The sequence below is a fragment of the Quercus robur genome, chromosome 6, assembly GCF_932294415.1.
Source record: "Quercus robur chromosome 6, dhQueRobu3.1, whole genome shotgun sequence".
NCBI classification, from domain to species: Eukaryota; Viridiplantae; Streptophyta; class Magnoliopsida; order Fagales; family Fagaceae; genus Quercus; species Quercus robur.
Genome location: NC_065539.1, coordinates 10,921,044 through 11,065,222, shown reverse-complemented (window position 1 = coordinate 11,065,222; position 144,179 = coordinate 10,921,044). Strand labels below are relative to the sequence as shown.

The 144,179-nt window shown below is 35.8% G+C and overlaps 3 protein-coding genes, 1 long non-coding RNA gene and 1 other non-coding gene across 7 annotated transcripts; 3 read left to right on the top strand and 2 right to left on the bottom strand.

The window, feature by feature from the left end:
- Nucleotides 1-34,068: 34,068 nt before the first annotated feature.
- On the top strand, nt 34,069-43,775 carry LOC126732734 (uncharacterized). Its single transcript, XM_050435729.1, has 3 exons — nt 34,069-34,305; nt 35,179-37,009; nt 41,627-43,775. Exons 1-3 carry the CDS (start codon nt 34,253-34,255, stop codon nt 43,724-43,726), a joined length of 3,984 nt encoding a protein of 1,327 aa, XP_050291686.1. The 5' UTR covers nt 34,069-34,252; the 3' UTR covers nt 43,727-43,775.
- Nucleotides 43,776-59,791: 16,016 nt separating this feature from the next.
- Nucleotides 59,792-65,227, top strand: LOC126732732 (uncharacterized). Of its 2 annotated transcripts, none has more exons than XM_050435727.1 (11): nt 59,792-60,308; nt 60,414-60,523; nt 60,977-61,078; nt 61,192-61,308; nt 61,578-62,108; nt 62,188-62,546; nt 62,632-62,731; nt 62,906-62,965; nt 63,346-63,429; nt 63,591-63,707; nt 64,681-65,227. In XM_050435727.1, exons 2-11 carry the CDS (start codon nt 60,464-60,466, stop codon nt 64,981-64,983), a joined length of 1,833 nt encoding a protein of 610 aa, XP_050291684.1. In that variant the 5' UTR covers nt 59,792-60,308; nt 60,414-60,463; the 3' UTR covers nt 64,984-65,227. The 2 variants fall into 2 exon arrangements, with proteins under 2 accessions (XP_050291684.1, XP_050291685.1); XM_050435728.1 differs by having other exon boundaries at nt 59,793-60,308; nt 60,414-60,758.
- Nucleotides 65,228-71,638: 6,411 nt separating this feature from the next.
- LOC126732731 (uncharacterized) lies at nt 71,639-115,553 on the bottom strand. Of its 2 annotated transcripts, none has more exons than XM_050435725.1 (25): nt 115,387-115,553; nt 115,037-115,207; nt 110,638-110,747; nt 109,103-109,268; nt 108,845-108,945; nt 108,630-108,702; nt 108,392-108,527; nt 107,305-107,465; nt 104,960-105,084; nt 99,583-99,682; nt 94,339-94,435; nt 92,285-92,336; nt 91,955-92,056; nt 91,721-91,867; nt 91,399-91,561; nt 91,062-91,292; nt 90,825-90,979; nt 80,033-80,161; nt 79,790-79,907; nt 79,440-79,635; nt 79,176-79,287; nt 78,937-79,091; nt 76,268-77,717; nt 74,329-74,523; nt 71,639-72,560 (listed from the first exon to the last, which is right to left on the bottom strand). In XM_050435725.1, the coding sequence occupies exons 2-25, from the start codon at nt 115,167-115,169 to the stop codon at nt 72,090-72,092; spliced, it is 4,878 nt and encodes a 1,625-aa protein (XP_050291682.1). In that variant the 5' UTR covers nt 115,170-115,207; nt 115,387-115,553; the 3' UTR covers nt 71,639-72,089. The 2 variants fall into 2 exon arrangements, with proteins under 2 accessions (XP_050291682.1, XP_050291683.1); XM_050435726.1 differs by having other exon boundaries at nt 115,037-115,239; nt 115,387-115,537.
- On the bottom strand, nt 80,772-80,920 carry LOC126690641 (small nucleolar RNA snoR2/U65). The gene has a single exon (XR_007644686.1). It is a non-coding gene; the product is annotated as a small nucleolar RNA snoR2/U65 (small nucleolar RNA).
- A 15,828-nt stretch (nt 115,554-131,381) lies between the features above and the next one.
- Nucleotides 131,382-134,891, top strand: LOC126732730 (uncharacterized). The gene is made up of 4 exons (XR_007659531.1): nt 131,382-131,586; nt 131,872-131,908; nt 133,648-133,962; nt 134,795-134,891. It is a non-coding gene; the product is annotated as an uncharacterized LOC126732730 (long non-coding RNA).
- The last annotated feature ends 9,288 nt before the right edge of the window (nt 134,892-144,179 follow it).

Below are 144,179 nucleotides of genomic sequence, written 5' to 3'. Positions count from 1 at the left end.
CTTAACCAAACTCTAATATGGTTTTGATTTTTTTTTTTTTTTTTTTTGGTTAAATATTGTTCCTTGTCAAAAAAAGCTTGGTTAGGGTTTGGTCAAGGAACCTTTCCAAAATTTAGAATATTGTTATGATTATTAATGAATGAATAATGTGTTGATTTTCTCAAACCCCAAGGGAATGGGTGTCATTTCTCTTTAAGGTTTGAGGTGGAGTGTCATGCATTGTCCCAAATCTAATGAGTAGTTTGTGTAATTATTGTTTTGCTCCATGTCTTATGCAATAAAATTTGTACTATTCCTAGCTAGATCATTCTAATTGAATAAAGTACAAAATTAAGATCTTCTCTTTAGAATAATTCCACCATATAGTTCTTAAAAATCATATCCACGTTTAAAATGAGTATGTTAGATTTTATCATGTCATCAACCTTTTTAAAAAAAAAAAACAATTGACTATTACAATTTTAATATTCATTTAAAATATTCATAATTTGGAAAAATCTAATCCACTCATTTCAAAATGAATTAATAAAGTTTTAAAAAATCTTTAGTGGAGTTACCCTAATAATTTCAAGGTTCCTAATCCGATGATACCTTAGTATGTGTGAAATTCCTATGAAAATGGTCTATCATGTAAATGAATGATCCAAATCTATACATTAGATATAGTATGGTTTTATTGAATTTTCAAGGAAAACCATATTTTGGGACATTTCAAAACAACTTTACTATGAATGCAATTTTTGTCACAACTTATTAAAATGGCAAGTTGTGAACTTGTGATTAATGATAGACAATCATTTTTACAAGGACTTACCACTAATAACACTTTTATTTTCCATCATTTATAACTTGCCACATTAAAAAAAAGTAAAAAAGTTGTGGAATAAGTTGTGTCGTTAATGTAATTCAGTGAAGGAGTGGATCAATAAAACGGAATGAAATATCATATATGTATTCTTGAAAGTCTGTTGAAATAAATATTAGGGTTAGTGGAATAATTAGTGGGAAGGTTCATCGTTATATGGCCCTAATGCAGTCGACCTTCGTGTTGTTTAAAAAGAAAAGGAACCATTAACTACGAGGAATCAATTTGAATACAAATATCCCAATAGAATTAAAGATCCTACAGAATTGCGAACTCGGGGCTTAGGTCAAGGATCTAAAAAATTATATTTAGAGGCCGTTTGGATTCAGCGTTTTCCGCTGAATCCAAGCTGCGTTTTTCCTTCTTTTTTTTCTTTTTTTTTTCCTTTTTTCCTCACTTCACATGTTCCAGGGACAATAAACACTGTAGCGCACTGTAGCAGTACTGTAGCAATACTGTTTGTCACTGTTCACGTACTAAAAAATATTAAAAATGGGTCTCACAGTACTTTTCACACATTTAAAAATTATTTTGCTACTATGTTTTCAGTTTTCAGTTTTCAGTTTCAGCAACAATAAGCTCAATCCAAACGGACCCTTAATAGAAAAGTTGAGGAGACAGTTGCATGTGGTCAAGGGACAAAAAGAATACATACAACTTGGCAAAGTTAGATGATTTTAACCTTTGTTAAGTTTAGCATTTGAGTCTGTGAAAGTTGAAAAAGTTAATAGCTTAGGAATCTTTTTGTGAAAGTATCGAAAACAACGTGTTAAGATATCATTTTAATACAAATATTAGTGTACCAGTTTTAACTAATAACTTATTATTCGATTCTGATTACTATTACCGGATATGGGACTCACTTAATCACCCTATTAAATAATCCACATGTTAATATTCTATCTCTAATAAACTTTTCATACATGAGAAGTTGGACACAAACAACTGTTAATATAAGCCGCCCAGCCTTTCTTTTTAGTTCTGTTCCTTTTTTTTTAGTAGTATACTATATTTTATCACACTTTAAGGAATCTTCCCACTTGAAAGGATCCTCATTTGCTTGGTTAATTTTGACACTCAACTACTCCATTTCAAAAGGGACTTTTAGGCTCTTAAACCCTTCTATAAATACCTATACACCACAACAGAAGAGGTATAACTCTCTCACTCTCCCACTCTACTCTCAATTGGCTTAGTACGAAATTTCTCTCTTTATTATGGCAAACACGCTCAATGTTGTTTGTGCTTTCCTTCTTGTTTTGGTATTGTATCATGGAATTTTAGATGTTGAGGGAAGGCATTTGAAGTCTGATCACGCGGCGTGCAATAAATGCTCCATGCACGTGAACACCTTGACTGTAGCGAAGGTAGGTGATCACACTAACCAATCAGAGCAGACAAGTAAGATGGAACATGTCGATGACTTTCGACCCACAGAACCAGGTCATAGTCCTGGCGTTGGTCACTCTATCAACAGTTGAACTCATTAGTTTTCTCAATTAATCAGTTTAGTTTGTTGTACGTTCAATTCGATCCATTTGTGCTTCTTCAGTGTAGTGTATATAAAGTTGTTCTTAACCTCTCTCTCTCTCTCTCTCTCTCTCTCTCTCTCTCTCTCTCTCACATTAGCACAGCTAGCAATGGTATGAATTAATTAAAAATCAATTAGAAAACGCCCTCTATGTCAAAATAGCTTGCAGCTAGCTTAAGCAGCGACTTACAAAGAGTTGATGACAAGGATTTAATAGAGCCTTTTATACATGATCAAAAAGTTGAGAGGCATAAAAGTCCATGCAAGTAATTTAGGAAAAATGTTCTCCTATTTACTTCATCCCATTAACTGACGTTCAAGAGAAAAAATGTTTAATAAATCTCACCTTTCTGATGATAGCACAGATCAAATTTTAGTAGCTTGAATTTTTGAAGGATTCAAAACCAATAAATAGTAAAATGAATGTTTACCTTACGGATGAAACTATTAGTCTAACAATTACAACTACAACTGGAGATTCATACCACTGACATACCCCTAGTTTTATATTCTATTATTCATCTTTTTAAAGTAAAAGTATATGAACAGTTCACTTTATTATCTAGCTGCTAGCCGACATTTGTAGGAAGAGAGAAGAAGCCCAAAACTATGGCATCCCCGAAGCTCCGAATACAAATATGCAGCGGTGCTGGTACACCAATGCTGGAAATAAAGGCCTTGTTCAGTGGCGACTCCAGAAATTTTTTCTAGAGTGTACCTTAAGAAGCATAAATTACACAATTTAATAAAAAGATAAATTAATATATTGACAACAACAATCAAAAAACACACAAATACATAAAGTTTACAATTGCCTTCTACGAGTTTTCATATTTTGAAATCGTTGCATGATAGTCTCATTATTAATTCTATAAGCTACATCTCTTAGAAGATGAAGATGAATCTTGCACAGGAGATAAATCTTGGGTACATGGTTTTCTTATCAAATATTTGTCCATAATTCTAGTAAAAGAATAAATAATAAACTATAAGTTCATTTGAAATATTAATAAAATTATTAATTATTGTTGTTTAGTTGTTTCAATAATTTGTTTGTCTTTTATAAACAATAATTTGTTATATTGTTGTTTCATTAATTATAAAATTATTATTTGTTGTTTAGCCTAACATAATAACATAATTTAATTTGTTTGTCTTTTATAATGTCTTCGTTAATTAAATTATTATTTATTATTTATTAGTTGCTTCCCCCAATTAATTATTGGTTAAGTAAATGATTGTTTATTAGTTGCACTATTATACTAGCACACAACCACGCACCCCATGTGCATTTACCACAGCCCCATGCCCCCATCCACCCCCCAATTCAACAGACAAGCCCCAATGCCCCATGGCCCCCAATCACAAGACTAAAGCCAATCAGATAAAATCAATTAATTGTATCTTACAATTCTCACCAAAAGACACCAACACCAATACTAAAAGACAATTAATTGTATCTCACCAACAGCAACGAATAAAGCCAAAAACAAGGGCACATATTATTAAAGTTATAAATAAAGCTAAGCAAAAGCAACAGACAATCACAGTGAGAAACAGAGAATCAGATAAAATCTTAAAGAGAGAGAGAGAGAGAGAGAGAGAGAGAGAGAGAGAAAGTCTCATTTCATAATTTCATTTCACTTTCATTCTTCAGATAAAGAGAGAGAGACTAAGACAGAGAGAGACTGAGACAGAGATGACATACCTTGAGGTTGAGGGAGCACCAGAGCAGGGAGGACTGAGGCTGAGGGGTAGCGCCGTTGGGCACTGGACAGCACGTCGAGGTGAGGAAGACCGATCTTTGATCCGATGTGTTCTACCGTTCTGGAGCTCAAGTTTGAGGTTCGATCTGGCTATCTCCTTCTCCAATCCGTTGGTTCTGTAAACTGCCGCTCTAGAGCTTTCAGTATATTGGGTTAGATTTTTTTTCTTTAGGTTAGGTTTCTTTCTTTCTTTCAACATCTATTAGTGTTTGGTTGCACCATCTGTTGGTTTCTGATTTCAGTATATTGAGTGTTAGGACATATGTGATTCACTTGTTAGGAACATATGTCACTATTTTTATGTAATTGGCTAATCCTTTAACAAAACACACTTTACTTGTATTTGGGTAGATCTAGGATATGTTTAATACTTCAAGAAATTTTGTTTTAAGATTAAGTGTTGAAACCATGCAAGTCTGTCCAAGAAACAAGTTGAAAAGTGCCTGTCATTAAAGCTTGACAGTTAGCCATCTATCGAGCTTAAAAGAGTTGTTTAGCCCCATGGCTCAATAGCAGCTCAACAGATAAGGTGTCTGTCAAGGTTTATGAAAAAAAGATTTTCAGTTCTGTTTTGACTCCAATCTGTGTTTATGTGTTTGGGCTTTCTTTTCTCATAACCATAGACATATAAAAGGATTATTTTAAAGGCCGTCAAAGGTGACACAAGTTGCACAAGTATTGAGTAAAGTTTGTTCAAGAAATTTGTGACCGAAGACAGAGTTTTGCCCTAGTTCATCATTCTTGTGAAGAAGTTGTTGTGTTTGTGCACCGTAGGGTTTTATAACTAAACATCTTCTTGATCTTCATCGTTGGGATGAACTAAAGAACTTTGCAGCCAACAACCTTCTCTAGTTGGTGATTGAAGTCGCATAATGGGATCTGCGCAATTGGTTAGTCACGTACTGGGAGCCGTGCATCGAAAAAAGAAATTGTCACTACAGAACAAGTCCAATTGGGTATTGGAGTAAGGATTCAACTGTAGGTTGGTATAAGGTACTAGGATTCTTTTACATGTAACCACTTGTTGTGATAATAGTGGAATTTCGGGAGTGGTAACCTGAACATCACCCCGTGGGGTTTTTGCCGTGTAGGTTTTCCTCATTCATAAACAAATCACCGTGTCAAATTTATTTTCCGATGCATACTTAGTTTATTGGTGATTTGTTTACGCTACCACGTGTTTGCATGTTAATTAACTTAATTAATTCAATTGGCTAAATTAATTGGTTAATTTATCATAAGGGGTTAATTCGTTTTTGGCTTATCATTGGATTTCGGTTTGTTTGGTTTTTTTTTTTTTTTTTTTTTTGGAATCCGTGGGTTTGCTACCATCTGTAATCTGTTGGATTTGCTTTACCTTTTTTTTTTTTTCTTTAGATTGGGTTTACTTTACCGATTGATGTTGGGCTTTTTTTCCCCAGTGGACTTGCTCTGTTACAAAATTTTTTTTTTTTTTTGCTTGAAAGTAGAACAAATAAATTTTTTTTTTATTATTATTTGAAGGTGTTCCTAATTTTTTTTTAAAGGGTAAACGAATAAAAAAAATTAATTATTATATATAATTTTTTTTTTCAAGTCAAGGTGTTCCTAGGAACACCCTAGACTAAACGTGGCGCCGCTACTAGCCCTGTTGTTATATTTATCAATGCAAATGGGTCTAGGTCAAATTAAATAGGTTCAAATAAAAAAACGGTTCATTTTAAAGGGGTTGTGAGCAAGTCAAGTTGATCTGACTACGGGTTAGATAATCAGATTGCATGTTGACTCATATTTTTTCACATAAAGAAAATTTTTAAATAAAAAAACTAAATAATAAAAATAACAAAATCCTCAAAAATCATATTTAAATAATACATGATTCTTAAGCTTTACACAATTAAAAGCTCATTAATGACATTATCACTATAAAAATTAGGTGACTTTTCGTTAAGTGCTCCAAAACAACGTAGTTTTTATTTTTATTTTTTTAATACATTTTAAAAAATCCATAAATTTAAAAAAAAAAAAAAATAGAATGGTAAATGTCCAAAACTCTGATAGCATTCTCGAGCAACAGGAGCACATTCCTTCAACTCTCCTCTCAGATACAAAATTTGTTCTGCTTAGAGACAATGAAAGAGATCGATGTTGGCTCACTCGTGATAGATGAGACTAGAAATTGCAAGGAACTTATGAGTTTTATTGCAAAAATTTGGAATTTAGACCAATGTTCTAAGCCTTTTATACCAAATGATGTGAAGATGTTTCAATCAGAGTTTCTTGATACTCTGAAAATTTATATTGTAAGCTCATTTCCTTTAATCTTGTTGCCCGTAGTCTAGAAAGAAAACTTCCTAGTGACTGTTATTTGATTTAACATAGTCATTACTTTTGAATGGTTAACATCATGTTACCTTTACATGATTAAGCATTTGGTGTGATCTACTAGCTTATCTAATTAGATTTATATTAATAATAAACTATTTAAAAATAGATTTGATTGCAAGTAAGACAGGTTGACTTGACCCCCAAAAAAATGGGTTGAGTACGGGTCAACTAGTTTTTATTCCAAGTAAAAAAATTCTTTGGTTCAGATTAGGTATTTTTCTTTGAATTACCAGGTCTAGATCCAATTTTTCTAGGACTAACCCCTACTATTAACCCAGCCAAACCACTTTCCTAGAAACCAAACAAAGTCCAAATAATTTAGAAAAATAAATCCCAAGACAATATCAAATTTCAAAGCTTCAAAATAAAATCATTTAGATATCTATTATCCAACAGTGAATTTTAAATAATAAAAAAATTAAAAAAAAAAAAAACACTTTGTTAGGGTTTTAGTATTAGCTCATTCTATGACAATTTCTATTTAATTCAATTTAAATTTATTGGTGTATTTTTCTCTTTGTAAGAGAGGAATTAATTCTATACATGAAGCAGCTTGAAGAAGGCATTTATGCCTATCAAAAAAAAAGAAGGCATTTATGTGCAAGCTTGACTGTCCTATTGATTGAGATGCCAATTTTGATTGTTCCTCAATTGATTCTCAATTAATGCTTGACCAATCGAAATTCGCATACTCTGTTTTTCAAGAATCTGTTTATAATTAGATTTTATTATTTATTTTAACTCTACTTAAAACACCTTTATGAAGCCTATCCGAGAGGTTGAAGAGGTAGAAACTCAGTTTCATTCAAAGAAAAAATTCAGCCTCCTTCCCGTGAGCTCCCATGAGAACTTTAATTTGGTTTACTTATCAGTGTGTGATTCAAAAGCTTGAAACCACAAAGCCTTCATCTTAGTGAATTCATTGGAGATCAAACCTTCAAGAGTGTGCCTTAGAGTAGGCCAAATGCTCTGATTCGTTGACATGGACAGGTTGCTCATGAAGGGATCCATATACGAGAAGTTTAGAGTTTTAAAGTTATTATGGGCTGCAAGAGTGAGTTTATTAACAAGGTCATAGAGTATATGTAACAAGTGTTTTGTTCTAGATTGTAAACTCTTTTTCATTTAATGGATTTTCTTAATTGGGATATGTTACCACTTAGCCCCTTCACTTGAATTTCTTTTGGAAACATTCTCCATTTGTTTTTCTCTTTGTCATCATATTGTTGTTTGATACTTTTATTGTCTTAGTTGCTTTGTTTATAGACTTGGTGACTTGCTGTTTTTATGGTTATAATTGTGATCACATAATTTAATTAATTGAATATTTTGTCAAAAATCCACTAGACAATAAATAATGGGATCTGAAACGGAGTTTTTATTTTTCACACTTTTGTTTATATGTAGGAAATTTGTAATTTTTAGGAAAGAAATTATTAAAAAAAACCAAAGGATAATATAATGGTTAGTTTTTACCTTTCAGTGATGGACAACACTGCAACACTAGTTAATATAACATATTAGGAACACCACTTGACCTAAAGGAGTAAGCGGATAAGTTTGAGTGCAACTATGTTATATTAAGTACTCACTCTTTTCATTATCATTCAATATGAGATTTCACTACTCAACTAACCATGCTATTTAAAAGTGAATATTCCAATAGTTGGTATATTCAACATTGTTTATGTGTGAATATTGCAAAATTCAGGAGTGTATATGAGAGTTGTAGATTTTTTTTTTTTCTGTATTTTCCTTTGTGCACTTGAAAACAAATATACCTTCTAAGTGCATATTAGTTTACTGATAATGATACTCTATAACAAGTACATTAAACTCCAGTAGAGGAACTGATTAGCAGCAACCAAAAGAGAGCTAGAGCATCGATTTAAACTCTGTACGAGAGAGAGAGAGAGAGACTATATAAGTTGCACTAAAACAGACTCTAAGTAGGGTACTACTACTCATCAAGATTCTTGAAAATTAAACTAATGCTAGCTATTCTACTAGCATTACTCAAATAGTCAAATTGTAATACAAGTTGTAATCATGAACACTAATAAGAATTCAAAACCTGAAATATGCTTGTTTGGCCCCACATGCACTTACGAATAGTGGTCGTTAAGTTAGTTTAAGGCTTTAGCTGAAAGCAAAAATTTGCACATTCAACCCCACTTTGATTTTCCAGAATTTTTAACTGACGAGACAAAAGACACTTTGAATACTATATATATTCTTATTATAATTAATGCTTAAAGAAGTACTTTCGTTACTAAAAACAAATGGAGAATGTTTCTATTTATAGAGTTCTGGTCTCACACGGAGACAAAGCCTTGTGGGTGGGTTCAACTCTATATGTATATAAAATTCGCAAGTTGATGCATGCGCTTTGTAGTTTGTGCCTCTTTGTGATTCTACTCTTTTGTCTTTTAAAAGTTCTTGGAGAAGTTAGCCTTGACCTTTTGAACAGAAAGTGTCCATCGAATTCATGCGACCTTCATGATCTTTTGAACAGAAAGTGTCCTATGAATTCTGTGGTGGATCCAGTCGAGCACTATCTCAAATGTTATAACTTATAAGTAAGATATAAAAAATCAATGATATTTTTGGTAGGACTGCACTATCTCAATTCTCAAATGTTAAGTAAGATATAAAAAATCAATGATATTTTTGGTAGGACTGTTTTCTTTCTTTTGCTCTTTTTTTTTTTTTTTTTTTTGGGGGGGGGGGGGGGGGGGGGTAGCTCACCACTCTATCATATTCTGTCGTATATTAAAATAGCAATAGCAATAGCAATAAAAATAATTATGATTTTCAATATATGATTATCATAGTTTCCACACCAAACAAAAAAATACCAATAAAAATACTACTAATACAACCAATCTTATTATTAAAATAGTTAACATATACTAATATGACAATTAATGTTAAGTTATACGATTACAACTAAGCATTGAGTGTCTTTTACATGGTCATTATATGTAGTAGCATAATGTATGTTGCTTAACTTGGGTGCTCAAATTCAACAAATTTTGTGACAAAAACATTCACAAATTTTATACATCGATTAAACTGGTGTTAATAATAGGCCTATATAAAAGTAATATTACTCTAATCATAATTTATCACCTTTATAAATTATAAAAAATTTCTAAATAACTAATATTACTCAAGGACATTAAAACTTCCATCTCAATACAAATATTTATACAATACTTTAGAACTATAATATTGATGTACTTCATTCTCTCACCTAAGAGTGAGTCTCATTAATTAAATTTATTGTGTGTTCTACTTTTCATATGAGGAGACGGAGTATGCCATTATTATACTCCTACCATGAGATAATCTATGATCATTAATTAATTTCTCTCTATTCTTATTTCAAGGGAATAATCACATCAATTGTTTTAGTACTCTCTTTATTTGGAAAAAATGTTAAAGTTGTTTCTAATTTTATTATGAAAAGTTTATAAATTTTCATTATAATAAATGTGATTAACACTACATCAAAAACATAACTAATAAATTACTTAATTATTTTTGTTTTATTTTTCAGAAATCGATAAATCAATTAATTTACAAAACACATGAAATAAAATTTGTAGTAATCTTAGTATATCTCTTTTTTTTTTTTTTTTTCTTTTCTAGCTTTCCAAATATAATGTTACAACCAACAAAGGTGCTAACAATATTTTAAACACACTCTGGTAAATATGCAATCTGCTTGAGATCGTTGATCACACAATACTAGTGGAGTAGGATTGTCCCTACTAATTCAAATCATACCAACATAGATACAGATCGTTGATCACACAATAATGGAATAGGATTGTCCCTACTAATTCAAAGCATATATACCAACATAGATTAGAAAAAGAATCTGGCCTAACCTCATCAAATCTCAAGTTAATGCCTGCATACTTGTTCTAGAAGATTATGATAAGACTACGTCATGTTAACTCAATATTTCTTACTTAACTATTGAATATATAAAAATAAAAATTTTAAAAAAAAAAAAAAAAGAGAGAAAAAGTAAAAAAGTTGAAATAAAAACATAAAAATAGTAAAAATATCTTGTGAGTAGAGAGGGGATAATTGCATCCAATTCAAATCCACATTATGAAACTTTTTTTTTATCATCTATAAGACTATAATGCACATTGAGGGTTAAGTCTTGATTAGTGCTTAAACACCTCGGTCACAGCTAGCATTGCCTTTTTCACGAGTCCTTCAGCTACGTTCTTTATGACTGAATAGGATTTTGATAATTGAACAAAACATCAGCTCAAGTAAATTAAGCAGAAAAATGTTGATGGGAGTTAATTATTTTCTTTTGTGCCGTTGGGTTTACTAAATCTAGATTCTTGACAAGGCAGTTCCAACTCAAATAGACGTTAGGAAGGACTGGGTTGTGCTTTTCTGCTAGGTAAATCACTAAGATATACGCCACTAGTTTAATTTGTAAGTTTTATGGGACATTTTTACATACTGAACTACTCTGCGAATGTGCTAAATTTGAAAGCTCTTGGCCCATATTCTTTTGGGCCTTTTTCAAGACAAGACTGAGTGAGCGCAAAAGCACTAGAGCTAAAAAAAAAAAAAAAAAAAAAAAGTCCGAATGTTGTTTTAAGTTTTTATATTCTGTCCTGGGCTGGCCCCAGAGTCCTCCCAGCCCATGGACACCTCTAGACTCCTTGAACAAAATTGTCTGACCAACCCAAGTTGTCTGTAAGAAAGAGGGCACTGCCTGCAGATCCGCAAAAATTACAATGCCAATTAAGGGTTTCAAATTTTAACTCATAACAGTGAACCTATACCAAGGTGCTTGTACTTCAATTGGCATTGACAATACTAATGGGAAGGCTCGACTGCTAGATAAAAAATTAATTGTAAAATAAATGAATAAATAAAAACTTTTTTTGCAAATGTAAAAGGACTTTTGCCTAGTACGCATGCCAACCATTCAGACTGGCCAGGATCCATTCACCAATCCCAAGGGTCCTCTAACTCTATATATAAAGCACCAGACGCTTAGAAAAAATATTATAGAAATTAAAAATCAAAGTTGTCGTCAGATTATAGTAAACCATCTTATTTTTTGGATGATTAATGGTTTCTAATCAATCATAAAATCATATAGCTGTGAGCACATATGCAAATAACCAAATATGCAATGCGACTATGACATAATATGGGGCTGAGCTGAGGTTTTAACTCAGAATCCATTAACTTCATTATATCTTTTTCTTTTTTAAAAAATTGCAATATGCTGCTAATTCCTCTTTTTCTAAACTTTTAAGCATTTTGAGTCCGTTTGGATACTGTTTATTTTGCTGAAAACTGAAAACACTGTAGTAAAATAATTTTTAAATGTGTGAATAATGTCGAGGGATCCATTTTTAATGAAAAAAGTTGCTAAATAAAGAGGTTTGTGGGTCCCGTAAACAGTGCACATGACCCACTGACAAACCACTTTCTAGCTGAAATGCGCTTCTCAACGCAGACGCAAACGCAAACACAAACGCAAACACATCTAGTTTCATCAGTACCCAAACACCACCTTTGTGTATGGGAAGGTATCAATTTAGTTAAAAGGCTCTTAATAAATAAATCTTATTTGTCATGCGCAGAGATTGATAACTACAATATACTTGTATTTTAGCAAAAATTTTAAAATTTTAAAATACTGTATTTCTTTTATAAATAGTTAGATATAAAAATGGCATATAGTTTGTTGTCTATGGGCATTTTTTCTTTTCTTTTTTGGTTTGTAAGTTGTTAGCTACAATTAATGTAAGTGGGGATCACTTTTTTGGGGGCTAATGTCCATGACCCTTTCTGTTCTGATCCTTTTGACAAAGGGTATACTCCTTCAATAAAAGACAAGGAAATGAAAAACAATTTGAAGTGATGGAGAGATTAATGAAAAATTTAATAATGATAACTAATGGTTTTTTAAGACACCAAAATTAGTCATGCACAACATTACATATGGGTGGAATGGGAAGCATCTGTACCACGCATTACAAAAAATTAAATTGACGCCTAGTTTGAAAGGGCCTCTTCTTCCTTTGCATGTATTGTTGGACTCATTGACCAAAACAAAACAGTAACACCAAAATAAAATGCGTGAGTAGAAGTCATGATGCGTAGATCATACTACAAGTAAAACTCGTTATAAACATTATTCTCATTTCTCTATCTCAAGCCAAGAGAATATGGTTTTCTGTGGAAAGGGTGGCTGGAAGGCAAAGCTGCTTTCTTTCTCCGGTAGATCAGTGTTAATTCAATCAGTGTTTCAATCAGTGTCAAAGGCTATTCCAGCTTATGTTATGCAAGTAGTGGCTCTCCCGGCTACAATATGTGATCGGATTGATAACCCTTAAACAAAAATTTCCTCTGGAGTTCACTCTGGAGAAAAAGAAAATGCATCTAATTGGTTGGAAGAGAGTGACAAAAGCAAAGAGGATGGGGGGTTTGGGGTTGCATTCTATGAAGGCACTTAAATGCAATGATGTTGGTTTAAATCTCTTGGGTATTTTATGCTTTACACTAGACTATGTCGTTTCTTCTTTAAATGGATTTTGTCTTAGAACAAAACAAGGTCGTTTTGGCTGAATTCATGCCTTCCTTCTTAACAGTCCCCCTCAAGACTAGAACTTCTTCTGTATCTTGTACTGAAGCTAGATTAGAATAGTGAACATAAGAAGTATATCTATTGATAAGTCCCAACCTTTGTAATGAGTTGGAGAATGCTGGTAGACCAAGAGCTTTGGTAAAAATGTCTGCAAGTTGATGATTACTTGAGACATGGAAAGTTTTGATCTTTCTTTCTTGTATTTCTCTCGGATCTAGGGACAGTCTACCTCAATATGCTTCATGCGCTCATGGAAGACTGGGTTTGCTGCTATGTGAGGTGCAGCCTAATTATCACAAACAGCAATGTAGCCTTTGGATGAGCAATCTTTAAGTCTTGAAGCAAGTAGAGTAACCAAGTAATTTCACAGGGTGTAGTTGCCATGGATTTATACTCAGCCTCTTCAGAAGACTTGGAAATGGTTGTTTGCCTTTTGGATTTCCATGAAATCAAGCTTTCACCCAAAAATAAATAGCATAGAGTAGATGCGGAAGAGGAAGCATAGAGGAGGAACACTGAGAACACGAGGGTTACGTGGTTTAGCCTTACGGCCTACATCCACGGAGGAATCCCTTAAAGGCTACATCTTTATTGTATGAGAGTGTAGTACAATAACCTCCTGTGTTACAATGAACCCTAACATGAGTATATATAGGCGACTAAACCCTAGACTACTAGTACAAGCAGGAATGGGCTTGGGCCTATTACATTGGGCTAATATGTCTAATATATATCTCTAACACCCTCCCTCAAACTCAAGGCGGAAGCTCGATGAAGGCTTGAGGTTGGATAAGCATGTGAAGATCACTTGGAGATGCCTTGAAGAATGCCTTTGAAGAAACCACAATGAAGAATGTGCCAAATGTCCAATTTAGGAGCTTCAAATGAAGAAATGGAGGCCAAAATCGGAATCTACGCGAAAAACTGAGCAAGATAAGCCCTTTTGGAAATTTTGACTTTTGGTCAAAAGTCAACACAAAAGTCAAAGTCAAAGTCAACAATCAAAGTGCTCACGGGTCAAATCCGGGTGGTCCGGGTCGGGTCGGTCCGGGTCAACGACGTGGTGCTGACAAGACGACACTGCTGACGTGTCTGATGACATGTCGCTGACGTGGACCAAGGCTGACGTGGACTAGCTTGCGTGGCTGCTGCCGTGGAGTGATGACGTCATCGGATGACGTCAGCAGCAGTTTTCCGGCTAGTGGAAGGCGCGTGACGGCATCGCCGGCGCGTGGGGGAGAAGCCAGAAACTTAAGAGGCGCGTGGCGGCGCGTGTAAGCTCGGTTGATGCCCAGAATTTCAGGTTCTCTAGATCGATGGACAAGGAGGCCGTCATGGCGGCGCGTGTACTAAGAGCACGATCCGGAAGTCAGAATCTGAGGCGGCGTGTGGATATTTTCCGAAGACAACTGAGGCGCGTGGCAGTGCTTCGGGTGACCGGATTTCTAGGTTTTCCTCATGGGAGGCCGAGGAGCACGCCTGTGGTGTCGGTTTCGACTGGCGAAGTCTTGATGTGCACAGATCTGAAAAGTTAAGTCACGGCTTTGCTTGAGTTTGTGGATATTGGACACAGCAGTGAGCCATGGCGGCTGCGAGATGCCGTGGAGTCTAGATCCAGCCGACAAGCATATGACTTTTGATGGTGGTGTGCACGTGAGAATCTTCTTTGCTTGTTAGAGATATTTGTTTGATGCCAAGAACGGAATTTGGCTCTGATACCATGTTAAATATTAGCAACGCGATGTGTTATATCATGTTGTGTATGCTAGAGTAGATGCGGAAGAGGAAGCATAGAGGAGGAACACTGAGAACACGAGGGTTACATGGTTTAGCCTTACGGCCTACATCCACGGAGGAATCCCTTAAGGGCTACATCTTTATTGTATGAGAGTGTAGTACAATAACCTCCTGTGTTACAATGAACCCTAATATGAGTATATATAGGCAACTAAACCCTAGACTACTAGTACAAGCAGGAATGGGCTTGGGCCTATTACATTGGGCTAATATGTCTTGAAAGTTCAAAAACGTGTACAAAAACACTTTTGAACGTTTAGACCCCCAAAAACCAATTTAATCAACACACGCAATATGTTAAACAATAGTGTGCGGAAACTTAACATATGCTATAACATGGTATTGACTAAACAACTATCTAAGCCACAACAAAATAAACCACAGCAGATAATGTAAAGGCAGAGATAGAGAGGAAGGAAGATGCAAACACAGCGATAACACCAGATATGTTATCGAAGAGGAAACCGAAGACCTCGGCGAAAAACCTCTCCGCCGCCCTCCAAGCGGTAATCAATCCACTAGAAAATACAGTTGGGATACAAGGACAGCAATAGACCCTCCAAGCCTAATCTACCCAATGCACCTAAGCCCTCCAAGCTTCTTGCTCCAACGAGGTTGCGCCGAACCTTTTTCTTTTCTAGCTTTCCGGATTCCGCTACTACACCGTAGCATCAACCAATGAATATTGGCTCCTTCCTAACTGCTTCCCAGAACTCCAAACGACTGTCTCACAGAGATGATAATGGTGAGAACCAGGTTTGGTATAAAGGCCTCTCAAGGATTTGACAATGAAGAGGAAGAGAGTGAGGGATTTTGATGAGACTCTAAGGTAGAGATTGTGGGTAAAACAATCTGGTTTTTCTTTAGGGTTTCTCTCTCAAAATTCTCTCTGGAAGCTCTCTTTCAATCGTGGGTTAAAAGGGTATTTATACTGAAGAGGAGTGGAATGCGAAACGTCAGGTTTTTCCAAAACAGGGGTGGCTCGCGGCTTGACCTCGCGGCTTGACTAAGTCGCGAGTTCCAGTCGCGAGTTAACCGTATGGCCAGTTGTCCTGTTTTGTCCTGTAGTGCTCCAGCTAGCATGACTGTTCATCTTCCAGCATGCTTGGCACGTGTGCAGATTCTGGCGGGTTGAAGCCGCAAGTCCAGTCGCGAGTCCCAGCCGCGACTCTCTGTTTTCTTGCACACTCTTGAGCAATCTTCACACTATCTCACTCACTACCCTTACAACAATCCCACCTAAATACAGGGTTACTAAATGCTGAATTACAAGCAAATTTGGCACGGAATAAAGCCAATTAGATGGTTGAATAAATTCAACCTTACATGTCTAATATATATCTCTAACAACATGTAAGAGATTTCCTTGTATCTGGGCATTCAGCCCAATCAGCATCACAGAAAGCCTTGAGTTCCAAAGTAGAATTTGCAGGAAAGAATACTCTTTGACCTGGTCTACCTTTGACATACTGAACTACCCTTTGAGCAGCCAAAATATGAGGTTCTCTAGATTGAGCAACAAATTGGCTCAATCTTTGCACAAAATATGTGATATCAGGCCCTATACTACTTTTTGTTTACGACTGTCATAGCTAGCCAAAGCTATGCGTCTTGTTTAATTTCTTTAACACTTCGAAGTATCTGTCAATTAACTCATTGAACGTCTTGTTTCTATTCACATCAATACATATGCAGTTACAAACTCCACTCATTCTAAGATGAATAAAATCCAAAGCCATAATAATCTGTTTACAAAAATATATAGTGTAAATTATAAATACAAACATTTTTTTTTTTTTAACAAGCAATATAGGGATTAAGGGAAAAGTTTATCCCTCTATCTTCCATCCCCACTGCAATAGGGAATTGTACATAAACTACTAGACAACAAGACCATTAATACATATAAATGCAAACAATAAAGACATTAATTACTGTACGAGGAATACAGACCATTAATACATATAAATACAGACAATGACACGTAGGAAGACTAGGAAATTAATAGCCCTAATTTTGGAGTAATTCTTAGTACCGTCAAAGCACAGATAATGATGTTTCTTCCTCTCATATTTATGGTGTGGTCTACTAATTAAATTTTTGGTAAGATCCATCATGAATATAAGAGGAGAAAGCTAATTACTGTACGAGGAATACAGACCATTAATACATATAAATACAGACAATGACACGTATGAAGACTAGGAAATTAATAGCCCTAATTTTGGAGTAACTCTTAGTACCGTCAAAGCACAGATAATGATATTTCTTCCTCTCATATTTATGGTGTGGTCTACTCATTAAATTTTTGGTAGGATCCATTATGAATATAAGAGGAGAAAGCATCATTTTTCTATTCTCCGAAGTACTTAAGAATTTTCCTTAATTTTGAATGGAATGCCCAACACCAGTGCTAGGACCTGAATGTAAGTGTCTGAATATGACGCCACGATTTGGAGGTGGCAGAGGCGGAGGCTGAGATACATTGACAGTTGGTGGTGTAGGGGTAGACACACTAATAATCTCTTCGCTTGATTTGTCATCATCACCATGCAACACACCACCGTGTTTGATAGTTTCTGTTTCATAGATTTTAGTTTGAGTTTGGAGGGTTTGGGATTCGTTACTCTTCTTCCCTTCACGCAAATGCCTTCCCTCGATGGACTGAATTTGTCGGGAGAGAATGAAAACCAAGATAAGAAAAGCTGAGATTAATTTGTTCTGGGCCATATTGGTTGAGAGAGAGATTGAAGGACGAGGAAAGGGAGTTCTAATTAGATCAGCTAAGCAAGCAAACAAAGAAGTTGCTTAGTGTTTTAGAATCAGCTAAGTAAGCAAGCAATTTTCTTAGAGCTTGACTCAACTAAGCATGTGTTGCATAAACTCTTCCATCTGTGGGGGTATTTATCGATACACACGAGAGTCTAAGTTGACAATTCCATATCAGTGGAGGCATTTTTTAAGTTATAATTATTAATGAAAGGAAAATGCTACAATTAATTTTTAACTATTTCACTCATGGCTAGATTTTACTAATATTTTATAGCTTAGGTTAAGATATTCTGTCAGGTCTCCAAAAAGAATTATCATATGTCACTAGTCTATTTGGAAATAGTTTATTTTGCTGAAATTGAAAACTTTTTATTGAAAGTACTATAGATAAAAGTAAAAGTTAGCTGAAATAATACAACGGGACCCATAAATAGTACCAAAAAGTACAATAAGGTTCATAAATAATAGCAAAAATAAACTGAATGGTAAAATAAACTGGCAAAAAAAAGTTATCCAAACACACACTAAGAGTGATTTTCCTTATGCATGCACACGCGCCTTCACACTACGAGCGAGGAATCTTAACTATTTAATTAGCTGCCACTAATCATTTAATCGGTTTTAACATTTGCACGCATTAAATTAACAAAGTTCATGGTACGTACAGTTCTGTCTATATTATCTCCAAAAAAAAAAAAAAAAAAAAAAAAAAAAAATTTCATAGCACAGAGTGACACAGCTTTTTTCATTATTAGTAGTAACAAAAGACAGATTTTTCTTTTTTCGCTTGAATTTATTTGACCAAAGAAAATGTTAAGCTTGTACACCAGCCATCCAGATATAAAATACTAGTACTCTGTAGTGGAGAATGCTGAGAATCCCTATCTTTTTTGGTGCATTCGTTTCGGTGGTGGGTGAGGCCGAGTAAACTCATCATTAATTCTTTACGTTTCTAAATTAATCAACATATCTTGGCTCTTGAGTCACACTTGTTCAAGAAGAATTGATCAAATAGATTGCCACCCTCACTAACATTTAAACAATCAATGTAGCAATATATATCGTTTCATTATTCCTTTCCTTTTGTTTTCCTTTTCCATTAGTGTTAAGATGAAATCATTCAAATTTGCACTCGGCTGACAGTGCTTTTACTGTTACATAGAATATGTATATTTCAGATTCACAATAGTTTCAGTTAAATTTGTGGAAGATATCCCAAAGAACAAAGAAACAACATATTAAAATTTGAAAAAAAAAATTATGGGAAAATTTGAAAATATTTAAGTATAGCTAAATGCAACAAAAAAGAATTTCCATATTCTCGCCTAGTGATGTAATGTTAACGAAATTCAGGTCTTTAATGGTTAACTTCACATGGAAATTCAAGTGATGTTAATCAGAATAAACGGGTGATATAAATACAAAGGAGTAATAGAATATCAACAAAACATATATGAGTTCGAAAGGTTTATTATCCACAATACAAACCTGACATTTTGCTCTAGCCAAAATATAGATAACAAAACTTTGAACAAATAAATTTTATTCTATTTTTGGTTCATTAACAGCTATTGTCCGGCTCTTGTTAACAAAACTGTTTGAACCAGCTGCTGGGCCCTGTTTGCATAGGAAATTGATAAAAGCCAATTTTTCAGATGGAATTTATGAAGTTTGGTTTTTATGATAATTATATGACAAAAATGCCTATTTAACACATTTTCCTCTATTTCACTTTTTATTTCCCACCCAATCACTTTATCAATATTTTACTCTCATCTTCTTTCACTTTACCAATATCAAACTCATTTCCTTTCACTTTACCATTATCAAACCCACTTCAAAAAAAAAAAAAAAAAAAGAAAGGGGGAAGAAGAAGAAGAAGAAAGAAGAGATGAAGAAAAGTTCAAATATTCAATGAAGGATTAAGCAATTATTTTACAAGGTACAATAATTTTAGTTTATTAAATTCATATTTTTTAAATATGAGGTTAATTAATCTTTATGTTTAATACATGTGTTATATATATTATAGCACCAATAAATGAGAATTTAGTTAGTTGTAGCAAGTTGATGCATGCGCTTTGTATTGTAGTTTGTAGTTGTTTTTTTTTTTTTTTTTTTTTTTCACAGCGTTTCCTCAAAACTTTCAACCAGAGACTAATCAATGTTTGCGACGAGTGAGCCTATAGTGGGATAAATCGCTGGTGCAGGGAATTTTTTCAAAGTGTTGATGCCCGGACTTGAACTAAGGAGCTTCTAGTCAAACCCAAGACAGCCACTTTAAGACCGAGTACCCAACCACTTGGCCAACCCCACTGAATTGTAGTTTATAGTTTTTACGTCTTGTGATTCTATTCTTTTTTTTGTCTTTTAAAAGTTCTTGGAGAAGTTTGCCTTGACCTAATTGAACAGAAAGTGTCCATCGAATTCACGTGACCTTAACCTTTTGAGCCGAAAGTGTCCTATGTTTTAATTTTGACCTTCTGAAAAAAAAGTGTCATGTGTTTTTGTGTTGTGGTGTATATTCATTCAGCACTCAGCACTATCTCAAATCTTATAAAAGTAGGACATGAAAAAACCAATCATTTCTTTTGTAAGACTGTTTTCTTACTAATTCCTTCCTTCTCTCTTTTTTCTTTTTCTTGGATTGGCACGCCACTGTGACTGTATTATTCAACACCCAAAAAATATCACTACATCTGTTTAATATATATATATATATATGATAACAACTAAACATTGCAGTTACTATAATTAAAGTATATATGTTTAACAATTAGTTTGTTTCTAAAAAAAAATAAGGTGCAAAGAGCAAAGCAGTTTTAAATCTCAGCAACTTTAAATCTCAACTATTGAATTAAAAAAAATGAAAAATAAAAAAATAAAGTAAGATTAGTAAAAAATTGTTATGAGATAGGAGGGGTTAATTGCATGGTGCAATTGCCTCAATACAAATGCACACGGGGTTTAAGTCTTGATTAATGCTTAAACATCTCGGTTACAGCATTGTCTTTTTGACGTGTCCTTTAGCTACATTCTCTCTGACTGAATAGGATTTTGATAATTGTACAAAACATCAGCTCAAGTAAAGCAAAAAAATGTTGATGGGAGTTGATTATTTTTCTTTTGTGCTGTTGGGTTTTATTAATTACTAATTAAATCTTGATTCTTGATAAGGCAGTTCATACTCAAATATACGTTCGGAAGGACTGGACTGTGCTTTAATTTCTGTTAAAATGTCCGAATGTTGTCTAAGTTTTGGGTCAAAATGTAGGCTTTCCCAATTGCACCAACCCACTTAAGATTTACATTCTGTCCTGGGCTGGGCCTAGAGTCCTCCCAGCCCATGGACACTCCTAGACTCTTTGAACGAAATTGTCAGACCAACCAGCGTATCCCACCTCTATTCTGGGCCATTTATGGCATATACCATGATTTTTAAATTTGGACTTAATTGGATTTGGCAATTCGACCGGATTAATGTGAACATTCGATCGGACTGGTCATTCCTATTCAGATTATATTTAGAAGTCAAGAGGTTTTTTTTTTTTTTTTTTTTGAGAAATAAAATGTGGATTGTTGTCTGAAATTTAAGTTTAGAATTTTTTATAATAAACTTTTAGTTTGAATAGAATTTAAATTTGTTTAAATATCTAAGTTTAAAAATTTTTTATAATAGACTTTTAGTTTGAATATAATTTAAATTTGTTGAAGTATAAATGTATAAATTTAATTTACTAATTAGTTGTTCTTAAAATATTAATAATAGACTTTTAGTTGGAATAGAAGTCAAAACGTGGGGTTTTTTTTTTAATAAAGAAAACGCGAGTTTTTGTCTGGGATTTAAGTTTAGAATTTTTTATAAAACTTTTAGTTTGAATAAAATTTAAATTTTTTGAAATTTAAATGATAAAATTTTACCTAAATTAAAAAAATTAAAATATTGATAATAGACTTTCGATTGGAGTAGAAGTCAAAATATGGGTTTTTTTTTTTTTAACAAATAAAACGTGGATTGTTGTTTGAGATTTAAGTTTAGAATTTTTTTTTTTTTTTTATAAGACTTAGTTTGAATAGAATTTAAATTTATTGAAATTTAAATGATAAAATGTTACCTAAATTAAACAGTAATTAAATATTATCCCCTTAATTTAAGGAAATATATCCTAATAAATAATATATAATTAATTTACTAATTGATGAAAGTAGCCACTTGGTACAACTATGGTTTCTAAGCCTAAATTTTATTATATAATATATGATAAGATTTTTATAATAAACTTTTAGTTTGAATAGAATTTAAATTTGTTGAAACTTAAATGATAAATTTTTACCTAAAATTAAACAGTTGTTAAATATTATCCCTTAATTTGAGGAAATATATCTATCAAATACTATAAAATTAATTTACTAATTAATAAAAGTAGCAACTTGACACAACCACAGCTTCTAAACTCAGCTTTTATTATATAGTATTATATGATTTAAGAATTAAGCTTTTTGCATGTAAATATATGTGCTATTTATGAATTTATTTTAGAAATTGTTTTATTTTAAATTAAAATGCTTTATACTTAAAGGATTACTAAACAAATTTTTTTTTTATAATGTTTGTTTATATTTTATTATTTTAATTAACTTTATAGAAATCATGAAAATTCATTCAAAAGTTGTTTAAATTTCTTTAGACATTTTTAGTCACTTTTGATCATTTTTACAGATTTAATACCTCTATTTGTATTTTAATTAATTATAACACCATCATGACTCAATTAACATAACAGGCCTCAAAACTTTCAACATTTGCATTTTCTAGTTTTACGAAGAATTCAATTTTAAAATATTGGAGTATACCAGTTCTTCAAGAGAAACCCTAATTTTCTAAAACAGTTTTCCATATTTATTGTTAAAGTCCTAATCATTGATGACTGGCCAATGGCCATCATCCATTCACCAATCCTAAGGGTCCTCTTACTCTATAAATAAAGCACTAGACCCTTAGAAAAAATTGGTCTTATAGAGGGGAGAAAATTGCCAGAGAAAAAATCAAGTTGTGGTCAGATTATTTATAATAAACCATCTTATTTTCTGGATGATTAATGGTATATATCTAATCAATCATAAAATCATATAGCTGAGAGCTCATATGCAAAATTGCAAATAGCAAAAAATATATGCAATGCGACTATGTAAGATAATATGAGGTTGAGCTGACATTTTCAACACGGAATCCATTGGAATCTCTTTCGCCAGTCCAGGATAGCTAGAATCTAATAAATTAATATTGTGAATATAACTTAATTGTCATGCGCGGTGATTGATAATTACATTATTGTATTTTAGCAACAAAATCAAAACAAAAAATATGTATATAACTATAATACAGTATTTCTTTTATATATAAATAGTAATGTATAAAAAAATGGCAGAGTTTGTTGGCTATTATTGACGTTTTCTTTTATATGTTAGCTACAATTATTGTATGTGGGGATGACTTTTCTGGGGGCTAACGTTGAAGTCGTTTTCTGTTCTGAACCTTTTGACAGTGGGTATAAACTCTTTCAATGAAAGACAAGGAAATGAAAAACAATTTTAAATCATGAAATCGTGAAGAGATCAATGAAAGATTCAATAATGATAATTAATAGGTTTCTTAAGACACCATCATGCACAACATAACATGTAATGTAGGTGAAATGGGAAGCATCTGTACAATCCATTATAAAAGATTGAATTGACGCCTAGTTTGAAAGGGCCTCTTCTTCCTTTCATATGTTTTTGGACCCAAACGAAACAGCCACACTCACACCAAATTAATCCTAGTATTAATTAAAACATATCAAATCAAATATGAGATTGTACTAGTATCAATATAATTGTGTTAGGGTCGAGTATGAGGCTATGAGCAACTTAAAAATGCCAAAGTTTTTATCTCCTCAAGGAATGAAAGATGATAATTAAGTTGATGATTTTTTGCCCTTATATTTTATATTATAATAATTTTTTAAGTGAAACTTGTATAATTGAAAAATAGATATCCAGGACTTCATCACTTATATGAATGTGACATAGTTTAGATTTTAAATGAGTAAGATATGACCATAAAAAAACAATAAGTAAGATATGACCATTTGAAGTTGGCACAAGTATGTTATCCCCAATAGTTCACCCAATACCCACTTGAGTGAAAATTGTGGCAAATAGTAAACCGACCTTAAAAGCAAGACAACTTAATCTACTGACTTCCTATATAAAACCAAACATTGTTGTAGAAATTGAGAGGAAGGAGGTTGTCACTTGTCATACCTATTCTACATTAAGAGCAAACTTTCTTAAGCCTAAATAATTATAAATTCCTTTCCCTATAGTGTTTCTCATTATGATATATTTCTCAAAAGTTTCTCTTTGAGTGTGTCACCTTTAAACCTAAACGTATGATTGAAACTACAGAGTTAGATCCTCAATCTTATTCTTCTTTTTTTCTTTGAACCTATAGCTTTGCCAATCTCTCCTAAGGTTGATTAAGATTTCCATTCTACCGGTCTCATTATTATCCGTCACTAATCTGACTATCTTTAACTCAGCACACTATCTGTGCTTTGTGAAAAAGATCCTTTTAATAGGTCTTTATCCTCACTTATTGCGTGAAATAGTCTCTCTTTTTTGAATTTAGATATGAGTCCATATTATCTTTGCAAAAGCTTTTTTCTTTTAGATCGAGGTGATAAGTAGCTATCCTTGTTAGCTTTACATGAGAGCCTTTTTCTAAAGGCCATAAAGGCACTCATCAATCAGCTCAGCCCCTTTACTATTCAACTTTGCCACCTTTTAAAAGAATAGGTCCCGTTCAAGCGGCCCGCCCTTATTCATCTATACTAGCTACCATGCATGACCCAATAGGAATGATTCTCCTATCCTCTTGTTTTATTCCCCAACTTTGTAAGCCTATTCGCCACCGCTTCGAGTTAGCGAAGTGTTGTAGTAGCGCCGAAGCCCTATGTGTTATAATGTTGAGCCAATGACGTACTACCCTATCTATAGAAGTGGTCAACTGAGTTCTAAACGGATTAGCTCCTCGGTAATGGCTCAATCTATAGATAGAAAGCCTTATATGGGAACTACCACATTAGGTTTGGAGAGAGATGGGACCGGTTATATAATAGGGGGAGCAGATGCAAGTTTTTTCTTTCAATAGCCGACCAAATGACTACAGAATCATTGGTCACTATTTTTGTCTAAAGTTCTAGTGTTGTAGACAAAATTCATTCATGGATGAAATTCATGTAAAATGATTTCAAGGGTTCTGAGGCCACTATGGTAGGAGACATATGTTGAGGCTACAATAAAGAGTTTAGTCGTACAAAGGTTTTGTAAGTATACTATTGAAACTAAATTTTCTACAAGATTGGACACTTGTAGTAATTTTTCCTCTGAAGAGTTTCTTTGTTAGTTTTCCACTCTGTTTCTAAATTTGTGTATCATTCTATTGTTATTATTTTCTTGCCTTTTTATTTGGTGAATTATAGTTCTGGTTAAATTAATTATCAGCTATATGTTTGGTATTAAGAATAACTTAATTATTTAATTCACTAATTAAGTTGTTTTTGGGATTAAATAGAATTTTCACAATATTTGAATTTTCATTATATTCCATAGGCTACAACTTTCTCTCACATAAATGTATTATAGGGTGGTATAAGCTCATATTACTGTCATAAATGCTTAAATTCGAATCTCACTAATAAATGGGATGAGGCAAACCTAAGTCCAGAGTTTGGAACACCCTAGTATCTTTAGCCCACGAGTGTAAACACCCACACAATGGTGTAGGAGCAAGGAAGAGGATACCATACCATACTTAGGGGTGTCAATTCGGGTTAGCGTGTCGGGTTCGTGTCATGTCGAGGTAAGGGTATTCGACTAAATGGCTCAACTCTAACTCGACCCATTTAATAATCGTATCATGATCCTTCAACCCTAACTCGACCTGTTAATAAGACAGGTTGACCTGACCCAACCCATTTGACACGCTTAATAAACGAGCCATGTTGGGTTGACACGAATGTCACACAACCCATTTCAACCTACATAATATTAAATATAATATCCATTTAGAAATAATTTTTTTTACATCCCAAAAAGCAGTGCATACACTTCAAGTCTACAACCCACATTCAAAATAATATAGTTCAACAAAAATACAACATTCATTTAGAAATAAGTTCTTTACACTCCAAAAGAAGTGCATACACTTCAACCCAAATTCAAAATCACAAAGTTTAACAAAAAAAATAAATAAATAAATAACATAGTTCAACAAAAATATAATATCCTTGGAACTCGCTAAATGCTAAGTATCAATATTGAAAGAATTTGAGCAAATAGTAGACTAATCCTGACTATGACCACGATTATCATCCATAGATTCTTTGTTGATATCCAAATTCATAATATCTTCTACAAACTCATCCAATTTCATTTGTGCAAGTTCTATGCCAAAAAAAAAAAAAAAAGTATTAGTAGTTTTAGGGTTTGTAAAGTTTGAATTTCCAATTATATCCCTTGTAAATTTTTGTAATTACTCACATTTCTTTTTAAATTTAAAATATATGTTGAATATAAAAGGTATTTGACAAATCTAAAATAAAATAAATATTTATTTATTATACAAGTTAAACGGGTTGTGTTAAGTGGATCATTTCGGGTTAATACAAATAAATTGGCGTGTGTCAAATGTGTCTATTGTGGGTTACGCGAGTTGACCTGCTTATAACACGTTTCTTATCATGTCGCTTTCGGATCGACCCGTTTATGACTCAAACCCATTAAGACCCAACCCTAACCCGAAAAAACCCGTGTCGGGTTCGTGTCATGTTTGCGGGTTGGGTCGAACATTGACACCCCTAATCGTACTGGTTAGTATGTACCATACTAGTACGTGCACCAGTATAGAAATGCCAACGTTTCGTACCGGTTTAAATATTAGTCGCACTGGTCAATTTTGAGTGTTTTAGGTGATACCGGACATACCGACTAGATAAAAAAAAAAAGCATTTTTTTTTTTTTTATGTTTTGTAATTTTAAAATTTTTTTAAAGGCAAAACCACTCTTTCACTCTCTCAGTCTCTTAGTCTTTCTTTCTCGCACAGTCTCTCTTGGTCTCTCTTTCTCTCTCAGTTCATGTCAATTTGAGATTTAGTTTCTCAAATCTCATCTAAGCCAAAGCTAGAAGCTGTAGAACAGGACAATTAAGCTTTTTGTTTTATATATATATTTTTTTAGTTGATACTAAAGTTTAAACTTATAAATAATTTGTTCTGAATTAAAATAATGTTTTATGGTAAACTTTTATTTTTATTATATATATTTATAAATATAAAAAATAACAATAAACTCTAAAAACATTGCATTGGTAATGAAATATATTATTTTCCTGATAAAATCGGTACAGCTTCCCATACAAAATTGAGTAGCAGACTACACCCTTTTTCCTTCAACCATCTTTTTCTACCAAAATAAAAATAAAAACCGGTCATGATTTCCAATATTTTCATCTTTGATAGCTTGAAAACGTAGAGTCAAAAAAGTATAGTAATGACTGAACAAGAACAAATTCACAAAACAAGTGGAGTAGCTACACCTAAACACAAGAAATCAAATGGAAAAGGCTGCACCTACACAACTACACTACACCCTACACGGACAGGAGTGCCAGCGTGGTCCCACTGTCCCAGCCATAAATTCCGCCCTGTAGATGTATGCCTTGGACCCACACCATTATTACTCATACAAAGGGGGACCCTTTGAATCTTAGCCGTCCAATTGGATTACCCTACCTTTATTAAAATCACACCAACAGTTAGTGACGAAACTAACGGCATCAGTTAGATGGGCCCACCAACTCCGTAGTACGTAGAAAAAAGATGAAAAGAAAAACGATCGGAGCCAATTGATCGAACTATAGAGGACGTCAGCTTTTGTAAACGGACGGTGCAGATTGGACTATATATATAATTTTATGTTGAAGGAATCTGGGAGACTTTGACAGCGCCGCCATGTTGTTATTTGTTTGTTACATTATAATTTATAGGTGCCGCCATTGTGTAACTATACATATGTATTATTATATTTATATATCATCAATAATGCAAGATCCTGCATTAGGCTGGCTCGCCGGCTCTACATAATCTACGATATATGTGAGTTTTTAATCCTTTTATATGCTGAAATTAAGACAAGGTTATTGACTTAGGGGAAAGGTAACGGGTAGTGCTCTAAGAATAGTTCTAAAATTCAGACCAAACTGAAAAATGAAAGGGTTCAAGATTTTTAAAGTTGAACTGAGAATCAGACGGTAATGTGTTATTTAGTTTTTTAATATATTTGGTACCTAAATTGTTTTTATATTTAATAATGTTTCATTCTTGACCAACGAGATGTGTGTGGCTCAATGGTTGTAAATGTAATGCTTTGTATTTTTCATGAAAATTGTTTATTAACGATTGTTCTAAAAACATCTGTTAATATAACTCACATTAACTTATCAAGATTTCTCTTCATGATTTGTTAGATTATATATATTGAGCAAGATTTAGGTACGGTACTTTGGTGTTATTTTTTAGGTTCTCCTTTAAGATTCTGCCATATAGATTTTTTTTCATGGGATTAAAGTGTATTTTTTAGTTAAGTAGTCACATGACTACCTAAATTTTGTTTATATATATATATATATATATATAAAATGCTCCTAGCCTCCTATTACCCGTACTATCCGAATCACCTTCCCACTTCCAACTACTACTTGAACCCCATCGGCCCCCAATCAATTAATACTTGTAGGTTCTATCTTTGATTTTTTGTGAAAGGTAATACATTTTAATTATCAAATTATTAACTTTTTTTTTTTCCTAATAGAGTCCTATACAACTTTATAAAGAGTCTGTACAAAATGATGAGATCATGGGTTCGGTGTGCTAATTATACAATAATGATAAGATCAGGTGTTACATTAATTATTATGAAAATTTGTTATCATTTTTATAATTATAAATTATATGTATATTGTAGAATATGAGCCAGTGATAAATACTTAAATTAAAATGTTCAATATCTTATAAAAGGCTATTATATATATATATATATATATATATAATAGGTGGAAGTTTCACTACATAAAATTTGTCAAGGAGAATAGTCGTCAGTATATCATAATTGGGATATGTAGGTGGGTATATCGAAAATGAAATCGCAATTGACAAGGATTTCAACTAGAATAGATTTCAAACTTCTAAGGGCTCACTAGTTCATGGACATGTAATGAGAAATGAGCCTACTAATTAGGTTAAAGACTAACCAATTAAGATTGGTTGGAAGCACTAAAGATTTAGTACGTGAAGAGACATAATAATCTAAAATAAAATTTGTTGAGTAACAGGAATATATTGTACATACTACATACCATTTTCATTATGATTTGAGCGGAGATATTTACAAGGTTTGGAATGTGAAGGTTGGTGAACATTTACCTATGAAGTCAAGAAAACATCTTGACATCCCAAAAATTAAAGTTCCCCCACCCCCCCCCCCCCCCCCCCAAATTTTTTATTTTTATTTATTGTCTTGCCTAATACAAAATGCAGTTGTTCAAATGACAGAGAAAGTTTAAAAACAAAATTAAGTTTTCTCTTTTAAGAAGAAAAAAAATAAAAAATAAAAAGAGTAATACTAGAATGGTATTTCCCTCTCTAGCCTTTTCCCATCTTGTTTGGTGAGTTCTACTTGTTAAGTCTAAGACTCTAAGTAGAGAATTTTTAACAAAAATAACTTTATCTTCCTCCTTTTAAGTTTTAACTTTTAGTCATTTTTGGCTTGAGGACTTTATTGGGTTCATTAGAAATATTTTTAATTTATAAAATATAAGGTTGATTTATATGTGTGTAATATATGAAATTGTAGATATGTATTTTTTGGAACTAAGACGTTTGTTAATTTTGTTGTTAAGTTTCAAATTGCTCATAAATGCTTGATTGAGACTTTAAAAAAAATGTAAAATTATTATAATGCTTCAAGATAGAGCTAAGGATAACAGATTTAATGTTACAAAAGATATTACTTGAAAAAATAATTAAAATATATATTTACAAAATTACAATAAAAAAATTGTGATTATTTTTATCTTTTTAAATATCTATAGCAAACTAGGCAACTTGTGAATATTGATTAAACTTTATAAAGATGATAAGTAATAAAAAAATTATTTATATATTAGAGTAAGTTGACTTACTCTAATACTTGGAAATTGAATTCATACTATTTTTCATGTACAAGTTCTATGTGTGTAAATACATGTTTATACATGTTTTGAATTTCTCTTAATTGTTGTATCAATATCATAAATTGGCCTAAAATAAATAAATTTATGACTTCGCCTTAGGTTGAGTGAATGTGACTTTATGGCGTTTTCCCTAATGTCATAAAAGAAAGTTCCTTATTACATTACACTAGTCGCTAACCCGTGCGATGCACGGGAAAACTATTAGAAAATAATAAAGCATGCATATATTAAAAGACAATTTAAGTTCATGTATGCTTGCAAGGGACACATACCTAAATAGTTCTTGCGGTAGAAATAAAAGTCTTATCTTTGAGATAAAAAACTGATGTAAACAAACTAACCTTACATAAAATAAATTAAAAAAAAAAAAAAAACATAAAACCGATGTAAACAAACTAACCTTACATAAAACAAATTAAAAAAAAAAAAAAAAAACATAAAACCGATGTCACGGGAAATTCAGCCACATAGTAGTAATATATAAATCTCTTAAAACCTAAACCTAAACATAAGGACTAAATATATAAACAAACTAACCTTACAAAAGCTGAACTTTATAAGCTAAAATCTATACCGTGCATTGTAGATCTTGAATGCTTTAGGGCTTCCTACGTCTGGAGAGAGAGAGTTTGCAGAAACCGTGACTTTATATTTCTTAACTTGAGAGAGGGGTAAGGTTGCTAGGGTTTTGTAGATCTTGAATGCTTTAGGGCTTCCTACGTCTGGAGAAAGAGAGAGTTTGCAGAAACCGTGGCTTTATATTTCTTAACTTGAAAGAGGAGTAAGGTTGCTAGGGTTTTGAGAAGTTATAATTTTTATTTATTTTTTATTTTTTAAATATTGTGCTGACTTTATTTTTTAAATATTGTGCTGACGTGGAAAATTGTGGTGCCAGCAAAGGCTTCGGTTTTATATATATATATAGATTAAGTGCAAACAACAATTAGAGAGATGTAATAAATAAGTATGTGAAAGGAGAGGGTTTTCGTTAGGCGCTCATTTATAGTTAGCGGTGGTTGGTCCAACCTCCAAGTTAGCTTATTTGAACCTGGTCCAATGTAAGTTACCTTAGGCTCTAAGGGGAAAAGAAAGGGGGGGGGGGGTTTGTGGGGGTGTGCCAGCCTTTTCAAAACCCTCCCTTCCCCAAATTTTATTATTACAAATTTTAATTAGATATAAATTTACTTAATAACCACTTCATATTTAAAAAAGAGATTATGTATGTGTGTAAATATATGTATGTGTGTAAATATATGTATGCATGTTTTTAAATTTCTCTTAATTGTTGTATCAATATCATAAGTTGCCCCCTCAAACATTTTATGGCCCTAACTTAATTAGGCTCAAGGGATGTAACAGTATGGCGTTTTCCAAACGATTGTATATTGAAGGTCCTTGTCACATTACATTAAATGCAAATAACAGTTACTAAGATGAAATAAACGTGAATGTGAAAGGATAAGGTTTTCTACTGGCACTTCTTTTTAGGCAAAGGTGGTTGGGCTTCTTTGAACTTGGTCGGATGAAAATTGCCTTATGCCTAGGGGTGGAGGAGAAGGGGGGGGGGGTGCTTTTCGAAATCCTTGTGGTCTTATTTTATTGGTTGAAATATGCCTAAGGTCTATGATATTAGAATGGACAAAACATAAGTACAGTATCTTAGATGTTATTTTTTAGGTTTCCCTCTTAAAATTCAGCCATGTAGCTACTTCACTTAAAAATACACTAGGTTCCCATGAAAAAAAATCCACATGGTAGAATCTTAAAAGGAAAACCTAAGGAATAGCACCTAAGTCTTACTCTATTAGAATTCTGTCAGCTAAACTACAAGGATCAAGTATTGAGAATGATGGTTTTGTATATATCATATTTATAATTTCGTAATACCCGAATTAAAAAGATAAGATCCATCAAATATAATCCCAAACTCCTATAAGAAAATATTCCACACATCATGCACAAATACTATTTTTAGAATACCTGACTAATCTTGGAATAAGTGTAATCTTTTATTGCACACACATGTTAGGGGATCGTTTGGTATAGGAGTTTAAATATATGTTTTTAGTTTTTAAATAACATTACAAATATTTCCACATAATTTTTCACCTACATGTATTTTTAAAAAATACAAATAACGTTACTAGAATAACATTATCAAATGACCCCTAGGTAATTAAAAAAAGAAATCCATTAAAAGTGGCCTCAAAGTATTAACTTAAAGACTTATACATATGACCTCGTGAATTAAATGAATCCTGAAAACCACAATATCAATCTATGGTTGCGTAAGAAAGAGGGATAAGTATTACACCCAACTAAAATGAACCTAAATATTATTCCTGATTAAATTTGCTCTTACTACTTGTTCTTAAATAGTGAGAGTCTCGTTAATCTTTATGAGAAAGATGATGAGGACCCCTTGTATGGCCTCTATCTACATTTAGTATATTTCGACTAGTGTCCCATTCAAAGGTGTTATTATTAGCATTATGAAATGTGGGAGAGCCTTTTATGGGTCCCTGGGTTCATTTTCGTAGTACTCTGGATTTTGATTCAAAGTGCACCAAAAATTGTACCATTTCTTTTTTCGACGCTCATTATTAGATTGCTGTCGATATTTTTATTCTCAGAACTACCATTCTTTGTCTCACACAAAGACAAAAAAAAAAAAGAAAAGAAAAGAAAAGAAAAGAAAAGAGTGACACGTTACTCGAACCTTTTTAAGGCCGAGTCCTGCGGTGCGGTCAGCTCATCAGGCTCGGACCACAAGGCGCCGATGTTTTTTTAAACTTGGATTTGTTTAGTCTTTCCTCTTTCCTTTGTTTTTTTTTTTTTTTTTTTTTTTTTGATTGTCCTCTTTCCTTTGTTGTTCTGTCTCTTTTACATGACAAGTGGGCCTTGGCCCACGTAAAACCCTACCAATGGGCAAAACTGACCTTTTGCCATTTTCAATTTTAGTAGTACATAGCTCAGTACTTGGTTTTTTGGTGGAAATGTCGCTATGTTGGTAAAATAATTTCGTGTATCATGCCATGCGCTTCGTGATGTATGATGTATCCATGCGCCAATTACTTAAATGGCTACCAAGTGATTGCCTCTTTCACTGGGCTTTAATTATTTTTTAAAAATTTGGCTTAGCATCATCATTATTTTAAAGTCCTTGAACTTCCCTTCAATGCTCACAAGTCGACGGGGTTGTTGGCTTCATAATTACCATTTTACCCTTTTTTTTAAATCCAAATTCACTTAATTTTATAATGGATCATAATCATATTTTGTCACTCCCCTAATTCAAAGAATAAAACGTGCATTAAAAAATGATTGCACGCTTAAAAAATTTTCACCTTATGGTTTGTTTGGATTGAGAGCGAGGGAGAGAGGAAAAGTGGGGAGGAGTTGAATAGAGTTAGCTAATAATCTAATTTTTGGCTAACTCTATTTTACTTCTCTCCATTTTTTCTCAATCCAGACGAACCCTTAGAGATATAATATTGTTCCAAAATTTCAAAATTTCATTTTTTTTTCTTGCGCACAACCTTTTAATGAAAACTCCAGAAGGTCAAAATTTTTTAGTTTTCATGATTGGAATCGAAAAGAAGAGAAAGATTTAATGGTCACGCCCATAAGGGTCCACCACAATGATCATCTTTGCTCACATATTTTCGTTCATAAAAAAAAGAAGAGAAAGAGGATGAATTTGACAAGTGATTAAAAATAACTATTACATTCCAAGCATTTTATTACATACCATAAAATAAAGAAATTGCTGAGATGTGTTTAATAAATAGAACAGTAAAGATAATGTACTAGTTTGTTAAAAATACCAAAGCAAACCTACCAAGGAAATCGTGTGCAGTGTTTATCCAAGAAAAAGAAAAATACATGGACAAGTACCACGTGTAGGGGGCATATAAGTAATTTCACATTTAAACCAGTGCGGTTGACGTCATTTTTAGTTTTTGTCTCCCTCTCAAATTCCTCTCTCTATACAGTGTGGTTGGTTCTGACTGAGAGATGCCATTAATTCGGTATTATCAGGTGGTGCTCTCTTGCTTATATCATAGATAGCTCCTAAAAAAAACCCACTCTTATTCAAAGCCAGCCTAAATATAGAAAATAAATACCAAAAAAAAAAAAAAAAATTTCAGCAGATGATTTTCTCTCCTGCTCAAACATGGACTTCGAAACCCTAACGATCAGAGCTCAACTCTCCATGTACCGCCGCAGGTAACTCTATCACTTCACACTCTCTCTCTAACTTTCCTTGTTTCCGATTCTCTGTTTTGTAAAATCACTTTGATGATTTCTAAGGAAAAAAAAAAAAAAAAAAGAATTTTTTTTTTTTGGTTTTGGTTTTCTAGTTTTGAAAATTTGTTTTGCTTTTTTGGTTTCGTTTGGAGCTGTTTGGTTCGGGAAATGGCTTTTTTTTTTTTTTTTTTTTTTTTTTTTTTTTTTTGGGACTTTTAAGTTTTAACTGATTTTGAGCTAAGCGTGTGGGTTTAACTGAGAATCGGATTTACTTATTATGTTTTTTTTTTTTTTTTTTTTTAAAGTTCGGAGCGATTTTTGAGCTGTATTTTTTTAGGTTTTTAGCAAAGTGAAGATAAGAATCACTTCCAAAATTGTTGGAATTAAAGGGTTTGTTTGGTATATTAATTTACTGCTAGTTTGCTTTTTTGTTACGTTTTTGGTTTATCTTTTAGTTTAATTAAAATCACATGGATATAACATGTAGTATCAATAAATAGTGATTACTGAGTAATTTTTTATTTTTTATTTTATAGAAATAAATATATTTGAAAGGTTGGAATTTTATTTTTTAAGCAAATCGTGTGCTAATGCAACTCATTCTCTCTCTTCTTTAAATTTTTTTTCTTGGCATCATGTTGATATTGTTAATTAGTCTTATATTAATTTTATCTATTGACCCCGCCGCTCTGTTTGGATGCCCAGAAATAGAAAGTGAAAATTGGCCCCCTCTTAGTAATGCAAGTTGTCCTTTTAAGATTTTATTTTTTTATGTCAACTTGTAATGTTACTGTAAACTGCAAAGGGTTCTCACATGTTACATTATATGTGATTATGACACTTTATTTTCAGGGGACTGTTTCACCGAGTCAGAGTATTTCAAATTATAGTGGTTCTGTTATATACCCTTTTTAGCTTAGCTACATGTGGACCAAGCTCCATGAATGGGGTGCTCAAGTCGGTGGATCATGATGCATGTGAGTCATATAGAGATGGAAATGATGTTGGGTTTTTGGATATTGGTGTTGGTGATACTAGTTCCGGATATGGGAATCCGGGGACCCACTTAAATGCTGGGACTGTTTGTGCCAATTCCCAATCTTTTTGCTTCCCTTCAACATTACCGGGTTTTTCTTCTAAAGAACATGAACACAAAGCTGGTGATGCTTCGAAAGAATCTACTAAGGATAGCGGGTGGGCGGGTAATAAGAGCTGGTCATCGGACCATGGTGTGTTTAAGTTATTGAAAGGAGGGATTGTTTCTTGTTCTTTAAACTCCAGAGAGGGTGTTAATGAGTTATCATCCATTCAAGCTGATAGTCCTAATCAAAATTATATTTCTTCCTGTAGAAGATCTTTACTTAATCAGAAGGGCACGAGATTTAGGCCAGAAAAGAAATCTGAGATGACCACCAAAGCAGGTTCTTTTGATGGTTCTTCCTCTCCCAATGTAGAAATTAACCCTAGTGTACTGGATTGGGGACAAAAGCATTTATATCTTCCTTCATTAGCTTTCTTGACCGTGGCAAATACGTGCAATGACAGCATTTTACATGTCTATGAACCATTCAGTACGGACTTTCAGTTCTATCCATGCAATTTTAGTGAGACTTTGCTAGGACCTGGTGAAGTAGCTTCAATCTGTTTTGTGTACTTACCTAGATGGTTGGGCTTGTCCTCTGCTCATTTGATTTTGCAGACAAGCTCTGGTGGTTTCTTAGTCCAAGCTAAGGGCTTTGCTATTGAGTCACCTTATGAAATTCAGCCTATAATAGGCCTGGATGTTTCTTCTGGTGGAGGGTGGAGCAAGAATTTGTCTTTGTTCAATCCCTTTGATGAAACCCTTCATGTGGAGGAAGTAACTGCGTGGATTTCAGTTTCTCTAGGGCATTCTTCCCATTATACTGAAGTGCTTTGTAGCATGGAAAATTCGCAGGGCTCTGATGACCTTGGTTTGCCAATTGAAAAGGATCAGTTGGTTGTGAAAAGTGATGAAGTTGGTTTGCCTCTTTTGGCAATGAGGCCTCATGGAAAGTGGGAGATTGATCCTCGTAGCACTGAGACAGTCTTAGAGATAGACTTCTCGACCGATTCTGAGGGGAGAATTTTTGGTGGATTTTGTATGCAGTTGCTAAGGTCTTCACTAGACAAGTCTGATACAATTATGGTTCCTCTTGAAGCTGAATTAGATCGGAAAGCTGCCTACACTGATCTTTCAGTATCTGTGTCAGCATTTCTTCAGCCTCTATTGTCATGTGATGCCAGTGAAACTACTGGTGTTGCTATGTCTCTGAGAAATGGTGCGTCTTACTTGTTGAATTTTGTTGAGATTAGTGAAGTTTCAGACACTAAACTTTTCCACATCAAATACGAGGCAGGCTTACTACTTTTCCCGGGAACCATCACACAAGTTGCTTTGATTACTTGTACTGACCTTCTTGTTGAATTGCGTGATTCTTCCCCTGAAATCTCCAATATATACGGGAACTGTAAATTACTCATACTGACAAATGACTCAAGTAGTCCTCAGATTGAAATTCCTTGCCAGGACATAACCCATTTCTGTTTAAGACATCAGTTGAATTCTTCTGTTGGATATGAGTATCAGTCTGAAAAGGCCGAATCTGGAAATACGAGGACAGGGTCCTTGGGCAGTGGGATGCATTCGCCATCAGATATCAAGGTATTTAGATTGTACCCCTGTATATCTATATGTACATATCCTTTATGGTTGATGAATCCCTTTGGCATTGGATCAGTTCCAAGTTTGCTCTAGTTTCTAAATTCTTTACATCTGATTCAGTGCAAAAGACTGACTGTGCATTGTCTTGTCATTAATGAGTAAGCAGACGTTTCTTGATTATTTGAAAATTGTGACATTTCTTCTCTTGCAAGAATATTGCATCTTAGTCCATTATGTATATTGGACAGCATTAAGCTGATAAGTAGATTAAAAATCACAGATTTGAGCTGGGATGCAAAATTTTGACATAATGCTCCATGAATGCTTGGAAATGTCATACACAACGAAGAAGATAGATGGCTGTTTCAAAGCCTGTTAAGTAGCTGGCAGGGTGTGCATATATATAACGAGCATGGCTAAACATTAATAATTATCCTCTTCCTCTCAAATATATTTTAATGCCCATAGAGTTCACATATGGAAGATGCATTTAGATTTTTTTCTCCTGCTGTCAAGTATTGGTCTTGTTTTTCATTGATGTTCACGTGAATTATATGTCAACTATAAATCAGTAAATGCCATACTATGTTTTAGAGCATTATTACATCCCTGAACTTGATCAATTTCTAGAGTTGCGACTTGTTAAGTTTTAAGTTCTTTAAGATTCATGCACTGATTCTGTGTAGTAGCAAGATGTGAAGTCTTTATTTTTATTTTTATTTTAATGTAGGTAACTTAAAATATTATTAAAAATCATAGCTAACTCGAGTACATTCAGAATGTACTATAGGGGCAAAAATCAGGAACCAAAATTATGACGATCAAGTAAAACAGGAAGGGAAAAACATGACAAATGAGACAGACCCAAACTCCATTCAAGGAGAGTATGAAAGAAAAATGACTTAAGCTCTAGCATAGACCATTCACAACCTTCGAAACTTTTAGCATTCCTTTCTTGCCAAACAAAACACCAAAGACACCGCTCATATGCTATGAAGCAATGAAGAAGAAGATGATCCACAGACTCTCCACACTTTTTGCACATATAACACTAATCAAGAGGAATAATAGTCCCTCTCTGAAGGTTATATATTGTTAAAATCTTACCTAAAGAAGCAGACCATGAAAAGAAAGCTACCCTTGGAGGAAGCCTCGATTGCCACACCATTTTCCAAGGGTATGATAGTAGGAGGGTATAAAGAAAGATAAAATCCTTAAACCTCAAAACCTCTCCTCAATGTTGGCTTCTAACAAACTTTGTTAGGACCAAGACCCTGCACAGACAAAGAGTAGACGATGTCCATAGAAAAAACCAACGATTCTAGCTCTCAATCATGCACTGAATGAAAAAATTGAACATCCCAATGAATCCTCACAGTAGAAAAGCACATAACCTCTGCTATTGAAGAATCATTTGCCCTACTAATTCGATAAAATTCTGGAAAGGCCTCCTTGAGGGTACAATCCCCACACCACGCATGCTCCCAAGACTTCACTCTAGTACCATCACCCACATCATGCTGTAGGAGTTTTGAAAAGTTCAACCAGTCACTTCTAATGAATTTCCTGAGGCTAACACCATATGCACTAGACAGTTTTCGTGCAACCCTCCTTCATAGAGCCTCTGTCTCCATGCCATACCTCCCCTACCATTTGCCTAACAAGGCAGAGTTGAAACTTCTCAAACGTCTAATACCTAGCCTCCCAACCTGCACTGGCTTACAAACCTTAGCCCATTTCTTCCCTTCGTAAGGGATTATCTCTACTATTAATTTTGAAGTGCACAAAATTCTCCACTATACATGTTAAAAGAAGTGCCCAAAGGTCTCCACTAACCTAGATGTTAGGTAGTCATACCGCTGCATACTTACCAAATAGCAATAACTGCAAGGTGTAGGAAGGCATGGGTATGAGTTAGTAATCATTTCAATAGCCACTGACCAAATAGAAACAATGGCAAGGTATAGATAGGCATTGGTATGAACCAGTTGTAATTTTAAGACAGACAAGCACAAAATAACTCTTACAAAGAGAATGTTAGAAAAGAAAATTAATGCGTGAAGAAATCATAACTTTGGTTTACCATTTTAGGTAAACTCTGTATTGTGCTAATAAAACGAAAGTCATTCGTGGTTTTATATTAGAATTTATGGGTACTGCTGAATGGTTTATACTTTCTGTTGGTGGCCCAGATTTAGAAGTTCTGGGGTGGGTTCATTGTTGAGTGGATAGCTAGATCATGTGTGGGATCTCAGTATCTCATACTGTATCAGCTAGAGTTCCTTCATTCTTGTTATCTTAGCAGTTTTTTTTACTTATTCTCCATTGTGCTCATGTTTCTCGTTCCTCTTATAGGAGTTCTTTCTTTCTCTCTGGCCCTATTCTATTTTCAGTGATGTCATTTGTAAAAATTCCCCCTCCCCGCACCCCCCCCCCCCCCCCCCCCCCCAAAAAAGAAGAACGAACAAGAAAAACATTGAAATGTTGAGATGTGTTTCAGGATTTGTAGTGATATGGTTGGAAGAGGGAAGAAGAGAGAATTAGAAAATTCAGAGGTAAAACAACAGAAGGAGACGATAAGGGGGGCCATTCTCAACCATACACATAACAGACAACATAATCAATACAGAAAGGCTTACCAAAAAGACTTCCATATCTCCACCTTTTCTATAGCCCAAGAGTCAAGACACAGCTATCCCATTATTGCTACAACTTCCAATGCTCCAAACATAACTCATGATGGACCAATTGACTAAGACCAACTTCCCAAACTACTTTTAAACTTCCAAGGATCTCACTTAAAATGCTTGTCTCAAAATTACATGGCCCATTATTGCACTACATCAGGCAGGTTCCTTTTAATGCATAAAACTTAAAATACAATTTGCAACCTCATTCTACTTTGGGTATGTTAGAGCATCCCCATCAGCTTGTGCATAAATGTGCAAAATGGAAAAAGTAACTAATTTTACACAATTTGAGCAAAAAATCACCCACATCAGTGGGTGTAAACTTGTGTATAAATACACAATTGCTACAGTGCACGGTTACTGTAGCATGTGTATTTAATATTTTAATAATTTTTTCTCTCTCTTGGTCTCTGCTCTCACTCTTACCTGACTCTATCCTTGTCTCTGCTCTCACCTCACCTCACTCACCCTTTTCCTCATTTGCTCTCACTCTCACCTCTCTCCCTTTTCCTCATGCCTCCATGGCCGCTGGTCAAACCATGCCTCCACTGCCGCCGATCATCAAACCCTCACTCTCATCTCTCTCCCTTTTCCTCATGCCTCTGTTGCCGCCGATCATCAAACCCTCACTCTCACCTCTCTCCCTTTTCCTCATTCCTCCGCTGCCGCCGATCAAACCATGCCTCCACTGCCGCCGATCATCAAACCCTCACTCTCCCTTTTCCTCATTTGATCAAATCATTTGATAAAATAGAGAATAAAAGCCATTCAAAAAGAGAACTAAACAAAAAAGAGAAAGCAAAAATTCATTCTCTTCTCATCTCAGATCTGATCGGAAAAAAAAAATGTCTTCTTCATCAGGTTTCAACGGCGACTTTGTCCATTTTTTTTTTTCAAGTATGGGACCGGCGTACAGAACGGCGAAGAGCAGAGTTGGGGTGCGTCGATGGGTGTGATGAGACCAGAGCTGGTGATGAAGTTGATCGTGCCAGTTTCGGATTGAGCTGGTGATGAGAGTAGAGCGTCGATGGCGTCGATTGACTGGGTTTCAGATTGAGTGAGTTTCTGAGTGTTTGTTTCTCGGATTGAGTGGGTTGATTTTCCTTGATGATGCTGGTTGGGTGGGTGATGATGGTGGCTAGGTGTGGGAGAGATCGTTGGTATTGTTGGGTCTGTGAGAGAGGGGCAGTGAGGGAGAGAATAATAAAAAATTGTAAAAAAATGAATATTTTATTGAATAAATGTGTAGAATAGATAAACTGATGTGGGTGTTTTGTAAAATTGGATGTGTAAAATAGAAAAAGTAGGTTTTTTTGTGCTAAATAGAAGGAAAATTTGCACCTACTGACGTGGATGCTCTTAGATCTGTCAGTATTCCACCTAGAATTAAGCAGGAATAATTATTCATGTAATCTCTCAAAAATTGACCATCCATCTCTGCACATATTTGATTTCGTTTAAGTTATTATTAATAACTGAAAGAATCTTGAAAAATAAAAGAAGAATGAATTGATGAGTTTTGATTAATTTTCTTTGGATTATATTTATTTGGCTTTGATGGAGCAAAATGCGTGGAAATGGTAAGTGGTAACATCCAAACTCCGGTTTTGAAAGGTCTATGAGTGCCTGTCCATATTTTTGTTGTTGTTGTTGCCATGTCTAATTGTTACAGGAGCCTAGAATATATGTTGCCAACCCCAATTAGTTTGTTGAGAATTCATAACTGACCCAAAAGTTTGGGACAAAGGTTTTGCTGTTATTGTTGTTGTATTTACTTCCTTTCTGGTTGAGCAAGTTTTTACCCATAAATGTAGGCATTACAGACTGAGAATATTAATGCTTAAGTTATGTTGTTTTCTTGCTATGTATTCTTACTTGGTCTATATTCACAATAACCTAGATGCTTTTGTGAACTTATTGTCTGAAGGCACTGGACGCAGCCGAAGCTGATGAATTGGTTCTAGGGAACTGGAAATCTCAAGCTACTATAAGTGGTATGTCTGTTCTTGATGATCAAGAGATATTCTTCCCTATGGTCCAGGTTGGAAGTCATCACTCTAAGTGGATCACTGCAAAAAATCCCAGCCAGCAGCCAGTTGTAATGCAGCTTATCCTTAACTCAGGAGAGATTATTGATGAATGCAGGGGCCCAGATGGTTTCACACAGCCACCATCAGGTAGTTTGGTTCATAATGAGTTGACTTCTCCAGCAAAATATGGATTCTCAATGGCAGAGAGTGCGCTAACTGAGGCTTATGTTCATCCTTATGGTAGAGCATTGTTTGGGCCAATTTTCTTCCAACCTTCAAATCGATGTGGGTGGAGCAGCTCAGCTCTGATAAGGAATAATCTTTCAGGTGTGGAGTGGCTATCTTTGAGGGGATTTGGAGGGTCACTTTCCTTGGTCTTGCTGGAGGGGTCTCAGCCTGTTCAGAGTGTAGAGTTTAACCTCAACTTGTCAATTCCTCTGAATATCTCCCCCCCAGACATTTTAGTTCAGATGGAAGATACAATTAATGCCTGTTCACAGCCATTCTCGAAAGAGCTTTATGCCAAGAACACTGGAGACCTGCCGTTGGAGGTGAGAAAAATTGAAGTTTCTGGAACAGAGTGTGGGATGGATGGATTTATGGTACATACTTGTAAAGGTTTTTCTCTTGAACCTGGGGAATCAACAAAGCTTCTGATATCATACCAGTCTGATTTATCTGCAGCCATGGTACATAGAGATCTTGAACTGGGCTTGGCTACTGGTATTCTTGTGATTCCCATGAAGGCACGTCTTCCCCTGCACATGCTCAATATCTGTAATCAATCAGTTTTCTGGATGAGAGTGAAGAAAGCCTCTGTAGCAGTCCTCGTTGTTGTTTCCTTGATGTTACTGGTGTTCTGTTGCCTATTTTCCCAGGTGATAATAACCTATGGTTCGCAGGATTATTTATGCAAGAGCGAGAAGGGTTCCATTGCTACTAATTTAAGGAAGGCAGGGAAAACTGCTCGTGTGCATTGTAACCAGAGAAATGGTGACTTGTCTGTGTCCAATGAGATAGATAGTCTGTTAACGTCTATTGAGGAAGACAAAAACTCATTGCAGGCATCTGTTGGTAGATTTCCGGTTGGCCAGGGTGGGATCCCAGAACAGGGAATGACTGCTCAACATGTGAGACCAACTCTGGAAAATGGTAAACAAACAAATGATTCCCTAGACACTCAAAAGGAAAGGACATTTCCAACCTCTTTGCTGTCACAGTCTGTAGAAGTTGAGAATTCTGATATGATAGAAGAATCCCAACATGGTAAGCTTACAGTCAAAACTGGAAAAGATAAGGGAAGAAGGCGAAAGAAGCGAAAGGGTGCTCTTTCCAAATTAACAGGATTATTTGAAGTGTCTAGTAGTCAGAGTGGAAATTCCACACCTTCATCTCCCTTGTCTCCAGTCACATCTGTAACACCTAAACGTACACGGCCGCTGTCTCCTGATATGGAACAAACTAGTGAGGCTAGGTATCCATGTAGTCAAGTAGCAGACCGACTGTGTCTGAAGAATCGAGTTCCTAGATCTGCTACTGAGGTAAACATGTTGGAGCCCAAGGTTCCTGCAAAGCAAAGCAGTAACAACTTGTTCTTTTCTACTCAAGAGCAACCTTCAGCATCCAGAAAACCTACTAGTAAGCCTGTACTGTTGCCTTCTGCTACTTTTCCTTGTCATGGTAGGGCTGCCCCTGATGTGTTATACTCCTCCCCTTTTCTGGCTTCAACCTCTAAAATTGCTCCACATGCTCGAGCTCCTGGGTCCAAACTCTACAACCGGCAAACAGAGGAAAAGGCAAGGCTTGGGGATAAATATACGTATGATATCTGGGGTGATCATTTTTCTGGACTTCATTTAATGGGTCGGTCAAAGGATGTTACTTTCATGATCTCCAGTCCTACTAAAAATGACTCTGAAAGCTTCTTTGTAAGGGGTCCTCAAGCCCTTGTGACCAAGTCTCAATCAAAATCTGTAGGTTTTGAAAAAGAAGGTTAGATAAATTACTAAATAATCATTAAAATATTTGCAGTTGCAAATCTCCCTAGTCTCTAGCTTGCACATCTATAGTCATTTCCATTCATATATGAGGTCAGAATGATTTTTTAGTCTTCCATTTATAAGTATTTCATTAAACCATTTAAAAAAAAAAAATCAGTGATTTTCAATATATATATTATTTTCATTAAACCATTTTTTTCCCTAAAAGGAAAAAAGAAATACAAGTTTTCAGTCACAGTGGCTTCCCTTTCTGTATTTTTAATCTATTGGGAATTGATCTTTAAAAAAAAAAAAACCCCTTGCTTATAAAATCTTTACCTGCTTTTCTTTTTTCACCTTTTGTACCACATACGTGCGCACACACAGACACAAAATAAAAGATAAAATGGTAGAAAAAGATAAAAGGAAGAGAAATCAAGCACCTGTGCTTTATTTGGTAAACTTTAGACTAACATGGCTCATCATTTACTTCTGTTTACTGCCAAGGATATGCCATCAAACTTTGCCTTTTTCTTTGCCCCCTTTTTATTATTATTAATAGTTGAAATATAATTCTTTGTTTTCTTACTCGTGACATCCTTCCTAAAACAGGTGTTTTTCTTTTCTTTAACCTTTGATGTGTGAGATCAACATGGCTCTTTCAGATTAAAGTGTTACACTATCAAAATTTTCAAATGAATAGCCATTTTCTTTGCAACTTTATTTTCCTTATCATTTTTCTACACGTGTAATTAATATAACCATGGTCTAGATCTATGGAAATTGAGAGAATGAAAGTCAATAAACCCATTAGAAGTTATCTAGGATATGTCTTATCTTTCACATATTATTGGTGCATTCTACTCCTTTTTGAACAATCATTCCATGGTTCTACAAATTTTTGTGTGGATTACCATTTAAAGTTCTGTGATTGCAATTTATTTGTGATTAGTTCACGCATCTCTATTTTGGATAAATTACTAAAGGAAAATAATAAAAGAAAGTTCACAAACAAAGCTACAAGTTATTATTGGCTTGTGTTTGTTATCTAGCTTTCTATTATGAAAGGCATTTATGCCGTTGCCAGTGATTGCAAAATTTCAGTACTCAGGAAGTGAGTTGATGCTTAGATGTAAATACAAGGCACCCCAACAAAAGGCACTTGGTAGCAAGGAAAACACATGTTAATGGTACATATGACTTTGACAACTTGCGACATATACCTAAATGCTAAATGTGGGTTTGTATTGGTGTTCGTTCTATATTTCATTTAGGTGTAATTGAAAGCAATTATTTACCTATGTCATTATGGTGTAGTGCTTTAATGCATGCCGAATAAATTGAAGGGGAGGAATGGATGATGTAAGTATCTATAAATTTAGATTGGACATCCTACAGAGCATCCACAGCAGAGGAGGTATAAAGCTATATTGCTAAAATTTAGCTCCACACACCCAAAACTCACGCTGCAGCAGTGGAGGCAAAAGCTAAAATTTTAGATGATTTGCTACAGTGCACATCTATATATAGATGTGCACTGTAGCTGAGAGCAAAAAAATATATATATATTTTATTCGGTTGGATTATTAAAATAATACACTTTCCGTTTTTTTTTTTCATTCTTTCATGCCTCTCTCTCTCTCTCTCTCTCTCTTTCACTCTCATCTCTCAAGTTCACTCTGCAACTCCGGTCTCACTCTCTCAACTCCGGTCACCGATCCATGAAGCTCGACTCAAGCTCACTCTCTCAACTCCGGTCTCATTCTCTCAACTCCGATCACCGACCCACGAAGCTCGCCGCTGATCGGAGTGCCTGACTGGGAAACCCATGGAGCTCGCCGCTGATCGGAGTGCTTGCATGTGGATATTGGTTCTTTCACACCGCCAATGGTTGTATCATGCCGCCGATCGGAGATTTGGGCTTTTTTTTTTTTTTTTTCCTGCTGTGGACTGCTGCGGAGTGCTTGCATGTGGATTTGGTTCTTTCACGCCGTCAATGGTTGTATCACGTTGCCGATCGGAGATTTGGTTTTTTTTTTTTTCCTGCTGTGGACTGGTGGCCGGTGGTGGTGGTGGTTGTGGATTTGTGGGTTCAATTTGGGTTGAGTTTTTTTTTTTTTTTTTTCCTGCTGTGGACTGGTGGCCGGTGGTGGTTGTGGATTTGTGGGTTCGATTTGGGTTGGTGGTTTTTTTTTTTTCCTTCTTTCCTGCTGTGGACTGGTGGCCGGTGGTGGTGGTAGAGGAGGATGTTTGGGCTGTGGTGGTGATGGTGATGATATATTATTTTATTGTAGTAAAAATATTATTATTTTATTGTAGTAGAAATATTATTTTATTGTGATGAATATATTATTTTATTGTGTTGAAAGCTAAAATAGATCCACTGCTGTAGTATATGTGTAGCTAAAATAGATAAAGTAACTTTTGGTGGAGCTAAATTGCTAAAAATTTAGCTCCACTGCTGTGGATGCTCTTATACATGAATAGGATCTGATGCTGTCACATGGACACGGGTGTACTTGGATTTAATTCTACTTATTGTTAGTTGCATCTTTCAACCAATATGACCTTTGCCTGGGTTTACGTGGGTCGAAATTGAGACTCTTGTGACTCAAATCTACCTGGTTAGAGATGGTTATAACACTAGAAGAACTTCAAAACACAGCATACTGCCCTACTCAAAACACAGCAGGACACCCTGCAATTGCAACAATACTAGGCAGTTACCATTTTACCAATAGACCTTCCTCTTAAGCACATACAAGCATAGTTACACAAAGTGTTTGGCACTGCTTCACAATAACTAGCACTTCATCTTACACCGTGTTTAATTTGCTTGATAATAGCTTCTTCTGATAAAATATTGCCGTTGTATACCCTGGCATTATGCTGCAATGCAACCACATTAGCTTGTATAAAGTTGCTTTAAACCTTCCAATCTTCAAGCTTCTTAAGACCCCACTGGAAACTTGCAGACCAAGAGGAGTCAATTTGATGAATTATCACACGAAACCAAGCAGCAATTGAGACTAAATCCTTCTAATGAAGAACATTAAAAAAAAATTGGTGGTCTCGATTCTCAATTTTGTTTCTACAAAACTCACACAACACATCACAAGCATAACCATATTCTAAGCCTTTCTCTAGTTGATACCCTATTTAGAATGGCTAACAGATAAATGAATGCTTGGGAATGGATGAATGATGCCAAATCAACTTTCATACTTAATGTTTAACTCTAATTTCATTCCAAGCAAGAGGACAGGTGTAGTAATTACCCATTGCACAAAATCTACATTAGCCAAGTGTATCCTTGGTAAGCCTGCTTGCGTGAGTCTCGTTTCTTCTGATCTAGCAGGGTGCGATACCAACATCCATCGTTAAAATATTTGATACTTTGGCATCCATGGAACTGGCAGCTTCAACAATCAATCTATGACTAAATTTGGGAGTAAAGCACCTTCAGGATGCCAATAATTCTATCAAATGAAGATCACATCACCATTTCAATGGAATGTGGAAGCAAATATCCCTATGTTTGAGTCTAGCTTAGGATAGGAGAAGCTTAGAGAGTTTCTCATTGGTTTTGGAATTCCACATCAACTAGAAGAATAATGAGGTGCACTAATCTATATATATAGCCGTACCAAAGTGGATTGAAATGCTACATTAATGTGGCTCAATAAAAGCGTCATAATAATAAATGCTATGCTTAAAATTTTAGATATTAAGAGTTTGAGATTTATATATTTTTAAGTAAATTTGGATTTAGATTAGGTGCTTTCAACCCAAATATGTCTTCTCCCATTAAGTGCACAAATATAGATCGAAGTGGACCAAGATGAACTGAAGTGATCTGAATGGACCGAATTAGGCCAAATGGAATAAAGTGGACCAAATGAACAGAATAGGACCGAATAAGAACGAATGGACCGAATAAGACCTAAGTGGACAGAACGGACCGAGTGGGACCAAATTTGGCCGAATAAGACCGAAGTGGAAAGACTAGACTGAAGTGGACCGAATAGGACCGAAGTGGACATAATGGACTGAATAGTACCAAAGTGAACAAAATAACTGAATATGACCAAAGTGGACCGAATGGCCCGAATAGAACTGAAGTGGATCAAAGTGGACAGAATGAACCGAATAGGACCAAGGTGGACTGAATAAGACTAAATAGAACTAAAGTTGACAGAATGGACCGAATAGGACCGAAGTGGACGAATAGAACCAATGTGGACTGAATAGAGCCAATGTGAACTGAATGGACCGAAGTAGACTGAATAAGACCGAATAGATCAAATAGAACTTTAGTGGACAGAATGGACTAAATAGGACTGAATGGACCGAACAGGACCAAATGGGACAGAAGAAGATAGAATGGTCTGAATAGAACCAATGTGGACCAAATAAGACTTAAATATTTATCATTTTTATTGCATTTTTAGGGCTCATATTTCTAATTTCTAATGTTTATTTTAGTATTTTATTTTTATTTTTTAACTCAAAACTAAAGAGTTTAGACCAAATATAATAAAATTTCATACTTTCCAACCCAAAAATTAAGAAAAGAAATGAACTTTTGTGCAAAACTTGAACGAAAACCTATAAAAAAAAAAAAAAAAATCAATTCAAGGTCCAATTAGTCTAAAATGGATTGAGGGGGGGGGGGGGGGGGCCAAAGTTGACTGAGTAGATCAAATTGGATCGAATATAAATTTTTTAATTTTTAGGGAGAACAAATTTTACAGAAAAAAAATTATATATTATATTTCAATACAAAAAAATTATTTGTTTCCATGCATCGTGTGGGTTTGCAACTAGTTATAATAAAAGTAAGTCTCACATTAAAAATAAAAGAAGTAAGAACAATGTTACACCTTATAAATAGAGTGGTAGTGTAGTTTTGTTTTTAGCAACAAATCCTTGCCTTTTGAGAAAGATAAAGATTAAGTTTTTCCTAGTGAGCTAGTGTTGAGGGCACCTTTAAGTGCATTAGGGTTTTGAGAGTTTGTGTGGTTGTAATTTCTATTATAATAGTGAATTTTGGTTGACATTGCTTGTGAATGTAGGCCTAGAGTTGGCCGAACCACGCTAATTTTTGTGTGTTGTAGTACTTGATATTTTATTGTTTTGCATGTATTTCACAACACCCTAAGTTCAAGGATCTTTTTCCGACCCTACGAATAGCCTTGGGGGATATTAGCAGACCATAAACATATACAACTTAAGAGATGAACATCAACCCAAACAAGCAATTCATAGTGAGCCATCCTGAGTAAAAATGTTTCATATATGTTTAATAACGACCTTGTTCCAATCTTGAAATCTCTTTATGTCCCATGCTACCTTTGCCCTAGTAGCCTCACAAGGAGAAATAAAAGGTCATGCTAATGGGTGCCCTTTAACAATTCATTTTAGAAAAGTTTTGAGTCTTTTGATACCATTTTGATGGGAAATGAAAAAATCTGTCAAAACATTAATTGTTTTTTTTTTTTCCATAAAATTTTCTTTAAATGAATTATTAACTATTGCTCTAAGGGCATCCGTTAGCATTTCTCGAAATAAAAAGGGTTCAAATTGTAAATTTGTAAGTTCGAGTTTTTTTTTTTTTCAATTTTTTTGGGGGGGGGGGGGGAGGGGGTGTGGGGGACAGCGATAACTGATAATTAATAGCTCTGACATGGGCTTGCAGACTTTCCAAAATGGAATTTGCGTATTGATGGTATTTGTTTTTGCTTTAAAATGGTTAAATTTTTTCTATTTTTAGTCATTGCTTGCATGCGCGTGCAACTACAAGCCATAAGAGAAATCCAAAGAGTCATAAAAGATTGTAAGAAAGGCTGTGTTACTTTCACATTAATGGCAGCTTACAACCCCACATTTCAGCGACTAGAATTAAATTTCCAAACATGGAGAGGACAAAGTCTCTGTGAAGGTTGATGTTGACCACAGATAAACCAGACTGTGTGTGTGCTTGAAGAGCCGGCAATTGAGGAAGAGTTCATCAATAACCTTATTGCGAAGCAATGATCTATTTAGGTATGGTCGGATCATAAATATGAACCCTGGGACCATTTTTTCTCTCTAGGAGCTGGCACATACGACCAATATGCAATTAGACAAAATACCTTGCCAATCCAATCTTAGAATTTTGTTTTATGGGTGAACCATCTCATTTTTGTGTTTATACTATTTTATTGCTTATAGAGCGTTAGAAGTATGCAGTTAAATGATTAAATTTACTATATCCAAATATCTTAAATTTTTGGAACAATCAGTAATTTAACATGATATTAGAGTATGAGATTCTGGATTTAATTATTGTCTCTTCTACTTTACCTCCCATTTAAATTCCCATGTATTGAACCTCACCTATTAAAAGGTAGTTTTGGCTCATATATAAGAGGGAGTATTATAAGAATGTGGTTAAATGATTAAATTTACCATATCCCAATAATTTAAATTTTTTGGACAATCAGTAATTTAATATAGAGAAAAATTCGGATGTAATTGTCTGTGAGTAAGATAAAGCTTGGGTTCGGTTAAGTCCATTAGTTGGTTCAGACAGGACCCCATTAGAATTAAAGGTGGTCCAGTGTACCTAGCTCATTCCGTTTGGACCATTTTTACAGCAAATGAGGACCGTGATTGGTTTAGGTAATATGGGGTCTTCATTTTTTGGGATCTAGGCTAATTTATGCGTGGCAGGGATTGAGATATTTTTTTTTTTGATGAGGCAGGGATTGAGATAGCTAGCTACTTCTATACTTGAGTCCATGTGTACGACGGATCAGGTGTGCTGTATTGTAATTATGTTGACTACAGGATTTTGGAAACAGTACTCAATTATTTCGATTATGTGAACACTGAAATATTTGTAAGGATCTTTAGAATTAAATTATGATCATAATGTTTGGACCAAAGAGAATCTGATCATTAGATTGGAATACTTGATGAGAAATTGGGGTTGTAGAAATTTAGATATATATCGGGTTAAATGATCAGAAATACTAAAGATTTTGAGTTGCTTAATTAGATGATGAATATGCAATGATAGAGAGTTTTTTTTTTTTTTTTTTTTTGTTTTTTGTTTTTGTTTTTTTTTTTTTTTTTTTTTTTTTTGGTGTGGTTAAAATGGATTAGATTAAAGCAAGTTAAGAAATACAAATTCTAGGGATATGGAACAAGGAGGATCATTAATTTACAACACAATAATCTTTAGTATAATGTCATTCTTTGGCCAAAATACCCACTTAATAATTACATTCACGGACCCCCTCAAAAAAAAAAAAAAAAAATTACAATCACGGTAAATGTGGTTGATGTAAACTTCCTCAAAATGTTAGAATAAAAGCCTAATCTCTTACAAATGATGGCACTACAAGAGGAAAAATATTTACATACTCTTTGAGCATATGTGGAACTCACTTTTTTTGTGAGAGTTCGAAATATTGTTCTGAGAGTATATAAGAATTGCTCTTACAAGAGTGAGAGAGGTATGATCAAGTTACAATGATAGAGAAGTTGGATATTTATTATTTATTGTATAAATGTTAATTCATGACCAATGACCAAGTGATTTGCTCAGTGGTAGCGTACGGAGCATTATAATTTGTGAGAAGTGGGATGAGATTAAAAACACTCCCACAAGTGTCTGTCTAATCTTATAAATAAATAAATCAAATGAAAGCACAACTGGTCTGCTTTACTAATTACTATTATTTCTTGCCTCCTCATTATTTCACCCAATTGTACTGCAAATTAAGCTCACATGACTTGCTGTCCTTGTGCCTGCTGTTTAAACCATGCTTCACAATCGAGTAACAGGCCTGTCAGTAAAGGTCTAGGAAAGCCAATAATGTGGAGAATAAAAAAAGAAGGGGATCTTTAAATCCACAGTAGGTGCTATTTTTTTGATAAGTTCGCAAAAACGCTTCTAAATTATTTAAATAAGGTACTGTTAATTGGTGTTTTTATAAAAATTTTTATCAATTTATTTTAGAAAAATTTTAAAACTATTTTTTATAAGAAATATAAAAAACTGTAAAAAAAGACCGTTGATAGTTGCTTTTTTTTTTTTTTTTTTTTTAATTATGGTTACTACATATGGCTAGAACTAATTTTGTTCAAAAGTGAAACACTATATAGCTTTAAGGATTGAACTCAAAGCTAGCTTTTAGTGTTGGAAAAACTCACATATAAATGGCCACATCATGGATTGATTATGTCCAACATCGGATCGTAACAACCAAAGTGATTTAGTCCATTAACTTAAATTTTCAATGTGAAATGATATCTTATTGTCAGTCATGTTATATCTAGTGGCTCAAAAAAAAAAAAATTCGAAATTTATTTTCTAACAAGACAAAAATGGCTGTGTGATTGAAAAATAGTAAGGAGTGGAAGGTAATTAAGAAAATATTTGATGATTTTATTCAAATTATTAAATTACACTGTCAACCTTGAAATTATTCATCATAAAATTCTCTCAAACAAAGTTATTTACTTTTGCATTTCTTTTTATTCTCTATTGTTTTTTATAACATCAAGATAAGATCGTTTGGTTTCATTTTCATTCTATTACTTATACCTGTTATATATACTTATATTCCGTTGCATTCTATTTCTTTAAAAACTCCCAACAAAGCCTTATGTAATCCATAATTTCATGTGATATTGCAGACTATTAAAATTTCAGATATATAAAGATCATTTTATACATACAGTGTCATAGCCATGAGTCCCAAGAGAGATTCTAGTATTGAATCGCATTAGTGAGTGGAGGAGAATCGGATGAGGAATACTTCATGCATGTGCCTTAATTTGCTTTTGCCCTTTTCACAAATCACAAATTGCATCTATGATCTTTGCTGTTGTTTACACTTTATGCTTTCGGCATCACTAGTCACTTCACATTAAGCCCTAAATTTTATGTCGGGTCACTGGCCCCCTTCTTCATCTTCATCTTCATCTTAGGGACCACTGCAAAAATAAAATGAAGTGGTTGCTTGCAATTGGGACCATTTTGATGAATTCTTCTTTTATTTATTTTGGTTTTAAATTTTGTTCTCTTTCTTTTTAGTTCATTGTAAAGATCAGGAAATGTTAACAATAATTGCCCTAAAGACACCCTTTAACATGACCCTGTAAAAATTAATCGCTATTCCATGAACCCTTTAGTAGTGAAGTTATACTCATTAAACAATAAAAATAATTTTTTTAGAGAGTTTTAATTTATGGCGTCCGCTCCTGATAATAGCTCTTTATCACCAGACTAATATACCAATCGGTTTTTGGTGTAGGCGGGGATTGAACCCAAAATCTCTTATTCAATTATCAGAAATTTTACTAGTTGAGTTAACTGGAATCCACACAAAAAGAACATATGATTACATGAGAAGTATATATAGACCTTTGGAACCCATGTTGCGAAATATGCTAATTAATTGAATCAATTACACTACTAGTGAACTTCAATTAACGGTCCTATACTCCATTACTCCTATGCCATTTTAGCCTTACGCATGAGGATGTATAGACATAAGGGGAAACAAATTAATGTATTGTGTACCAATGATTTTGGTGGCGTGACGCATGGCCTTCAATTTCATTATCACTTTAGCCTAAAGAATAATGACAGTAAAGATAGATGTCTCCCACTCCCCCTTCTATTATGTGAAGTAGACTAGGAACCACAACGTTCCACCACTATGAAGCAGTCTCGGACTAGTGCTCTCTCTCTTTCTCATTTCAACTTTTGTAAATGTAACTCTAGTGGGATCCGGGGGCACAATAATTCTTATGTAAATTTGTTTTTTTAATAGTAATGTTAGAAATATTATAAGTTTTACTGTTTTACTATATAAGTATAATAAAATTGGCAAGTTACCAGTAAAAAAAATACCTCAAACATTTATTTTATCATAGTGTTTAATTAAGTGACATCAATCACATCAATTCGTACACTTTTTGTAATAAAATTCGTAGTAATTTTGTTATTTTTCCTTTCATTCTTTGATTTATAAATTTATATTAGTAAAGGTTTTGGGAGGCACTTCCTTTTCGCTCGACAAAAAGGTTACAAAATGATGTTCATTCCATGAGTAGGTAGAGAGCATATGTTAGAGAGATTACTACTTTGGAATTGGTGGACTATAGCTAAGTGCATATGACTCTGTTGGAACTACATACATATGTATATTTATAAGAAATATTGCACGCTCACGTGCTTCTGCTGATAAAAAATGCATAGTATCATTAAATCCATGCACCTAATCTTGTCATTTTATTACCATCTATTTTAATATAATGCATCGGGAACATCTCTCAATGTCCACTTTTTAACTGCCTTTCTATTAAGTATTTGAGAAACATAGTAATTGTTTGAAATGTAATTACTTTTAAGTTTTTAGTTATTTTGATTTTTTTTTTAAATTTAAAAAGAAAGGAAGAAAATGGATAACACAATGTCAAGGAAGAACTCATGTTCTGCTGGTGAGTATAAGAATAAGTGAATTACTAATTTTGTCAAATTTGTTTCTAACTATTTGCTTTCTGGTTTATCATAAAAGCACGTGTATCCTTCAAAGAAATACAAAAATAATTAGAAAAAATAACAAATACTCTAAGAGTATTGATTTAAGAAATATTTTTATAAACTTATTATAAGGAAAGAAAAAATAATTAATTTTTCTACAACTTTTTATATTTTCTATGAGTGATATTAAAATTTTCCTAATATAATTTATTAATAAATACCTTATATGTATTTGTTAACGGACCAAATAAAAAAAAAAAAAAAAAAAAAGCTTCTATATATCAAATTTCATGCACAGAAAATCAGAAAGGTATTCTTCTTGTTACTGACAATTGAGACTGAGTCTTTAATCTTAAGAAAATAACAATTTCATTAAATTAAGATCCAACATACACATTCATGCCGTGTAGATCACGTATTTCTACTTGTTTTTACCCATTAAAATATTGCGACAACTAAGCAGTTTGTTGAGTACGTTAGTGATTGTCTTAATCTCATGTCTCCTTGTTGTGAATGTCACCCATTCACAAGCAAAGATGATCAAGACATGCCAATAAATGATCAGTTTAATAGCACAAAAAAATAAATAGAAGGAAACATGTTAGTGACTGCAAAAAAGAGAAGAAAATTTGAATCCACCTTAAAATTCTGATGCACACGTGAGATACTTCATTTACGCACTGCCAACATATAACTGAAAACGTGATTTTAAGTCACGTTTTTAACCTCTCAAAAAAAAAAAAAAAAAAAAAGTCACGTTTTTACATTTGTTTTGGACAATGTGTGTAACAAACATTACCCCTATTGAAAATTCACAAAACACAAAATGTTTTCAAAAGGAAAAATAAAATAAAAGTCTGGCACACAAATGTTGTACAACTACAGCATACTTGTTTTCTACTTTTGTTCACGGTTTTCAGAACTAAACTGGACCGGGAGATCAGACCGTGAAAATCGAAAATTGGGATGAAAATCGGTTTTTTAAGCATAAAGAACCAGATTTTTAGTTAATTCCGTGAACTCCTAAAACCGGGGTTGGACTGCACGAACTGGTAGTAAGAACCATGCGGTCCAACCCTTAGCAATTTTTTTTTTTTTTTTTTGGTAAAAACAACTTGACACAATTTTATTCTATTTAATTAAATTATCCATCTCTTACAAGAAATTAAAAAAAAAATTATAATTAAAATCCTTCAAAGATATTCAACTTTACTTCAAAAATTAATCATAAATTTTAATATTTTCATGGTTATTATTTTATTTTATTAACTTTCTTATTTAATTATTAAATATATGCTTGAAAATCATTAAATTTCCCTCACATATATAGATATATTAGTCAATTTTACTAATTTTATAAATTTAATATCTATATTTAGGCTTTAATTAATTATTAAATTAATTATAATGTCATCACGGTTTGACTCCGGTTTGACCTCGGTTCGATCTTAAAAACCTTAAATCTCTCCATTTTACGGTTCAATGAATGGTCTGGGTCTAAAAACTTTACTTTTGTTCATCATTTACTAGAATGTTAAATTGCTTACATGAAAAGGCATTATGGTTATTTAAATCCTTTTAATTTGTTTTTTTTATAATGAAAATCCCTTCAAAGTTTTAATTAACTACAATTTTTTTATGGGTCACGCTAACGAGTGTTTTAGAGCATTAGTTAACAATCCAATTAAAAAAAATTTTTATAGAAAAAGAAAAAAAAGAAATCTCGTTAACATTTTCCTTATTTTATATATTAAATAAATAAATCAAATGAAAATCTTTCTATATCTCAAACATATAACAATATCAGACAAGCATTTACTATCTCTATTAATGATCTGCTTATCATTAAATTAGTTAACAAATTGTGCTTATCATTTATGATCATAGAGTTAAAGCTGGAACATCCAAAGTAGCTGCACAAGAAGTACATATTATAATTTTTTTTTGGTTAAAGAAGTACATATTATAATTAGTTTCTTGTCACATGTTCTGACAGGTTCCCTTGCTACACTTTCACTAAAGTACTCGCTTCTTCCACTTTGATCATTAAATCCACTTTGAGCAATAAAGATAAAGTAAAAATGTAAATTGTACAAAAAAAAGGGAAAAAAGTACTCACAAATAATTGAAGCTTCCCTAGTGTCCGATTCATTTGAGGTTTCTTTTATTTTTTTCATAAAGAGAAGTTGAACATATTAGGCTGCCTTTAATCATAAGATTTCTGCAAATAAAGTTTAAATAATTGTAGAATAAAATCTAATTAAATGAATTTTGACAAAATATATTCTTTTGAGAAAAGAATGTTTGTTATCATGTTGAAATTCTTCCTCAAAAATAATTATGCTGCATGAAATTTTGTTTCATTATATCTGAAGAGAATGCATTTTTTTTTTTCATTAAATAACAATTCGTTATTAAAATATTATGTGATGCGACCATTTTCCTATTTTCTTTATAATTGTCCACAATCTTTACAATTTCTCTAGACCCCTTTAAAACAACTAACACTTGGCCATCCACAACCAATTTGCCAGCCCATAAAACCATCCAAACTACCACCATGCAAAGACTAGCCACCCAAGACTCCCAAGCACAACCGCCTCCAATTCCTTGTACCCACCACAACCAATTGCAACCGAAGGAAAAAAAAAACCCTAAATTATAGAGAAATTTTGCCAAATCAACAGACAAACTCACATTGATCACTAGTGTTCAATCCACTACAACTCTTAAATAGAGGTATGCATTCCACAATTTTTTTCAGCTTATTTGTTTTGGATAAAATATAGTTAATACTCCTAAGATTTGGGTTAGTGTCAGCTAGATTCAAAACTGACTAATTTGGTCTTTAATTACTGTGAGAGAAGTGAAAAATGAGTAATGGATTTAGGATTCAAGTTGGGTTTAGGAACCAAGTTGATCGATCAATTTTTAAAAGTTTTGAATCTAACTAGTATTAGTTTAAACTTTAGAGGTGTTAATTGTATTTTACCATTTTATTATTATTTTTTTAAAATTGTGGGGCCCACTAGTGTGATAGTTGTTTGGCAAGTGTTTTCAATTTTTTTTTTTAATTTTTTTATAGAAAAATTAATCCATTTTTTACTGTACAAAACAAAAAACAAGAAACAAGTTTTTGGTATTTCTTGAAAACTAAGTAAGAACTAAATTCGTTGACAATCTTGTAGATAAATAAAAAGAGTTTTGGAGCTCACACCATGGGTTTCTTAATAAGATTTTTTGTTAACCAAATATAATTTTCATTTAATATTTTTCTAATGTTACCAAACACATGAAAACTCAAAAAGGTACTTTCATAAAAGTTTTTTCATTGAAATAAAGGGAGTGAAAGTAAACTTTTCATCAAAACTAAATTTCAAGAATAGGAATCAAACAAATTTTTTATATTTCTCTTGTTGAAAACTTATTTAAAAAAATAAGAGCGAAACACAATAATGTATAAATAGTGTTTTGAAAACTGGTTTAGAATACAAATTTTTAGAAAATAATTTCCTACGTTTGGAAAACAAAAAACAAAAGTGGGATGACCAAACAGCTAATCAAAGGTGCTTGAAAAAAAGTACTCTAATTTCAAAATCCGTGATTTACAATACTCGTAAAAAAACAAAAACAAAAAAAAAACAAAAAAAAAAACAAAAAAACAAAAAAGCAAAAGACAAAAAACAAAAAACAAAAACAAAAATAAAAACAAAAACAAAAAAAAAAGCAAAAAACAAAAACAAAAATAAAAACAAAAACAAAAACAAAAGACAAAAAAAAAAAAAAAAAAAAAAAAAAAAAAACAATCTAGATCTATGTCAACATTTGCAAATGACTAAATGAGACATAGTGTCGGCTTCAGGAATTTTTTTCAGGGTGTTCCTCAACAAGCATAAATTACACAATCTAATAAAAAAAAAAATTTATATAGTGACAACAACAATAAAAATTACTCAAATACATAAAGTTTTACAACATAAAGCTTGTAGAGTTTAGTTGTGGTTGTTATTAGTGTTGCTGAATAGGGATGGACGACAATGGCTGGAAAGAGTAAGCGAGTTTCTTATTTCCTTTTAGCCTTTAGGTTTGATTTAGTTTTAGTTTAAATTGTTTAATGACTTGTGAATATGTGAGGCACTGAGGCTGTGGGGATTTTTTTTTTTTTTTTTAATATTTGTTGAATTAAAAATGTAATTGTGTTGGTATTTGAGTAGTGATAGTCTTAGTTTGAGATGAGATTGATCTTGTACTAGACTTTTCTATTGGCATTTAGTTTGGGTCTTGTTAGTGGTTTTATTATAAATTTTTTTTTTCTAGATTTTCGTTCAATTTTTTTTTTGGGTTTTTTTCCATAGTTTTATAAACCAGTACGGTAAAAGAATCGGAAAAGGGACTGGTTATTGGTTTTTTGGTTGGACCGAGATCTGACTGATGGTCGAACAGATGACGTCATAAATAATATAATTAATAAAATTTTAAATTATATAAATAAAACTATAATAAGTTTATTACTAATAATATGATAGCAAAATATAAAAACAATAGGTTTAGTGACACTTTTCGTGTAAATTTAATCAAATTTCCTTATAATGGACAATCATATGTTTAATTATAATCATAAAGATAAAAAGTTTATTATATATGTATAATGAATTAATTGATGTTATATAAAAATTAAGTAACTTTTTAAGTTTATTCACTTAATTAAATAAAACTACTATTTTTTTCTAATCAAAATTATCGGAAAAAGAAAAAAGAAAAGTAGTTGTACAATGAAATAAGCTAAACTTATGTGACTTTAACCAATTAGCTGTGTAATATATATTATAATGTTCTGAAGAAAAATAGTCGTACATTGACAGTGTATCAAGTAAAACAAAAACTCAAAGTAAAGTCATAGTATAGATTTAAAAAAATATAAAAGTATGGGATTTTTTTTGCTTGAATGACCCTAATATATTGTTAAGTTGTTTATATTATGGACAAAAATTTAATTTTATTGGCTTAAAAAAATTCAAGGTGTTCCCAAATTTCTTTTTAAAGGTAGATAAATATAAAATTTTAAATTATTATGTATAATTTTTTTTTTTTTTTTAGGTCCTGGGACCACCCCGACCATAAGGTGGTGCCATCCCTGATGAGATAGAAATTTTTTTTGCAGTGATTTTTTTTATTTTTGCTAATTACTTGGCAGCCTTCTCCCTACCCACCTCTCTCAAATCTCATCCTCTCGTGGGTCTTTGTCTATGCGAAATAAGAGAGGATCCTTCCTTCCTTCTATTGTTAATAGTTTTTTTTAGCTAAACTTCTATTGTTAATAGTTAATACAATAGTTTATCCGGAAAAAAATAAATTAAGAGGTAGGAGAAGGTAACGTAGAAGTAAGAAAATACAAGGTGTTTAACCAAAAAAGAAAAAAAAGAAAATACAAGGTGAGAGAGAGAGCACGTCAATTCATGATGAGAGGAGAGCGGGGTTGTCACACACAAAGCTAAAGTGAAGCAGACAAGGGCATAGCTCTTCCTTTCGCCAGGTCATACTGTCACATTCACATTCACATTCACGCTCACTCTCACTTTCACTCACTCTCAAAATGCTTTGCTAATATTGTAGAAGACGAAGAATTGCTCCACTTAATAAACTAAACCAATAAAATGAGTTATTAGTATTAGTATTACAGTGTCTCCACCTCTCTCGCACTTTCCTCGGTTTACCTATTTGTTTTTTCTCAACAATAATATAAACTATGTAGTATTAGTATAAACCATTTTTTTTTTTTTGAAATTAAAAATCAGGGTTTTGCTGCTACTTGATATTTTAATATACACTGAGTCGGTTGTTCTTGTCCATGTGTTACGTTTTTCTTGGATGGCGCTTCTGCTTCAAGCTCGAAACCTCGTCGTTTTCTTCTTCTTCTGATCTCCTGTGGGCTTTTGCTGCTTTCTTTTCTTTCACTCTGTTCGAGATATAAAAGAAACCAAAACAAAACCAATGCATATGCACCAGCCATTTCTGCTTCTGCCTCTCATTTCTTTCAACTTTCCCGCTCTCTAGAAGGTATGAAAATTCTCTCTCTCTCTCTCTCTTTCTCTCTCTTATAATTATTACTCTTTAGTATTAATTTGTGAAAGATTTATGGTTTTTCGTGTTTATCTTTTTCAGGGTATATTAATTGTGTTGAATCGTTTTCTCATTTTCTGGAAAAAAAAAGTATGAATACCAGAGTGCGCACCACTCTTCAGGCAATGAAAGCTCCTTTGAATCTTGATAAAGTAAGCGTTTTTTGTTTTTGTTTTTGTACTCTCCAAGTTAAAGGTCTTATGGGCTACAATTTCGAGATGGGTCTGTCACTTTCTCAAGAAAATGAGGCTCTGGAGCGAGGAAGCTAAAGGAAAATCTAAAACAGTATATCTAAGAGTGGGGTATCTTAAATGTCTTAATTTTAAAGAAACTTCAGTCGCTGTCCCAGTTTGCATAACTTTCTTTATGTTTATCTTCAACTAAAAAGTAAGCTAATTTTCACTTTTGGATATATTGTTCCAAATTGTTTAATCTCCTTCTGAACTGAAAAAAAAAAGTGAGCGCTTTTGATCCAAATCTGAGAATTAGGTTCTTTCACTTCTCTCAAGAAACGAATAGTAGTAGTAATATATAGTACTTCTTCCTTTATTACTCTCATTCTCTTAACAGCTTAGTTATTTTTAATGCCATTTGATATTGAGAAGGAGAAGATGGAGACTCAAGGGAGCAGAGTAATGGCTGCCGGGAAACCTGTGACCAATCGACGAAGATCAAACAGAGAAAGGAAAATGGCCTTACTTCAAGATGTATTTTTTTCTCTCTATAAAACCATTTCATTTTGATCCTTATACCAATATAGGTTTAACTCTCTTTTTTGTGGCTTTGGGTTGATTTCATTAATGTGTTCTGCAACATGCAGGTTGATAAGCTAAAAAAGAAGCTCAGACATGAAGAGAATGTCCACAGAGCACTGGAGAGGGCGTTTACTAGACCATTAGGAGCACTACCTCGTCTTCCTCCTTATCTTCCTCCATATGTTAGTATTAATTCACACGCGCACACTCTCTCTCTCTCTCTCTCTCTCTCTCTCTCATAGAACATATATGTATTTGTAGCTTTGTTTAAATGATTGAATAGTTAATAACATTGATAATGGGAAGAAATAGAGGAAACCCAGGTGAATTGAACGTTCAGATTATCCTATACGATCTTTAATTTTGAAAATTTTATCATGTGTGTTACTTATTAAATTTTAACGAATTGATAACAATGAGGGAATTGAGAAATGCGTTTAATTGTTTGTAGACATTAGAGCTTCTTGCTGAAGTAGCTGTTTTAGAAGAGGAGGTTGTTCGACTAGAAGAGCAAGTTGTGAATTTTAGACAAGGTCTTTATCAGGAAGCTATCTACACATCCTCCAAGAGGAATGCAGAGAATTCGAGTGAGATTGACCATAACTCGATTAGAAGCTCCAAACATCAGCGATCAAAGTCCTTGCCCCAAAATGAGCTCAATTCAGCAACATCCATGCCCAGGCCTCTACCTTCTCTTGCCAGAAGTACTTCAAGTAGAAGGCTCTTGTTCTCTGATACCACCCCTGATCGAACCGCTAATTGTTCCAGTAGGCTAGTGGTTGGGAAACAATCTCCTAAGAAACCGAATTCCTCTCCATCTTTTCCAGAAGATGGACGGGGAAAAGAGAATCGGTTGTGTACTAACTCTGTGAAAGACAAGCCATCTCCAGAAAAGAAATATGCAAAAATTGCAACCCCAGTGAAGAAACCTCCAATCAAGCGTGAATCAGTGGAGAAGTGTGTGGATAATTTAAAGTCACAGGTATGCAAATTAGCAGTATCAAAAAGACTTAATCCGTATTTTGTTATAGTCATATTAATCGCAGCTTTTTATTGTCCAGCTAGAGAGCAGATTAGTAGACCAGGAAAAAGCACAGGAGAGTTCTTCTGGTTCTTCAGATGATAGCCTATTGGAAGCTGACAGCAGTCCAAACAAAGTATCTGAGAATATTGTAAAGTGCTTGTCTAGCATTTTCAAGAGAATCAGCACAGTGAAGGACAAAGTAGTACACTCAGGGACTTCTCAATCAGTAGCTTCTCATGCAAGCAACAGAGAAACAGAGTTTGGAGATCCTTACGATATCTGTTCAGAATTCAGAAATAGAGATATTGGTCCTTATAAGCATCTCTATGCAATTGAAGCAAGTTCAATCGATCTCAACCGAAAAACAAATGCTTTGTTTCTTATCCAAAGACTGAAGTAAGTTCTTAGCTTTTTTTTTTCTGATGCTTTAATGGTGCTGGAGTTAGAATCTAGAGCCTTAACTCTTATGAAATACATGCAGGTTCCTATTTGGAAGGCTTGCCACTGTGAACTTAGAGGGTCTTACACATCAGCAGAAGCTTGCTTTCTGGATAAATATTTACAATTCCTGCATGATGAATGTAAGATATCTTCCTTTCACCAATGAGTCCAAGGTTTTGAAAATGAGCACTCAAGAATGTACATTTTCAATAAAATTTTGGGACATTGAATGGCTTAGAAAAGTGCTTTACTCTACTGGGATAGAATACTAAAGCAAGATCACACACACTTACATGGTTATGTCAATTTAATAGGCAATTCTTGAGCATGGGATACCTGAGATGCCTGAAATGGTTGTAGCACTAATGCAAAAGGTAAGCTTTATCCATCATTCTTGTTATCCCCTGTTGAATTATGTTCTAGTTTAGGATTTTTCCCCTCTTGCTCCTATTATTTTATTTCAAAAATGGACATAATTTATCCAATTGATATATATATACACTTAAGCATGGATTTGATGTGATCCCTGTATCAGATATTAGGATTGTCCTAATTTTTGATGACGATCAATGTAGTTCTTGTAGCTTAGTTAAGATGTTAACTGTCATCACCTTCATAGATTCATTATTAAGCTTGTCTATCTTACATTAGATGAAGAACAGGGGTTCTTCAATAATCAATATGTAGAGCATGGTTAATATATACACTGTTAATCGTTTTTGCAATTGACTAAACCTAGTGGTGCTTGCCTCAGGCGACAATAGTGGTGGGTGGACACTTGCTGAATGCAATTACAATTGAACATTTCATCTTGAGACTGCCCTATCACTTGAAATTTGTAAGTCACTATATCAACTTCATTATGCTTTCAGGCAGGTTTCTGTTTTTGTTTTTGTTTTTTTTTGGGTCTAAATGGGTTTAATTTTCTTGGATCCTCCACCATCCCTGAAGTAAATTTTACTGTCTACTTAAATTTTGTTCTTTTTCATTCTTCAACAGACATGTGCAAAAGCTGCAAAAAATGACGAGATGAAAGCACGCAGTATATTTGGGTTGGAGTGGTCTGAACCCTTGGTTACATTTGCACTCTCCTGTGGTAGCTGGTCTTCCCCTGCCGTAAGCTTTTATTCACTTCTGATGATATTGTTAAGTTGCAAGAAAAGTCCCTAATAAATTACTAATTGTTTCAAAAGCTTAATTTGTTAAGGAATGGTGAATTTAAACATTTAACCAGTATTCTAACACTTCCCTTCACATGTAGGCCCAAACTCCAGATTAGTAGATGGACTCATGTGAGATTTTAACATTTTAAATAGGAGATAGATAGGGACATAGTTCAAACTTAATCAGGACTATGACTCTCATACTATGATAAATTATGAGTAGTCCAAAAAAATTAAATTGTTAGGAAACTATGAATTTGATTATTTAACTGTTATTTCACCGTCCTAAGTGTTTTTATTTTGTACCTTGAAAACATTATTCATGAGATAGTAACTTACAAGTCACAAGAAAAGAAAAATAATGTCATTCTTTCTTCTATATGAATTCATTGCCAAAAAAAAGCTAGTATTGACTTTTTAGAATTCATTGTTGCAATAAATAATCATGGAGCTTGGCTTCTATATAGTTTATCCACTTCTTTGGAGGAAACCTAGACATTACATGTGTTGTGTCAGTGCAGCCCAACAATAGACGTGTCGTGTCCCTGTCCCAACTAACTATTGGATAGGAAAAATAAGTCAAACCTCCGCTAAATTGCAAATTACATCCTAAAACTTGAGAGTATTTAGATTTTATACTATAAGTTTCAAAATTTGAATTTTACTCCCTAAAACCCCCAAGTTTTAGGGAGTAAAATCTAAACACCCCTAAAATTTAGGGAGTAAAATCCAAACAACCTCAAAATTTTAGGAGTAAAATTCAAATTCTGAAACTTTAGAGTGTAAAATTCAAATATCTCCAAACTTTAGAAGTGTAGTTTGCAATTTAGCCTAAATTTAATATGCTTCCTTAGTATTTTGATTCTGGATTATGAATTATATTTTCATGAATATGGTGGTACTGAATACATATTTTTTTAATGAAGGTGAGGGTTTACTCATCTTCCGGGGTTGAAGAAGAGTTGGAAATTGCAAAGAGAGAGTATTTGCAGGCAGCAGTTGGGATTAGTGAAACAAACAAATTAAGGGTCCCCAAGCTATTAGATTGGTATCTACTTGACTTTGCTAAGGACTTGGAATCATTGCTGGATTGGGTCTGTCTACAACTACCCAATGAACTACGTAATGAAGCAGTAAAATGCCTTGAGAGAAAGAGAAGTGAACCCCTTTCACAATCAGTGCAAGTAATGCCATATGATTTCAGTTTCAGGTTGCTTTTAGACAGATGAGGCTTTTTTACTTCTTTTTTTTTTTCTTTTCTTTTCTTTTTTTTCTTTTTTTTTGTGGATTTCGTAGTCTGTCTAGTTTTTTACTTTGGATGTGGTGGGGTTATATGAGTATATATACTTATACAAACAAGTGCAAGTACGTACATACCTAATCTAGCATTTGTGTGGGAGGGGAATGAGTTTAAGGTGGGTGATTGGTTCATTATTTGGGGAAGAGTTATAAGAAAGATGGTGAATTCTTTAATTCATTGCATGCTTTTTTTTTTTTTTTTTCTTTTTTCACTATTTTTTTAAAGGTTCTCTTTTAGATCGAATTTCTAAATTTGTGTCATAATTGTTGAATGTTTCGTGAATGTCGGATGAGGCATTTTATACAATTTGATGGATTTAGAGCCCAAGAAAAATTTGATGTTCAAATTCCCAAAGTCTTTGAGTTTTGACAATTCCAACATGTGTGGATAATATATTGAGAATGAACAGCTCAATAGATTTTAATGCTGTTGAAAAGAAAAAAAAAACAAAAATACAGATTACCTAACCTTCCAACTAAGTTGTCTAGTGACATCCAGCTGCATAAAGAAACCACTGTCACATTGAGGCCAAAATGTCATGAAATTGAATAATTGATTTTTACTTACCAAAGAAATAAAAGGGTCAAGGGATGAGGGATTGCTTGGGATTGGGTCAGATTTAGCAGTGACTTTTTATTTATTTATTTTTTTTTTCAATTTGACACTATAGTCTATTATAATAACTTGTGACAGATATAACGTATGCATTACATTAGTATTCCAAAATCACAATATTTGCTTTTTTTTTCCTCTCAAAAATGTCTGAAAGATGCTTAGAGCCTTTAGAATACATATAAAAAACAGAGGAATGGTTCTTATTATCTTCCCATCCATGTGCGAAGTGCAAACCGAAATAGCAACTCAGAGAAGACAAATAGATTTGAGTCAATTCACTAAAACAAACTCATTATGCTACTGCCACTGCCCAAAAATCAAATTAGATATCGTACACCTCACGTTTGGGTAGCAATTTGTGTTAGTAAGTCATGTTGAAATAAGAGTATTTAAATACATAGTTCAATTTTAACCCAACTCATTTGATAATTATGTCAAAATCCCTCAATTCTGTGTTGACACGACAAAATTCTTTCAACTACTCCATTGTATTTAGAATTTGATTTTATGTTAGATAAAATTGACATTTATTTATATTAGTTGGGCCATTTTGAGTTGATTGCGAATTAAGCATGTCAACACATAATTGACCAATTTATTGATCATGTTAAAGCGTGTTGAGCCATTTTTCCAAGATCTTATTTACACAAAATTTTAACCTGCAAAAAATCGTGTCATGTCTGCAGATTGTGTCATGCATTGCCTCCCCTATATCACACCCCTAGATGCCTTAACAAGCTATCTCGAAAACTAGAAATAGTTAATTCAAAATCCTTTAAATAAAACTTTGACAAAAATACAATTTACACCTTGTAAGTTTGATGAATTATCACTTTAGTCTCTTAAGATTAAATTTTGTCATTTAACTTTGATTACATAAACATTTTAGTCCTTTCAATCATTGTCATTAAAAAAACCCATTCATTAAAACGACACTGTTTCATGTTTTAAACATTAAAAACTCCTTCATTAGTGATGGGCCGAGATTTTAAAGTAACTCTTCGATGAGTTGGTTTATGTGTTAGGCTTTGTGGAGTCTAATTGTATTTGATTCGGATGACGACCCGACCCGAAATGATGTTGCGTGGTTTTTAATAGGAGATTTTCTGAGGTTTAGTCCATTAAGCGGAAAATTTTTGGCCCGTTTTGTAGCCTATTGTGAATCCTGTGTGTAGGATATAGAAACCGTTGTTTTGGTGATTAGGGTTTCTCGATGTAGTTTTTGAGAGAGAGAGAGAAAAAAAAAAAAAAACTGTACTGCCGCACTTTGTATTTTTTTCCCTGATAATAGTAAAATCCCTATAATTCCGTGGACGTAGGCAAATTGCCAAACCACATTAATACTGTATTGTGCATGTGATTTTTTTTTTTTTTTTACGTGTGTTTTTTCTATTTTGTTTCTCACAGGTTTGGGAATTTCTTGTTCTCTACGTTATGAAGAGTCTAGAGTTAGTACCAATTATTTCCTTATCAAGCTTAACTTACTCTACTCACAGTCACTAGCACTCAAATCAAACAACTTCACCATCAAGTTACTTCCTATTATTTCCTTATTTCCTTTCTAGCCTGGCAATCCCATTTATCACAACATCTCCATTTCAAGCACGTTTAAAACCCAATCATCATTTCTATTCACCCAATACAATGCTCCATAATTCACTCTTAACCATGCTCACAAAAAGAGACATAATTACATCTTACTTAAAAAAATAAAAAATTAAAGGACCATGCTTAACCAAACAATAAACTAGAAAACTTTAAGAGCACAATTTTTTTTTAAATGTTTGTGTTTGACATAGTAGGTGTTTGAAGAAATACGTAACTGGCTGAACTTGAAGGCATGTTATTCGCCAAAGGGCTGGAGATTGGCGCAGACAAAGACTATCATGCCGCCAAAGGGGCCAGAGGCCGGCAATTGATGGTCGAATGTCAGCATGGAACCCTTCCATTACATGTTCCCTCAAATTGGTCCTTGTAAATGTTTTTAAGGCTTTCGAGTGGTAACCGACGCAACTAGTTCCATATCGAATACAAATCCTCTATACCACATTTTATATTCCACTTTATATTTCACTAATCACAACTTGCTGTGTATTTGTTTAACTTTCCTTATAGAATGGCTAAAACTTAAAATGGAAAAAAAATAAAATAATAAATACATGATAAATTGTGATTAGTAGAACATAAAGTAAAACACAAAAAATGATATGAGGATTTGTATTCTAGAGGAGAAGATATCTTCTGTATCCGTAGCATGTAACACCAAAATAACCGTGTTATTAAAGTTAATAGACTAAAATAACAAATTTTATGAATTGGTGACACCACGAGTGATGTCACCCCCTTAATTTAAAATTCTTATCATGCCCATTAATTTCAACTTTACAAGAAATCTTGGCTCCTCTAGCATTCATATCATTTTGAAGTCAATGTTCTCTCACAAGAAGCAAGAAATCCATGCTATGGTCGTGGGGAGATCTTCCCCTTCCTCTTGGTTACTCTCTTGTGTTTACGCCAGTTCCCAAGAAAGTGAGAAAAATTGGCTAACTTACCTCTTTGCATACTGTTCCTTGGACTGTTGTAGGAGATTTTATTGACGTGTCATCTCATTCTGAGAAATTTGGTGCGCTGCCTCTTTGCCTATGCTGGATTACAAGTTTCCAACGTTGTATTTCTGCATGCAATTCCTATAGGTTTCATTGGCTCTAGTTACACTTTGACATACTTAAGAATCGCTTCCTTTATCTTATTAAAGAGAGTCAAGATCGCACCCTAGCCAACTCTAAGTAGAGGCTTTCTTTTCTAAAGCAACCGTAACCCACATTCTCAATGTACATTCTAATTACTGCCCTGTCCTCCTTCCCTTACCCTCTATCCCACAGGTCTTCCTCGTCCCTTTAGATTTGAATCCATGTGGCTCTCTCACCCTGGCTTCTTATATGAGTCAGATATGTTTGGTCTAATCCCAACATCCCACTCCAAAATAATCTCCTCTTTTGTTTAGTTTTTATATTATCACCTTTCTACCAAAATAAAAATATAGAAAAAAAGACATTATTTTTGTGCCTAAAGTTTGCATAATGTTCATTTAAAAAAAAAAAAAAAATTCAAATTCCTTTTTCTTTTATAAATTATTGAAAATATTACATCCTTAAAAAAAAAAAATCTCTCAACTAAATTATTTTTTGGAGACCATAAACTTTAAAAAGATCATTCATAAAGTGCAATGTTTTCAATAATTCATGGATGAATAAAAAAGGGAGAAACTTTCTATAAAGTTTAGAGACAAAAGACAAAATACATACTCCAAACAAACTTTAAGGAGAAATAAATACACTATAATGCATAGCTAAAATTTATAATTTTCTTCTCAAAAATAAAAAACGAGTCTAGTTTAAAGCATTCACATTGGTGGAGGCAAATTTTTAACTTTTTAACACCTAAAATAACCACTTTATCTATTTTATCTTACCATTTCACAACTCACACCATATCAATGGTTCTATTTTAGCAACCACTTCATTTAAATAATATTTCTTTATTCTTTTTATTTTTTTTATTCTTCATCATTTTCTCTCTTTCTCTTCGTCTCCCTCTCTTCCTCTAGTCACAACCACCACCACCACAAATCCACCTTAACAACCCACCCACATCAACAATGACCATCAACAAACCCACCACAACCCAATCAAAACCCACACAACCGGCCACAACCGGCCACAACCTAACAACCCACACCATCGGTACCCATCGACCCCTAGGCCATAGCCCAACGATCCATTCTCTTCAAATCGGTGTGATCGGAACCATCAATTTCGTCGGAAGAGAAGGTAAAGATCGAAGCCATGGAGGAAGAGAGGAAAAGAAAAGAAAATGAGAAGAGCTAAAGACCAAGACGGGAAGAAATGAGAAGGAAGTGAAAAAAAAAAAAAATGATTTAAATATTTCTATCAGTGTGAACGCACAAATAAAATAGTTAGTTAGTTTTTTTTTTTTTTAACCTTTGAACTACTATACAGAGCTAAAGATAGTTGTGCACTGTAGCTGAGAAGCCAAAATTGATAGTTTTAACTCCACCAATGTAGTCTCAATTTTATAGTTGGTGGTGCTAAAAATAGCAATATAGTTTTTTAGCACCACCATAATAATGCTTTTATTTATATACCTTTTGAGGTATACTTAATTACCCATTTTTAAAAACTTTTTATAAAAAATTAAAAAAAGATAATCACTTTTTTTTTTTTTTTCCCAAAAGGTAGTCACGTTTTCAATAGATAGAGTGCATTCAACAGATTTTTTTTTTTTTTAATTTTTTTATAATGATTTAACAGTTGACACGATTGGAATGCTCTCTCTCTCACTCTCAAGATTGATTCGCCATCTTTCACTAAAGCAATCGGCAAAAATTTACTGGCCTATACATTCCATTGGAAGAGAACTAGACACAGGCAAGCAAGTGAAACTTTAGAATTTGACTTTGTCCCATAATAAGAAAACGACCAAGATTAGGGTACTGGGACAGAAAAAGGCTTGTTGAACAAGGCGACAACATGCTTTCGATTGACTCGTGAAATATGAAACAAAATGTTCAGTCAACCTCAACCTCAACCGTCAAATCGACACTGACAGCCAACCAAAGTCGATTTTGTTTATTTCTGGATACTTCTATTATTAACAGTGTCTTTGCAGGTTTGGAATGGAAGCATCAGAGCCCACTGGAACAGGAAATACTGGCAGCATATTCTTATGCTGTTCATACTTCTGTTATTTACTCAGCATTTGAAAACAGTATCTTGTAGGCCAGTTTTTTGGAGCGCGCCTTTTACAAGCACGTGAGTTCCACAGATATTGAGCCCACATGCTTGCGAGGCACATTTTCTGCATTTTCAGGTGGGGACAACCCCCAAATCTTCACAGGCTTAATGTAGAAGTCCAGCTAGACATGTCTCTCACGAGTCTTTTGGGTTAAAATTGCAAATTTTAAAGTTAATTTGCGTTATAGCTACTGTTCGAAGTTAATTGGGAATCTGAGGAGAGAGACTGAATTTCGGCAATGGCGTTGCCGAAATTCAGCCAAAAAAGATGGAGAGAGAATAAGGCTACCGAAATTCAACCAGAAAGCAGGAGAGAGGAGAGAGAATAACCAAAAAGCAGGAGAGAGGAGAGAGAATAACCAAAAAATTTTTTTTTTTCCCCCACAATTTCGGTAATGGCATTGCCGAAATTGTGGGGGAAAAATTTTTTTAGGAAAAAATTTTTTTTTTTTTCCCCACAATTTCGGTAATGAAATTGTGGGGGAAAAATTTTTTTAGGAAAAAAATTTTTTTTTTTCCCCACAATTTGCCATTGCCGAAATTGTGGGGGAAAATTTTTTTTAGGAAAAAAATTTTTTTTTTCCCCACAATGGAAAAATTTTTTTAGGAAAAAAATTTTTTTTTTTCCCCACAATTTGCCATTGCCGAAATTGTGGGGGAAAAATTTTTTTTTTTTTTCCTAAAAAAATTTTTCCTAAAAAAATTTTTCCCCCACAATTTCGGCAATGCCATTACCGAAATTGTGGGGGAAAAAAAATTTTTTTTTGGTTATTCTCTCTCCTCTCTCCTGCTTTTTGGTTATTCTCTCTCCTACTTTTTTTTGTTATTCTCTCTCCTCTCTCCTGCTTTCTGGTTGAATTTCGGTAGCCTTATTCTCTCTCTATCTTTTTTTGGCTGAATTTCGGCAACGCCATTGCCGAAATTCAGTCTCTCTCCTCAGATTCCCAATTAATTTCGAACAATAGCTATAACACAAATTAACTTTAAAATTTGCAATTTTAACCCAAAAGACTCTGTCTCTCACAGTCACAGCTGTAACAAATTAAATTAAAATGAACCTTGCTGATCATATTGTGATGGGTCAATTAAGTGGTCTGAGAAATGACCGATGGATTAAAAACTATCTGACTTCAGCTGTTGCTTTGCCGCAAGGCATGCAAGAACCTCACAGTTAATAAATTCATATAAAAACGTTAGTTCTCATGTATTACAATGAAACCTGCAAAATCACACCAATATAACATTTTCTTTTCAATGCCTATGCAAAGGACGTCACGAATAAGGCTGGTATGATATATTTCTACAAAATTAGTAAAAAAGAATGATTTGCCACGACAACCCTAGAGAGTGGAATAATACAACAATAAACTATGGGTGGGATGAAACTAACATAATAAAATGAATTGACAAGCTCAAATACAAACAGAGAAATTATACATTATTTACGCATTTGTACTGCTACTTTTTTTCTCTTCAATAAGCAACCCGGAAACTTGCCGAAGGATATCCTGTAGCAGTGGCTTTCTTGAGGTGGAAGAACCCTGAAACAGTATTGTTCCAAATCCTTAAGTGTATAGTTTAGAGCAAAATTACCCTCGTTTGGACCTCAGCCAAATGGTGAAGGAACAGGCCCTGCAAGTGCGTCTGATCTCTTAATGCTTCCCATGCCACATATAATGCATCCAGGTGTGGAAAGAGCCGAAAATTTGGCCCCACAAAGATCACAAACATCATACCCAATAGTTGACAGACGGCTGAGTGTGGCGGCACAGAATTGGGAAGGATCCTCCAATGGATCAATGGACTTGTTGGACAAACCCCTTTGATTACACATGTCAATCAGGCTCCTCAATTCGTCCTGTTTACTTGCAGGTGCTTTGGAAAAAAGGAGCTCAAGCATCTGCTTGGAATAAGCATAATTCTGTACCTCAATGTTTCGTTTAATGGCAGTACGGATGCAATTTATGCGGTGCTTAGCCAGAAGAGGCAAAGAACCTAAATGACGTGAAAGTCTTGCCATCTCATCCTTTGCACTGAGTGCACTTGGGCCTTGAACTTTCTGTAGCCGCCCAATTTCCTGTGGTGGAATACAAATGAAACACAATCATGAAAAAAAGGTAATGTCAACAAAAAGAGAGTATTGTACCAATAGGTCAAAAGTTCATATGTAAGATTTTAAAAGGTAAAACTTTATTCCAGTTACAAGATCTCAGATCAAATGGCAATAGTTGGGAAACCTTTAGTAGAAAGTTGAAGCTCAATTCATCCAGAAATCTATTTCACAGAAATGGTTTTACAAGATATACTATATAACAGAACAATTAAAATTTTGGCAGGCCGTTCCTCAGATTCTCTGCTGTAAGGATATTCCCCAAAGCAGCAACCTAAAGGAAAAAAGCCACATTATTGGGGACAAGCGGTTTCCAAATGCTCTTCCAATGGAAATCATCAGAACCTGAAGGAGCTAATAGTCTATAATAAGATCGAACCTCAAAATCTCTCTGAATCAAAGGCCTCCAGCATAGCTTATCTACTCTAAGCAAACCCCCCCCCCCCCCCCCCCCCCCTTCCACCTTAATGGAATACAATAGATCAAAAAAGATAGAGAGAGATTCCAATTCCCAATCTTGAATTGCTCAATTATAATTCAACCCCCAATGAATCAAACCCATTTCTAGATTGTAAAAGATCCGCTATGAAAGCATCCTAGTTCCGAGAAATACAGTACAATTCAGGAAAACAAACCTTGAGGGTAGAATCACCACACCAAACATCTGTCCAGAACTTTATATTAGACCCATCTCCCACCTCAAATTTGATAAAACACAAAAAAGTGTCCCACCCCTTCTAAATGTATTTCCAAAGGCTTACCCCATAAGCACCATGGGCTGCCTTCATGCACCAGCTCCCCTCCATAGAGCCATACTTCAGAGCTATAACCCTTCTCTGAAAAGCTTCCCTCTCCTCGCCAAAATGCCACAATCATTTTCCTAATAGTGCTTCATTGAATAATCTGATTTTCATAACAGCCAACCCACCATTTTGACAAGGCCAGCATAACTTGTCCCATTTCACTGAATGGAAATTAGATTTCTCATGTAAACCCCACCACAGAAAATCTCATTGTAATTTCTCCCAAAGAGCTACATCAGCAGGAATAGGAAAAAGAGACTTCAACAGTAAAGCCAGCTGGAATAATATGCTATCCACTATAAACCAACTCTTTTAAGCCCTGGTCAGAGCTCAAAACATGAAACACCCAGATCATGTTAACATTTACCCCAAACAGAAAGTATGCAGAATGAGCAGTAGTCAAAATAGATAGCACAACATACACTATAATTTCAAAAAATAAACTTTACATATGGGTTCTGAAAAATATTATAACAGTGACATCACTCTGCATATGGAATGCTTTACACTTATTAAGCTCTCTTCTACTCAATAAAAGTTGGCCACCCAGAATGGCATCTCTAAGTGGGGTCAGAATAATCTAATGACTGTTCTAGACTGTTCCAATTGTCTGATTATGTCCAAATCTGGCTGTAAAGGTTAGTGCTTCCCAGATCAGTTACAAAAATACTTTCTGATGAATAGTTAGAATAAACCCTAAGACCCACCCCTTCAATGTGCAAAGTGCATTTAGTCTTTTACTGCTAGATAGGAGTAGGACACAATTCGCATCAGTTCACAAATCTTAAAATCAATATGGAAGCATCATTAAAAGGAAGACAGTTCCAAACAACACTAAAGGAAATCCTGCAATTCTGCAGTCCATTTGGCCTCAAGAAAATAATAGCTCATTGTACATAATCTGTTTGAAAATTGAATACAGATGACAATACCTGAAGAAGAGTAACTGCTATCTTGTACTGAGCACAGATGGTTGCTTGAGCTTTAATATCAGCTCCACGAGACTGATCCTTAGCTAGTGCAAGAAAAGCTTCATCGAAACAAGATAATGCATCTGGAAGTTGATTCTGCTCAAGATGAACAAGTCCAGTCTTGAAACATATGGGAGCAACAGCACCACGGGGAACCTGAAATGAGAAAAAGACTTGAATTTAGATTGAATGAGGCAAGCTAGATGAAACTAAGCATACATATGGAAAGAAAAGACAATGGATTAAATTGTCAACAAATTTCATTCTCTTAAAGCTTCCCCTTTACATGTACCAGCTCAAAGTAAAAAGCCTCTCTCTGTTGCAAACTTACTCAACAACAACCCCCCCCCCCTTCCCAACCTTTTCAGATCGCAGAAAAAAAAAAAAGAAAAAGAATTTTAAATAGAAAATTATAGTTGCCGATTGGTGCTGAGTGTGTAAATCCAATGGGAAGTCAGTGGACCATCTTCTACATTGCCCCATTGCTAGGGAACTGTGGCAGTTATTGCAATGTTTATTTGGTGTCACTTGGGTAATGCCCAATTTAGTATTTGCTACGTTGGATTCTTGGAAGGGAAGTTGAGCAACCTTAGAAGTGGGGACGTTTGGGGAGCATCTCCTTCATGCCTCATGTGGTGCATTTGGAATGAGAGGAATCTTCATACCTTTGAGGGAAAGGAGTTACCCTTGCCACATCTTAAGTCTCTTTCTGAAGATGCTTTTCAAGTGAAATTTCCAATTTTATACTTTCTCCACAGCTACTGTCATGGACTTTCTAGATGATCTACTCGTCAGTCACTAATTTTTCTCTCTGTGTTTCTTTTTGTTTTCTTTTTTCTATTCTTTTGTATACATCCTCTGTAAAAGGCTAGCGCTGTATCTTGCGCTTTTTTAAAGAATTTATATTATCATATTTAAAGAAAGAAAAGAAAAAACTGTAGTTTCTTAAACACTTTATAGGTTACTACATGATTTAATTAACATAAGATACCAATAATTGGTAGTTTTTGTCCACTGTTATAAAAAATCATATGAGGTAATGTGTTGAGTAAGAATCTCCAATTAAAAAAAAAAAAAAAAAAGGTAAGAATTTCCTATGCTTTAGAACTTCATTTTCTGCCCATACTAATTTGAAAGAGAGTGAGTTGATTCAAGTTGAGAGAATAAAAAAGGTTGTGTGGGTAGCTTCCAGAGGTTCTTTTGAAGTGAAGTTGTTCTATTCAATCTTATTTGACAGAGGTAATCACCCCTTCCCTTGGATAGTTTGATGTAGAGAAATATTTGTGTTGTTAACAGGTGTTGTACGTGTAAAAATGATTGGGAATCAGTGGACCAACTACTCATTCATTGTCCCTTTGCCTCTAATTGATGGTCCTTTGTATTTAGCTTGTTTGGTATTTTCCTGGGTTATGCCTAAACAAGTGGTTGAGTTGCTTGCTTGTTGGTTGAGAGGTGTTGGGCAACATAGGTCAGCATCTGTTTGGGATGTTATTCCATGGTTTATTATGTGGAACATATGTCGAGAATGGAACAACAGAATCTTTGAAGGAGAGGAGCATCCTATCATCGAGTTGAAGCACATTTTCCTTCTGACTTTGTTTGAATGGAGGACTGCTTTGAGTGGTCTTGACATACCCTCAGTTTTAGATTTTTGCTTTCCTTGTACACATCCTGTGTACCAAGGAATTTTCTTCTCTTTCTTGTTTTTTATTTTCCTTACTTGTACAAACTGTGGGAAAGAGTATTTTTTATATGTAAGTGTGTGCATGTACATATGTATTTATGTACGCACTTCAACATATATGTATGCATGTCTATATTTACCTGCATTTCAACATATATGTATGCATGTCTATATTTACCTGCACTTCAACATATATGTATGCATGTCTATATTTACCTGTCCAGGACGCACAGAAGATGGGGGAGAAGCAGAAGGGGCCTGAGGTTTTCCTGAATCTGCAGAACTCGGAACTCCAAGGACACTAAGATCAAGAGGTTGTGAAGAAAGCGGCACCTGACCTGCCTGAACCTGAGACACTGGTAGGACAGCTGCTTGACCCAAGGATTGCGGTGGGACACCACCATCAGGAAGTCCAACAGTGTCAAATGAAACAACAGGTTGTTGGGTGGTTTGAGGGGGAACACCACCATCAGGAAGACCAATATTAGCTTCAGATGCATTAACCCGGTTCGGTGTTAACTTGTTTTCAACCCCTTGAGAAGCTTGATCCAATTTTGAAAGATAAGTTCCAGGAGGAGGCAGTGAGGCTGCAACCTGGAAAGAAGGTATTGTATTCTGGAAAAAGTCCTCCGGAATAGGTCCAGCTGTAACCCCTGCACCCATAATTATAGAAGCAGGCTGTGATACTGTTGTGGACTGTGTGAATGAGTCAGTGCCAAACGGATCAACAGGGGTAGACGCTATAGGAGCAGTCACCATTCCACTGGTAGCAGAAGGTTGGGATAAAAGCTGCCCCAGGTCCTGCGATCCACTGCTTAATGACTTGGTCCTACTCATGGGTAAAACTAATCCATCACCAAGTTTCAACTGCTTCGTTGCTTCTTTAATCTTATTCACATCCACTGTAGCAGATGCTATTGGCTTGTCACGTATCCTAATGTGTATCTTTTTAGTTTTTGATACTCCCTCCTCATCACTGCTGCTATCATCAGCAGCAGGACCATACATCGATTTCTTAAATTCTTCTTCAGCTTTAGCCTGCTCATCTGCAGCAGTGGAACTGGCAAACTGTTTGCCAAGGGATTCTAGACCCATCAAGGAATCACCCTTAGAATTACCATCAGGCACTCCATTGGACTTATTAGGCATGTTTTTAACTGAAGACATTAGAAGTCCATTTGGCTTCTTGTCACCACCTGTAGGTGTAAAAGCTTTAACCAGACTATCATCCCTTACTTCTACTATGTTGCCTCTTCCTTTAATTGCACCCAGGTACACACCAATGTGATCTGTAATAATGGATGGAATAGGACCATCATCAGTCTTCATGTATGGCATCACTTCTGCAGCTAGCTCCCACTGAGGAATATTCTTCAAGTTGGTTGGGGTTTTGATTTCCCAATTCCCACCACCCCATTCAGGTCCTTTGGGAACCATACTCTCAGCTGCAAAGTTGGCAAAAATGCCTTGTGTCCATCCAGTAGAGCGGACTCTTAAAATCCTTTCACAATATCTCCTTAATTCAGAATCAGTGCCATCTTCTTCCAATTTTTGAGCAAGACGCCGCATTGCACTGGGGTTAAGGTGGCATATAAACAGATCAAGCATGCTTTCATAGTCCGCTATAACTTCAAAAGTTTCTTTTGCACTGTCAAACTGACCAAACCTGCAATTTCATTGTAATTTAGAAAACCAAAACCCCAGACCACAGTAAGTAAAAAAAAAAAATGATCACTCCACTTCCATTCTTGAGTCTATGAATCTCCTAAATTATAAAGAAACTTTTAAAAAATCAGAGGTGCTCATACAATGTTGCTGTCGTTAACATTTACATTATAAAAAATAGGGCCACAAATTAACTACAGAGCAGCATTAACCATAAAAATAATATGATGCTTAGCATGAGCATAGCTCATGAACAAGATTCCAAGAATAAGAATAGACTAATCTTAGTAAGTAATCTTCAAATTTACTAACAAAAAATGAATTCTCATTAACATTATTCCAGAGTTATATACATTTTATTTGCCAACGACTTTGATGTTTCCTCCCTAAATACATAACAGAATAGAAAGCATTAACAAGGAAAAGAATAACAAAATGGCAAGTATGAAAATAAACAATAACTTCCATTAAAAAAATCTCATGTACACTACCCCTTAGGCCAAAGTATAGATATCCAGTATGCCCAGTGCAGTATGGATCTTACAAAATTGATTTCGCCCAAATGCTTTCGTTCATATACCTCTCGAGTCTTATCTTACTACCTATTGCACATATATGACTCTGCATGCATATCGTTACACTTATCAAAGGACTTCAACAAAACAATGGTTAACTTCCACACATAGTCATCTCATTTGGTCACCAGCAATATCATAAGTCATAACAGATCTTCCATGGAACCAGAAACATGAATAAACATTAACCACAGCACAAGTATAGAAACTCCTACCCCCAGCACATAGCCAACATGAGTTCCACTTAAGGAGGAGCCAGGATTTTATACACCAGCTCAATATGAATTGTGAAAAAAAAAAGAAATAAATAATTGCTACAGACAAGCCACAGAACAATATTCAGGAAAAGGAAATTAGCAGGGGCAATCATAAACCAGGACAGAATATTGACAAGAATGTCTAGAGATCATATTAGAATTAAATAGTTTCCCCACAAAGGATTTCCAGCACCGCTTGTTTTCAGACACCAGCTCATGATGGGACTAAAAAAAAAGCATATATCAAAATAAATTACTAGTTGAAATATCGCAGCTATTTACGAAATAAAAGGTTATTATGATAATCACTAGTAGGTTTAATATATTTCCAGGAAAGATACTTGCAGCATCAGAAATTTAAATCAAAATTTTTGTTTAATCTGCATACTTTATACAAGCATAGCCCAATTGCCGGAACTGGTGAAACAAATGAGAGGTTGGAGGACATCTTGGATAATCTCTAGAACGCAAGAATTCATCTTTCAAAACAGATAAAGCTGTAGAAAAACGGAGAGCCTTGATAGCATAGACACCCCGCAACACCTAAGTTCAAAATTACAACATGTTCAGGAAAAAAGATAAGACTGGTAATAAAACATGCAAAACAACGTATTATCTATTACTCACCTGAGTGAACTGAGGGCCTGCTTGGGATAATGACACAGCAAGATCTCCACAAACAGGAGAACCTCTAGCGAGAATATCAAGAGACCTTGGAGTTATACGCAAGCTGTCAAACCTTCATTCAGATAACAACTTGAGATGTCAGAACTCATTAAGGCATTAAAATCCAATATTTATACATGCAGAAGTAAAATTTTCATAGATGATAAAAAATTACAAGTTCCAGAATGACAGAACATCTATAGGCTGAGAAAGGGGAAGAAAAACCTTGATGTTATTTGGTACAATATTTCTGACAGGTCAAGCTTCTGCTCAAATCTTTCTTGCATAGTGGCAAATCCAATAAGAAGAGGCTCAAGAAGCCCAACAAGACAGCTCTTGATCTCAAACCCCTTCTTCTGTCTAGGATTTATCTCTGTCGGGTTAGCGAGCAACAATCGATCATTCAAAGCACCAACCAGAGCTGCATAAGAGAAGTTTGTCTTGATATGTCAGAAGGATAATGGTTTACAGTAGGATTTCAATTGATAACTTATAAACCATAAAGTACACTAGACTGATGACTGGTCTAACATGTTATTGGAAACAATTCCAGGATAGAGGCATAAAATACATACCAGCATAAGGCATACTGATGGAGAGAATGGTCCTCACTTTTCCATCCCAGCCAAGCACACTAATTGCAGTAGCAGTAGAAAAGAGAAGTGCAGGCCCAACCCATAGAAGGGATCTAAAGTGCACATTAGTTAAGTGTTCAAAGAAGCATTTGAAACCTCAATCATAAAATTTATTTATAATATATATATATATATATATATATTTGATATATATGAATTTCATTCCATTTTATTTCAGGATATTGAAGGAAGCCCTTTATCAAATTTTGTGGAGCTGCTTGCCAATATCTCAAGATCAGCCGAAACTATAAGCACCCTTTTTGTAGTTAAAATTCCAGCAACATAGCCTCGAATAGTTTCTTGCCAGTGGACCTATCAAAGTAGAAAAATGCAAGATTCAATAAGCATATTTAAGATCTTTGTACACTTAATTGAATGGGATCCACAACAGTATAATTGTAATGTCAATTGAAAAATATAGGGATGCATGTAATGAAGGCTATATACAAGATGCATCAGCATCAAATAACAGTATAAATAGAAAATTGATCCATATCAACAAAAATAATGATTATATAACATGTTAGACAGGAGGCATGACAAGCAAAGTCTTGAGTTGTATGTTTTATAGATCTTGACATAGAAGACCTCAGAATATAAGTTTTGGCGGAACAAGGAACATTTTGCTTATATATGCTGTATTTTATTAAATAATATGTAATACACAGCAAGGTGTAAACACACAGACACTCTCTCTCTCTACAAGCATCACAAATTCGGAAACTTTGTTTGGCTTCAATCTTAGATTGATGCACTAGAATCTCATATCCTAATTTCTGTTCTCTCCTGCTTTCCTGTGTATACAGATAGTGTACTTGGGTGACTTTTTTTCTTCAGTTTTTAATGAAAATATTTACTTATCAAAAAAAGAATGTCATATCCTAATTGTTTTTTTGATAGGTGAAGAGAGAAGGAAATATAAAAATATAATCACACAAAACGGCTCCGTGGACCAATGTTTTATAAGATCCACAGGTTCCTATCAAGATGCAAAACAATGACTCACTCTTGGTCCAATCATAGCATCACCGATCACCGCTATAATAGCTCTTGGCGACATGGCATCAGACCTTCATATCCTAATTATTAAGAGAGATAGATACTTTTTCAAAGAATGTGGAAGAGGGAGTGGAAGTTCAAAGATGAAAACTGGAGTCCCTCTATATAAAGTTAATTCATTAAGAAATGCCAACTGACTTGGGAGGTTATAAGCCCTTCTTTTTATTGGTAAGTTACACATGCATCGAGTGGGTCTTGAACCCACAATCTCAGCAACATTTTACTAACGGCTGGGGTTTGAGATTATGAAATTTATCATCAATTTAACCCTCATAGAAATCTGTCCATTACCCAGTGGAGGAAATAGAGTCGCAGGATGTCATTTAGTCCCATGATTCTTTGATTTTTTATTATTATTTTAATTCTTGTCATATGTTAACAATTTGCATACTTAAAAAAAATAAAAAAGTCTTGATCAGAAGTAATGTGCGAAATTCTTTAAGATTATCATTATGCAACGCATACTTAATTTCAGCTTCAATAGTAAACTAATAATAATGCAACAAACTATGCAAGAGATGAAAGTAATCAAATTCAAACCCCCAACCACACCCCCCCACCCCCCACCCAAAAAAAAAAAAGACTTGTCACAGCTACAAGCAAGTCAACACCTTGTCTAGAATGTTTGACAATCAGAGGCTGATACTTTTTTTTTTTCTTTTTTTTTTTTTCAATTAGTAAGTTATACATGCACCCAAAACATATTAGAAATTTCTAATTCCAGGGCCATTTTAGGAATTCACAGATTTGAGATATTTGCATATAAATTAGTAGCTGTTAGGTTATGAGTCTAGCTTATTTTAACCTTGATCGGATTAGTTTGAGTACTCTTTTGTTATTAGGAAATCTCTTCTCTAACTAGGACTTTTTAGCTTTTCTAAATTATGTTAGGAATTTGCTACTAGATAAGCTAGCCATATGGCTTCTTTTTTTTTATTTATTAGAAATAAATTTGTATAAGAAAAAAAAAACAAGTCACCCAAGTATATAGGAAGTATGCTGAGATAAACAATCAGTTACAAAAATCTAATAAATCAACAATAGAAAATAAAGAAAGGTTCCTCATGGCTGACAACCAATCCAATAAGGAACTAAAAAAAGGAAAACTTGAGATCAGGCATAGAATTTCGATGTCTTCAAAACTCTTGCTATTCCTTTCCCTCCAAATGCACCACATCAAACAATGGGGAATTATCATCCAAATATGACTATTTTGGTGACAACCAAACCAACCTTGCCAACAAACTAAAAAGCTCAACAACAGATTTTGGCATCACCCAGTGAACTCCAAACAAACCCAAAACCATGGACCATAAGTCTGAAGCAATATAGCAATGTAGGAAAAGGTGATCAACAAATTCACCATTACATTTGCACATATAACACCAATCTATAATCCTTATCTTCCTCAACCTTAAGTTGTCAATTGTCAAAATCTTACCCAAAGCAGCAGTCCATACAAAAAATGCTACTCTCAATGGCACCATTGATCTCCAAATGATTTTGCAAGGGAAAAACTGATCACTGGTGCTTGGAGGGGCACCCAGAAGTAAATAAAAAGTACTAACCTTGAAGCTCTTTTTATGATCTGGTTTCCAACGCATCTTATCCTCCCCAATCCCCTTAATTACCATACCATAAATGATATCCATAAAGTTCATCAAAGATTCCAATTCCTAGTCTTGAATGGCCCATACAAACTGTAGATCCTGGTGAAGAACTCCATTAGTGAATTGCATAAAATCCGCCACACCAACCTCCCTATTACGACAAATCCTAAACAACTTGGGATAACAAACAGCAAGAGAGCTCTCCCCACACCATTGGTCTTGCCACCCGTGTTCCATCCCCAAACTTCATATAGAATGTGGCTTGACACAGAAGGCCAACCTTGTCTAATAGTTCTCCATAGACTAACTCCATAAGGGTCAAGAACTAGGTTAGTACAAACCCCCCTTCCTTCACTACCATACTTCTATCACTCTTCTCCATAAAGCATCCCTCTCAAGGCCATAACGCCACAACCATTTTCCTAACAAGGCTTCATTAAAAAGCCTCAATCTTCTAATACCCAAACCACTTGAATAAAGAGGAGTACAAACATCTACCCATTTTATCTATCTAGATGATATTTAGTCTCGTCCCCCATACCTCCCCCATAAAAATTTCTACTGCAATTTTTCATTACTGTAAGCAACATCAACAGGAATAGGAAATAAATAGAGGAAAAAGGTAGGCAAGCTCGATAGAGTACTCTTAAACCATTAGAGAGAACTTAGTTTAATAAAAATTCATTCTTTAATGCTTTTTTTAGTAACGAGTCCATTGAAGATCTTCTAGGTGAGACTCTAGAAGGCCTTGGTGAGAATCCAAGGTTTTCCTAATCTTTTTTTCTTTTTTTTGATAAGTAAGAAAGATGTATGTTAGAATTATGGTTAAGTGATTAAACTCACCATTTTTTGATAGCTTAAGTTTTTGGAACAATTGATAATTTAACAGGCAAGAGATTTTGAGTTCAATCCCTGTCTTCACTCTCCCTCCCATTTAAAATGTTAAATTCTCACTTGTTGTGCCCCACTTATTAAGGGGAAATTTAAGTCTACAAGTGAGGGGGAGTGTTAAAATTATAGTTAAGTGATTAAACTCACCATTTCCTGATAGCTTAAACTTTTGGGACAATCGGTAATTTAACAATGTATATTCAAAAAACTACTTTATGCAAAGAAACACAAAGCATAAAGATTACAAAAATGAGAGAGGGCAAAAACAATGAAAAGAAACTAATTACAAAGAAAAAGAGAGCTAAAAAACAAAGGGAGAGATTCACTAGATGTGAATCCACAAGCCCTAGACCAATCAAAAAGGGAACTGGTAAAAAGAGCAAGCAACTAGTCATCGGATCAATCTAAGTCCTCAAAAGTCCGCTAGTGCATTTCCTCCAAATGCACCACATCAAACACAACAGAACTAAATTCCGAATGTTAGATGAATGATTCCAAAACCAATTCCAAATGAGAGAACCCACGAAATCCCAAAAGTTCTAAAGACAAAACTCCATAAATGATGTGCCTTCTCACAATGTAACAACAAATGATCCACTGTCTCCCCACAACGACACATGATACACTAGTCAACGAAATCAAAACCCCTAATCCGCAAATTATCACTTATGAGAATCCTATCCCAAGCTACTATCCAAACAAAGAAAGAGACACGCCGGGATGCCTTAACCTTCCAAATATCTTTCCAAGGAAAAACAATGGAAGAAGAACCACGCAACTTATGATAAAACAAACGGATATTGAAATCCCCATTCTTCATCAACTTTCATCTCATACGAGGAATGCAACTGGTTTCTTGTTGACGGTGTCTCATTTGTTGTTTGCAGACGATACTCTTGTTTTTTGTGATGCTGACAGCAATCATATAACAGCTTTGCGTGGGATTCTCTCTAGATTTGAGGAGGTGTCAGGGCTAAAAATTAATCTAGGAAAGTTTGTATTGGTTCCAGTTGGGGATGTGCCTAATCTGCATGAGCTAGTGGAGATTTTGGGTTGTAGTGAGTCTACTCTTCCACTGAAATATTTAGGTCTTTCGTTGGGTGCTTCCTTTAAAGATAAGACAGTTTAGAATCCTATTTTAGAGAAGATGGAGCGAAGGCTAACTGGATGGAAGAGATTGTATTTATCTAAGGGGGGCAAGGTTACCCTTATTAAGAGTACTTTCTCTAGCCTGCCTACTTATTTTCTTTCTCTTTTCCCTATTCCAGTTAAGGTGGCCAAGCGGATGGAGGAATTACAAAGAGACTTTCTTTGGAATGGTATCGGTGACGAATGTAAACTTCATTTAGTTAATTGGTCGAAGGTATGTAGGCCAATGAAGAATGGAGGGCTAGGCATTTGGTGCTTGAGAAGATTTAATTCTGCCTTATTAGCCAAATGGCTGTGGCATTATGGTGTGGAGAATGATGCCCTTTGGAGAAGGGTCATTGGGGCAAAGTATGGGAATGAGTGGGGTGGTTGGTGTACAAAATCCGAGTCTGGGGCATATGGTGTTTGTATGTGGAAGTCCATTAGAAGAGGCTGGCTGAATTTTTCAAAGTTCCTTCGGTATGATGTGGGTGATGGTACTCGTGTGAAGTTTTGGGCTAATGTGTGGTGTGGGGATAGTCCTCTTAAGGAGGCGTTTCTAGATTTATATAATATTAGTAGGAGAAGGGATGCTTTAGTCTATGAATTTTTTGGGACTTACAATTTCGCCGCTTAGTGAATGATCAAGAGTAACATTCTTTGGATTCGTGTATGGTTTTGATCTATTCTACTAGGGTGCGAGGTGTTGGTTCCAACAAACTTTGTTGGAAGCCAGCCAGCCAGCAGTCGGGGTTTTGGGGTGAGCAGGTATTATCACTCCCTTTCCCCCTCTACCGCCACTTCTTTCCCGTGGAAAATGATGTGGCAATCGAAGGTTCCCCCCGGGTAGCTTTTTTCTCTTGGATTGCTGCTTTAGGCAAGATTCTAACTATTGATAACCTTTGGAAGAGGCATTTTGTTGTTCTTGAGTGGTGTTTTATGTGCAAAAGGTGTGGGGAATCTGTTGATCATCTCCTCCTTCACTGTCCTTTAGCTTTTGAGATGTGGAGTATGGTCTTTTCCTTGTTTGGTATTTGTTGGGTGATGCCGCAAAGGGTAGTGGATTTGTTGGAATGTTGGTCATGCAACTTCAGGCGTCATCGTAATATAGTTATATGGAGGATGGTGCCGCACTGTTTGATGTGGTGTATTTGGCGGGAACGGAATGCTAGAAGCTTTGAGAGTCGCGAACGGTTCATTCTTGAGTTTAAGTCTTTTTTCTTTTTTACTCTTCTCGATTGGCGTTTAGTTTTACCTTCTCTTTCTTGTTTTTCTCTTCTTGTTTTGTTTGATCATTGTCATTTGGTTTCTTGATGTTTTTGCCTGTCTAGTACATTTCCTATGTACGGGACTGTGTTCTTCTTTAATATATATTTTCCGTTACTTATCAAAAAAAAAAAAAAAACTATCACCATCATTTGTTAAAGGAAAATTTGCTGCCAAGAAACGAAAGAAATCATCCACCAATACCACCTCCCCATCATTAGGATGCTGAACAAAATGAACATCCCAACTTCTCTTATCCCCTGCTCCTTGCCTTATCAAAGAAGAGTAAACAGAGGCTGCTCTGTTAGTAGCAAAATTGTATAAGACCGGAAAAGCTAAATGGAGAGGAAGGTCCCCACACCACTGATTTGCCCAAAATTTCACTCTATTCCCCACCCCAACCCTAAATTGGATGTTTTTGCTAAAAGCATGCCAACCCATCTGGATATTTCTCCACAAGTTACACTTGTGGACACCTCTTCCCAACTTGGAAGTCCACCCCCCCATCCTTCCCCAAATTTAGCCGTTACAACCCTCCAATTCTCCAAAGCCGAGTTTCCTCAAACCCGAAACGCCAAAGCCATTTTCCTTGTAAGGCTTTATTGAAAGTGGTTAGTTTCCTAACTCCTAATCCACCATTGGCAATAGGCATACAAACCTTATCCCATCCCAACAAATGTGTCTTGGACTCACTCCATAAGAAATCACTTTACAACTTAATTTTGTTAGCCACATGAGTAGGAATGGTGAAAAGAGACAAAAAATAAGTAGGGAGGCTAGATAACGTACTCTTTAACAGAGTCGGTCTACCACCTTTCGACAAATACAGCTTCTTCCACCTACCTAACTTCCGTTCAATTTTTTCTAATATAGGATTCCAAATAGAGGGGGACTTATGAGACGCTCCCAACAGCATGCCTAGATACGTCATTGGTAAAGACCCAACCCAACAACCCAAAATCTCTGCCAAAGCATGCATATTATTCACCTCCCCTATAGGAACTATTTCACTCTTAGACACATTGACCTTCAAGCCTGTCACGGCTTGAAAACAAAGTAGTAACAAACGAACATGTAGAATCTGCTCCACATCTGCATCACAAAAAAGAATAGTATCATCTGCAAACAACAGGTGCGAAACGCATTACCCTTCACCCCTCTTACCATCAACCCTAAAGCCACGAAGTAAACCTGCCCCCTCCATTCTCTTCAGCATCCTACTAAAAATAACATGAGAGACAACGGATCCCCTTGTCTCAAACCCCTTGAACTACCAAAAAAATCAGCTTGGAGACCCTTAACCAACACAAAAAATTGAACTGTGGAAATACACGTACAAATCCATCTACACCATTTCTCCCCAAAGCCCATTCTCGTCAACAAATTTAAAAGAGCCTCCCAATTCACCCCTGGAATCTTACTCTTAACCTGACTGTCAACACACTCATTAGCAATAAGAACTGAATTAAGAATTTGTCTGCCTCCCACAGAACTATTCTGAGATTCAGATATCAACTTATCCAACACCACTTTCAAACGATTTGCCAAAACCTTAGCCAAAATCTTATAAATACTCCCCACCAAGCTAATAGGTTTGAAGTCTCAAATATTAGAGACATCATTCTTCTTAGGGATCAAGGCTAGAAAAGTAGCATTGAAAGATTTTTCAAACTTACAATGCTGATAGAATTCTTCAAAGACCGCTAAGACATCTCCTTCCACAACTCTCCAGTAATGATGGAAAAAAGCCATAGAGAAACCATCCAGACCTAGAGCTTTATCCCCTCCAATTCTTGGACAACTGATAAAATCTCCTCCTTCTCATACCTCCTTTCCAACCAGCCCCTTTCCATCCCCCCAATTTAATCAAACTCTAAACCTTCCACAAAAGGCCTCCACTTCTCTGTCTCTTGATACAAACTTTTGTAAAATTGAACAACCTAAGTAGCCACTTCTACTCCCTCCTCATAAATCACCCCATCCACTTCCAAAAAACTCAAATGGTTATACCTTCTACGGGAATTCGCCACCTTATGGAAGAACTTAGTATTATTATCACCCTCCTTAATACACAAAATCCTCAATTTCTGTCTCCATGAGATCTCCTTTAGAGATATAAGACGCTCAGCTTGAGACCTCACTGCATTTCTCTCAAGGATCTTGGCCTCAAAGAGTCCAAGATCCCCCTCCTTAGCATCAAGTACATCTAAAGCCCCCCAGTAATTCCTTCTTCTAACGACCAACATTGCCAAACTCTCTACGGTTTCACTTAATAATGTCTTCTTTCAAAGCCTTCAACTTTTTAGCAAACACATAACTAGGTGTACCAGGGAAAGAATGGCGATTCCACCATGAGTAAACTCCATCAACAAACCCATTTGTCTTTAACCACATCTTCCCCCTTGCCATACCCCCTGCCTCCAAAAGAATCAGGAAATGGTCTGAAATAGGCCGCGGTAAAATCCATTGGATCACGTTTGGAAAGTGTTCCTCCCAATCGTGTGACGTCGAGGCTCTATCTATCCTAGACATGGAAGGTTGGTCAGTGCCACTAGACCAATTATATCTTCCTCCCTCCAAAGGCAAATCAATCAAATCAAATCCTCAATAATCTCTGAAAATTTTTCCATAGCCGGAGTAAGACGAGAACCACCCCTCTTTTCACTCGGAAAACGAACAATGTTGAAATCTCAATACAAAACCAAGGAATATCCCAGTACTGCTGAATACCGACCAACTCATCCCACATCTGTCCCCTTACACTGTTATCATTTGGGCCATAAACCCCTATGGACGCCCAAATAAAACCATCCCCCACACCTTGCCATTTGACCGACACCGAGAAAGAACCCACCAGAACTTCAAACTTTTCGAAAACCCTCCTATCTCACAAAATCAATACTCCAGCCGTCTAATCAGCAGCCAAAGCCACCCAATCCACATACGGACAGCTCCATAAACTACTAACCATCTATCTATCATGCTAGCAAGCTTTGTTTCTTGAAGGCATACTACATCACACTTCCACTCACGTAATAAACCTCTCACTACCAGACGTTTCTGAGAGTCATTCAAACTTCTAACATTCCAAGAAATCATTTTCAACTTCATTAAAACTGTAACAACCCACTACTGTTTCTACTACACAACCAAACTACCTCCCATCATAATTAACTGAGAAAATTAAATTCCTCAACTCTCTCAGCCCTTTACCTGTAGAACTAGCTAGTTTTCAATTAACAATTGTTTTCTTCTACCTCAATCTGTCAACCTCCATCTCCCTTTCTAACCGTTGAAGATAAGCAATACACAATCTCTCATGGCAACTTACAAGGAGCCCAACCAATTTACTAAACCCTGGGATTCTTTGCATCACCCAATTAGAAATTTCCAATGTACTGCCAAGACCCAATACCTCTATATCATTGTGCATATCAGCCGACAAAGCCGCACCTGGAGGAACAATAGTGAGTAGAGGGGTAAAATCTGAAAAATTCTCACCCGAACCTAGTTTTGAGAAAGCCACTTCCTCCTTCATCGAAACACGCATCCCAGACAAGCCACTCTCTATTGTCAATGGAATCAACGGTAAATTGGGCTGATCAAACTCAAAAACATCTATCGGCTTTGTAGTCACATCATCCATCCCCTAAATAAGACTCATGCACCTCTTGCTTCCATCTTCATCCCCACCCTTGACACCCAAATCAACAAAACCAGACTGGGATAGTCTCTAAAGAATATCGGCCAAGAAAAGACCTTTTGAGATGTTGTCAGGTGTTCCTGGAGCCACTGCGAGACCAGTAGCGTTGAGCCCATCGGAAAAGCAATGGTGAAACTCTGACGAAGCCACCTTCTGTTGGTCCAGCGCCTCTGCCATGGCTGTCAAGAGAACTGGTGAAACAGAAGGGCACATCGGTGTTGCTGATGAGTAGGCCAGAGGGATCGCGCTGCTCCTAGAGGAGTTATCGCCCACTTCATATATGCTTGGGCCCAAGAAGCATGGTTTGGATGGCTGGGTAAAGCCCAAATAGGGTTCTTTTCTCTTTTCCTACTTTTCGTTATTTTTCAGCCTCAACCAGACCTTGTTTAGCAAGCAGCAACAAGTAATTTTCAAAAATTCCATCTCACAAAACATTAACATCCAAAAACCCTAAAAATATCGGATTTACAGTTGTCAATACTATTCACAGGTACTGGACAGCACCACTCTCTTTTCTTGTGTTATTTCAAATCCAAACCTTCCATAATCCTTAAATTATCCTTCTTAACATAATTCCCACCTATATTTAGTTTAGGAAACCCTTGTCTCTAAACCAAAGCTCCCCCCCAAAATGTAGTTCATTTTTAAAGCTAGTTGTTTACTAGTTCTTATGTTGTATGATAAGTAGTTCCTTTTACTTGTAATAGAAAGCTAGTTAGTAGATAAGATTGTTAGTAATAAGTGTAATAGCCTAGGCTTTGGTCAATCACATGGCAGCCAAGAGCGTGTCTCTTGAAGAGCAAGGCTGCCCTCATTGTAACTAGATGAATTTGAATCCAAGAAATCTCTACCTATGAGGTATGATTCCAAGAGTGTGTCTCTTGAAGAGCTAGTTCATTCTTTCTTTTCTTTAAGCAACTTAGCTTTCTAAAACAGCCTTCATTTTCACCAATTTCCTCCGTCAACACCCCCCCCCCCCCAACCAACATCATGTATTAAAACTAGTCCACCCCGGTGCTTTTTAGCTCAGCGACAAATACATTATCAGTACCTTGTTATATAGGCTACAAGGACAACCAAGAACGTTGTAGTTCAACTAGCACCTCCTACTATTTCCAATGGAGATGTCCAGGTTTAAATCCTCCCTCCCCAAATAATTTAACATAAATATATAAATAGGGCTACGAGGGCTTTTTCTAGCAAAACCAACAACACAACTGTGCCAACTATATTTTTCAAGGCTTCTACTTGAACAATATGTATGCCCTAGTGAATCATTCACTATTAAACAAGTCCTAAATTTTAATGAATATTTTACCTGAAGTACAATCTCATTTACTTTCAACTTAATTGAATTTTTCCCTTCGGTTTTTGTCGATATATACTGGCCATCAGCAGCTGAAAGGCGGTATCCTTGAACTAGTTTGGCCAAGCCAATCAGATTCCCGTGAGAAGCAAACATCAAAGTTGACTCTACAATTACAGAAGATTGTGATCAGCATATTACATTATATAGATAGGTATATTAAACATGAAAATCTATTTTCCCAAGCACCTAGTGGAGTAGAAAATATGCGATCAACTTCATTGTCAAACATAAACTGCATTGGACCCCGAATGGAACCAACGTTAGTATCGGCAGATTGGTTCTCTTCCATTGCTCCATTCTTTTCGTTAGCTTCTTGTGAAACTGATCCTGGCAGAATATATAAAGCCAGTCCAGTCTTGTCATCATCAAGTATTGCAAACTGATTTTCATTGGGGCCAATAAATGCACCATCTCGACCTAGAAAAGACAGTTTTTGAAGAATTACTTGGTTATATTGCTGAAAAGGTAGATAATTTTAAGAAACATCAAAGGGGGAAAAAAACAGTTCCAAATAAAGACAAACCTTTGACTGTGCTAGATTTGCTACTCGCTGTCTGTAAATCAGTATTTTCCCAATAAAGCACAACTTCAGTTGTAGCGCCACTGAACTCATAAACAACAAGAAATAGGCTTTGTTTTTTACTGTAAATCATGTACTTTGGATAGTATTCCACGTTTCCAGGGATCTGGGAAAAAATAGAAACAACTTAGTGGCTTTGTCCACACAATATTGCAGTTACTAATGTAAAACCATGACCTAATGAAAACTTTGTATTAAAAGTATATGTTTTTTAAGATACAGCCATCATAATATTTCACAAAGAATAAACCACTTTCAAAATTACCGATGTGTAGAGTTTCTTGTAGATACTCTCTGCTCCAGAAGATAGATTATATGCTATTAGATTCACGCCATCCAGATAAAAAGCCCGGACAGGATAATGAAGAACGCGGTTCTCTTTATTGAAGAAATTTAGCTCCAAATGAAATGGCTGCCAGTGATGGTGTCATACTCAAGTTATAGCAAAGGCAACATAAATATTATGGTCAAAATCAAATTAAATTATGAACAAAGTTACCTGGCAAACTGGAATGTCCTTTAGATGATGTTTAGAATCCAACATAGTGATGAGTGGCAGCCGAGATATTGGAGCGTTTTTTGCATGACCTTCCATAAAATGCTATAAGAATCATGTAGAACTAATCAGTCAACAATAAAATTAAAAATTGGAGAAATGATGAAGGTTCCCAAAAGCATTTAGGGAAAAAACAGAATCTGATGAACCAAGTTGTTAAACCACAACAATTTTGCCAGATCCAAAATTTTTTACATCTATACTCATTATGACTAGGCATAGTTGACAATATATACCTGAGATAAAAAATTATTTAAAAAGCAAGCCACATACACTGTAAAGAAAAGCCTTCCGAGCAACGTCTGTTATTGTAAGCTGACTATGGCTGCCATAAGGGATACAATTGTTAGAACTTAATATAGGAAAATTGTAAATTTCAAAATTTATATACTGAGAGAGAATCTTCAATGAAGATGGAGTTTCATTCATATAAAGATTGTCAGTGGCTAAAGGAATTGTTACTTTTTCAATCTTCATGCTATATACTCACTATTTAATATTTATGGGCAAAAAGCTAACTTAAACAACAACTCCCCCCTTGTAGGAATAAGGTGGAGGATATGATCATTGGTTACCACAGGGTGTATGTCTAGCTTACCTATAAATAAAATAAAATTTTAAAAATGATATACTATAAATCACATTAAATTCGAGAATGCAACAAATTACAATGAAAATTTTGAGTGTATAAGATTAGACTTGAATAGAGGAAATTAAATTGTAAGAAGTTTAGCAATGAGAAAATATGTTGATTTCAACGAATTAATACATAATATTTAGTCATTTGATTCATGAATAGACCCACTACATATACACTTTGGGACGTCCTTACTAGTAACACGATACATAGAACCCCAGACACAGTGAAAAGTGGTCAAGTGTTAGGTGTTCCCCATAAGTGACATGCTACATTGGTGCTCTAGTGTAGTGAAAATGGGCAAGAGTTCCCACACGTTGGTGGATGAGTGCAAGTAAAGAATTTTTTTTTTTTGATAATTTAATAATTACGATGGGAAAGGGAGAATTAAAACCCTGGATACTTTCGTTGGAAACATCAAGAAGTGCTAACCAGTTGATACTAGGCTCTTGACGAGAGCAAGAAAATAGGATTGGTATATGCACTTGGAATGTAGAGTCTACCAAGAAAATTAATGAAAATAGTAGATACAATAACTAGGGGGAGAATAAAAATAGTTTCTTCAAAAGACTAAATGGGGTACGTGAGAGATCTAGAGAAATTGAACATACAAGATATAAATTATGGTATGTGGGAAAAGATAAAAAAGATATGGGGTAGGGATAATCATAGATAAAAGTCTTAAAAAATACGTTGTTGAGGTTAGGAAGATAGAGGATAGAATTATGTTAATAAAACTTGTTTTAGGAAAAAATGAAATTAATATGGTTAGTGCGTATGATCCTCACATAGGGCTAGAAGAATCCATTAAGTAAATATTTTGGGAGGACACGGAGAAATTGATTCAAGGGTTACCCAATGTAGAAAAGATTTTTATTGAAGGAGATCTCAATGATCATGTTGGAAAATATATTGTGAGGGTTTTGAAAGAGTACATGGAGGTCGAGGATATGGAGTAATGAATGAATCAAGAGATTCTATACTAGACTTTGCAATAACATATGATTTGATATCAACGAACACTTGGTTTAAAAAAAGGGTCTCACACTTAATTATTTTCAAAAGAGGGACAAGCGTTAGTCAAATAGAATTCATCCTTACTCAAAAATTTGATAGTAGATGTTGTAAAGATTGTGAGGTTAAACCAAGAGAGACTGTAAACACTCAACATAGGTTAGAATCACCACTGATACCACTCCAAAGAAAATCTCTCTGTAATTTCTCCATGCAATTAGCAACCTTCCTAAGTATAGGGAGTATGGAAAGGAAATAAGTAGGTAAGGAGGAAATAATACTTTTAATAAGAGTTACCTTACCCCACTTCCACAAACCCAATCTTAATCACATATTTCTAAAGTATAACAATAAACATGCATGTAACATATCAATCTAGATTATATGAACTGCGTGTCCACAACTTTAGTCCATGTCATAATGTAGCTTGTGTACTAGATGTTAACAAAAGCCATATGTGTATGTGCTCACATATAAAATTTGCCACGAAGTTTGAAATACCTTCTTGATAGTATCCAATATTGAGCATCCAAGATCAAGACCAATGGTCCCAAATTAAAAATACATAAACCCATTGACATTTTATTATTACATTATCAGAAGTGAGTTCCAACCTACACTTCCCATGGTCATGATTAAATATATTCCTCTAGATTTACTATAATTCTGAACTCACCCTTTAAGATGATGTTCTTGCAGTTGTGCTTGAAGTTGATGTTCAGCTAATATTCCAGATGCACCCAAAGATGAAAGCTTTTCTTTTAAAACGGAAGCTGCAAGGTACCCCTACCATTAGCATATCTGGTCAAATAGAAAGATAGCAATGGAAAAGAACATATTTAAAGATTATATACATAAGATTATGAGCTCAATAGGAAGTTGCATCTTTTCTCATAAGAACCAGTGTAGTCAATAGCAAGCTAGGCACTTAGGCAAGGTAAAGCAAAACTAAGGTGCCTCTAAAGACATGGAATTGCAAAACAGGTCTGAGGCACCTTACACTGTAAAGCCTAGGCAAGCACCTCACACTTTGCATAAGGCACTTGAGGCGAGAGCCTCAATGAAACTTTTAAAAAAGGTTTAAAGAGATACTTCTATTAAGAAGGGCAGTTCTGTCATTTTCTTAAAATAAATGGGCTGTGAGCTCTGTTGCAGCAAAAGACAAAATGTATAAACCCTAAATGAGCAAATACCACAGACATAACTTCAGTATCACCAATTACACAACCTATCAATAATAAGTGAGAAATTTTTTCCTCAGTACTTTCAGCAATAGAAATCTAAAGCTAATCATGTTAAAAGCAAATTTTTAGCCGTGAAGCTTGCATAACACTAGAAAAGAGGGGGGAACAATCAAGTGCAATGGATGATAAGAAGTCATGCAGAGTAAATTGTCAGCCCAACTTGAATCTTGAGTTTTCAGGAAGATAACAGGAATTGCAAAACAATTGCAGCCCTGGGGAAATTTTTGACAATTGATAATTTACATAGAAGGAAAGTTTGGATTTTGGATTCGTGTTATATAGGAAAATGTAATGGGAAAACAGTAGACCATCTTTTACTTCATTGCCCCTATTGCTTTTGAGTTGTGATCTATGGTGTTTAGTTTGTTTGGAGTCTATTGGGTGATGCCAAAGATGGTTGTGGATCTACTAGCATGTTGGCAAGGGAGATTTAGTCATCATCGTAATGGCTCTATTTGGATGGTTGCCCTCCATTGTTTGATGTGGTGCATTTGGTGGGAGAGGAATAACTGAAGCTTTGAGAATTCGGATAGAACTTTGTTGGATATCAAATTATTTTTCTTTAAAACCTTGTTGGATTGGATGACAATAGTGCATAGTTATTCTCTATGTTTTATTTGTGATTTGAACGATCTTTGTAATTTGCAAGTTTGATTGTATGGTCCTCAATTGTATACACCTTGAATACTTGGGTGGCTCTATTTTTTTATCTCAATAAAATTCATTAATTATAATTTTTTTTTTTTAAATGGAATTGCAAAACAGCAGCATAATGTCTTTTGGCATACATGCATGGACATGGAAAGAAATTAAGACCTTCCGAAATTTGGAACAATTTGTATGTCCTTCAACTATTAGGGCTACAGCATTAATGAGAGATACTAGGTGGAAGGGAGAATAACATGTCCAACCAGAAACTTACAAAGTTCTGATTGGCAGTCCGCCAAAACTAAAAACAATTATGACAGCCTTGCAGTTTTAAAATTCTGAAGTTAGCATACGATCTAATGTCTTGGGTTTCTTTCAAAAGTCTATTAATTGTTTTGAGCAAAGAAAAATACTTCATAATGAAAAAAGATCCAGGGAAAAAGGGAGTAATGAGGATTCTAGGTCAGGGCGAGATCAAATAGTGCTAGTTTCAAATTTTAAAAAAGCACTGGTTAGTGGCCAAATTTCCTTTTTGTGCTATTTGGGAAGAAGCTACTTGAAATCAATTTCATTCATTGAACCAAAATCACAAAAGCAGCTAGTTTTCAGTTTCAAACTACAATTTGGTCGTCTAATTGTGCATTACCATTTCCTCAAGTCTATAAAAAATGTAACACTTCCCCTCTAATTTCCATTTTCAAAAGTTCTCTGATTTCTTTTACTGAATAATGAGGCATTGGCATAAATAAATGTGTATATCAACATAACAATGTCAGTGAGTGGTTCTTGTTAGAGATTAAGTCTTTTTTCTTGCGTACTATCCTTGTTTGGAGTGTGGCTTTATCGCATTTTTCCTGTTTTTCCCTTCCCGCTTTTCTTGATCATTGTAATTTTGGTTCTTGATTTTTGCCCCCACAGTACATCCCCAATGTACTCAAGTTGACTAGTTTTTTCTTAATAAAATTTTTTTCGTTACCTATCAAAAAAAAAAAAAAAAAAAAAAAAAAGATTAAAGGATTGATATCAATTACACAGCCTAAACTCACAAATCCAACCTCAATTCTAACCTCTTTTTTTATTGGTAAGTTTACAAAGTACAAACACACCTGGTGGGTTTGTACCCATGACCTCACCCTTGACCCTTTCTTGTGAGAGGAGTCGCCATTTGAGCTAGAGCGTATTGGCTTAGACCCACCTTCATTAATAGCAAAAATTATTTTTCATGGAACTTAGTTTACGAACAACCAATTTTCAAACCAGGTCAAATCCCCTCACTATGTTACTCAAAATCCAATTCATACTGACTTTTCCACAACTAAAGAAATCTTTGCTGCAAGCATTATATATGTGCCCAGTAGGCTACAACTGGGCCATCAAATCTTAGAAACCCATTTATCACTCTTGCAATAGATTCTAAGGTAGTTTGGATTGAAAATATTAGATTTAACTTTTGAGATAGATCAAAACTTGTGCAGCAGAAGAATAAAACCACAGAAGCCCATGAGACAGAAATTTGAAATAATAAGCCGCAACAACAAAAGATTCCTTTATCCACAGCCTTAACTGAGATTCTGGCCCACCTTAAACTAAAATCAAATCATTCTTCATTGGTGCACTTGTTGGCAACTAACTTACCCTTGCCTTGCCCTAAAATACAGGCTTCCATTCTCAAAACATAGATACCCAAGATTACGAAGAAAAAATTTTAGATCTTGGGAACAAAATTCAAGGTAGTTAAGGCAATCAATTTTTTTTAATATATAATTAACAAAAGTAATTATCATATTTGAAGACACTGCCTATTTTATCATATTAAGAAGGTTCGAACCATGGATGCCTCTGTTGGAAACACCAAGCAATGTCATTGAGCTACAAGGCTCTTGGCTTGACGAAGGATAAGTATGACGGAACTATAACTAGTGTGAGAACAAGTGGAGGCATCACAAGTGAGTTTCCTATCACTATGGGTTTCCATTAAGAATCAACATTAAGTCCATTTCTCTTTGCATTGGTTATGGATAAGTTCACTAGATTGATTCAATACAAGAAGAAGTCACTTGGTGTATGTTTTTTGAACTAGAAGTTATAAAAAATGGCTTATCAATTAAGGGAGTAACAGAGAATATGACTTTAGTATAGAATAGTATAGAGGAAAATAATGCATGTGGTCAACCATAACTAATCTGTTATGGATCCATAGCTGATCCCAAAATTTTCAGATTAAGGCTTGTCGTCGTTGTTGTTGTTGTGTATACATTTACTAGATGAAACTAAACGTAAAATTAATTTCAAGTTCAAAATTTGGAAAAATACTTTAGAATTTAAGGGGTCAGCCAACCCAAAAATTTTAGGACAGGCTTGGTTCTTGTACTTTAGAATCTTAAGGCTTTCGGCTAAGTAGGATGCAAGTTTACTAAAGTAGAAACAAAGATGAAGGATTGTAAGACTTGATGGTCAAGAGATACAAAAAAAGTGAGTACTTTCAATATCTTGAACCAATAATTCATATGGAGAGATTAGATTTGTCCACGGGTGGCGTCGGTTCGGTTTTGGACCCGACCCACCGTCATCGTTTGGAAGGCAAAGGGACCAGAAACCGACTGCCAATAGCAATCAGTCAAGTCAGTTTCAAGTCCGGATGGTGGTCGGTTGGTGGTAAAAGTCGCAGAAATCTGCAAAAATTCGCCAGAATATGCAAAAAGTCACCGGATTCTGCACAAAAAAAAAAAGCCGAAATTTGCTGGGATTTGGCCAGATCTGGCTAAATCTCACCAGATCTGGTTGAGATCTTGCCAAATCTGGCTGGATATCACCATAACAGAGCTTGATCTTGCCGGATTTTGGCCATTTTTCTTATATAGCATTGGTCTGGTTGGGTGGCTCGGGTTTTAGAGAAGGAAACCCGCCACTCGACCTGCCTACGTCGGTTCTTAGAGGCAGATACCCACCACCAACTGATTGGAGCTTCAATTCGGGCTGGAATCATGTCGGCATTGGGCAGTTTGATTGGGTTTTCAGGCTCCGGTTGGGTCTGGACACCCCTAGGGGAGACTAAAGAGGATGTGAATCAAAGAATAAAAGGTGGATGAAGTGATGAAGCACATTAAAATTATTATATGATCATAGAATACCTATTAACTATTCTATTAAGTTAATAGGGGAAATTTTATAACATTGCCATAAGGCCAGTTATGCTCTATGGAACTAAATGTTTGGCTATTAAGAAGCAAAAAAAGTCATACCAAATGCACAAAACTCCCACTTTTGTAGGGTTTGGGAGAGGTTATGATAGGCAGCCTAACCCATAATTTTTCGGAGAGGTTGATTCCCGGACTCTAACCGGTAACTTATACCTTCTGTTGGGTAGGCTTGACCTCTGGCTATTAAGAACCAACATGTTCATAATAAAATGAGTGTAACTGAAATGAGAATGTAAAGATGGATAGGTGGAAATACAATAAATTTATTCAAAAAGAAAAAAAAAAAAAATTGTTTATAGATAAGGGTGGCCCCAATTGATAAAGAGATAAGGGATAGTTGTTTGAGATGGTCTGGACGGCGATTCATGCATCAGTGAGGAAGAATAAATCGATTCAAGCAGAGGGAATAAAAGAAAGGTAGAGAAAGACCTAAAGTAACATTTGAAGTAGTGAAAAATGACATGTCAATTTAGGAGGTGACAGAGAGTATGATTTTTGATTGAATAGAGCGGCAGTAAAGAATGCATGTGGCTAACCTTGATCCCGATTAGTCTGTGGAGGATCCATAACTGACCCTACGTTTATGGGACTAGTGCTTGGTTGTTATTATTGTAGTGAAATAAAATTAAAATTCAATTATGAACAACAAAAAGAAAGGCATTAACAAGATATTATGAAAACATTTCACACAGCACATAAAATCACAAATAAAACGAACAGTTTTACAGAAACAACATTACTAATGAAATTTATTTTTTCCTGCAAAAATATTGGGAAAAATATATACATAATGTCCAAACAGATATCCAGATTCAAATAAACAATCACCTGAAGATCCCCGTGCACCTTGCAAAACTGCAAAGAGTTGTTTCCTTCCTTCCCTTGTATATGCAGCCCTATTTTTCAAATTGTCTCCACCTGTCATATTCTGTAAAAATAGAGTTAAAAAATATGTTATATAACATTTACAATTCAAATATTAACTATATTAACTGTTATGAGTAATAGGGGCAAAACAGTATTATCATGTACTTTATATATAAATAATATTTTATGTGTTAGGGTTGACTTATCAAAACCCTAAAACACTTTCCTAGTAAACAACATGGTATCAGAGCCACCAACACGCCGTTGCCATTAACCCTCTGACCACCACCCACCGATATTGTTGTCGCCAGCAACCATATCCTTACTGGCTAGCTCCAACAACCCTAATAGAGACTCCAACGATCTTGATTTAGTAGCTGAAGGAGTTGTCCAGCGCCGGTGACCCTCTCTCCGGTCTTGCGACACCAGATCTACGTCGCCTAATCACGAGAGAGGCAGGGTTTTACTCGCTCTCCTCTGGCAACCATCCTAGCTTACTCGTGGGTCCTCGCGCCACCGCTCCTGCACCCTAGTGCCACCGTTGAGGGTTTCAACCATGGTCTGATTTTCTTCTCTTCTTCAATACGTTCTCTATTTATTTGTTCAGGCAACCTTAGGTTGATGTTTAGTGGTGGATTGGGCATTTTTTTTTTTTTTTTGGTGTTAGTATGGATTTGTTGCGGCCTTGTTTTTGGAATAATTTGGTGTTGATTCTTTGATAGATGAGTTACTGTTGGCGTGGCTGATTGGTTGAAGTACATTGGTTGCTGGTTGGAGTTTGTTTTAATTCAATCCAGCTTATTTCTTTAGTGTTAGTTTGTTCTTCAGATTGCTATTATGGAGTCTAAAGACAGTGCTCAACCCCCTAATTATTTCTTATCTCCTGATATGTTATCAATTACCTCCATTCGTCTAAATGGTAGTAATTATGCTCAGTGGGCACAGGCAGTTGAAGTCTTTCTTCTTGGTAGAAAGAAGTTTGATTACGTGATGAAGGAACCTCCTGTACCTATAGACCCTAAATTTGCTGATTGGAGAGCCGAAGATCCACAAATTAGGAGTTGTTTGTGGAATAGCATGGAGTCTAAGATCAGTTGTAGTTTGGTTTTCTTACCAATTGCTAAACTTGTTTGGGAACAAGCCAAGGAACTTTACTCTAGTGTTAACAATTTGAAGCAAATTTATGATCTTCATCAAAATTATTTCTCCTTGAGTTTGAGTGATATGTCTTTAGAAGACTATTATAACAAGTTTAAGGGTGTATGTGAAGAACTCAATATTTATCAGCCTATCTCCTCTGATGTTAAAATTATGAAGAAACAACGAGATTCTATGCATATTACTCGCTTCCTCTCTGGATTGCCTAAAAGTTTGAATCCAGTAAAATCACAAATTTTAGCTAGTCCAGACCTCCCTTCATTGAGTGAAGTTTTTTGGTAGACTTCGACAGGTCACATTATCTGATTCGAGTACTGATCCTTTCTCTTCCTCCAATACTGATGCATTACCTTCTGGTGATAAATCTGCCTTTACCACTTCTATGGGGAGTAATAGAGGTGGTCGTGGAGGTCGAGGTCGTGGGGGTCGAGACCATGGAGGTCGTGACCAAGGGGGTCGTGGTAAAGGACGTGGTCTTTATAAGTGCACTTATGTATTGGTGAAAATCATACAGTAAACTTTTGTAGGGAGTTGTATGGTAAACCATCGGCTCACCAAGCTAGTTTTCAAGTTCAAGAAACACCTTCACAGTCACTTCCACCAACATCCAAAGTAGTCTCTATTCCTGAGGAAGAGTACAATCGCCTCGTCTCTGCATTCCAACTTTGTTGGGTTTGATTCTACTGCTACTTTGGCTCAACAAGGTACTTCCACTGCTTGTCTTGCCACTCAGGACCCTTGGGTCATTGACTCAGGTGCTACTGATCATATGACAGGTACCTCAGGTTTACTCTCTGACCTTGAGCAATCTAGTAGTCTTCCAAATGTTACATTGGCAGATGGCTCAGCTACTACAGTTTTTGGTTTGGGCACGGCCAATCTTAGTCCTAATCTTTCTCTCTCTTCTGTCTTATATATTCCTAATTTTCCTTTTAACCTTTTGTCAATTAGTAAGCTTACTAAAATTTTGAATTGTGCTGCCATTTATTTATCCACTCATTGTATCTTTCAAGATCTCAAGACAGGGAAGATTATTGGTGGAGGGCATGAAGCCGGTGAACTTTATTACTTGGATCGATGTGGTTCTTCCCGTCTAGTGGCTTCTCATTTGTCTATCTCGCCTCTTCAGCATCATTGTTGCCTTGGTCATCCATCTCTCAAGAATTTGAAGTCATTAGTTCCGTCGTGTCATCAAATTGAGTCTTTACAATGTGAAGCATGTCAGTTGGGTAAACACCATAGGGTGCCGTTTGCCTCTAGGCATGAGAGTCATGTTAATAGTTCTTTACATTTAGTTCATTTTGATATTTGGGGTCCAATAAACACTCCCTCATTGTTGGGATATAGATATTTTGTCATTTTTGTTGATGATTATTCTAGAGTCACCTATATTTATCTTATGAAAGAACAGTCTGAATTGTACTCAATTTTCAAATCATTTTATATGGAAATAAAGACTCAATTTAATGCTTCACTTCGTATTTTTCGGTCTGATAATGCTCGTGAATATTTTCATACATCTTTGTCTCAATTTTTTGATGATCATGGTATAATTCACCAATCTTCATGCCCCCCATATTCCACAACAAAATGGTGTTGCTGAATGCAAAATGCATCATTTGTTAGAGGTCACTCGTGTCTTAAAGTTTCATATGCATGTTCCCAAATCATATTGGAGTGATACTGTTCTCATTGCCTGTCACCTAATTAATCGTATGCCTTCCACTATTCTAGGTGGTCAGATCCCTTATGCTGTGCTCTCTCCTAATGCACCTTTGTTTCATCTACCTCCTAAGATCTTTGGTTGTGTGTGCTATGTTCATATCTTAGGTTCAGGGAGTGACAAACTTGATCCTAGCTCCATTAAATGTGTTTTTCTTGGGTATTCTCGTACTCAGAAAGGATACCGATGTTACTCACCTACTCTTCGGCGTCGTTTCATTAGTGCTGATGTCACATTTGATGAATCTCAATCCTATTTCTCTCCTTCAGTTGCTAATGACAGTTCTCCTCTTTGTCTTCCTCTCCTACCACTTGTGTCTCCTATTGAATCTCCTTAGAAACTACTTTAGGTATATTGTCGTCGGCAGAAACCTCCAACAGAGACCTCTACCCCGCCTAGTGATCCGAATCCTGTTCTTGCCTCTCTTCCAATTGCTTTGCGCAAAGGTAAGCGTTCTTGTACCTCTCACCCTATCTCTCAGTTTGTTTCTTATGGTCACTTGTCTTCATCTCTTCATGCCTTTACCACATCCTTGAATTCTACTGTTGTTCCTAAGCCTGTCCAGGAGGCTATGTACATCTCTGGTTGGAAATCTACTATGGAAGCAGAAATGCCTGCCCTGTCTGAAAATGCTACTTGGTCTTTAGTTACTCATCCTCCAGGGAAAACTATTGTTGGTTGTCATTGGGTGTATACTGTGAGGTATTTGCCTGATGGTTCTATTGGGCGTTTGAAGGCTTGTTTGGTTGCCAAAGGGTATACCCAGACATACGGTATTGACTATGCCGAGACATTCTCACCTGTTGCTAAAATTTCTTCTGTTCGGATCTTGATCTCCTTTGCTGCTAATTTGGGTTGGCCATTATTTCAGTTAGATGTTAAAAATGTCTTCTTAATGGCAATTTGAAGGAATAGGTGTATATGGAGCAACCACCTGGGTTTGTTGCTCTGGGGGAGTCTGGAAAAGTGTGTAGGTTGCATAAGGCCATCTATGGTCTTAAACAATTTCCCAGAGCTTGGTTTGGTAAATTCAATGAAGTAACGTTAAAGTTTGGATTGCGACGTTGCCACTTTGATCACTCTGTGTTTTCTCATACCTCTGATAAAGGAAAGATTTTGTTGATAGTAAATGTTGATAATATTATAATAACTGGAGATGACAAGCAGGGTATTGATGATTTGAAAAGCTACCTTCAAAATTCCTTTCGAACAAAAGGATCTAGGTAAACTTCGTTATTTTTTGGGTATTGAGGTAGCACGATCTAAAGAAGGCATCAATTTATCACAGAGGAAGTATGTGTTAAATATTTTGGAAGAAACTGGCTTGCTGGATCTAAACCAGTGGAGACTCCCATGGATCCTAATGTCAAATTGTATGAAGATCAGGGGGAGAGTTGTTATCTAATCCTGAGAGATATCGTCATTTGGTTGGTAAACTAAATTATCTCACAATTACTCACCCAGATATATTTTTGATAAGTAATAAGATATATTGAAATAAAGGGGAAACCCTAGTGCACAGGGAGTGTACAAGGGAAAAGAAATCAAATACAAAAATTGCAAGAGTCTAGGAAATCAATAAAAGAGGGGAAAGATTTATCTTGCAAAGCAAACAACCAATCCCTTAAAGTTCTAAAAAAAAAAGCTTGAGGTCAATTACTCGCCCAGATATATCATTTGCAGTTAGTGTTTTGAGTCCGTTTATGAAAGATCCTTGCCTTCCACATTGGGAGGCAGTTATTCAAATTGTGAGGTATCTTAAAGCACATTCAAGCCGTGGTCTTTTGTATAAAGCTAATGGTTACCTACGGGTAGAAGCCTACATTGATGCTGATTGGGCTGGATCACCGTCAGATAGAAAATCCACTACTGGGTATTGCACTTTTCTGGGAGGAAATCTGATTACTTGGAGAAGTAAGAAACAAACTGTTGTTGCTAGGTCTAGTGCAGAGACTTGAGTATAGAGCCATGGCACACACATCATGTGAGCTTATGTGGATTAAGCATTTACTTGAGGAATTAAGATTCGTTGTGAAGCTGCCTATGACTATACATTGTGATAATCAAGCAGCAAATTACATTGCCTCCAATCCTGTGTTCCATGAGCAAACCAAGCATATTGAAGTAGATTGTCATATTACTCAGGAGAGAGTAGAAGATGGTATAATTGCTACTCCATATGTTTCTACAAGTGTCTAGATTGCTAATATGTTTACTAAAGTTTTATGTAAGACTCGTTTGGGTTTATTATGTACCAAGCTAGGATTGTATGATATATACTCTCCAGCTTGAGGGGGAGTGTTATGAGTAATAGGGGCAAAACAGTAATATCATGTACTTTATATATAAATAATATTTTATGTGTTAGAGTTGACTTATCAAAACCCTAAAACACTTTCACAATAAACAACATTAGCTAACACGATGGATTGAATGATTTAAATGTTTGCACTTAACTGAAAACAGAATTGTAGCTAAATTAAGTTTTGAGTGAACTTCCAAAGCTTTGATGTGTGGTAAGGGATAAACTGCTTCTCCACCCTGCTGAGAAAGGATGCGAGGAATATCAATTGATTCAATTGCTGCAAAACAGAGTGTGAGAAATATCAGTCGGTGGAATATGCTTATGTTTTATGACAAGAAGCAACATAAGGTTTTTTTTTTTTTTTATAAGTAAAAAAATTTATTAATGCACGTGGGAGTTACAATGATCAATCAGATCTAAGAGAGAATTAAAAGAAAATGAGCCCAAAGCTATAGTCCTATCAAACAAAGATTAAAAGAAAAACAACTTAAGATTGAGAGTAGTCCTTTCACATCTCTCAAAATTTCTAGCATTTCATTCCTAGAAATACACCCCATTAAACAATGGTATAATTGAATTGTCACCAGATAAAAGTTATCAGTGCCAAGAGCCTTGTGATTCAATGGCACTACCTAATCTCTCCCAAAGATATAGAACCAAAGTTCGAATCCACCAATACGCACTTCTTGTAAGCAATACATATATATTTGGTAAGGTTCTAGTTACATTTGGTGTAATTATGTGATGTTACACCAGTCCACAACTTTTTTATTGAAAGAATATTTTGACTAATCAATAGACGGATTACATTATTTTCATACATCCTCCATGCTCATAAAATATCAAGATAATGAGAGATCACTAACCTAAGAAACATGGACACAAACACAACACAACATGGGACAACATCATTGAAATTATTGAAAAATTACGGCATGACATAGTAGGGACACGACAATTACTTAATTAATTAAAAAATATTTTTTGGTATATTTAGATAAAATATTTAAAAACATATCTAAAATGATTTTTTTTTTTTAACAAAATAGATGGTAAAAAAGTGCAATAATACCCACAATAAAAATTAAACAAAACAATGCCACTAACTGATTGTTGCTAACTAATATTTTAACTACGGTTTTACTAATGTATGCCCTTAGGGCATATGTTAGTAAACCATTTTAGGAAAATTTATATGGGAAAATGAAAAAGTGATTAACTTTTTTGACACCTTTTTCAATTTCCCATAAAAGTTTCCCTAAAATTGATGCTTAATTTATGCCCTAAGGGCATACATTAACCGGACCCTTTTAACTATAATCTTAGAAAATAGTTTTTAACAATGAGCATATTATTTTTTTTAATAAGTAATAATCTTAAGATTCACCATATAGCATATAAACTAGCAATTTTAAAACAGAAGATAAAAAACAAATGAATTTAACCCAACCTAACTAATCGCACCTGCATCAGCTTTATTAATAACTATATTGAAGAATCCCAACCAAAAGGTCCGAAAAGACCAAAACAGCAAAACTGACAGGTGACTTCTAGAACCCAAAAAAAAAAAAAAAAAACTTCTGAGATCTTCTAACACGGGTGGGCAAGAGAGCGAGAGAGAGAGCGAGAAAGATAACCAATGAGGTGCGATGGGCTATTAATGGATTGCCAAATTTTCAATCTAACAGTTGAGTCGTTGAGAACGGCTGAGGGTTCACCAGGTGCCAGAAGGTATAGCTAGAGAGAGAGAGAGGCTGTTAAAGAGAGAAAGTTGTTTTTTGAAACTGATTGACGATAGTGAGCTAGCCAGGTAAGCATATTAGATTTTTCTTCTTTTACTTTAAAAAAATGGTCAACTTGTCACAATCCTGGCCGTGTTGTGTTCCATTAAAAGAAAAATTTTGTTGGACACCCCATGCAATTCATTTTGCCATGTCCATGCTTCATACTATCTCATCATAAAATGTTTAAAATTCAAGGTTTTCTTTAAACTTTAAAATTATATACAAAAATGAATTTGTGGATGAAATAGTATATAACTTTTTTTTTGGGTAGGTTTGGATGAAATAGTAAATAACGTCAAACTAACACAAAATTTGGTGTGCATATTAAAATTAAGGAAAATATATAATTCAACTGAGGGAGGGGTTTTCAAAATATATAAATAATTATCAAGATTGACAACATATATGTTGATAATCTTATTAGTACCACAAGTGCAAACACTAGCACTGCATGTACGGAGGAAAAAGACTACCAATCTCAGGCCTAGAATTTTCAACAGTCAAGTAATAATGACTTGGATGAGAGCAGAATTTATGACAACAATGCAATAGCATAAGGAATCAAAATGACTTCCAGTCAGCATGCAGCAGCAACTGATTTGTTTTGCTAAAAAAATGTAAGAAAAACAATGAGTGAAAACCAGCATGCTTCATTGTATCAGATATTATCCTTTGCGTAGAAAAACCAGAAAGAGTTGGAATATTAAGCTAACCAGCAGGCTCAAAAAAATTTGCTTGCATTGGAGGTCTATTAGGATTAAGCATGACACGTGTTTTCCACACTTGAAGCGCTCCATCCTTGGAAAGAGTGACAAGTAACCGCAATATTGGGAGCCAAGCAACTGATGTTATTGGTTGGGAACCCACTTGTGTACTGAAATTGCAGTTAAAACATAACTGTTAGATTCCAAGTAAAAAAAAACGGGGGAGAAGATCATATAGGAAATCATAATTATAACTTCAACAAAATTCAAAACCATATACATACACACATATGCATTGATGCATGTCTATGTGTGTGTGTAAAGCACTAGGCCAAAGAAATCTAACCTGTTAGGAAGTTATGCCCAATTATCACTTAAACAATTTCCATTAAACATACCCAGATCCATCTACCATTGTACTCATTCACAAATCTGAAGATTAAAATATAAGTAGCATGCATACACAGCCCTAACAATTACCACAGCCTGGACCAAAAAAGCCTCTTTTGGCTGTCCTGGGACCTATAGCCATTTTTTAGACATTCCAAAGCCCCTATGATGATCATCTAATTGATTATCACAAAGACATCACAGTCCTTTTAGAACCACATATTTCAGGGACTACAATGTAATGCTGTTAGCAGCCAGCTGAATAAGGTAAGATTGCTTGAAAGCTAGTTTTCTAATGAATTTGCTAAAACTTTTACGTTAATAATACATAAAAATATATAAAATCAAGTTAAGAAATAAGTTAGAAAGGTAAAATGTTTCAACTTGTTCTAGAAATACAACTCTTATAGTATACATTTTCTTTCTTTTTTTTCTTTTTTCTTTTTTTTTGTTATTAATAAGTTTAACTCTATAGCAAAAAGTTACCACTTGTTCAATAAAATGAACTCTAAAAGTAATGTAATGAATGCATTCACCCCAATAGAATTAATCAGATGTGGCAGGCAATATACCAGCTTGTCCTTTTGTTAGATACAACTTTTTTTGTTGTTTTCCTTTATCTCCAACTAGAGAGAGAGAACAATTCAAAACTAAATTAAATAAGATGTTACCCTCAATGAAAACACCAAAACCATAAACAACTCACATTCCAATCATACTAGGTCTCTCAGTTGACACATCCCATGCTAGAAGTGTACCCCGTCGATCACCAACAAAAATCCATTCCAATGTTGGATGAAAAGCGAAAGCACCAGCACCAATGAGCTTTATAGTGTTGTCAACTGCAACAACAGTAAAAGTACAATAAAGATATATGCCCTTTGAATGAAGTAATATATAAACATCCTCTACAGGAAAGAATCAGTAAAGCTTCTATCGCTCACGTTGTAGAGTGTAATGAACAGCATAACTATGAATGTTGTAGGCTCGGATCAAACCATCAGCATAAGCCACATACTGGAGAGGAAAAGAAAAAAGAAGCTTATAATAACACTGAACAAAAAGGTCAAGTGGACTGGACATATTATCTAGCAAGTATACAAGTTCATTAACCAACAAAGAAATAGAACTATCAACCACACGAAAACATATATGCTACCAGGACAGGGAGGCGAGGATGGCAAGCAAGATTGACAATGGGTTTCTTCAAGTCTGTCTTAATTTTTGTAGGAGCCCTTCCTCCTTCAATAGTTCCAACAACTTCATGCATGCAAAACAATTCAAGGATTAAACATTAGTATCCAAATCATCATAATCAAACATGTAACAGTGCTAGATGATGAAAAAAAAATCCAAAGTGCACCAAAAACAAATGATAATTGATGTATTTATGATAAAAACAAAACAACCAACCTACCTGTTACACTCATCCTACGGTGAAAACCAAAAAACACGACAGGTTGTAGAGGTGTCAAAGCAAGATGGACTTCTGTATCAGGAGAAATTTGTTCTGACTTCTTTTCAGGTGAATGTAACACACAAGTTTGCTCAGCATCAAAATCACAAGACCTTATTGTACAATCCTAAAAAAATAGGGAAACGAATCTGATGTTACATAAGCAAAAAATAAAACCTTAGAAATATTCAAAAAAAACTTCAATTGCAACCCTGGAACATCAATTAGAAATATTCAAAATAAACCAAGTTCTGTAATAAAACTCCACACCAAATAAAGGGTAAACAGGAAATAATGCAGCAATAAAAAAGGGAAAATCAGACAAAATGCAAACATTTATCCCTATTGATGTAAATCAAGAGCACATAAAAACAATGTCACAACCTTTGACTAACCTCTTTGAGAACTGCAGTATCAAATTAGAAGAAAATGCATCAATTGCCTAAAACTTTATATCTTTGAAGTTAGTATGATTTCTTTAAAGTAAATCCGTCCCCAAGTCTCATTTCCCACAAACAAATACATACAAGGAATGGAAAGCAGATATTACCAGGATATTTTTTGGCATGACCAAATTTGTTTGTAGTATTCTGCTGTTTCTAAAGATCTGAAACGTTTCCCATTAAATTATGCCAACTCTTCCAAAGTGGCATGATTAATTCCAGCCCATAGTTTGTTCTTTTATTTTTATTTTTTTGAATAGAAGATAGAACCAGCCCAAAGTTTATAATTGCAGTAAAGTTGGCAAGTAAAGCTGGAATTCTTTTCCTCTATAAAACATTATCGGAATAGATGTTAGTTGTAGGAAATCATTCTCTTTCCTCGGTTTATGCTTTGATGCATGCTTGTAATTTGTGTACTTGATTGTATCGGTCCCCAGTTGTATACATCCTGTATAATCGGATGACTTTTTTTTTCTTAGTTGAATAAAATTTACATTGCTTATCCGCCGCCCGCAGGGGGGGGGGGGGGGGGATGGAATTCTTTTCTTCTGTCTTTCCTTCTTTGTTCTTTCAGTAGAGTAAATATTTGGGGACTGAACAGAACACATTGCAAGTATATAACATGCATAAACACAAGCTTTGTCATATGTTTCCATGCATTGCCCTAAGGAGTAGTAATATGTAATTTCCAATTCCAAGAAAATGAATTTAGATCAAGAGGCTTCCAAAAGCACATCTTCACATATCTCCAGATGAATAATATCAAAATCAAAGTAGATTACCACCGTAACTACTCTAACTAAAAAAAGGAACATAAATTAGTGGAAAATTCATATATGCCAAGAAAACAGCTAACCCAACACAGTTCTAGTGCTTCCGTTAAAACAATACTCATTATAAAATTTTTAACCATCAGACGCATGAAGTCTTGAACACAAATTAGCAGTTCAAGTGTTCAACATATAAAATAAAATAAAAACCCTACATATGGAAATGTTTGAGTATTCAACACAATTCAAACATCCTAAACAGGAGGCTATATTGGAGACAAACCTCAAGGATGGCAATCACAGCATGCCCACTTGTAGGACTATAAGACATGCGGACAACAGGTGCACCAATGTCAATAGAAGAGATCTTGCTTCCTGTTAATGCATCAAATTCTGCACGTAGAAATTTGACATCATCGTTAAGAAACTCATGATAGCCCTCAAATGGCAGAGAAATCACCATAAATAGAAGGATTAACTTTTTCTTTAAATGAATTTATAAATGAGGTGCTCAACATATGAATGTTTCAAATTAAACAAATGCAATAGTGCTTTTTAGCCTTTTCCAACATTTTCTCACATATGGCCACGATGAGACCCTTTAATATCAGTACAGCCGTAGTTTTTTATAAAAGAAAAAAGTAAATGGGTATTTATAGATAAGAGACTACTTCATGTACATGCTTGAACACAAAGAAGTCTAAAGAATTACAACAGATTATGTACAGACAGAGAATCTTCCATTGTTGCCATCCTTATTCCATACAAAGAAAGAGTCCCTCCCCCCACCCCTGTGGGGGTGCCTTAACACACCAAATACTCTTCCAAGGGAAAACCGTAGTAACATGACCCCTTAATGTATCATTTTTTTTTAATAAGTAAGAAAGATGTATATTATAAAAGCTACTTCATGCAAATGGAGCACTAAGCAGTCCAAAAGTAAAAGGAGAAAAAAGAACAAAGAACAAAGAAAAAAAATAAATACAAAGGCAAAGAGAACTAAGGAATAAAGAGTGGGAATCACTAGATGTGAGTCCCCAAACCCAAAACTAGTCAAAAAGAGAACCATGAAAAGAAGCAAGCAACTGATCTCCTAAACTCTCCACGTCCTCAAACATCTGTCGATTACGTTCCCTCCGTATACACCACATTAAGCACAATGGAACCAAATTCCAAATGTTTGATGAGTGCTTCCCCAACCAATTCCACCATTTAATGAGAAAATCTAGTACCGTTCGTGGGTCATGGTAAGACCCACGAAATCCCAAAAGATCTAAAAACAAAGCTCCACAACCAATAAGCCTTCTCACAATGAAGCATCAAACGATCAATAGCCTCCCCACAACAACGACACATGACACACCAGTCAACAAAAGCAAAACCCTTATTTTCAAATTATCACTCGTGAAAATCTCATCCCAAGCTGCAGTCCAAACAAAAAAAGAAACTCGCTAAGGGGCCTTAACTTTCCAAATACCTTTCCAAGAAAAGACGATGGAAAGGGAACCTTGCAACTCATTATAAAATGAACAAATGTCAAAATCCCCATTCTTATTCAGCTTCCATCTCACACGGTCCCCATTTCTCGTAGGTGGGATGTTGGATTCCAAAACATGAAGAAAATTCACCATTAAATACAACTTCCAATCATTCAAATCCTCTCTATTAATGGCGATCTCATACCAGGAAAGCCAATTGAAGAGGTTGATCCCCACACCACCAATCTTGCCAAAATTTCACTCCATTCCCTACCCCAATCTCAAACTGTGTATTTTCGCTAAAAGCCTCCCAACCCATACAGATGCCTCTTCATAAACCACACCCATGCACATCTCTACCCAACTTAGAAGTCCATCCCCCCCTCCCCACACTCCTCAGTATTCCCCAAACTTCATAGCTACCATCCTCCTCCAAAGTTGTGTCTCCTCAACCCCAAAATGCCATAGCCATTTCCCTAAAAGGGCTTTATTGGAGTTAGTCAGTTTCCTTGTACCTAAACCATGATTGGCCATAGGCACACATACTTGATCCCATCTTACCAAATGTGACTTGGACTCACCCCTAAACCAACCCAAAATGCATCATAAAAGGAGAAGACCAAACATCAAAAGCACCATTCTTTTGAAATTTCCATTTCAATCTATCACTACCCTCACAAAAGGGCATATTAGAACAAAGAAGATTAAAGAAAGAGGCAACCACCTCTATCTCCCAATCATAAGTCTTGTTCAAAAATCTGTAAAACAGCTTTGTGGACCAACTTCCCCACTCCAACACACCTCCATAATCATGTTTCCTCTGTCCCAAACTGCCAGTCATTTAACCAAAAGAGCCTGATTAAATTTTACAGGCTTTCTTACACCCGGTACACCATTAGCAATTGGAATGCAACTGTAGTTACAAATGGTTCTGCATTCTTTAAGGTGTCTTTGCCATAAATCAATGAGAAACACAAGGTCATCTTTGACGAGAGTCAAAAATGAGAAACATTTGGGTGTCTTCATAAAACAATGAGAAACACAAGGTCCTCTTTGAAAAAGAGCCAAAAATCATCAAGCTTAAGACCAAGAAATCCCATCGATATGCTAATGCTAGTTCCATGGGAGCAAAATGGTCGAAGTTCTCAAAAAATGCTTTTTTTTTTTTATTTTTTATAACTTGCAATTTACTAAATTTGGAAAAGCGTATACAGACATTTAAAAAAATTAAGAAATGGAAGCTATAAGATTAGCGATACAAGTGCAAAGAATCTAAAAACTCCATCAAAGAAAAGGTTGGGATAGTAAAAAAGTGCGAGCTTCCAGGAAAAGAAACTTGAGATTCAGTAGAGACATCTCCTTCCCCTCAAATATCTGTTGATGTCTCTCTCCAAATGCACCATAGAATACAGGCTGCCCCTGCCCCCCATACAGTTCCATTACTACGACGCCTCATCATTCCGCTCCAAGACTCCATCATAGACTTGACAGAATACGGCATGACCCAAAAAATCCCAATGGCACAAAAACAAAAAAACCCCACAAATCATAGGAAATTGAACAGTGCAACAACTGATGATTTACACATGCAACACCAATCTGCCATTACAATACCCCTTTTAAGGAGGTTATTTTCCATTAGATTTTTTCCCCAGTGTTGCCTCATAGACAAAGAAGGATATTCTAGGTTTGGAAATACCTCTCTAGACACACTTCCAAGGAAAAATAAAAATATGACCTGCTCTAGTATTGATCACTGTGTAATAACTCTTGTGATTTGAAACCCTTTTTAGGGGGAAGGGAGCCAAACCAGCTTATCACCACTAGACGAACCAACCGATGCAGCATACAGATCATCCAAAAACTGAGCCATATGCTCCAACACCCAATCTTGAACATTTCGAATAAAAATAGGTCTCCAGTGTGCCTTGCCATGTACTCATCCCATAGACTCGAGCATCTTTGTCTTAGCAAATCTAAACAGCTGAAAGGAACCATCACCATCCCAATAATTCTTCCAAAACAACACTTGGGAACCATCCCCTACCTCATATCGGATGTGTGAAGCAAACTAATCCTATCCCTTTCTCAAAGTATGTAGCATTATGTAAAAAAGATGTGACATTTTCAACCCATCACAAGTTCTAGTAACTCTTGACAAAGTAGTAGAAACTATAAAGTAATCAAAACACTAAGGCTGCGTTTGTTTCGCCTAAAAAGGATTTCAGGAAATTATTTTACACCAGCCTACGCATTTGGTACCTATAGAAAATTGGGTCAAACGGAAATTATTTTACCCGTTGATTGTAAAATAAGCCTTCTCACCCGTAAAACCATTTTAGTTTTTATTTTACCTTCAAATGATTTCCAAACTTGGAAAATAGAAGAGAGAGAGAGAGAAAGAGAAGGAGCAAGAAGAGAGAGTAGAGCGAGTGAGCTAGAAGCACACACAACCCCAGATCACACCATCGTCCCCAACCCTAGATCGCTCCGGTCTCGTCATACCCCAGCACCGGCGAGATCGCACCGCCGAGATCGCACCACCGAGATCGCGCCGCTTGAAGCACCACCAAGATTGCACCCCAGCACCAGCGAGATCGCACCCATGACCCACCCATGCCCGATCTCTCTCTTTCTCGATCTACCTCTCCCTTTCCCTCAATTGTCTATCACTCTCTCTTCCTCCCTCTCTCCATTTGACCGAATTTTTGAGTTTAACGAATGCTTTGTTTTGATTTTTGTTTTGTTTTGTTTTGATTTTTGTTTCTTTTAAGTTTATATATTGAAATTTTCTATTATGAAATTTGTTTGGAAGCTGAGAAAATGGCTGAGAAAATGTGAGAATCCAATAGAAAAATAGTATTTTCAGAATGCAACCAAACACTTGAAAATATTTTCTAACATAATTTTCATAATGAAGCCAAACACTTGAAAATATTTTCTTTTCCCAAAAATATTTTCACCTGAAAATATTTTACACTAAAACAAACGCAGCCTAAGTTCTAAAAGTAACAAGCAGCATTCTCCAAATAATATAAATTTTGACAATACAGAAAACAAAGATCAAACAACCCAAGCAATATAGAGTCTGATCAAATTCCATAGGAAACGCACTTTGTAGTTTGTACAGCTAATTCAACTTAAGTTTTTTAGTTTTTAAAAGAAAGAAAGAGAAGAAGATGTGAAAGTGAGTTCGAATCTGACCAATGAGGAAGTTTCCGATGGCGACGGCGACGAGTGCCTGATGTGGATGAAACGCCGCCGCGTGAGGCTGCAAGGGCTTAAGGCCCCGTCCTACGTGGCGTAGATCCAGATGCTGCACTGTTGTCCACTCCATTTTTGAATCCTCCAATTCGGTTTCACTTTTAACTAACACTGCAACGTTAACTTCCCAATCAGTAAAAACCCTACACATACATACACACATAAATCTATGTATATATATAATAACAACAATCCATGGAATTAATTAAGAAATGGATGCATCGAGGAAAAGAGTGAGGGATGCGATCTTTGTTTGGAATTAACGAGTTTAAGGAAATTGTGGTTCTTACCTGTTGAGAGAGCTACGTACAATGGGAGCTCATTTAAAGAAGATTGGCTTTGATCGTGATTCGTGAAGAGAGCAAGAGAGAGAGAGATCAGAGGAATGAAGAGCAAGAAAGAAACTTTGAAATAGGCAAAGAGAAGGTGCAGAGTAATGAACAACAAAGAGGTTGAGACTTGAGAGTGCTGGGCTGGACTTTTTTTAAGGCCCGTTTTTTGGGATTTGGTGAGTACGGCCTGGGCTCTTATTTTAAAGAATTGGCACCTAGGCCTAGAAATATTTTGGGTTTTTGACCTGTACAATTTTTTTTTTTTTTTGGGAGGAAAAAAAAAACCTGTAAAGTGTACACTTCGTTTAAAAGTTTATAAAGATAAATATTACAATAATAAAAACAAACCTTTGTTTCAAAATTTTGGACTCAACATGGAATCTTATCACATTAATCAAAATGAATTACTAATTTTAACAGTATGATTATAAGTCTTTCTTTACCTCTCTTGGCTCCTCAACTTGAATCAAATCATATGCGTTAAAGTAAGAATAAATGCAATTAATTTTCTAAAAATTGCTATAATTAAAGTGTATAAAACAAGCTTAGAATATCCTACAATGCAAGCTTTGCCCATTACACCTTTTTTTTTTTTTTAACAAGAATGTTTACTTATGTGCATTGATATATATAATAACTTAATTTTGCATATTTATATCATTGTTAAAAAGCATTATCATACTTATTTTTAGTTAATTCATGCATTTTATATTTGGTTTTGGAATAATGCTAAATAATTAATTTTGTACTTAATTGAATTTTATTGCATGAATTTGTCTTTTTGTAGGAAAATGGAATTAAATAAGTTGATTTGTGCAAAGAAGAAAGGTAGTGGACTTTACTTTTACAAAGGCCATGATAAAGTTAAAGAAGGTCAATCCAATTAAATTTAAGTCCAATTGAAGTATGGAATCAAAGGAAATTTGCACTGAACCCAAGTCCAATTCGGATTAGAATTTCAGCCTACACATCTGTTAATATTTTTGACATAACTTTCGGCTTAGATGTCCAATCGTGATGATTCAAGTTGGGATGGAGAGTTAACTCAAAGGGCTACAACTTTGTAGTTTACCAAAAGTCTGAATTCTGAAGTTAAATGAGCCAAAATCATTGGTTAAGTGAAGTCTAAAAATCTGGGATTTTCTCCAAATGAAAATTCAACGTGTAATAGAATTCCTTAACCTATTTAAAGGCTCTTTAGGAAAAAATTTAGAAGAGGCTAGTGCTAGGGCTAGGATGCAAAACAAAAAATTGGAGCAAGAGGCAGTGCCGCATGTGGCTTCTTTGTAACTTTTCTCCCTGACAGCATTGCGACCATTTCTTTCTTTATTTTATTTATCTAGTTTAATGTTTAGTATTTTATTCTTGTGTTTTATTTCAATTATTATGAGTAACTAAATTTATTTTTGAGGTTGATGATGAAACCTTGTTAAGGATTATCAGTATTGTTTATGTGAATTGATTTTTCCCACAATAATTGTTCTTTAATGATTTAAATTGTTCTTGTTTCATATCAATTAACTAAGATGAGATTCTAGATATGAGTTCAATCATATTTTTCTCATGATTTAGGATTTATCTTAATTAATTGAATGCTTGGTTTATTATTTCTTGGTTATAAAACTGGATATCTCTTGTGATTTGTTTGTCAACGAATACAATTGATAATTTGATTTTATACTTAAGAAGCAAAGAAAAACATGCTTTTGATTTTTAAAATAAGGATTTTAATGAGAATATTTTCCATGATAGCAAGATTGATTTCTAGATTATCATGTAGTGGTTGGGAAAAATTAATAATCGTAAATGTATGCTGATATGAATTAATAAAGCGGATTTCAAAATCTTAATTCCTTTCTCTAGATTGTTTATATCTCTTTACAGCTTTATATTATATCTTTGCTTAGTTTAATTATTTTCTTAGTATATTTAATTCCAAACAACCAATTTTTATTAAACTAGATTAGGATTAGTTTGGTTAAGATTTGATTAATTTTCCTACGTTTATTCAAGTCCCTGTGGGTTCAACCTCATTCTTGTCAAACTATATTTTAGTACGATTTTTGCAAATACTTTAAAATTTCACAACATTTACAACTTTTTGAACATCTGATTATTCCCTCATTTTTGTATAGTCTCCTCCCCCATCCATAGTAGTTGACAAGAGTATTAAGCTAGCGACAAAACTAACAAGGAAAGCATCAATCTTCTTCATGAGACTAGTTCATCTAGATTAACACTAACAAGCCTTTACAAGTTGTTTGTAACTTAGCCTGATTTTAATTCTTTTGTATATTCTCCCCCCACCCCACCCCCCCCCCAAACTATTGGATTATCAAGAAAATAAAAATATTGTCCCTACAAGTGGACATAAAAATAGGGGTGGTAATTCATGTTGGCATGTTGTACTTATATTCATGTCAAGGTATGGATAATAGATTATATGGGTCAACACCCCTAACATGATATTTATATAAAGCAATCTAGCGCTATATTACCCACATAACACTCAATTTAACCCATTTAATAAATTGGTTATATTGGGTTGAAAAACTTTTATTTTTATTTTTTAAGAACCAGTAACTTAACTTTCATTAATCATAACAAAAATAAACATCACACAAACTCATTGTGAATGATTCAAGCAATGAAGCGAGTCCAGTGGGCTTGTTACCAATTGAAGCATTAAAGTGGTTGGATTTATGTGTGAATTTCCAACGTAGAATCATGCCCCTAGTCCATGAGTTTAATGTGCCAACCATGCCTTACATGGGTGGGTAGCAAACACACATAATTGATTATTTGGTTGACAACTTGACAATAACACAATTCATTTCAATCCATTTAATAAATATAACCAAAAAAATTGACACAATTAACATATGTTTATATTTTATAGGCACATCATAAATATTAGGGTAAATTACATATTTGGTCCCTATTCTTTACACTATTGTACGGCACCTAACGCCCAAGTTCATATTGGGCCTTGGACCATGAATCAATGATATGGGCCGAAGATCCAACCTTCGCATCAACAAGAGCCCCGGCCCAAACCCACGAATTGCTACTAATGTGAACTGAGTGTTGTCTGGATGCTTAGAAGGCGGATTGCGTACACCCTGCTCACAGTGTGCTCGGGAAACCATTTCTGGGCATTATGCATATGCTCGGTCGCATTGCCCGGGCGCATTGCCCGGGCACATTGTCGTTAAAGTGCCCGGCAGAACCTTAGGAAACTCCGCTGCCGAACACATTAACGGAAGTAGGAACCATTTCCAAAGCCACTCGTACCTAAAAATCCACTTAAGCCCATTGACATTGGACCCTTCTTTGCACTAAGAGAGAAAATAATGATGATCACCCCATTAACGAAGGCTATAAATAGGAGAAATGAATGGATAGTTGGGGGATGCAATTCTGAGGGAAAGAAAAGAGTAAGAGAGAGAGAAAGGAGTTAATATTGAGAAATAGGGAGAAAAGTGATTGCATTGGGACCCTTAGTCTAGGACAACCCAAGGTAGGATACCCAGACCCACCAAATAAATAGATTGTGAGCCTAAATAGTGGTTTGGCCCATCAAGTCCGTCCTTGGAGCTTACAATTGGCGCCCACCGTGGGGCTCTCTTACGACGCTGTAGTTCTAGAGGGACTTAAACTCGGAGACAATGTCTGAAAGGCGTTTGGGGGACCATGCGGGAACCAGATTCGAAGGGTCCTCTCGGGGGTCAAGTTGGCGAGAGCGCAGGCAGAAGGAACGAGAAGATAGGAGGCATGACCAACTAGAAGTGATGTCCGGCACGAGAGAGGGGTCGATCAAAACTCAACAGACGGTTTCTGGTGCCACGGGACGTAGGCAGAGGGAGGAACGGGATGAAGAACTCGAACGGCTCCGCAGACTAGTCAAGGGTTTGGAGCTGGAGGTGAGAGGTAGGCGCCGAGGAAGAGACAGAAATGACCGGCAACAGGAGGACGGGATTGGGGGAAATAGATATGAAGAGGGATCCAATCAGTCTGGACCTCGACTGCGGTGAAGTCATTCACATTCCTTGGAATCCCATCGGTACCGAGACTGTTCGCACTCGAGAGGGTATCGATGAAATAGGAATCGGTCTCCCTCCTAGGAATCGGGGCAACGCCGAGACTGTTCACACTCTCGGGAAAATCAAGTAAGGGACTTGCTCTCCCCGGAAGAGAGGCGACCCTAGAATGCTGCCATTAACGCTATGAGCCGCGCTCTACGAAAGGCAGCTCGGTCCCCGTTTTCGAACGAAATTGAGCGAGTCGAAATGCCGGACATGTTTGCCTGCCCACCGTTCAATTGCTATGATGGGAAGACTGATCTGGTAGAACACGTCAGCCATTATATTCAGATGATGTCTTTGCATACTCATAATGATGCACTCATGTGCAAGGTATTTCCCTCGAGTTTGGGACCGACTGCATTGAGGTGGTTTAATGGGTTACGGAAAGGATCCAAACATAGTTTCTCCGAGCTGATTTAAGAGTTCGGAGTCCGATTTGTGACGTGCAGCCGAGTACCTCAGCCAGTAGACGCGCTCTTGTCAATGAAAATGAGGGCGGGAGAGACCCTCCGTAGTTACGCTAGCCGGTATTGGGAGCTATACAACGAGATCAGCGGGGATAACGAAAGGGTGGCGGCAAGCACATTTAGGATGGGGTTGCCCAAGGATTCAGGGCTATGAGAGTCGTTAGCCAAAAAGCCACCCGAAGGCATGCGGTAGCTTATGAGACGCATCGAGGAATACAAACGATTAGAAGATGACCGGTTACAGAGTAAAGGCAAAGCGTCGATGACATCGTCCCCAGCAGGCGAGTTTCCCGTTCAGGCCTTGTGAGGGTCCGGCAATTCAAGAACCGACCACACAAATGGGAGAAGTGAACATGATGTTTAAGGAACCGGTACACAGGATTCTTAACCAGATCAAACACGAGCCTTATTTTCGATGGCCGAATAAGATGGGCGGGGACCCATCCAGAAGGAATCAAAGTCTGTACTGCACTTATCACCGAGACAAGGGTCACACCACCGAACAGTGCCGGGTATTAAAGGACCACCTCGAGCAACTAATCAAGGTCGGGCACTTAAAGGATTTCATGCTAGACTCGGGGGATAGAGTCGTAGGGCAAGATACCCGGCAAAGGGGGAACCCTCTCCCACCCCCTGTGGGGATAATTGAAGTAATCCATGTTGTGCCGGAGAAGCTCATTGTAGGAAGAAGGAAATGAATGTTGACAGTAATGCCGGTAGAAGGTAACCCGGGTCTACGGTCATCGGGTAAGAAGATGAAGTTTACACGGGAGCCAATCTCGTTTGACGATGGCGATTTAGAGGGGACGATTCAGCCACATGATGAAGCGTTAGTGGTCACAGCCCAGATAAACGGCTTCTTAGTAAAAAGGGTGATGATAGACCAGGGAAGCGAGGTCGACGTGATGTACCCCGATCTATTCAAGGGACTCGGTCTAAAGAAGGAGGACCTCATAAAGCACACTTCACCTTTGGTTGGATTTGATGGCAAAGTAGTGATTCCTGAAGGGCAAATCTTTCTCCCCGTGATTATGGGAGGGAAGGAGGTATCTGTAACGTTCACAATAGTAAGTTCATTTTTCTCGTATACTACCATCCTGAGAAGACCATGGATCCACTCAATGAGGGCCGTCCCATCAACATTGCATGTAAAGATTAAATTCTCAATCGAGCAGGGTGTTATTGTAATAAAAGGAGACCAGCAAGCAGCCAGACAGTGCCTTACTACCATAGTGAACTGGAAGCAGGGGAATCAGATCAGTCAGGGAGAAATCACCGGGCAACTGGATGGAGACATGGAGGCTGGGCGACTCGAACAGGGGCGCGTTGAACAGGAAGATGTGTCCCGGAAAAACCCGTTATAGCAATTAAAGGATCCCCGAGAAGGGATGGGGGCTGGATGTGCTGAGGAGTTAGTAAAGGTGAAAATATTGCCGAACACCAATAAATATTTTCAGGTCGGAGCAAGCATGAGTCACGAGGAAAGAGTCCAAGTATTACTATTTCTGGTTCAAAACTTAGATGTTTTCGCTTGGGATCCTTATGAAGTTATCGTCCACAAACTCAATGTAGACCCCTCATATCCCCCAAAGAAGCAGAAGCCGAGAAGGTCGGCCAAAGACCACGTTAAGGCAGTAAGATAGGAGGTGGAGAAGCTGAAGGAGGCAGGAGCCATAAGGGAAACCTTTTTCCCAGAATGGCTGGCAAATACCGTTGTTGTCCGGAAGAAGAACGGAAAATGGAGGGTTTGTGTGGATTTCACAGGTCTGAACCGGGCATGCCCAAAGGACCCGTTCCCCATGCCAAAGATTGACCAATTAGTGGATGCCATTTACGGGCACCCGAGGATGAGCTTCCTAGAAGCCTTCCAAGGGTACCATCAGATTGCCCTGGTCGATGAAGACCAGGAGAAAACAACGTTCATATCCCCCAATGCCAATTATCATTACACCGTGATGCCGTTCGGGCTAAAGAATGCCGGAGCAACATACCAACAGATGATGACGAGGATGTTTCAGGATAAAATTGGGCATACAATCGAAGTGTATATTGACGATATGGTGGTAAAAAGCAAGCAAGAGGTCCGGCATGTAGAGGATCTCCGGGGAGTGTTCGAGGTATTGCGAAAGCACAGATTGCATCTTAACGCAGAAAAATGCGCCTTTGGAGTAAGGGCCAACAAATTTTTGGGGTACTTGATCACCAACAGGGGGATAGAGGTTAATCTCGACCAGATTGAAGTCGTGAAGCGACTCCGGTCGCCGAGCAACTCGAAAGAAGTACAGGTATTGACCGGATGCTGGCCGCTCTCAACCGGTTCATCTCAAAATTTTCGGATTGCTGCCGTCCTTTTTATCAGCTTTTAAAGAAGTGGAAGGGGTTTCGGTGGGATGATGAATGTGAAAAGGCTTTCCAGGACCTTAAGGAGTACTTAGTGCGAGCACCGATGTTGAGTGCACCAGACCCCGGAGAGGAATTATTCATATACCTATCGGTATCCGAACATGCTGTAAGTGTTGTGCTTTTAAGGGACCAAAGAGTACAACAGCCCGTGTATTATATCAGCAAGACTCTAGTTGACGCCGAGACCAGGTACTTGCCTTTGGAGAAGTTGGTGTTGGCCCTAGTGCATGCTACCAGGAAATTGTCTCAGTACTTCCAGGCTCATACCGTATATGTGCTGACCGAACATCCCTTACAGTCATTATTGAAAAGATCTGATCTTATGGGACGAATAACTAAATGGGGAACACGGCTTGGGGCATTTGATGTGAGGTATAAGCCGAGAAGTGCAGTAAAGGGACAGGTATTAGCAGATTTTGTAGCAGAGTTCTCTCCTAAGGGGGAAATGGTCTGTTAGGTGGAGCATCGCCCGTGGAAGGTACATGTGGATGGGGCTTCCAACGCCAAAGGGGCCGGAGCCGGGGTAGTCATAATCACCCCAGAAGGAATTCTCTTGGAGCATTCGTTCAAGCTAGGGTTTAATGCCTCTAACAATGAGGCAGAGCTTTGCTTGCCGGACTGAGGGCTGTTTCACGGTTAGAGGCCCGAGACGTGGAGATCTATTCGGATTCAAGACTCATTGTCAACCAGGTACAGAGGAATTTTGAGGCTCGAGATCCTCGGATGAAAGCATACTTAGACTTGGTAAAGCAGGTCATGGACGGCTTTTGTACAGTGAAGGTGATTCAAGTGGCTTGAGCACAAAACAGACATGCTGACTCTCTCGCCACTCTGGCATCGTCAATTGCCAAGGATATTCCCCGACTTATCAGAGTGGAACTCATCCCCAAGCCCAGCATTAAGGTGGTAGGAAATGAGGGGGCTGCGAAAGTCGAAGTCACAACAGTTGCAACACTTGGTCTGAGCTGGATGGACCCCATTGTAGATTTCTTGGTCGATGACCGGATCCCGGACGATGAGAAAGAGGCTAACAAAGTCCGTAAGGTGGCTGCCCGGTACTGGTTGTCCGGAGACCGAAAACTCTATCGTAGGTCATTCGGAATGCCATATTTGTCATGCTTACACCCGGAGAAAGTAGGCCAGCTCCTGGCCGAGTTGCACGAAGGGATATGCAGCAACCATGTAGGGGGACGATCACTGGCACACCAGGTAATGACTCAGGGATTCTGGTGGTCTCGGATGCAAAAGGACACCGCGGAATACGTTCGGAAGTGTGAACAGTGTTAGAAGCACGCCCCTCAGATACACCGGCCTACCGAGCATTTGAACCCGATTAACAGTCCTTGGCCCTTTGTTCAATGGGGGCTGGACATACTCGGGCCTTTTCCCCGAGCGATTGGCAATCGAAGATTTGTGTTGGTGGCCGTTGATTACTTCACCAAATGGGCGGAGGCAGAAGCTTTGGCCAATATCCGAGATGTAGATGTGAAGAAATTCGTATGGAAGAACATAATCACCAGGTTCAGAGTCCCGGACTCCCTTATATCGGACAACGGGCTGCAGTTTGATAGTCGCAGTTTGATAGTCGAAGTTTTCCCGAATTTTGCAGCAATCTCGACATCAGGAACAAGTACTCTACTCCGGTGTACCCTCAGGGCAATGGCCAGGCTAAGGCCGTGAACATGGTGATCATGAACGGCTTGAAGCGAAGGCTGGAAGAAGCAAAGGGAAACTGGGCTGAAGAACTACCAAATGTTTTGTGGGCATACCGGAGAACTCCTCGAAGATCCACGGGCGAAACCCCATTCTCTCTCACTTACGGAGCTGAAGCCGTGATACCAACTAAGGTCAACCTATGTAGCGCACGGGTCTCTGAATTCAATACGAAACAGAACGAAGGTCAGCTGACGGGGTGCCTAGATTTGCTTGAAGAATACCGAGAAGTAGCAACCATAAGGCTAGTAGAGTATCAACAAAAGCTTGTCCGACGTTACGATCAAGGCGTAAGGGTGAGAGAATTCAACGCCGGAGACCTGGTACTAAGAAAGGCAGTAGGAAGCATGCGAGATACGAATGCCGGGAAGCTTACCCAAACTTAGGAAGGATCGTACAGAGTTACAGCTATTACAGGCGTAGGGGCGTATTATCTTGAAGACATGAACGAAGTACCATTGCCGCGACCTTGGAATGCTTATAATCTTAAGAAGTTTTATAATTGACCGGCCCTGCTTGAAAAAGTATGTATTGTATTGACTCATGATAAAAATGCAACTAATTCGTTCTTGCCGGGCAAATTCTTTTTGTTCACTGTGTCTGGTTGATGGACAAGTGGGAAGCTAAAGAGATTCAAGCAGCTCCAAAATATTTCTAAGGACAGAAGCCTTCTTCTCGGTTTGATTTCTATCACCGAGCAGGTGGAAACCTTACTAAAATATTTCTAGGGACAGAAGCCTGCTTCCCGGTTCGATTCCTATCACTGAGCAGGTGGAAATCTTACTAAAATATTTCTAAGGACAAAAGTCTACTTCCCGGTTCGATTCCTATCACCGAACAGGTGGAAACCTTGCTAAAATATTCCTAAGGACAGAAGCCTGCTTCTTGGTTCGATTGCTATCACCGAGCAGGTGGAAACCTTACTAAAATATTTCTAAGGACAGAAGTCTGCTTCCCGATTCGATTGCTATCATCGAGCAGGTGGAAACCTTACTAAAATATTTCTAAGGACAGAAGCTTGCTTCCCGATTCGATTCCTATCACCGAGCAGGTGGAAACCTTACTAAAATATTTCTAAGGACAGAAGCCTGCTTCCCGATTCGATTCCTATCACCGAGCAGGTGGAAACCTTACTAAAATATTTCTAAGGACAGAAATCTGCTTCCCGATTCAATTCCTATCACCAAGCAAGTGGAAACCTTACTAAAATATTTCTAAGGACAGAAGCCTGCTTCTCGGTTTGATTCCTATCACCGAGCAGGTGGAAACCTTACTAAAATATTTCTAAGGACAGAAGCCTGCTTCTCAGTTAGATTGCTATCACCGAGCGGGTGGAAACCTCACTAAAACTTTTCTAAGGATACAACCCGACTTCTCGGTTCAATCCCCATCACCGAGTAGGCAGAAAACTCACTTGGAATTCCGGAAAGCACAATCCAACTTCCCAGTTCAACCCCTATCAACCAGCAAGGGAAAGCCGTGCATACATTTGCGGAAACTTTGAAACAAACACAAGAAAGGGAAAATATACATGCATCATCACAATTGATCGGCAAATAACACAAATTTGAAATCAAGCATGATAAATCAATTTTTTCATCACCAAAACCCGGCGATATTGAAATTCAAAAAACAAGCAAACTGTTTAAATCCAGGAAATAACTGTCTAGTCGCCACAGCTCGGTGACTTGGGTAAACCAACTCGAAATTAAATAAAAAACTATCAGAATAAAAGCAAATAAAGGAAATGTAAAGCAGGTTCGGCAATTAAGAAGAAAATTCCACTGGCTGCGTCTCGGAGGTCATTTCGGCTGGGTGATGCTCGGGCACGAGGAGTTGGGTATGGGCATCTTCACCTTGGGGGCCTTCAGTGGGAGGGTTGCTGGTTACTTATGCCCCGATCATCTCCACGTGGGCATCAATCTGCTCCACCAGCTCCCTCAAGCTATCCATCTCCTCCTTTTCATTTGGATTGGCTGGGTTATGAGCGGTAGGGACAGAGACTGGAACAGGGATCTGATCAGGGTCCCTAAGAGGGGAGTCCTCAGGCACCCCTAAGGCCTGTAAAGCAGCCATCCAACCCTCTCGGAAAGATAGCTGCCGAGCTTGCATAATCACCGGCTCCACGCTCTTCTCGGCGTCGGCAAACCCCTCATCGTACCACTTACTCTCGCATGCCTCAAGGGTCGCCCGTAGATCAGCAACCTCTTCAGATAGAGTGGAGTTCAGGCTTGTTGTCTCGGCCAGCTTCATTTCTGTTTCATTTTGCCACGCCACCAGCTCCGCCGATTTCTTCTCTGCCAAAGCTCGAGATTTCTCCGCAGCAGCAGTCTTCTTCTCGGCAGATTCGACAATGTTCGTTTTCTTCTTAGCCGCTTTCACAGCCACTTCCTTACCTGCTTTCTCCTGACCAACTTCCTCGGTAAGATCCTTCACCCTCTCATTCAGTATATGGGCTAGCTGGGCGACCTGTTAAAGACAATGTTATTCACGACTTAAAGTTACAGCGAATACAAAAAATATAAGGACGTGCATGAAAGGAAAATGATAATAACAAGAGTGCGAAAGAAGAGGACTAACCGCGATGGTGTGCCATTGGAGCCTTCTCCCCATGGACTCATCAGTCGCATCTGCAAATGCGCTCACGTCCACGGGCAGGAGGAGACCGTGGGCTAAGCTTTGGGCCACATGGCTTCACCCTTCTCCCAGCCCCGAACGCTTGCGCTAGCCGGAATGGGCGTGCCGTCCAGCTCGTACGTTGGGTGCCACAAATGCGCCGGTTTGGAGGATGAGGCCACATTTGTTCCAACTTAGGCTAGCTGCTCCCGGATGGAAATACCCCGAGAAGGTTGAAGTGGAGTTTGGATTTGACCCTTTCACGGGCCGATGGAGGATTGATTGGTAAGCTTTTGCCTCTTTCGTTGCCGACCGAGAGCAAAGGGAGGCGGGGGATGAATGGGAGGAGTCGGGACGCGCCCTTGGGGAGGAGTCTGCTGCTGAACGGCTTGGCTTGCCCCAAGGATGAAACAGCTGACAGTCAAAGTCCTTCTGGTCACCATGTCTTCTGGGGCAGAATGGGTTCTGGAAGAGTCACTAGACTCCGCTGCTTCTTGTGCGGCTACTTGAACTGGATTCGCGGGTTTGGCTTGTACGGCCTCACGCTGAACGGCCTCGTGAGCGCGTTCCCGGAGATGCCTGGATGCTGCTTCGGCCAATTCGTCCCTTACAGGCGCGAGTACGTCCGAATAGGTATACCGCGGGCCAAGGTCACAGGCTTCTCCTACAGTAATGCTAGGGGGGAGGAAGTTCGCGTGCCGGACATCTACGTAAGAAAGAAGTGGGCTATCTACAATGAGGGCTTGGCTAAAAGGTTGCCAAGTGGAGTATACCGGGTCTACACTGAGGATGAGGTGAGAAGTACGAAGTTGCCCGTCCTGGTGAACGAAGATCTTGGACCTTAGCACAAAATTTAGGTCCCGGACGTGAACTGTTCTGATATCCTGAGTGAACACTAAACCATCTGCAGCAAAAAGAAAATGAATCAAGGGTAGAGTAAATAAAGTGTTTACAAAATTTAGGAAACATGAGGAATTGAAGGTTAGGACGAGCCAACTTCGCGGCGTGACAGAGGGGGAGGGATGTCACCTGCAAACCAATTGCCACGCACCCGGACAAATTCCCCGGCGGAATTCCTATTAGAGTCCGGCAGACAAGAAATCAGCCGTACCTTGTTATCTCTAGTCTTTAAGTAATAGTTTGATTTCTTCTTTCCACAAAGGCTGTACATGTGGTTTATGTCGTGGTGGTCTAATTGCAAGCCAAACGTTTGATTCAACTTACCCACACAACTCACTACCTAGTAAAAGTTGGGGGGAAGTTGGTTGGCACTCAACCCGTAGTATCTAAGGGTTTTAAGTAGAAGTGGGTCTATGGGAAACTTGACCCCGCCTTCTAAGACGGACATCAGCGGGAAAAAGGTCGTGCCTGCCCTTCTGTGAAGAGCGATTTCACTTTCGTAACAATAAGCCAACTCCACATCATCAAGGATGCTAAAGGCTTGCCTAAAAGCGGCTAAGGGAGCTCCGACGTTCAAAAGGTAAGCAAAACCCATCCTATGACTAGAAATTAAAAAGGGACTCTGAGGAAGGAAATGAAAATAAAGGAAAGGGGAAGAAAACTTACTTCTGGCTCTAAGGGAGAGGAGGATTCTGGGTTTGTGGACTGGAGCGTAGGGGAATGCTCGGCAGAGAGAAGTTTCGAAGTGACAAAGAGTGAAAAGTGAGAAAATGAATTAACATTAGTTATTTATAGGAACCAAGGAAAGCATCAGTTGGTGTGCAATGAGTAACATTAATTAGCAAAGATGAAGTAGAAAGGGGGTGACCTTAGAAATGCCCAGAGCAGTCCATACGCGCACCTCGGTTTGTGAACCGCCAGGTAATAATGACGGCAGAGCCGCAGGATCTAAAGCGACGCGTCTTTTGAGAAGCGCATTTATGGACCGCTGTAACCCCCCAAGCACATCCGTTGGATTTCTCGAGCAAAACACTGCCTCTTTAACTCCTTGATTCGTCCCCGAGGTCCGAGGATGAATCAAGGGGGGGCTATTGTACGGTACCTAACGCCCAAGTTCATATTAGGCCTTGGACCATGAATCAATGATATGGGTCGAAGATCCAACCTTCGCATCAACAAGAGCCCCGACCCAAACCCACGAATTGCTACTAATGTGAACTGAGTGTTGTCCGGACGCTTAGAAGGCGGATTGCGTACACCCTTCTCACAGTGTGCTCGGGAAACCATTTCCGGGCACTATGCATATGCTCGGTCGCATTGCCCGGGCACATTGCCGTTAAAGTGCCCGGCAGAACCTTAGGAAACTCCGCTGCCGAACACATTAACGGAAGTGGGAACCATTTCCAAAGCCATTCGTACCTAAAAATCCACTTAAGCCCATTGACATTGGACTCTTCTTTGCACTAAGACAGAAAATAATGATGATCACTCCATTAATGAAGGCTATAAATAGGAGAAATGAATGGATAGTTGGGGGATGCAATTCTGAGGGAAAGAAAAGAGTAAAAGAGAGAGAAAGGAGTTAACATTGAGAAAGAGGGAGAAAAGTGATTGCATTGGGTCCTTTAGTCTAGGACAACCCAAGGTAGGATACCCAAACCCACCAAATAAATAGATTGTGAGCTCAAATAGTAGTTTGGCCCATCAAGTCCGTCCTTGGAGCTTACAACTATATTTCAATTTGGTCTCTAACCTTTCAATTGTATCAATTTGGTTCCTAACCTTTCAATGTCGTATCAATTTAGTCCCTACCATTATATCTTGAATGAAAATTGCTGACATGACAAACTATCAAAATAAAATTTTAGTTTATTGTCACATTAATGGAAGCTAATTTTTTATTTTGGCTATTAGACATATCATCAATTTTAATCCAAAAGATAACGGTAGAGACTAAATTGATAGGGTACTGAAAGGTTAAGGACCAAATTGACACAATTGTTAGGGATCAAATTGAAATATGGTATATAAAATAGGGACCAAAAACGTAGTTTATCCTAAATATTATGTCAAAGTGCAGTCACAATCCAAATTAGTTTCTAATTGTTGTATAATTTTGCAACATGTATCCAATTTAGGCTGCGTTTGTTTCGGCTGAAAATGGATTCGGGAAAACAATTTACACCCTATCGTATGTTTGGTTGTGCATGGAAAACTTGGTCAAACGGAAAATCATTTCCATTGACTATAAAAAACCCACCCCACACCCGTAAATCATTTTACACTTTCATTTTATCTTCAAACCATTTCCATTGTCCTCAGAAAATTTCTCTCCTCACTCACTCTCATCACTCACGCCAAGCCCAAGGATGGAGAGAGCTATCGCCGGTGAAGCCCAGATCCAGTCCCTGACCCATGGCCCCGCCGGTGTGATCGCACCGCTCAAACCCATTGCTGATCTGATCACACCGCCTCAGCTTCTCCGTTGTGCTCAAACCCATCTTCGATGAACCCAGCTAAACCCACCCCGATTTCACCATATCCCAATCCCCGACCCACGCCCTCACCGTCATGCCTACAAGCCCCTCTGCCAGTGAAGGTAGTTTCTCATCTACTTCACCTTTGTCCTCTCTCTCACTCATCAGACCCATCCTTCTTCCACCCACGCCGTCGCTGCCTTAAAATTTTATTTTATTTTATAGTAAAATAACATTTTTGCTTGGGTTTTGGAGGATTGGTGGTTGGCGTGATTCATGGGTTTCAGTGGTGATGGGTTGGGGGTGAGTTTAAGCGTTGATGGTGGTCGATTGGGGGTGGTGGATCGTTGGCTATGGCGGTTTGTGGGTTTCAATGGTGGAGGATTATGGGTTTTGGTAGATGGTTTTTTTTGTTTTTTGTTTTTTGTTTTTTTTTTGATTTTGAGATTAATGGGTTTTGATTTTGATTATGATTTTTCAGATTAATTGGTTATGTGGTGGATAATGGTGGCTGGGTTTGGGAGCTGAGAAAATGGCTGAGAAAATGTGAAACATTTGTAGGAAAATAGCATTTTTAGAATGTTACCAAACACCAGAAATCGTTTTTTGGACTATTTTTCATTGTAGAACCAAACACCCAGATTTCATTTTCCTTATGGGAAAACAATTTCCCCTGAAATCATTTTTCGCTTGGAATTGACTTTCCGTTGAACGAAACGCAACCTTATTTTTCTTAATTTTTGGTGTTAAGTAGCCCGTTCATAATACTCAGTATAAAAGTCAGGATGATGAGCTTGCTTACCTATGTAACACCATCTCATCATCACTATTGTTGAATATTTTTGTGCGAAAGCATAAGTTACATCCTAGTAAATTATAATAATTATAACCAAATAAATGTCATACAAATCGCGTTTTATAATAATAACAATTAAATTACTAATAGCGTGCAATCTAAAAGTTCTTATTTCAGCATAATAATATACCTTCCAAATTTGTGAACATGCAATAAAATAAAAAAGAGATTTTTTTTTTTTTTTTGGTACAGAGTAAAAAGTCAGGGACATTAGGGTTTGATAGATGAATTTACCAATATAATTATTAAAATAATCTATATATATATATATATATATAACCGAAACTTTTAGAGCTCCCACATTTTTCCACATCAGCATTATTTAAAAAAAAAAATTATTAAAAAAAAAAAGTAAAACCCTTTTCTGACCCAATAACTATTTCTCCAAAAACAAACCCGATAAAACCTATTTCTCTCCCTCAAATGCAAACGTATCTCTCTTTGTCGTTCCCCCCACTCCTCTTCTACCTGTGGCTCTGCTACCCCAAACAAATTCTATTCTACAAAAAAAACAGAACCGCCGCATCCAAAAAAAAAAAACACAGAGACGCGAAACGCCGAGACAGAGATAGCAATTTGATTTTGAGGGTCCTTCACCATTCTCTTTGATTTTCGGGTTGTGGCCTACTTCCTCTCAAAAGGTAATTCTCCTCCGCCCATAAACACCGCTGCTGATGGGTTCCTACTCTTTCTCTGATAAAAAAAATTCCTCCACCAATGGGTTCCCATTCTTTCTTTGATTTTTTGTTATACGTTTTCAAAATTTATAATTTCAGTTGGCTTTGGTTCTAGATTTAAATTCAGAAATTAGGGCTTAGAAAATAGGATTCTGATGTGATTGATTAAATGTTTTCGTTTATATATATATATATATATATATTTTTTAATTCATCTCTTTGGATTTAAATCATTTAGTTTCTTTGCAGAGATGAAGTGGAATACTCTAATTTCATCACAGCAAAGGTATTAATTTCTTTTTCTAATATTCTCTTCAATTATGGTTTGTTGTCAAGTTAGGAATTTTAGTTCATACCCCTTTTCCTCTCTAAACGGGCAAAATCCAAAGAACCCAACGACATCGCAAATTGTCTTCTGGAACAAATCGATCTTCCTTTTATTCAAAACATATAAAGTCTTCCATATGTTATTCAAAATCCAATTTTGTTTGACAAATTCACCAGCTTTCTTGCTTTTTCTCTCTATAATTCTCTCTTTCTCATGTTTTTGCTGGTATAATGGTTGAGAGAATGATGTAAGAATCGGTATCCTTTGTGAAAATAAGCCAACCCTAAGTGTTTGACAAAATGACCCAAAGAAATTAGAATCAATGAAAATTAAAGGTTTGGTAAAAATTTTATGTCTATTTTGTTAAAATCCTCCCCATCACCCTAAGTGTTTGACAGAATGTCTCAATGAAATTGAAATCTTTTTTTTTTCTTACCATGTTGTAATAATGAAATTCATTCTCATTTAAAGTTGCTGCAAAATATGTTTGTATGGCATTGTTACCGTATTGTTGGAATTAGAGATAAGTCAGACTTCATCTATTTGTTTTTTCCATACTCTATTCCTGTTTTATGGAGGACTTTTGGATTGAACTTCAGCTTTAGCTCATGATTTTTGTAGCAATCATCAAATGTTTTTTTTATAGCCCAATTTAATAGGTGTCTCTTTTCTTATCTTTGGGTTGCTACTGACGGCTATAATAAATTTTTGGACTTGGATATGTGACTTTTTGTTAGAATAATACACTTATTGGTATTTGATGCAAGTTTCCTAAAGTTTAGGACTTTTGGATTGAACTTTCAGCTTTAGCTCATGATTTTTGTAGCAATCATCAAATGTTTTTTTTATTGCCCAATCTAATAGGTCTCTTTTCTTATATTTGGGTTGCTACTGACGGCTATAATAAATTTTTGGACTTGGATATGTGACTTTTTGTTAGAATAATACACTTATTGGCATTTGATGCAAGTTTCCTAAAATTTATGTTGGTTGCAACTTGGGTTCTTATTGTTGTTAATTGTTCTGCTGATAGGTAGCACTTTGATTTTCTTGGAAGGATTGCAAAAATATGTCTTTAACTTAATGGAATTCCCCGTGGGATGTAATGATAGTGTTGGGCAGTTAGGGAAACAGCACTTTTGAAATTTAAAAGGGGTATGAACTAAAATTTAAAGAATTTTTTCTTTTAAAAATTCTGTCATACTCTACATTGTTATACTTATCCCTTTTTCATCGCAGGTGAATTTTAGTTCTTTTAAACTTAATCATGTCACTTTAATTTTCAAGTTTTGTTTTCCCTCTTATCTGTTCTGATATTCGTAAGGGGGAGTGAAATTGAGGAATTCTGTCGGTTTGATCTACTTTTGGTTTTTTGGGTTGCTATGGTTGAATGGTTGGCCTTTGGTTCAACACCCTTAAAAAGGGGTTTTTAGCAAATTTTTAATTGTGTAGTTTTGGTATTTGATGTCCTCCACCGTAAGAATTCTCAGTTTATGCTCTATTTGTATTAACATGAGACCTTTATTATTATTATTATTTTATTTTTTTTGGGGATTTAATTAAAGTTTCTAGGTTATCTCAAGCTTTGGTTTCATGATTAGTCTCTATTTATTTTGTATTTTAGTTTGACCGAATCTTCTTTAATAGTAGCATCTTGATTTTTGAGGGGTTTTATTTGATTCTTTGTTTGGTTGCAGACCCCAGCTTCTTTTCCAATTTCCTCCTTTAGTAACCCACGGATTATTTTCTGCTTTCTGTTATGCACAGCGAAAGACCAAATCTATATAGTTTAGAAGCTGTCTGCAAATCCCAGCAATAGCAAAGTGAAAAGGTAGAGCTATTTAAGATAGAAATTATGAGAAAATTTTACTAATGATAGAAGATTTTCTGTTGTGATTATTTAATGCAAATTGTTGGTATGGGTTGCAGGGAAAAGAAAGCTATGAGTAATGGACATAGACATGAGTTATTAAAACACTAAACAATTGTATCTTTTTGGTGGTTTGCTATTGGTAATTCTTTTCTTCACAATCATGCTATTGTTTTCTGTTTTTAATTTTTAATTTTTATAATAACAAACATTTATAACTAAAGCATTGAAATATTTTGTGCACACCATGTGTTTGAGAAAATGCCTTGCTTACTCTTGCATTAGTTTGTAGCCACTTTATGGTTTGTGCATCTTGGTTTTAATTGATACTGGTTATTGACTACTTTTTGTTATGTATCAATCATAAGTTATGATGATACAAAAAATATTCTGTTTGTACCCAACGATCGGAAAAAAATATGTTTTGCCAAGTCATTAAAGGATGAAGAAACTCTTAGATGTCAGTTCTGCTACATAGCCAATGTACTTAATCAGTAGATTTGATTTCAATTGCCAGATTTTCAATTGATATAGAAATAATGGAATGATGGATTGTTGTTCTTTTCAAATTTTTTTTATAATGAAAGCCTTATGGTCAAAGCACAGTTTGTCAACGTTACTTTCAACTTTCAAGCATTCAAATTTAGATAGGTGCTTGGTAGAACTTTGTTTCTAAGGTATTTAATTCAATGCATTGAATAGTCTTTTTTCTTATTTTCTGCCAAATAATGCAGTGGCTTGGTATTCAAACTAATATTTTCAATGCTTCGTTCTTTGCTCTCTTTTTATTTTGAAAAATTTTTTCCTGGGCTGAATGAGTTGTCCTCTATTAAGGTTACAACTGAGACATTATATAGCACTTACATCAATTCAAATGCCTACGTAAAGCTTTACATGAATCATTCTTCTTTTTTCCTTGCTTTAGCCTCTTTTTCTATTTGCTAAGATAGAGTAAATTTGTGGTTTGTTGACAGTACTTGCTACATGCAATGAGAATTACTATAGTTCACAATCGAATGAGTTTTACCATAGTTAACAAATGAGTTTCTTTTGGAACATCTGACTCCTGCCAACAGTTTGAAGCCATGTCATATCATGTACAACAATGAAGATGACAATGGGAGAGATATTTTCCAAAGATTATATTGAAATTTTATTGTTTAATAGATTGTGTTGATTTTTTTTTCGACCCAATTGTTTTTATGTAAATAATTATATTAGAGGGTACTTGTGTCTGTTTTGTATTCTATATTTGATTGAATTGTAGTTTAGATGAATCTTTGGGTTTGGAACAGGATATGGAGTTCATACATAACCCATTTTGGTCCTTAATTGTATTGTGGAAAAATTTATTGCAGAGAGATGATTAGAGTCAAAATAATTATGCTGCTACGACAATTCTTATAATTCTTTTCGATTAGAGTATGAAATTGAATTTTGAAATTTTTTTGCCTGTTCGTTGTTGGTGCTTCTAACTATTGGAAAATTTCATTTATTGTTGTTTTCGTTATCAATCTGTTCTATTGCCAGGCTTACCAAAAAACACTTTTTAAAGTTTTTCTTTTTTCAATTTATTGGAAATATTGATTAATTCTTAAGATTTAATTCTTCATTTTATTTTAAACTTAAGTTTGATTTCTATTTTTCATTAAGTAATTTAATGTTTCATCTTTATACAAAATAGTTTTCCCGAGCATCGCACGGGTTAGCGACTAGTTAATTTAATTACTCAAATCTATACTTCAAAATTTGATTTGTTTGAGATAAAACGGACATATTATATATACGGTTTAAAGTTAAAAGAGGTTCATTTTAAAATTGGTCAATCCGTCTTAACACAAGTAATGAATATTGCCATTTCAAGTTAATCTCAAGTAAATTGGTAAACACGAAATTGACTAATTTATTAATCATGTCGAAGTGAATTGACTCATTTTGACACAAACTAATTTACACTGAACATTAACCTATAAATATCATATTGCATTATCCAACCTTATCAAAATTATCACTCTTTTGAAAAAAACAAAAAAGAAAAAGACTACAGCAGTCACGTTCTAATCAGTAACCACCGTGTTGGCTAATTGCCTGCTGGTCTTTCAATCGCTAGTCTTGTTATCGTTTTCTAACGATGACAACACTCCAATAATTTTACAAGAAGCTAACAATAGCAGGCACCAGCTTCATCAACATCTCTGTCATTGGATGACAAATGAAATGAAGCTACAGATACGCCATACTCATACACGTGAGCTCATTAAAGGCCGTAGCCTCTTTTGTTTTGGCAAGCATCGAAATTTAGCAACGAAGTTCTTCAGTAGGGGCCATAAGGCACCATACAACTTGAACAAGAGCTATTAAAGCTCTACTTGTTTTTATCTAATTCCTTCCATCACTTGGGATTTCTTATTTGATACTGAGGAATGTGACATCTTTAAAGGGGGAATAATATTGATAGAATTCAATGAATATGACTATATAAATGAATAGAACTCAATGAAAATGACAATAAAAATGAACTTTTCCTTTTCCCACTAATAAATTTTTAATATACACAAGAATTTAATGGACTGAAAATGACTCACCAAATAAATCGGGATTCTCTTGAGCACTACTTTGAATACATGAATTTTCATGGAGTCTTTACTTCTATTAAGCAAAGGGGTGCATTGAAATCTTTAGAAAATGTGATCGGAAAGGGAAGCATAGGGCCATAGATGCAGCAAAGTCAAGCCATATTTTATCTATAGAAAAACTCCTTCATATATACGAGCTCTGAGTGCCTCCTAAGAAATAAAGCTGAAATAATTGTGTATGGTTTGGCTAACTTTCTTGAAAGAGGAATCACACTAATGATTCCATGTTAGGAACATGAGAATTGTAGGGAAATTGACTTAATTCGAGGTAGCCACCCTCCATGGAGAAATAGAGAGATTAAAAAAGAGAGAGAGAGATGCACTAATACACTAAGAAATTGGTTTATTCTTCATTGATATCTAATGTTGAATTAGAATTATGTATTTATATGAGATTAGCTCTAATCTCATTGGCCCACATGACTCAAGATAATTGACTAATTAATTCAGCATGTGCTCAATGAATTAAATCACATGTTAAATGAGCTACATGTGCTCAAATCCTAACTAACTTATCATAATCTCAACTAACTACCTAACTAAAGGGATTACAACAATTATTTCATATTCCTAACATTTCCCTCCCCTTGAAAACACCTTGCCCACAAGGTGTTGTTATTGAGTGACACCTTCATGAGGGGAAACCAACCACTAATCCAATACGCTAAAGCATCTTGACCGTTGAACTCATCAAATATTTCCAAGCAATTAATCACAGCCCATTAATAAACTGAAACAGTCACATTGATTTTATCGCCTTTGAGACACGTTGGCCACATCATTAAACCCTCAAGATGGATTAAGCCCACCAATGACAACGATCTTGGAATAACATGCTGCTGAAAAATGAACTTGGGGTAGTTACTAACACATGGCCATGACCGAATGATATAATTTTTGTCCTTGCTTTGAGAAGAACCTTCCCCTGCTACCTTGGTCTCATTGTAAAGTTGTTGTCTAGGAGCACCATTTCTTGACATGTAATACAAAAAGATAATCACATAATGCTTTGCAAGAAGTAATTTGCTTCCAAGGACACATTGGTATAGTTCACGAGGTTCACTGGGAAAAGACGTCACATATTGTTTCTTGCAAGAAGTGATTCTTTCTTGGAAATGAAGATCTAACAGTGTTGTTGCTAATAGCCTGACATTCCATTCTTCATCATCTAAACAATAAGTACATAATGCTCTTGACTTTAAACATAATTTCTTATAAAAATTGTGATTAGTTGGGCTGTGGAACCCATCATTTATCCCACAGTTGTCACCACCATTTGTTGGTGTGAAGGCTTCGGGATACATGTTGGCTTCCATAAGTGTAGCCAAGAGACCTTCTAGGAACATCAACTTGGGCTTGCCACCAAGAAATCGCCATGTAAGTGCGGAATTCTCAAACATAGAAGGGAATGTGACTCCATCTTGGTGACAGTCAGGGAAAAGAGAGACTTTGTCACCATAGCCAAGTCCAAGATCAACCTTAAATCCATTTACTCCACATGAAGCTAAGCTAGTGTGAAGCTCATTATAGAATTTAGAGACCTTAGGATACACTGTATCCAGGCTATGCACAGAGAGGCTGTCCAAGACCAAGTATGGTTGGTTGCATAGTATTCTTGGCGACTACATTGGACATGGGAAAACATTGTGTTCTTCTAGCACTAATTCCTTTAAATCAAGAAACTCTTCAAGACCAGCCACATCTTCAATGTCATTTGCATCTTCATTGTCAAGGGTAGTTTTTGTTGATTCAACAACCTAAAACTTGTCACTTGTTCCTTCAAGAAGCTGCAACTCCTCTTCCGTCATATTCTCGAGATCCTCCTGCACTCTTGAAAGTTCTTCCTTCATGGCCATGTTAGATTTAGCCAAGGCCTTCATCTTCTTTGAAATATCCTTGACTTCTTCTAAGGCTTTGTTCAACATTTGCTGTATTTCTTTCAAAAGTTTTCTTTGATCACAATTGCTTGTCTCCGGATCAACGGCTCTGATACCATTTGTTAGGAACCCGATGATTCCTAATGGAGATTGATGGGAATTATAGGAAAATGGACGGGAATTGTAGGGAAATTGACTTAATTCGAGGTAGTCACCCTCCATAGAGAAATGGAGAGATTAAAAGAGAGAGAGAGAGAGAGAGATGCACTAATGCACTAAGAAATTGGTTTATTCTTCACTGATATCTAATGTTGAATTACAATTATGTATTTATATGAGACTAGCTCTAATCTCATTGGCCCACATGGCTCAAGATAATTGGCTAATTAATTCAACATGTGCTCTATGAATTAAACCACATGTTAAATGAGCTACATGTGCTCCAATCCTAACTAACTCATCCTAATCTCAACTAACTACCTACCTAAAGGGATTACAACAATTATTTTATATTCCTAACATTCCAACCGAGCAAGGTAATGGGTAGGTTGAAGTTAACCAAATCTGAACTCACAATAATTTAAATAAACCACTATTTAGGCTTTAGATCAAGTAATGGGGTTGATAGAAGATACTCTGAAGGTTAGTGAAAAGAATTTTAGAAATGAATGGCATATTTATAAAGTTTAGAAAAGATCATACCTTTGTTTGCAGCTTAGAGGCGGTATTTAATTTCTATTCAATTTATCGAATAAGGTTTTTCTCTTCATTAACTAGTTCTCCGTATCTCACTACACTTTAAAATGAAAATAATTGAAATAATTATTGTAACAAATGAGAGAACCATTTTCATCTTATACTCCCAAGAACTTTATACATGAGGAAATGCCAATTCAGCTATAAAACCCTTGACTGTTCGGCAACCAAATTAATAACAAATACATTGTGTTTCTTTTATAGATCTAATACAATACGAGTCAACTTAAATGATCACATTATATAGGTTTTTTTTTTTAATAAAGAAAAAAGCACTATATATAGGTTTTTTGAATAGAAAGATGCTACTAGTTGCAGTAAAAATGATTTATTTTTTATGTCAACTTTTTATTGACATAAAATTTTAGTCATCATAATTTACCTCATCAAAATGTGGAAATTATTTTGTTAATGCTAAAAGGAAAAAAAAAAGAAAAATTTATGTCAAATTTTATTTTTAATTGACACTTTTATTGTAGCATATGTAAAGGCTCATTGACACTTTTTCAAGGCATTGCATGTCTTTGGGAGAGGAATCAACTTGGGTCCCACTAGGATGTGAACATATGTCAAACATTTGTCACTCATTGACATCTCAGGTCTATTACAAAGGGATTTGGCTTACCTCCAGTACCTTTTTAATTGAAGGTGTCCTTTTTTTTTTTAAATACACAATAGTAAGTGGTAGTGAGTTTTAATTTCCATCTTTTATTTAGTTAGTGGATGATGAGACAGTTTTTCATTAAAATAAAATGAGATTTCTGTTTAAAAAGTACTGAAAGTAAGCCAAATCCATTACAAAGGAGTACAAAACCCAATCCCTACCCTTAGATGAACTTATTTTCATATAAAAATTAATCTAAGTTATTATTTAAAACACAAATGTACGGTTTTGTACCTTTAAAAAGATAATACCTTCAAGAATTGTGTATTCTATATTTCCATCATATCTGAATCAGTAGGTTCCAGATATTCGAAGACTGGCCTGTTTGGATCACCAAGATTTTGAGTGATATCACTCAGTTTTCATCATGGAGTTTCCAAAACGCGTCGGTCCCACAAAAAATTGTGTTTGGCTTGGTTTCTAACATTTGTTTCCATCACTCAAAACTCAAAAAATTGAGTTTGAGTGATGAAAACTGAAAACTGATTTTTGGTGTTTTCAGATTTAGAAATATGAGGTATGGTGGCAAAGTTGTAAAAAAACCAATTTGGTGGGACCCACTCTCCTGAGTTGTCTCTATCAAGTCAGACCCACTGAGGCACCCGCCAACGACTTTCTTTTTTCTTTTTTTCTTTCTCTTCTTATTCTTTCTTCTTCTTTCTTTCTTTCTTCACATCTCTTTCTCTCAACTTGTGCTTCTTCTTTTTTTTTTCGTGAACCTGAACATAACACATACTTAATTCAAATCTAAAGCCAATTGCACATATAGTATACAAAATTTTCATGGGTACCGATGTCTCAAACCCAGAAACACAAACCCATAAACACATGGGTACCGATCAAACACATAAACACAAACCCACAACCATGTTCATCATAAATCTACCTAGAAACACAAACACAGAAACACAAACCCATAAACATAAAACCACAATTAAACGCAAACACAGACAGACGCATAAGTCTACAAAATTCCCCCCACCCCCCCCCCCCCCATAAAAAAAAAAAAAAAAAAAAAAAACCTAGAAATAAGAAATCCACTAAACCCTTAAACAAGAGAAAGCGCGAGAGCGAGAAAGGGAAAATAGGTACCCACTTGAGGAAATCCACTCTACAGGGGAAAGAGAAAGACTGAAAACACTTCAGTTCTTGTGGGTTGCTGCAGGTTTGTTTGCTATGGTGAGGAGAACTAAAGGACAGATCTAGCTTCTTTCTCATTTCTTTGTTCCTTTTAAAGAGGGTTTGTATATGTGGTTTTTGGTCTGTGGGTAAGAGAAAAAAAATATGAAATTTGGAATAGGGAATAGGGAAAATATGTGCTGTGAGTAAGAGAAAAAATTCATGGAGAAACGGTGCCGAAAGTGGGAGGGAACCAGTCTCTTGCTAGGTTATGTGAAATGGGTTTTGTGGTGTACAAAGGCGTGAAATCAGTTGCTAGGTTTTGTGATGTGAAGGAAGAGCAGTAAAATGAAGAGAGAGAATGTCACAAGCAGGTACCCATATGATAGTTTTGGGTAGTGACAGTGGGTGGGCACCACCATTTTGCCAAAAAAATGGAGTTAGAGAGTGAGAGATATAACTTAGATTTGGAACCAAACACAAATTTTAGAGATATTTGAGTTATAGAGGGAATACAGATATGAGTTTTGAGTTTTGAGATATAGGTTATGAGCAAACCAAACAAGCCCTAACTTCTTTTTATAGTGAGGTATCTCTACTCTCTCAATTCCCAATATCCTTTCCACCTAAAAATGGGTCATTCTTGACTTGACAAATGGCTTGAAGTTAATTTTATGATAATTGGCTGGTTTATCATCCATGTTTGTCAGAAAAATCAAATAATTCAAGCTATTTTTATATAGAATAAGGGCTATTGGAAAGATTTAGGTCAAAATCAATTAAAGATAGAAGAATCTGAATATTATTTATACAAATGGGCCATTCATGGCTTGACAAACCAAAGCCTCTTTTAATGTCTAAAAGGTTGGGATGGGACTTTTTCTCCTGGTCCCCAGGTTAATGATTGAATCTTGGTATCTTCTTTTGCTTTTATCACTCCTTCGAAATATCAAAGTCTAGCTAGTTGTAGTCCTTATCTAGCAAGACTAGCATTGGCTCGAGAGTATCTTGATTGAGTAATTGAGTATGGAAATATTTGGTTTGAGATCCATTTAGGGATGGATATGTCTAACAAAATTATAAATTTACAATGAGCAAAACCTAAGAAGCAAATAAGATAGTAGATAACCTATCATTAATATACATTTTTTTTTTTGGGTGGAAAAACATTAATATACAGGTTAATATGGTCTACTTACATGTTTTCTTTAGTATCTATGAATAGTTTTATGATAAACAACTAAAAGGATTTATTGAAAAAGAAAGAAGGAATACATTATGCTTAAAAGTTACTATAGTTATCGAGTGGAGTTTCAATATACTCAAGGGAATATACTCAAGGGAAAATTGTAATATACCATTCTAGATATAAGTATGAAAATTGATCTTTGAAATTGCTTTTTTTTTTCTTTTTTTCTTTTTTTGTTGAAAAGGTAGCATATAAACTTTTATTCCTAATTTGCTAATATGATCTTATTGCAAGTACTATATATATACACATATCTTATTCATGAGATCTCATGTGTTTTTTCCAAGTAAGTTGAGTGGGATTGTGTTGGGTCATGGATGTCTCGTCTCCACTTGTTCCCTCTTTAGGATGGGAAAAAGATGTAAGGGCAAGAGCAAGATGAGTTAGGGTGGGACTTGGGGGTTGAGATAACAAGGGCATTTTATTATCTCTAAGAAGGTCGTTTCAACACTAATGAGATGTAGATGACAGTGTGAAGACAATGTTGAGAAAAAAAAAATTAGAGAGAGCATTGCTAGAGTTTTGGTGACGATAATAGAATATGTATATTATAAATAATATATAAAAGAAAGACTATATATATAAATGGTCAAATTTAGGTACAGTATTACCTTAGGTGCAATACGTTAAGTTTTACAATTTTTTTTTTATAAAACAAGTTTTACAATTAAATTCAAACAATTGGTTATTTTTAATTTAATTCTTCTTGGAAAAGATAATACTATTTGTATTTTATTAGTTAATGCATTCAAGTGTTCGATTTTAATTAGAAAACCTAATATAATGCACCTTGCTTTACAATTTGTACTTAAGTTTTACCCTTAAAAAAATACAAATACATACTCATAATGGCTAATGGGACGAGATGAGATGGGTTATGCAGATTTGAAAAACCTATCCATTCTCCCTTCCCTTTTTGAAAAGGAGTGGGGGCTCCTCTCCTTCCACGTAACCAAATTTGAGAATAATATTTGCCTCATTTGGAATACAAACAAAGGCAAAAAGCTGAGGTGCACTTCAAAATCAAAACCCTTATTTGAAAATTCTCCCTCATATTAATGGCTGGCAAGTTGCCTTGTCCAAAGCTTCAAGGTCACGGCAGAAAATAATTAGATGGGTCATACTCCAATAGTCTAGCCACCATACAATATGGTCCATCCTATCCTGAAAAAAAAAAAAAAAAAAAAAAAAAAAAAAAAAAAAAAAAAAAAAAAAGAGTTGCTTTAGAGAACATGGTATCGAACTGAGTCTAGACTTTGGAAGCTTATATCAATAAAAATTATAATCAAATTGCAACATCATGTAGCTAATTAGGCTATTGATTGGAACCATATGTCAATGAAATTTTACAATTAAGTTGCATCATGTAGCCTATTAGGCTCTTAGAGCAACCACATCAGTCATTCTATAATAGAAAAAGAGGTTAGTTTTACACATTTTACCCCAAAAAAACACTCACATCAGTGCTTGCATAACTTTGTATATATCCAAAATTGTTACAGTAACCATGCATATATGCACGATTACTGTAATTTTACATTTAATATTTTAATTTTTTTTTCTCTTTCCTTCTCTCTAGTCCCTCTCACTCTCACCTCACTCTCTCTTTTTTCTCATTTGATTAGATTAGAATGGGTTTTACTTCCAACCCTCTCAGCTCTCTCTTTCTCTCATCTCATAATCTTCCTCTAGCCGAAGCTCTCGCCAAAGCCTTTGTTTCTTGAAGCCTCTGTTTCTCAAAACCTTTGTTTCTCATATTAAAGCGGATTTTCCTTTGTTTCTCACTGAAGCCTCTCCGATCTCTTGTCGCCAAACCAGTGGATTTTGATCCTTTTTTATTCTTTGTTTGATCAGTGGGTTTTAAGATTTCATATGTATTTGGGTTGAATGGGGTTTCAGGTATTTGGGTTGAATGGAATTCCATATGTATTTGGGTTGATTTGGCCAGTTTAAGAATTTTTTGGTTTTGGGTTTGGGTTTTTGGAGGCTGGTTGCTTAATGATGGTGGTTAGGTAGGTTGATGATGGAGGCTGGTTGGTGCGGATTGATCGTTGATGG

Bases quoted from the DNA above. Each gene is read 5' to 3' on its own strand.
- LOC126732734 (XM_050435729.1), top strand. From the start codon at position 34,253: ATGGACTTCGAAACCCTAACGATCAGAGCTCAACTCTCCATGTACCGC. The intron at 34,306-35,178 runs GTAACTCTATCA...CTTTATTTTCAG, and splicing joins CTCTCCATGTACCGCCGCAG to GGGACTGTTTCACCGAGTCA. The intron at 37,010-41,626 runs GTATTTAGATTG...TATTGTCTGAAG, and splicing joins ATTCGCCATCAGATATCAAG to GCACTGGACGCAGCCGAAGC.
- LOC126732732 (XM_050435727.1), top strand. From the start codon at position 60,464: ATGAATACCAGAGTGCGCACCACTCTTCAGGCAATGAAAGCTCCTTTG. The intron at 61,079-61,191 runs GTATTTTTTTCT...TGCAACATGCAG, and splicing joins AAATGGCCTTACTTCAAGAT to GTTGATAAGCTAAAAAAGAA. The intron at 62,966-63,345 runs GTAAGCTTTATC...TGCTTGCCTCAG, and splicing joins TTGTAGCACTAATGCAAAAG to GCGACAATAGTGGTGGGTGG.
- LOC126732731 (XM_050435725.1), bottom strand. From the start codon at position 115,169: ATGGAGTGGACAACAGTGCAGCATCTGGATCTACGCCACGTAGGACGG. The intron at 109,269-110,637 runs GTTTGTCTCCAA...CTATTTTTTTAG, and splicing joins CTGTGATTGCCATCCTTGAG to GATTGTACAATAAGGTCTTG. The intron at 92,057-92,284 runs GTATGTGGCTTG...TGATTCTTATAG, and splicing joins GGAAGGCTTTTCTTTACAGT to CATTTTATGGAAGGTCATGC.